Source organism: Metopolophium dirhodum, chromosome 8 (assembly GCF_019925205.1).
Source record: "Metopolophium dirhodum isolate CAU chromosome 8, ASM1992520v1, whole genome shotgun sequence".
Taxonomy (NCBI): Eukaryota; Metazoa; Arthropoda; class Insecta; order Hemiptera; family Aphididae; genus Metopolophium; species Metopolophium dirhodum.
The window spans coordinates 9,119,405-9,263,583 of record NC_083567.1 but is presented as its reverse complement, the minus strand read 5'-3'; the positions used below and the strand labels follow the sequence as shown (position 1 = coordinate 9,263,583).

The 144,179-nt window shown below is 29.6% G+C and overlaps 7 protein-coding genes across 24 annotated transcripts in view; 3 read left to right on the top strand and 4 right to left on the bottom strand.

The window, feature by feature from the left end:
- The window catches only part of LOC132950845 (tyrosine-protein kinase CSK-like), a 5,773-nt gene extending 3,451 nt beyond the window's left edge, over nt 1-2,322 (top strand). For all 3 annotated transcript variants that reach the window (XM_061022438.1, XM_061022437.1, XM_061022435.1), the window contains exons 8-11: nt 1-29; nt 113-199; nt 272-364; nt 423-2,322. The exon at nt 1-29 is cut by the window's left edge and continues 167 nt beyond it. In XM_061022438.1, coding sequence (XP_060878421.1) covers nt 1-29; nt 113-199; nt 272-364; nt 423-509 — 296 coding nt within the window. In that variant the 3' untranslated portion in view covers nt 510-2,322. The remainder of the gene's footprint in view (nt 30-112; nt 200-271; nt 365-422) is intronic.
- Nucleotides 2,323-4,092: 1,770 nt separating this feature from the next.
- Nucleotides 4,093-45,290, bottom strand: LOC132950556 (lipase member H-A-like). Of its 2 annotated transcripts, XM_061022069.1 has the most exons (9): nt 44,720-45,282; nt 44,280-44,469; nt 29,339-29,447; nt 25,032-25,177; nt 21,473-21,718; nt 12,076-12,273; nt 7,361-7,526; nt 5,467-5,541; nt 4,093-4,332 (listed from the first exon to the last, which is right to left on the bottom strand). In XM_061022069.1, exons 2-8 carry the CDS (start codon nt 44,341-44,343, stop codon nt 5,484-5,486), a joined length of 987 nt encoding a protein of 328 aa, XP_060878052.1. In that variant the 5' UTR covers nt 44,344-44,469; nt 44,720-45,282; the 3' UTR covers nt 4,093-4,332; nt 5,467-5,483. The 2 variants fall into 2 exon arrangements, with proteins under 2 accessions (XP_060878052.1, XP_060878053.1); XM_061022070.1 differs by lacking the exons at nt 4,093-4,332; nt 5,467-5,541; nt 7,361-7,526 and adding an exon at nt 7,540-9,877 and having other exon boundaries at nt 12,019-12,273; nt 44,720-45,290.
- Nucleotides 45,291-50,072: 4,782 nt separating this feature from the next.
- LOC132950468 (phospholipase A1 1-like) lies at nt 50,073-69,822 on the bottom strand. 5 transcript variants are annotated; one of them, XM_061021953.1, is made up of 11 exons: nt 69,574-69,821; nt 68,869-69,061; nt 68,626-68,793; nt 67,446-67,602; nt 65,920-66,092; nt 64,649-64,754; nt 64,355-64,500; nt 59,646-59,891; nt 57,387-57,584; nt 53,620-53,791; nt 50,073-50,531 (listed from the first exon to the last, which is right to left on the bottom strand). In XM_061021953.1, the coding sequence occupies exons 5-11, from the start codon at nt 65,993-65,995 to the stop codon at nt 50,468-50,470; spliced, it is 1,008 nt and encodes a 335-aa protein (XP_060877936.1). In that variant the 5' UTR covers nt 65,996-66,092; nt 67,446-67,602; nt 68,626-68,793; nt 68,869-69,061; nt 69,574-69,821; the 3' UTR covers nt 50,073-50,467. The 5 variants fall into 5 exon arrangements, with proteins under 5 accessions (XP_060877936.1, XP_060877937.1, XP_060877938.1 ...); XM_061021954.1 differs by having other exon boundaries at nt 68,919-69,061; XM_061021955.1 differs by lacking the exon at nt 68,626-68,793 and having other exon boundaries at nt 68,919-69,061.
- A 3,540-nt stretch (nt 69,823-73,362) lies between these two features.
- Nucleotides 73,363-76,628, bottom strand: LOC132950010 (uncharacterized). The gene is made up of 2 exons (XM_061021184.1): nt 76,269-76,628; nt 73,363-73,660 (listed from the first exon to the last, which is right to left on the bottom strand). Exons 1-2 carry the CDS (start codon nt 76,565-76,567, stop codon nt 73,438-73,440), a joined length of 522 nt encoding a protein of 173 aa, XP_060877167.1. The 5' UTR covers nt 76,568-76,628; the 3' UTR covers nt 73,363-73,437.
- Nucleotides 76,629-87,388: 10,760 nt separating this feature from the next.
- On the bottom strand, nt 87,389-93,302 carry LOC132951164 (retinoblastoma-binding protein 5 homolog). Of its 2 annotated transcripts, XM_061022909.1 has the most exons (11): nt 93,150-93,290; nt 92,964-93,087; nt 92,476-92,568; nt 92,366-92,391; nt 91,931-92,103; nt 91,598-91,826; nt 91,220-91,512; nt 90,917-91,070; nt 90,637-90,849; nt 90,289-90,496; nt 87,389-87,593 (listed from the first exon to the last, which is right to left on the bottom strand). In XM_061022909.1, exons 3-11 carry the CDS (start codon nt 92,492-92,494, stop codon nt 87,505-87,507), a joined length of 1,404 nt encoding a protein of 467 aa, XP_060878892.1. In that variant the 5' UTR covers nt 92,495-92,568; nt 92,964-93,087; nt 93,150-93,290; the 3' UTR covers nt 87,389-87,504. The 2 variants fall into 2 exon arrangements, with proteins under 2 accessions (XP_060878892.1, XP_060878893.1); XM_061022910.1 differs by having other exon boundaries at nt 93,070-93,302.
- Nucleotides 93,303-104,789: 11,487 nt separating this feature from the next.
- Nucleotides 104,790-111,406, top strand: LOC132950521 (OTU domain-containing protein 7B-like). The gene is given in 15 exon segments (XM_061022021.1): nt 104,790-104,827; nt 105,415-105,668; nt 105,820-105,981; nt 106,091-106,252; nt 106,748-106,976; nt 107,043-107,157; nt 107,245-107,296; nt 107,299-107,406; nt 107,480-107,643; nt 107,708-107,818; nt 107,820-107,948; nt 109,712-109,750; nt 109,752-109,829; nt 109,831-109,950; nt 109,952-111,406. Coding segments are annotated over 15 exon segments (1,800 nt in total). The 3' UTR covers nt 109,991-111,406.
- Nucleotides 111,407-115,069: 3,663 nt separating this feature from the next.
- LOC132950688 (esterase FE4-like) lies at nt 115,070-129,496 on the top strand. 10 transcript variants are annotated; one of them, XR_009665232.1, is made up of 12 exons: nt 116,338-116,378; nt 120,171-120,321; nt 123,385-123,534; nt 123,613-123,766; nt 125,263-125,448; nt 126,049-126,236; nt 126,838-127,000; nt 127,492-127,652; nt 127,832-128,000; nt 128,546-128,678; nt 128,799-129,027; nt 129,100-129,496. XR_009665232.1 is itself a non-coding variant. In XM_061022225.1 (11 exons), exons 2-11 carry the CDS (start codon nt 120,193-120,195, stop codon nt 128,956-128,958), a joined length of 1,593 nt encoding a protein of 530 aa, XP_060878208.1. In that variant the 5' UTR covers nt 115,070-115,241; nt 120,171-120,192; the 3' UTR covers nt 128,959-129,496. The 10 variants fall into 10 exon arrangements, 9 of the variants coding, with proteins under 9 accessions (XP_060878208.1, XP_060878204.1, XP_060878203.1 ...); XM_061022225.1 differs by lacking the exon at nt 116,338-116,378 and adding an exon at nt 115,070-115,241 and having other exon boundaries at nt 128,799-129,496; XM_061022221.1 differs by having other exon boundaries at nt 123,385-123,522; nt 123,616-123,766; nt 128,799-129,496.
- The last annotated feature ends 14,683 nt before the right edge of the window (nt 129,497-144,179 follow it).

Genomic DNA, 144,179 nt, shown 5'->3' with positions numbered 1-144,179 from the left:
GGACTGCCCCTGAAGCACTTAGACAAGGAGTAATTTGAAATAGCAAATATTTACAATGATTAAAATTTAAATTAATTTAAAACATTGGATGCATTTTTAAAAATTGCTTCAGGTGTTTTCAAATAAATCAGATATGTGGAGTTTTGGAGTTCTATTATGGGAAATTTATTCTTTTGGTCGAGTTCCTTACTCTAGAATAGTAAGTGTTGCATTATTTTAACTTGTTCAATTGTCGATCAATATTAATAATTAAAATGTTTATGTTTACTAGCCATTAATTGACGTAGTAAAGCATGTAGAGAAAGGTTATCGTATGGAAGCTCCTGAGTGTTGTCCTCCAGAAATATATGAAATCATGAGACAAGTAAACATAGTTTTGTGATATTAAAATTTAATATTAACTATTGTTTATACTTTTATAGGCATGGGACTTATTTCCTGAACGAAGACCTACGTTTAAGGATGTTAAGACCAAACTAGCACAATTAAAAGTTGTAACTATTAACTAAAAGTTGCATTGACTAATGACTAATGTATTATAATATATCTGTGCACTAACTTTGTTAATATCTGTATAGTATCAAATTTAATTAATATTTATGAGCTAGTCTTTATTTTATCAACCTTCAGTATTTTTTATTCTTTAGTGTTTTTTTAAATTATTATTATTACTATTATTATTGTATACTATTTAATATTTATACAAAGTAAATGCATTTAGTATTGGCTGAGGTAGATTTTCAAACTTTTAACCGAGTTACACAACTTATTCAATTATGATGTTGAATAATGTTTGATATTACATATTAAATATAAATGTTTTTTAACATGATCACATTATTTATATCTATTATATATTTAATCAAAAGCATTTAATTTATATAAAATGGGATCTTACTATTAAATAATATATAAACTGAATTAATATACTTATAATAAATTAATTTGATATCATATTAATAATCTTTGTGGGTATTAACATTTTGAAATTAATTTACATATTATATTGATATTCTGTCAAATGCTTTAATTATTAAAGACAGTGTTATGTATGGTATATACGTGTGATATTTAGTTATATCAGGAATTAATACTGAATGTATATACCATTTTTAATAATTTTGTTCATCAAGTTAGTTTATTTATTGCATTTCGATTATCATTAAGTATGTTAAAAAATTAATCAATACTTCACCAATGCTAAGCATTTTAATATTAAATTTATTTTGATTGTATTTTGGGCTTGATTGTGTTTTTCGGTTTGTTTTTTTCAATTTTATTTCGTTATTCAATTGATAGGTACAATATTTTAAAATACTATTTCGCAAAAAATCAACATCAAACTCATCTCATTGCAATAAATTGATTTACTTTAATACTCCAGAGAAAAACGTAACTTAATATGTTAATTTTTTTTATATGATGTAAAAGTTATTTTTTCTATAGTAGACAATTTATTATTAAATTATTATTTATATGTCATTGAATTTGACTGTTATAAAATGTATTTATAGCAATTGTAACTTATCTATTAGAAATTGGTTTCAATTTTATCAATTATTTATTAAATACTTTCTATAATATTTAATAGATAAATTTGCATAGATTTATTTTTTAGTTTGCTTTTTATTTTTGAATTTAACTGTAAGTATGATGTAATATATTATTGATATTCTTTTCAAAACACCAAACTTAGAAATAATCTTTCCAATTGCTTACTAATAAATAATAATACTGACTGATTAAAATAGAATGTTACTATAAAACACTAATATTGTTGGAAGCCCACGCCAAGTTTTTAAATTTACACTGATTACTGCTAAAAATATATTTCTAATAAATGTTAAAAGATTTTTTATTTTACAAGTCATTTGTAATATTAAATTACAAAACACGAAATTATAATGTCACTAATTAATTGTATTAGGATAAGAAATAATAATCAATTTTAATGTTTTTTTTAAAATTATTTATGTCAAATCTCTTAAATGAGATGTATCTAAGATAAATTGCCTTATTTGACATAACATATTTGGAGTTTGGACGTAAGAAAACTTTTAATGTTTGATTTGTTTTAGGTAAAGGTTTTATATTCAAAACTTTGTAAATATTACTGTATTTTACTGGTGTATTTGTTTGTTTGTTTGTTTTTTTTTTATTTACTTGGGTAGCTTTATTTCCAAAAACTTGGTTTTTGTACTCATATGTTTATTCATAAGTTTATTATGATAATTTTTATTTTAAGAAAATTTTTTTTTTCTACCCTATAATATATTTTTTTTAATCTAAAATAAATTGATATTCTCAATCAATAAGTGTTATCATTTTTAATTTTCAAAATGTGTTGTGTTGCTGTGTATCTACTTATTTTGTTGCTTGTACTATACTTACCTTACGAGTGGAAATACCAATTTAACTTTACTAACTATTTAATTGCGATAAGCATGTAATTATATTAACTGATTAATTACGGTCTTATTAAAACTTTTTTAAAATTACAATTGATTATAGTTTTCAGCAGGCTTTTAAATTTGAATATGTTTGTAATGATAAAACTTGGAACACCACTACCACAGAATATATGAAATTTATACTTCATATATTCTGTGCCACTACAGTCATTATTTGCATTTTTTGCAGCCCTTTATGTCACCTATGAAATCATTCTTATTCGACGATGAAGTCGACCTGTCCCTCAAATTGTATGAATTTATTAGTGTAGATAGCAGAGAAGGACATTTTTCGTGATAATTGAAATAACTGTTATTGTAATAATTGTTATTCGAATTATTTTCGTGTACTTATACCCAGTTTAAAAATGTTCTAACTATTCAAATAAAATATGATGCGAATATTTTTAAAATAAAATTATTCGAATAACTTGTCTAAAATTTATCAGAATAATTGTGTTTCAAAACTATTTGAATATAAATCATTTGAATAATAATATTTAGATAAACATTTTCTCAATTCTGATAGATATATAAGTACAAATGTACAATTCGCTATAAAAGTTAAAAAAAAATGTTTTACATTCGGCTTTAGATAAGGATATGCGCATGAGGTTACCTATATTAATATATATGACGATTAACGATGTTATCTCTAATTCCTGGCTTCTAGTGGCCAGTACACCAATTGCACGTCTTGTGAATTTGGATCGAATTTAAATTGGAGCTTATATGAGGAAAATATATAGGTAACCGCATTATTGATTTTGCAATAGACAGTGACCAAGCGTAAGAAAAAAGATCTATGTATCGTGTACAATTCAATATTGATGGTTAAAAAGCAAAAATTTGAATGTACGTGAATTATTTTGCAAACTGTAGGTCTAAATCTCCTAGTTGTGAGATTAGGTAAAACGGCTATAAATCCAGTAAAATTGACAGACGAAAATTGAGATGAGCGCATGTGGGCTGTCTCAGTCTTACCAGTGGTGGGGCTAGGGACCGCTTCCTCCCCCAAGTTGTATTTCTAAACAATTTTATATTGTAAAAAACAAAATTACAAAAAAAAATCATCGAAATTGCCAGAAAATTATGACTTCCTCCCCAACCATATCTCTGGAGCCGCTCCTAAGTCTTACTAGTCTATAAGTACAACAAAAAAACTTTGGGTTCAGATGTATCAATGTTGTGTATTTGCATTTAATATTGTTGTGAATTAGTAGACTGCAGGTATCTCAAATAAAAGAGAATTTGTTTGAGGATTTTGTTATTTATCTGTCTCCGTCTTACAAACGCTTGACATATTTTAGAGAAAAAAACGCTCGAACGTAGGTACAAATTGTACCTACGTTCTGAATAATCAATTTAACTCTATTATAATATGTTTGATTTTAGAGTGAATTGACCTATAGTTCCAAATTTAGAAACAGAAATATTATCTAGGCCAACGACATAGGTTTTTTTCCATATTTTAATGCGAGTTATATGATAGCATTTTAAAATAGTAAATTGTTTGTACAAAATTTAAAATAGTGTGCTCTGAACCATCGATATGATCGTAACACGATGTAGAGTAGATCTTCTCTACATCGTGGATCATAAAAATATGAAATGATGACGAGTGTATTTATTTCACACAGTATTTTGTTTATCGTATCATATATTATATTAATAATAATTACTACATAATATTATATATTGTACACGTTGTTATAATACATAATAGAAACGGTGCGTTATATTTAACTATACGGTAACCAGTCGCACAACAATCTTTGGTTTAGTCCGGATTTTCCGTTTCTCGTGACACGCATTATTCCTTTCGTGTTTTCGTTGTATAATATAATATGTCCTCATGTCGTTTTCTCCGGTTCTCCGTCTCCTGAAATCCAATAGACCAAACAGATGATGAGCACGAACATTTCCGAACAATAATAATATGGGCACAGGAAACGGCGATTATTTTATCGCAGAACAGGGGCGTAAATTCCTAATTACGCCACTGTCGCAGAACAATCGATATTCCTTATAAGTTATAACCTAGCCTGTATAGGCCTGAATCTAATTAAGTTTTAAATACGTAGAATTTTTTTTTTAATTTTACGTGTTTAGTTGATTTAGAAACAAAAACTATTAAAATGATGAGTAAAATTGGACCTGGTAAGTTTGTGATATATGCAGTAGTGAAGTTCTATAAATTACCGTTAGCAAAAACCTTAATTGGATCAAAAGTCTAAACAATAAATATCTCTATTGTCTTAATAATACATTTTTTTGAAAACTGGAGGTCAATGATACTATTTAATAGTATTTATAATCAATAGTAATATATATTATTATCTAGGTAAATCATCAAAAATATCAAAAATTCGACCAGTTTTGGCTTGGCCTACTTTTCTTAAACGTTCATAGTTTTTCTTTTAAATTGTATAGAAAAATCAGATTAAAATGATTAGATACTATTTCAAAAATACCAAATATTTTATTTCACAAAAACGTTTTTTAAATTTTTCCCATTAAATCATCAAAATTTTCTAATGAAAAAATGAAACTCAAAATTCAAATATGCGAGTATATTGATTCGCTTGTTTTTATTCATATCAAAACGCGTTTTAACTTTTAGGTACCCATTACTGTTGTTAATAATATTATGTAAGTAATAAACTAAACTAATAACATACATAAATTATATACGAGAGATGAAACGGCGATTGTATGAAACATAATTGATACCTACCTAGGTACCTAAATGTAGAAAGTTGGATAAACGCAAATTAAATTTTAATTATAATAATTATTAAATTGTTTGTAGACCACGTTACGTTTTTTTGTTTCACCTAACGCGAACTAAATTCATAAACCATGGTCATCGAAAATTAAATATTAAAACGATTGTCCTACGGTTTTATTGAAAACACGGATAAATACTATAATATTTTATTGTACCTATTATATGTGTCACAATATGTACCTAAATGAAACAAAATTTTTTTTAATATATTTTATTATATTTTACCTGTTGGAGGTTCTGGTCTAATCGAATGGACACGCTTTACTGTTACGCATTTGAATGCAGTACGTTCCTCGTGCGCTAAAACACAACGGAAAACAATATTTAAAATATACATTATGTGTTTATTGTTTATTGTGTTATTGACGATTATTGTTGTCAAAAATATTTGGTTTTTCAGACCAAAAAAAAAAAAATTTCTTTTAAAACGAAACTGTTTTTTTACACATTTCGATACGACAATACCTATTATAATCACCGTAATAACTATATCGAGTTTTTATTCACGTAGGTAGAATAATAAATAATAATAACGATTCTTTTACTGTTAACTTTCATTTTCTTGAAAAGCTAAGGCCTAACACATTTGCCATGGATACGTGCCTTATTGCTCCATTTCGCTCATCGAAACTATGAATATGTAGTATGTACCAATGTACCTATATACCTATATACTCACTGTAAATTATTATGAAAAAACCACTACTCGTATGAAATTTGGATTTTGTATATTTGAAATGATTAGGAAAAACAATATATTATTCTGCTTTGGAATACGAAGTTTAAAATGTATTCTGTACCTAATTCAAAAGAGTAAAAAACTTTAATAAGAATAACGTTAAAAATTTAATTTTATTTCATAAATGTTGTTTTATTATAATTTATAAAATTAGGTAAATTTTATTTTTCGAGAAAATATGTGTTTAACGCTTAAGGTATTTGGATTGTGATCCATATTGGTAGTCTTCCTAGGGTGGATGGGGTGGTATGTATTTATTTAGAGTTATCGCTAACTCGAAGGGGTCTCACCCCTCACACTCCAAATCGTCTTAAATTTGTGATTACTTCATAATCCGAATAGCCTAATCTACCCCACGAGGGATCGTTCGGCAAGTCAGACTATACATGAAGCTATTTATATCTCATAGGTAGGTAGTTCTCAAGTACGCCAACTACTAGATACCACATAGGTCGCAGTGGTCACGTGTATTTTCTGCATTATGAAATAACCTGCAGTATACCTACGTACAAAAATTAATTAATGTGAAAAATCAAAAAACCATTTTCGAAATAAAGAACAAGGGGATCCACAAACCCCCGCCCCCCTCACCGTGTATACCGTATACCCTAACAATCTCATCATTGGAAAATAAGCCACTGCAGTCTGCAGTGTGAATCAAAAACAGATACTCCTGAAGCTCTGCAGCAGTATAAGAGCTCTAAGAGCAGTCTAAGTATAGTTTATTTACTTATATATTATGCATTTGATATGATTACAGCATTGTCATAAGTAGAGTTCGGATTTTGTAGCTCTATGCAAGTATGCAACTATACCAAAAACTTAAAGTGAATAAAAAAAAAACTAATAATTTAAAAAAAAAAGCACCAAAAACCTAAAAAGCACTTAAACTATTTTTAATAAAAAGTTTTAATATTAGACGCATATTAATTTTGTTTTCATTATTATCGAATATAATAGTTGATATCTATACCTATAACCGGTTACAGTTAACTTAATATTCTAAATTGTAATTAAATACATTAAAATAAAATATATAAAAAATAAGTGTACAAAATATTTAAAAATTTTATGGTAGCCATTTAATTGTTTTAGCTTGTGAATCTTATGTTCATCTAGAAAATAATGTAAAATTTTAATTTAAATACTGCTTCCCATCCAACTCAAGTATTTTCACCTTCAATATCTGAGTTACATTGAACAAAAAAAATCAAAATAAAATTTCAAGCATTGTATTTTAAGTAGGTACATGGTATTTAAATCGAATTTATAGCTGACATAGCTTTGTGTTAAACCAATGGGAGAAAAAAAAGCCAATGCCTATACAAAATCCGAACTCTAGTCACAAGACACAAAATATTATAACTATATGGCACATACTTGTCCGGAGTGTGGAATCCCATGGATACTGGCACGTCTTTGGCGTACGACCTGGACAGTGGTTCGCAGGTGGAGGTGCAGGGCACGCCTTGGTGGCGCTTACCCCGTTCCGAGACTGAAGCCGCGAAGAAACAAGCGCTCAAGAAGTGACTGCACCGGGCCCGGCCTGCACAACACACGCGCACACGGACGACCGACTCTCATTAAAGACGCGGATCAGTATAACAAATATAATAATAATAATAATGTGACTCTACATAATATATTATGTATATATATTTATATAGTTATATCGTCGAACGTCATATAATAAATACATATTGTATAGTTATAGGTAAACTATAAAGTAAATTAATATATCGCTGCAGCACTACAGCTGTATTGTATATAATATAATATAATATATATAGGCCATAGGCGGGTATATACTATAATAGGTATTATTATATTGTATAAGCGCACGATACAACGATATATATATACGCGTCGTCTTAAGAGGACGCCATGGCCGCATATAATATTATAATATATGACGTGTAGTCTCCGTCTTACGAAATGTACCTATAGGTATAGTACGATGGAAAATTTGCGTTCAGCGCAGAGTACCGAAATGGTTAGCTATATGCTGTTAAGCTAACTACACAAAATTGGAGCTGCAGCCGAACATAAATTCACCTTGATATACGTTCGTATAAGACGGAGACAACACATAATATGTGGTTTTGGCGTCCGCTTATATTATACAGAGTATTCCTTTTATCGCTGTTCAGTCATTTTATCGGTAATTGATACATGTGATTGTTAGTAAAAATTATTTTCTTTCCATCAGATATAAAACAAAATAGAATTCTTATTAAAAAAATGTTTTGTTTTAATTATTTCAGAATATGTAGCTATACAAATAAATGATGACACCGAGGAAATTACTGTATGATTGTGGTAAAAGAATCACTCTGTATATACACCAAGCTCAACTAAAATACAGTAAAAGCCACCATTTAACCATTTATACTCATAATTGAATTTACATTTTACAAAATACTATACGATAAATAATACATCATAGAAATTGTATACAGCTGGACAGACTACATATATAATAATGGTATTTCATTATGTCATACCTGCTATCAAATATAAATATGGTATACTTACCCACCGCAAATCAGCCGTCGCAAAATTGTACAGACGATATAAAAATACGATTTATTTTGTTTTAGTATTCAAAATATTATTACCTATACGGCTATACATATCGAAAAATATTTATAAATAGTATATTAATTATAAAGTACACATGTTCGTGAGGAATTTCACGATTAGTTAATTTTTTTGTGTAATAAACTAATAAACTGGTTCGCCATTCCTACTGAGTCCCCCCCAATTTTTTTTCAAGTTGATGTACCTATACAAATTGAATTTCAAATGAGTTGTTTCTAAGTTATACTTTAAGTCCTATATAAGAATAATAGACCATGATAATGTAGGTTTGAAAGATGTGGGCCGTGGGGGCTATGTTGATTTGAAAATATAGTAATTAATTAATTAATTATTTGTCAAAGTATGGTAAATACTGGACTAAAAATATCATATATATTTAATATTTGATGCAAAACCATTAAGTGGTATTCTTATTAGTAAATACGTTTTAACAATTCGGAAACTATTGGTTTGAATTTCGATTTAGATTATGCCTATGCATCTAAGTTTTTAAAAAAATCATCTTAACTTAAAGTAAAGAAGGGTGGTTCTCTTTAGGAAAATAGATTTTTATACCGCCACTGGATACTCCTTAAATGGCGTGAAAAAAAAATCCAAGTACTTATATACCTATGTATATGAAAATACGGTCTTATTAAGTATAAAATAAACATGGGATATTGGCGATATTGCACTGTGAAACCAAATGGGTCTAGGATTCGTGTAAAATTTGTGTAATTGTAATGATTTTTTTCGTGGAAAACAAAGACAAGAAAAGACAAAAACTTAATTTACGAGAAACTTACCACATATAATATTATTATACTTTGTTTTCTAAAAAAATTGTTTAGGTTAAGACGATAGCGATTTGCAATCGACTGAAAATCATGTTGCGATCGACCTTTTGGCCACACCCGATGGCCGATATACAAAATAAGCGTGTATAATAATAATAATTACATTATAACACATAATAATATGTTATATTCGCGCGGTGCGTTCGTCCGAGCATAGAGCGTATAATATTTTCTTTATTTTAATGCTTGACGACCGTTTTTCTAATATTTCTAAATAATATGCAAATATTTCTAATATTACGCGACTTATATTGTATAGTAAAAATATAATGGAACGTTTCGCTACATACCTACTATTATAAAATGTACAATGCACGCGCCAACAACTACAAAAAGCGTTTTCGCGACCAAAATCTTTTAAGCAAAATTTCCCAAAAAAAAAAACCTTTCAAAAATATTTGCTTATACACACCGTCAGTCACTACTATACTTCGCCGTCCAACAGGTATCCGCAGTCTACCTACCACGAAAACATAAAATATTCATGAGCCACTAAGTCCACAGCTGCAATTATGTATAATTTAATATAGTTTAATCATCAGCCGTCTACGTTATTAATTTCCATAGACGCAAATAGCCCAAATTTGTTCTATAATATTTTTTTTAAGTCTCAGTACTAACTTTTGAATTGGAGGACTAAGTCTCCCTAAGCCCCCTCCATATTTGCGCTGATGTTAATTTCGTTAGTTATTATAGCTATTACCTATATAGCGTGGTAATGAGGTAGGTATGGTATGGGAATATTATAATATATAGCTACAGGACAATTACAATGCGACGTACGGAGCGATTAGTATTTTTTTTAACCTTTTTTTTCGTTTCAACATTAATCGTTATATTTTTGGTAGATATTTATCTACTAGGAGACGTAAGAAACATTTGTATTGTTGGCAACTTGATATTTTTTTGGACTTCAAATTTTACACCAAACATTGCGCAATATAATTATAGCACAATGTCATTGACACAAAAAAACCTCCTATGTGCTAAAATCCGATTTTCAGAATACGCAAAAAACGATATGAAAAAAATTTTTTAATAATCACCATGGTGATTTCTGCAGAAACAAATTTTCAAATTTATGCAATATCAAATCTGATTTTAAAAAAAATGGAGCCAACATTCAATAATATTTACTGTGGAAATGTATATAAATTTTCAATGTTTAGCCTCATTGAAGATTTTATTATATAGCTTACGTTTTTTACCGAGCTTACGTAGACAGTTTTTTGAGTGATAGTATAGTTGGTGTCATAATATTTAAAATTGTTCATCAAATTGAAGGTATTTCATAAACGATTTATAGTAGGATGTGTTACCGATTACCGTAACTACACATATTGGATATTTTATTTATTATTTGTCATTAATTCTACTATGGAGAAAGTCGATGTATAGCTAGATGATAAATGATAATATTATAAAATTATAGTTTATTGTTCCTGAATCTTGAAATACCAAAACTTTAAAATCGTAAATTTTGCACATAATGAGGTTTTTTTGTGTCAACGACTACAAATTATTATTATGTTTACTATAAGCCGATATTATTTAAAACTTTTTTTTTTTGATTTAGATAGTGAAGTGAACGATAGGAACTAATCGTAACAACGGAACCTGTTCTAATTTTTGGGTAGCAAAAAAATCTCTATAAAGACTAGTATTTTAAAACTTTACTATATTGTAGAATATTAAGACTTCGTACTCGTACTGCAGTTGCAACTTATTGACCAAAAAGCCGAAACAATATTATTCGCATGCTGTCGCACCGCATTTGTCCACGTCGTCAACTCTTTTGTGAATCGATATTTTGGGAATAATTACTATCACATCCACGTAAATGCTCATTATTGATTTCAAGTATATATGCATATATTTTGAATTAACTATGCAATATATTTTAAAAATAAAAATTGTTGTTTTCAGGGATTTTTTTAAAAAAAATCTGAGATATTATATGGATTTCCAACAAGTGTTTATAAATTAGTCGCTGTGTCAGGTGGGTAGGTGTGTGCAATGTTGAGGACAAATACAGCTAGATGCGCTGTATAGTGTATAGTGTATACAGTAAGGTAGGTACGTGTTAAACGTTATTTCAGCCCGAAAAATATTACGATTTATTAAAGTACAAAAATTCAGACAATTTCTAGTGGGTTACAAAAAAACCATTATCAAACCGCATTTCAAAGATGAAAAATTAATGTACAGAAAAAATAATTACGTTTCATAGATTAGTAAGATTTTGAATGGCAGGCCGAATTTGTTTTTCAAACAAAGAATACAAATTATCGAAATTTGAAAGTTTCTGCACGTGGCGTGAGAAATTTTCTGGCGAGGCGAGAATTTGTAATAAAATAACGCATCGGCTATTCAGCTCCCTAACACCATTTGCAGATCATCACTCTACACGCGTATATTACTATAATTATTAATGACTGATAATTAATCAATCGTATCCACGGCTGGTAAATGATAAAAATCTACTGTTTGTAGTATTATAGTCTTGGTAACATTATAGTCATCTGTATAGTCGTCTGTATGATATAGTCGTCGTATATTAGTTACGTATTTGTATATAGTATAGAAAAATGGTGACCCTACATCTTAGTTGTGCTAATGGATCGTTCCGCCAGACCGGCGACGAGCAATAATTATTACGGATATTCCTAGGCTCCTTGGCGCAGCTGGGCTGCAGGCGCCCGCCGTTCACGCAAAAGTCGACGTGTCCCACTTGTGGCGCCTCTCCGAGGAATCCAGCGTTCGTGTGAATCACCTGAACCGTGGTCGCGTCGTCCCTGGTCAACCGGAACTCGGCTGAACCGTACCTGTCCACCAGCGGCCTGGCTGGATCTAGACCTGCAACATGTGTAACAACTCAAAAATGAATTCGGGTGTAATATATATTACACGATGTACATAATATTATTATGTGTGAATGATGGATGCGAAGTGGAAGAGGAGTTGTCGATGCCGTAAATATTAAAAGGTGGATTTTATATAAAGTGGTTGTGAAGCCGCAATCATTTGGAGTTGTATGAATCGGAATGTTGCGGGCAGTGACCAATGGACAGTATAATTATAGAACATAACAGAGGGCAAATGTAGCAGAGATGAGAATGCTAAGGTGGTATTGTGTGGAGTGATTATATTGATATAGGATAGAGTAAGAAATTAGTTTATTTGGAGTTGGTACCGATTGTAGACAAAATGCTGAGGGAGAATAAGACATAAGTTGAGATGATTCGGTCAAGTTATAAGGAAAGGTGACTCTAATAATTATTAATTAATATAGAAGGAATGAGAGGGAGAGAAAGGCCGAAAAAGAGACGGACAGACAGAATTGATAATTGTACGAAAATAGCTGGTAAATAAGAGTAAATAAGAGGTGGGGAACAAGGGTGACCGTTCCCAAATAGTTGGAAGTGAAGGGCAAAGAAAAAGAAGAAGAAATAAAATTTTTTTTTTAATTTAGTATTTAAAAATATTTCGATAACTACCTATGCGTAACACCATAATATATTATATTTTTAAATAAACATAAAAAAAAAAAGATTGAAATTTAGTGTGGCCAGTTAAATGTGTATATTACTATTACTATTGTTAGTTGTAACTTATAATGTTTATTATTGTTTCCTACCTATATACAAGGCTATTCTTTTAAATACTTTATTTATTGGGTATCCACACTGGTGGGCCTCCCTCTTCACGCCATTTCATGTTTTGTACCTTAGCTATCAAATTATTGTTTTGTATATAAATATTACAGATTATAAATATCCTATTTTTATCTAAAAAAAAAAAAATACTTGATTTGAATTATTTTGGAAAAAATATTTTTGTAGACAATTTGAAATCACTAATACAACATTTAAAAAATACTATGCGTATTGTGTAATACATACATATTAAACGAATGGGTTTGATATATTTTATAATTTATATATAGGTAGTAGGTACTTATACCTAAGTATTTATTTTTAATATTATTTAAAGTTTATAGTGGGTACAAGTGTACAAGTGTACAACACAAACATCGGTCAAGAAAATAAAGTAGTGTAGCCGGTTATTAAATGTTTATTCACTTTGTATAATTAGGTTCATATATAATATACCTTTCGTTCAAATCATATCACTATATATTATACACTTGTACAATCTAAGAGTTCATATATTATATATTTATATCAAAATAGTCGGTACTGAAAGTATCAATATTGATGGACTGTAGGTAGTTGACTCAAGCATGAATCCAGATATATTATTATAATCTTAATTTAATAAATAAATTACTGATTGTTTATTAAATAGCAAAATCCAAATGGAATATCCGAATATAGTGATATATCAGCATCTAAAGAATTAAAAAAAAAAAATTGGAGAAATAATATGACCCCTCCTCCTGAATCCGTCCCTGAGTTGACTTTAGTTCGGTTGTTTTGTCATTTCAATATTTCCATATTATGATTTCGTAGATGTAAAAATTCCCCTTGTATATTTAAGGTGGATTGTGGATAGTGTATACATTACCGTGTTTATATATGGATAAGATTTACATTATGTACAATTCCCATTTTTTGACTTTACCCGTAACATAAATCATATTAATATATTTAAAAATAATTATTTGACGTACCGGAATATAGTATTTAATTTATCGTTAAAACGTTTTCGTAAATAATAAAATGATAAAATATTTAAATATCACAATATTTTTGTGGGCTGTAAAATATAACATGTAATAATAACCAACCATACTATAGTGTGAGGTGTGATGGAGAAAGGTATTAGGTCAGACGAACTATGAACTGTATACAAATTACAAATATTTATAATATTATATATCAATGTAAGAAAGCGACGAAAGTACGAAATGGAACGCAGCTGCCTTGTTTTATCGTAATTATTTTTAAAGTTATTAATAGCTGCTGTTATATGTAGGTAGGTACAACAGGTTTTCAATATTTAATTTGATTATTCAGAATCATAATATATATGACCAATCCTACAACTTTTGACTAGATCATTCTCAGGACGCAATTCGTTCAAAAAGATTCGTTTACCTGATTTGAATTTCTCGTCAAGTCTGGTTGAAATGGACTTTGTTACATTTTTGATTTTAACTTCTCAAAAACTGAAATATGACAATCATGTAATTACTCTTTTTTAATATAACGTTTTTAGAAATTCGGGGGATAATATCAAAAATGTGAGAAAGTCGATTTTAAGGAGACTTGACGAGAAATTAAAATCTGTTTTCAGAATTCGTATCGCTTCACTATAATATATCAATCGGTAAAAAAACTTATGTCGTCAGTTTGTTGGACATAGACAGATAATCACCGAGTGGAATCCCCTATATGATGCACGATTTGTTGGATGGACCTGTTTTCACCCAATTTGCTTACTTCTCAAATTGGTTACATTTTGTTAAATTTGTTTAAAGATCACTAACTACCATTACAATTTCATCCATATTAGGTTTACAAATCTTATACTTTGTCAATATTAAAATTATATACTGACATAGTAATACGTGACCATTTATTTTTTGAACTTCTTTTAATATTTATTGAGCTTTCTATTTTAGTATTTAAATTGCTCTAAATATTAAGAGGAAGCCACACCCGCATAATGTTGTCTCCGTTTTTCAAGTGCGTAACATGGCAAATTTACGCTCAGCAGATCACGTTTATAACTCCGTTAGCTTAAAAATTAGAGTAAATCGACACAATATAAAACTTGATGGTAAGAACATTATCTGTGTCCGTATGTTTCTGAGTGGAAGTTATGATAATCTAAAATAGTGTAAATTAAAAATGCTCATAACTCACTTAAAACTAAATAATCATAAAAACCAACATAAAAACACAGATAATGTTCTTACCATCTAGTTTCATAATAGATCGATTCACTTTAATTTTTAAACTAACGGACTACGGAGCTAAACCTTAAGGTGATCTTCTGAGCATAAATTTGCTATATTACGCACTAGTAAGATGGAGAATAAAAATAAAAATAATTTATTAGATAAAAAACATCTTTATTTTATATAAAACACAATAATAAATTAAATAGGTATTCCTATGTTAATACTTAATACAACATTTATTTGTATATTTTTGTTTTATATTCAGTAAGAAAATTAAAATATAAAAATAAAAAGTATACTTTTTTAAAATTATGAAAAAAAATAAAGCTAAAAAATAAAAAATATTTTATATATTCATGTTAAAAAAACTATCCAAAATACTTTTGATTAAGGATAATATGCTTGTATATACTTGATAAAAATATATTCAAAGAGTATATTAAGGATTATAATATCAGCGCCCGATTGGGAAAAACGGTTTTCCTGGTACTTGATTTAGGTTACGAATTCCAAATTTTCGGTTACGAATGGTTACTAGTCGGTTACTAAAACCTAGTTTGGTTTTGAACTTCCTAAGTAGAATATTTCAATGTGCGGGTGCTGGTGTAACGTTACACCAGCACCCGGTTGGGAAAAACGGTTTTCCTGGTAGGTACTTGGTTTAGGTTACGAATTATAAATTTTCGGTTACGAATGGTTACTAATCGGTTACTAAAGTATGGAACCAAATTCGAAGAAAATAGTTTAGGTTGTGGTGCTAGTGTAATGTACCTGAAATTATATTCGATCGTAAGCTATCGTATGTAGGTACCATGATAGTCGATATATATATTTATAGTTATAATTCTGAGTCGTTGTCGTCGCCGCCTGCACATGACTATATGATAATCAGGGAAAGTCGCGGGGCGTGTGTGCGAATGAGTATATAGGAAGAGAAAATACGTACGAAAGGAATCTGTAAATTATTATTGATACTTACATAAAACCAAACGTATTTCTAGTCCGTCTAGTCCAACGTATTTCTGTATAATATGTTTTCATACGTATTTAATACGGGTCATCGGCGTAGGTAGGACGGTGATGATCCGACGTATAATATATAATGATGATAATATACCTAAAGGTAAGGTACCGCCTATACATTAAAACAAAGTGTATTTTTATCGGTAAAAAGTCTGTACGATATTATAGTTATTACTTTGGATATAATATTACCGTATAATGTTTCCCCGGCACAATATATTATAATATATTGTTAATTATTATGGCACGAAAAGAATTATATTCGATAACGGTAAAGTTACAATAGATATTTATCAATTTAACCTAGGTACTAACATTTAAGCATAATAACAATATAGCGAAGAATACATTTGTAATAAATAAAAATGTATGTACACCGTACATTTATTTTGGCTGTTAAATGTATCGAGCCTTTTTCGGCGATTTACTAGACTACCGCCGAAGTTACGATCTTACGGATCTGTTAGTCTATTATATAGTTCCTGCAGTTTATAACAATGGTTCTGGCGAGTACATAATATAATATCTATGCATAGTACATTGTACATATTACGCGGTAAATCAGTGGAATAATTTGCGTCAAATGCAAAAATATTTGCCAATAGTCTACTATATGATCAGAACTGCTAAAATAGGTACCTATTCTAAGATTTAATATATTATACGTATATAATATTATTAAACATTATAATGTGTTAATAACCGAACGATATTTCTTTAATAAAATGAAAACTAGAAAATATAAAGTGCCTTAAAGAAAATTCAGAAGATAATGTCTAAGTACTTAAAATGTTTAAAACATGTATAGATGTATGTTTAATACATATATTATAGTTATGCAGAATCGAAAAAATATGAGGACTATTGTCATTTAAAATGCCTAAGACTATCAAAATGTCAGTATTCGTGTTAAAAAAGCATCTGTGAGATTCACAGTAGTTTTATGCAACCTACCGAAAATGACGCCACTGAGACAGAGTTATACACATTAATATATTATACTATTGTACTCTCTAAACTATAAATATACTTAGAATATAAATGCATAGTAACACGATGACCACACTTGACGGTTTCATTAATTATTGTAATAGATCATTACGTATAATATTATAACAAATTATAGTCCACCCCTAGCAAATTATTTAGCGATTTTCAAACATTGGATTTCACTTGCCTTCTCCAACCACGGCACCAGAAAAAAGTCGGTAACGGGTCAAAAATCGTACATATATCATAATTTAACATAATTTCTAACGTGCGATCTTCTTTCACATTATTCACCGCGGCAACGCTTGAGATGAAAACAATTATGATACATACGTGTAATTAAGGCGGAATAGTGTTTTTTAGCCGTGAGTTAAATCTTGTATTATATTATGTTCGTATAGGTACTCTGAAATCGTTTAGTTTTGTTTTCACACACCGCGTGGTATAATTTGGTGTCATTATTTATTAATCAACGTTTCGCCGAAATGTGCACAGCTATTACCTATATTATATCTACTGATTTATCAACTACATATACACCAAAATATTAAATCTCGACAAATATTGTTAGGTTTTTTTTAACGGCGTCCGTGAAAACATTATAGTGAGTCAGACAGTCAGTGAACATAATATACGTTCGTTCTTATCTTTTTAGTCGACTCGTATAATATGTATATTATTGTACCGGTAAGTTAAATGTGTATATTTTTTTTAAAGTTAGATATTCCAATAATAATAATTCAAATATTTATTATTGTTGTAAGTGTACAAGAGATATTATGTATCACATGGGAAAAAGTATTGAAAACAATAAAAACGCGAAAAAAAACCTAACCTAACCCAGCAAATTAAAAAAAAAAAATTCAAAACAAGATAATATTTTACAATTTGTATAGTAATGTGACAATAAAATGTAAAATTTTATAAATTAAGATAATATACGTAGGGCATAAATAACACGATACGTAAATCACCAATATTATTGGAAATAACACTAAAATTAAATTTAATAATTGATTATTTTATCAGAATATCAAGCTTTATTTATGACGCTTAATATCACACTATTCTCAATATCCAGTTATATTTATTGACTACATTACAGATATGAGACATTGGGTCCGATGAATAAAGTCCAATTGTAATTTCGTCCACTGCATATTAATTCTGTTTCTCACAAAATATGTCCATTACATGAACCATTTATAGGTAGGTACAGATATGATATGATATGGGAGAAGGACGGATAGCAAATAATTTTTTTGATTTTAATGAACTGTTTTTTTTTTGTTTAACGATTGGTGGAGTGGTTTTGTTTGCATACATTTATAAATCAGGGTTTTGCACCCGTAATAAATAATATTGTATTCATGAATTCGCATGCGTTAACCAGGTAATATCCAGAGATTATATATTGGTAGGGTTTAAAGATAAGAAAAAATCGTTTTATATTCAACGCGATTATAATATTCGTACTTTTTTCGAACAAGTTACATCCGGCAATCTGTAGGAATAAACTTCAGTCAGCGGCGTATACCGCATACACGCTACCAAAAATGCTATGATTATGAACGTCGTGGAGCGAGTATACGAATTAAAAAAATAGAAGATTAAATACTGACATTTCGTGCGATGTCTACCGTTCGGTGGCCTGCAAACGAAAATATTTTCTAACTATATTATGCATAATATTATATTATGCACAGTACGTGTATAATAACGAATATGGCCCAGAGGAAACTGGAAAGTTATGAAGAATGCCGCGCGCGATAGGTAGGTACCCACAAAAATCCCACTGCCAAATTCATGGTCACGGCCGGTCTATATTATATATGTAGCTGGTACACTGAATTACTATGGAAACGAAAATGATAAAAAATTCTTACGAATATTTTTCTGAATAATAATTATAGGTACCTATACGATAATTGGCGATATACATCTCGAGATATTATACATGCGTAATATCTTATATTAGATAGTAGGTCACGTCTTCTGCACACACGTGACCCATTTTTCCGGAAGAAAGGAAAACAGGTTTTACCAGAAATCTTCTTCGTCGGGACGTCATCTTCGAGTTTGGTATAGGTACGTACAATATACATATGAGTCGGCGACCGTCGTAATTTCATTTTTCTGGCATTGTACCGCAGGTTCGTACTTTATAACCTCGGATATAAATGTTGACGTATTTTTTCGTTGATTCGAGAACGCACGACGACACTCGAATGGTTGGAATAAAGTGGATTAGAAACAAATTAAAAAAGCAAACAACGTTCGACAGGTACTAGTATAAAAATATAATACACATACCTGCATACGCACGTCAATGTACAAATATATGTGGCGTTTTATCATTTTGAAACATTGACGTATTATGTTGTCTTACGGCATTTTGTTTTTTTTTATTTCTGTAATGACCCGAATAACGATAGCATTCTCAAACCAGAGAGGCAACTATCGTCGTGCTGAGTTTGCGTCGTGTCTTATTTGAAAATCGGCAAAATAATCGAATACTGCGATACTAAAACGTCTCGTTTGTGGATAATATATAAAATGTTATAAAAATAATAATAGGTACTGCAGCAGCCACGGCCTATAGCTGTCTATAGGCCATTATATATAATATTATACTTAATAACCGTCGTCCAATTTACATAACCTTGAAACGACTTAGTGTCGTTGCGGAATTTCAAAACGCGAAGCGATTTTCGGTGAAACTATTTTGATATATGATTATAACATTATGTTGACATACGGAAATCGTGTATTATTTTTTATTAAAAAGTCATAATTTTATTGAACGTGACGGAGTGTTTTAAAATAAAGAAAAAATCGGTGATCTATATTTTTACGATTACCACTTACCAGTATGATATAGGTACCGTAGTCGCGGACTATAAAAAATATAATCTAATACTGTACACGATATAATATCATTAATAATGTAACCGAGTTGTAGACTTGCAGCCACCCGCCGTGGCGTGACCGTCAGAAAACACGCGTATACCATAAATTTATGACACGAAATATGTTACAAGTTCAAGTGCATTTCCATCGCGGTCTCTTTCTAAAAAGGAGAACGCGTATAATATATAAACATATAAAATATATATAATATGCAATATGTATGTATGTATGTATGCAAGTATACGTAAGTACCAAGTGGTATAAGTGCATCGCAAAACACCCATGGCCGCAATCCCAGGAACGCGTAGGTACTATTAATTTATTATATTCATATAGGTATAGCTAGTATTTTTAGGAGCGCGATTTACTTACCGATTTTAGTCTTTAGACCATCTCGTAGAGACTTTAACGCTGACTATATAAATATATTATAATATTATAGTATTATACGCACTATATAGTTACTGCGGAATACCGAGAATATCCGGACACGCGGTATCGTGTGATAAACAAAAATACAAAATAGGTATACTTATCCTAACAATAGAGGAATATTTTAACAAGGTACCTATATATTCATTCAACCAGGTCTGCGGAGATTCACGAAATGCGTTCGTGAGAAAATCTCATGCCTATATTATGTATGTATAATATCGAGTATACCTACTACACCTATTACGTATTTATGTTATACCAATATTATTATTTCACGTGTGTTAGAACCTGGAAGACTCGCCGAGGCAACCGAAACCTATATAATATGCTATATTATTTGTATAAATTATACAAATGGTTTAATTAATTTGATTTATGATATTGTGTATTTTAGTACTTATTTGTATGTATATAGGTGTGTAAGCACTAAGCTGTGACGTAGCAGGGAGTCGGTGTGGGCCAATGGTGGGTCTTGATCCCCTTAGAAATGCATGTATAAATGTATATTTTTAAAACCACAAATTATTTTAATTAAATTTTAAATTAAACATTTTTTTTGTATAATATATTGCAATATTTTCGGAATACATATATAAATACATAGGTTTAAATATTATATTATTGTGTCCAAGACCTATGTCCAATCCTAAAACTTTCGTTCTTCTAAGATATTTTTTATTAAGAGGTCAATATTTCTTTTTCTACATTGTAATATTCTACAAGAATACGGCCAATGGTGGGGGGTGCCCCTTTGCACTCCCTCGCCCGGGAACACCACTGATAATGACATGAAATACGAAGATATGTTATAATATATATAATACGCACCTATGATCTTGTGCTGTCTGTGCGTCAAGTGGTTGCTTATCATGCCGCATATGTGGGCCCCGAGACTGTGGCCGACGCAGTGTATGTCGTACGCCGATGCCCCTGAATAGGTGAGGTGGGCGTAGAACTGGGCCGTACACTGGGCCACCAGCCTGGTGTTGCTCAGCGAGGACAGGTAACATGGGAAGAACGTCAGCGGCTCCCAGTCCACGGTGAACACGTTGAAGTCTTTTCGGTTCAGGTACGCTATGGCACACGAAAATGCAAATATTTATAATATTATCTTTACTTACACATTTATTTTGTGGTATGCATGGTAGGTACTTCTGAACCATGACATATACTATTATCGAGGCATGGTGGCGGAGGTTAATACAAAATAACAAATATATAAGAATCCAATTTATTATTAATTTATATAGGTACAAACAGATTATTATAAGTACCTATTTTTAAAACTTTGTTTTCAATTAGTTTCGACGTTTAAAATAATACTGTGTTTAAATTTACAAGATTAAAATACTAATTTGGAAAATATAAAATTGTATATACAAAACAAAAATTAAACGATCCAGCCTCAAGCCTATAAGGTTAAAGAATGGTAGTGTAGAGAATATAATAATTTTTTGTTGGACACGATAAAAACAAAATTGTTTTGACCTCAATCGCGAGCGATGGGTTGGATTTTATGTCTCCAAGAATGGGTCTTAAAAAATACATTTGTAGTTTATTCGGTTTATTGTACTTAATACATTTTATAATTGTAATTGTATTTTTTAATTTATAATTTAATAATTAATACAAAATTGTACGTGTATTCGAATTTTGGGATAGATCACCATCCCGTAGACGATTATCTGCTGTTAGGGTTTTAAAATTACTTTTTTAAAATATTTCATTTATATAAAAATTAAAAAAAAATTGTTTATTATATCTAAGAGTTTATAGTCATTAACTTACTGCAAGTGAACATTTTTAAAAGTTAGTTTACTGTATATAATACTAATAAATAATTAATAAATAATAGCCCAATAGGGCCCAATTGGTAAGTTTGACAAATTAACCGATAATATAATACCATATTACCATACCAGTTAAAATAGTAATTCGTGTAAAACCTTGGTTGATAAGTAATTTATTATGTGTGTAATCAATTGAATTTATAACCTAATACGTTTAAAATAAATAAAAAATATTTTTCATAATTTCCTTTAAATATTTCAGGAAGAGCGAAATATTTCAAATTTAGAATCCTACCTGCTATACACGAATTCCAACATGACACGATACAACCATTGTAAGTATAATATACTTATAATAATAATACGACCGTGAAAAGCAATACACTGCCGATCGCAGCATATATTATTATACCTACCTACCTATTATGATAGCTCCGAACAATAAACTACAAGAGACGTCGAGAAGTATAATATTATCGTATTTAATATTATTATTTATTATATTTCGACTACGAGTGAGCTGAGATTTTGTCACGTTAAACGTGGGGCCGAGTTTCTTGTGCATTAGATGCACTACGATCGGACGTAGTTGGTGATGTGGATAAAACCGTGTTATGTCAGTCACGACTATATTTATATCTAAATATATATTGTATACTGTACAGTCGTCAGTCATAGATAAGTATAAACGTATAATACACGCACACTGGCTGATCATAGAAATATTCGTGTTATAATAACAGTGGAGATTTCATAAAAATCTTATCCGCAGTGTCTTTTTTTAAAACTAGAAAACACAATGCATAAAATCTTAAGAGCAGGATGTCAGCGATCTGCTGTTTGTTTTCTCTCTTTGGAACACACGCGTAAAATGTAAGACAATACGTAAATTCACAATTTTTTTATTTTTTTGATGAATTATCTATAGAGTCAAATCACTTATTAGAAAAAATATAAATAATAATATTTTTGAGGTTGTGGCATATATTGATTTAAGTCGAATATAATAATAAAATATGAAACCGATATGTTAAACCCTCAAAAGTATTGTTCTCTAAAGTCTATATGATTTTTGTAATGATCAATTTTACTCTAAGATTACTCAAAATTCAAAAATCAAAAAACGATATTACAAGAACGCGTTTTATCCTTTTATAGTTTTATCTAAGTCGCTCGATTGAGGGTATCTGAGATATAAACAAACATTACGCAGAGTCGCTGACGTCCTCAAATACGATAAGCGCTATTGAAAGTGCATAATAAATATGAAAGTTGATTGCGGATCCTCTGCTCTTTTTCGTTGTCTGGCGATACGCATAATTATTTTAAGATGAATATTATATGTAATGTTATTTTTGCTTTTGGAAATAGACGCGCGAAAAATAAGTTTTCGAGATTTATCTCGGACACGACTGTAGTTTGTCGTTTGTGTATTGCTATATAGTTTTATTTTTAAGACATTTTGTTTTATTTTATAGTTTCTGAAAATATCAGAAGAATAACTGTTGGAATATATTTTAGAAACCACACACAATCTTATTAAAAAAAAAACTCACAAAGTCGTGACTACTTTTGCCTTTTGGGTCAACCACGAGATCTCCACGGTAGTTAGTTTATAGTTGAAACACACAACGGTTGAAGTCTTTTTTCGAATGCCTATGATAATAGTGCGTAAATAATATTACAATATTGTCACGATCGAATTTTGAACATTATATGTACTATTCCGCCGTAGAGTCTGCACCCGAAGACGAGTGACTGTATATCTAATAATGTTTAGGAATAGCATCGTCCACTTTTAATAAAAAAATACATTTACCAACTTATTATAAATACAACTGGACGCAGTGTCGGCCTGGTACTTTAAAGGCCCCGGATGAATTTATTCAGAAGGGCTCCAAAAAATGTTAATTCATAAAATGATAAAAAGTTCTTATAGGTGAGTAGTGCAAAATAATATTATATTTTTTTTAAAGTACCTTATTTAAAATTCATATTTAATTTAACTACATAGTTATATTTAGTAATTATTTATAAATCTAAAATATTATATAAATAATATGCCTTATAATATTATTCGACTTAGTATTTATTAATGCGATTTAATTTGTGTATTTGATTTTCTTTATATGAGTCATTTTGATAAAATGATAATAGTATTATAAATTATAATGGAATATATAATTATATTCAATATCCAATATGCTTTATGCATAGTACTATCGGGGCCCCTGAACACAAATACGGCGGGGGGAGGGTGCGTTCGCAGCTTAGCGGCTATTGTCAAACCGACATTGACTGGATGGTATAACTGTTTATTAAAATACTATGTGTATGTATAATAATATTATTATTATAATTTGTCGGTTTTAAAAACGATTTCGTTTACGATGTTTGCATTTTGCGGTGAAACGTTGAAATAATTATCTGTGTACGTAGGTACCCACTGGGTAAACATTATACATTTATATGTATACTAATACAATAGCTTCGTTATAATAATAATTAGTTATTATAATTTATAATAATCATAATCATTGATCACAATTAAAGCAATAAAATACAATATTTCATATTATTATTTAGTATTCACTAACCGTTTCTGATGATTGTCATCGGGGTCTTGCTTTCTGTTCCATTAAAACCATGAATAATGATGACGTTTTTTTTGCTAGGATCCCAACCGCTGTACCGGAGTGTGTTCTTGTTTCGAACATCGATCAATTTTTTTCGTTTAGCACCGCTGTAAAAAATGTCAATGTTTAAATTCCGGAATACATTATGAGTTATGATAGGTACATAATTATTAATACACGACAGTGTTGGATAAATTCTCATATAAGCATAAGCGCTACTAGGGGTGATGCTGAGGGACTTCATCCTCCCCAAACAACTTTTAATAGCTCCCCCCCCTAGTTGAAATGATTTATATAAATAAAGAATTTAATAAATAAATATAGAGTAAAATAAATATGTTTTTATTATTATTCTAATTAGTAATTTCTAATAATAATAATATATTCAGAATATAAATACAAAATAGGGGGACAGAGCGGCTGAGCGGACTAAGGTGTCGGTTGAAACGCATACAGTCGCCGGTTCGAACTCGGCCACAGGCGGCTTTTTTCTTCGGGCAGTCACGGTGTCCGGAGAGAGAAGCCGCCATCCCCACCCGGGTATGGCAGATACCTACAGGAGCCCACTTAAAAAATTCTGCCAAAAACAAACACACGCGTGTTCGAAACTTACTATAGAAATATAATTAAAAGGGGTAGGTACCTACACTTAAATATTTTCTAAAACGAAAAGGGACTCCAATTCCCCTGAGTGCTCCCTCAATAATTCAAGCACTGGATGTAACTTTTAAACTATTTGATATCAAGTATATACGTCTAAACGTCTTATTTAATATTATCTTATAATGACATCTAAACATCGTTAAACTGGATTTTTGTCAAATGCACTAAACAAATTATCTTTTTAACATAAACCTACATTTATGTTTTTGGGCTGGGGTTCTTCTCGCCGATTTTGCGTTAGTAGTACCTAGGTTGCCCCTATAGCGACCATTGCTTAATATAATTACCTATATTACGATATCAACCTTGTTGATAATTTTTTTTTTTATTATGTGATTAGTTTTTACTTATTTGAATTTTGTTTGTGGTATTATAGTACGCGTATAGTTACATTAAAACTTATCTGACAATTACCCGCAAAACAGATCCATGATCAATTATTTTTCGGTATAGTGGAGAAAATATCAAGTATTTGATCAAATACTAGTAGGTACCTATCTCAGACTTGTTTTAAATGTCTATTGGATCAGTGTCGGGTTGTTTTAGCGAATGTCCGTGCATTATTTGTTTTCTCTTTCTAGCCCGCCCACGCACGACATGTACAATTTGGATTCAATTAAACTACTTGTCAGCTTCATTATTAGAGTAAATCGACCTGTTAATCAAACATTATGTTAAGAAAATTACCTTTGTTTGTAGATAAGCATTTGTTTTTTTTACTAAAATACAATTTTTATTTTAGTTTTGCGTACCTACCGTGTACAATTTAAAAAACTCGTATTGTTGTAAAATTTAATTATCGTAAAAAAATAGTACAAACACAAAATAATATTCTTGAGATTAAGTTTGATTATCAGGTCAATACACTCTAATATTAAAGCTATCAAAATAATATGATTGATTCTGCTGCTGAACGTAAATTTTTCATGTGCATTGTAGAGAGAGAGAGAGGAGAGAGTCAGAGAGAAAACAAATAGTGAGCTAATATCATCCCCTTAAGGAATTTGTATTATTTATTTGTATATCTATAAATGTGTGACAGCGACTCCTAATTATTTCAAGCATCAATTTATTTCAATATAATTTCAATTATTTCAACGCAACGCAATCAGCCCCGAGGACTGCAGCAATTATACAGCAATAATGAATCACATTTACGTTTGAACAATTTTAATACGATTATTATCGTATACATGCTGCACCGGCGGTATACCTCTTGAAATTATTTAATAGTTAGAAGATTTTTGTATAATTTTCGTACGAAATGCTTCAACTGTGAAATCGCAATGCACGGCGTATATAATTATACACGAGAATGGAGTCTCTCGTCCGATAAAACAATGGCAATTTCTAGTTATAAACAATAAATAAATAACATCTAATTGGTATTAATAATAATTATAGACGATAAAAATGTACGTTTTTTTTGTTTTTTTCGATATGATACTTTCTAATAATAATATTGTTGTCCGTGGGTTTATATAATAACGCTTTCAAACTGCAGTACTTACCTATATCGATTTTAAATTATAGCATTAACTAATTTTTTAGAAATAATCGAAAGTTTTGTTTGACTTAACACTCAAATATAAACACTATAATATAATAAATAAAGTACTGGGGTAATTACAATAATAGGATTAAAGTTCAGCTTTAGCAGGTGCAAAAGCATATCTTTGCACTAGCTATATATAGGGCGTACCTACAAGCGCACCGTCATGCACCCCCGTAATTACGCCACTGGATTGAATAAAGTATTGAAATAATTCATAATGTGAACAATTAATAGGTAATCGAGTGTATAAAAATAAATATACATTTAGATACTATTAAAAGCACAGATTGATATAATATTCAAAAGTGACTTTATTTTTGTTTGTATAGGGTGATTTAAAAAAAGAGACGGCAATACGAAGGAGGCACCTATACTCAAAATCTATTTATTTTTTTGTTTTTTTCGTCACCTGCAGCGGAGTTCCTAGTAAGTATACTGAGAATCTGTACCGAATTGGAAACGGTTTGCTCTGCAGAAGTGTCCGTTATTTTCACGAAACTGTGTATTATGGTACGTGGAATTCTTACCGACGAAAGTATAATAAATAAGTAAACAATGTCACTCTCGTTTATATGGATCGCGAAGTGATTGATTTGTTACACTTCTTCGATCACACAATGCACTCCAATCGAGAGGTGTTTATTGATTGCACACGAATATAATATTATTTCAATAGCGAGAAATGACAGGATCGGATTTTCCGCAGTTGTCGTCGTCGGGTCGGCACAATATAATATAATATATCAAATATTATATATATATCGTGCATATGCGTAATCTAATTGACTGTGTCAATGTATACAATGTTATATTATATTACAAAGTCACGTAAAAAATATTTGTTTTTTAAAAAACGAGAGTGGACACGTATGTTGTATACATTATAACGTGAAGTTAACAAACACGTACCACCTATGTTTACACGGTGTAATCGTTTTTTATTATGTTTTTTTAACATTATACTCGTGGTATACCTACTAAAAAAAAATCTATAACGTAATGTTATAAACGCGCAAGATGGTAATACAGTAGGTACATACGCGTTTAGGTTTTCGAGCAAATTTCAGAGAACGTTGTAAGTACCTACCACCATGTGGTTGTCCTACAGGCTACAGCAAATATCTTGTTCTAGCAACACCTTGCAAAGGATGGAGTCCGCACTACGTATGATACATTTTAGTCCGCGATATTAGTTTCCAGACACTATAATATTGTTTATTACTAAGTAGGTACCTACGCTTTACTAAGCGCGTATAATAATATTATAGAAAAAAGTAATGAGCTATTGTTCTCTGTTGTACTGTCTACAAGACTATACAACACAAGTACACAACCATAAGGTAAGTTAGATAATGAAGTTAACTCTTTCTTTTTTATAACAAGCCAATCGTTGTTTTACCTAATGCAATATTATTTCACTAGGTATCAATAATCTAACTATTTATATTTTTTTATTATTTTATTACCAATATTATATTTATATAAAATATTTTATATTTTATACTACCTATTTCTTGATTTAGTTATTTCATTATATTTGTACATGTATTGCAGATTCAGGTTGATAAATATTTGTCAAAACCGTATTTAATTTAACTCAAATATTGTAGAAATTATTTTATTCCATTATAATTGGGATAAAACAAAAACGTTCGTATCACACTACTGTACACATTACACGTATTTATAAAGGTATTAGAGGATCAATTAAGTGTTAATTTTCTTGTATCTATACAAAATTACACAAATTATAATAATTGTGTTTTTTGACGTGTGTTAAAGTAGTTTAAAATAAAGCTCTTCACCTAGTTTGAAAGATTCGAAATTTTTAAAATCGAACATAATTACTATACGGCATACGCTGAATGGTAATATTATAATGATTTTTAACAACTACACTTATATATGTAGTATAATATATACGTATCAATGATTTTCTAAGGATTTAATTGGTTTGAATGTCCTTTGCCTTGGAAGTGCATACATGATATCTATTGGTAAAATTAAATAGTAATGTGGGATATTCATTATTATATTAAAATAATCTTACCTGGAATACAAAAATATTTTGATATCCATGTCTGGACATTGATCCGTTCTTTTCATTACACATTGCCAGTAATTCAGATTTAATACGTTCTGCATTAGGCACAATGACACTGAAAACAAAAAATAATAACAAACACATATTATAATTAATGATGTATTTAATACTGTCTATAATATGAATAGATCATTGAATATTTAATGACTTATAAATTTAAATATATCAAAACGTGGGAAAATAATGATTTAAAAAAATTTAACACTGTGTCCGTGCTAAATTTTCGGTTTTCAAACATACTTAAGAAAATAATATAAACTATTAATATCCATGAACAATAATTTAAAAAAAAATTGTTTGATTTTAAAGTGACGTAAAAAATCTAAATGCCTAAATGTTAAATATCTAAATGTTTTTACAGTTGGCACGACATTTTTAAAATTATAGATATAAAAATATTTACATACCTACCTACTTATATTTCGGTATTTACTATTTTATAATAATAGCTAATATGAAATATTTATAATAAATTAAATTATAATACAAAAAACTTATTATAGTTATGTTGATTTAATCTGTTTCATATTCATTTAAATTTTCGCCATAATAGTTAAACATGTTTCCGTTTTTAGGTTAGCAGATTTAATAATATTATTATTATGTTTAGGTTATCTTTTTCACCATAATAACGAATGATGTTCTACGCATGATATAAAGCAACTGATACAAAAAATGTAACACAAAAAGGGTCTTTCGAATTGAAGAAAGACCCCAAGCCTGCAAAGGATGATTTTGCAGCAAAATATAAAGTCATTACTTTTTTCCCGATTGATTAAAAAATTCTGATAAAAAAACATTTACTATAGTATACCTAATTGTATAATATTATATAATATAATAATATTCACTTATAAATATTAAAATACGTGACACACCATTATAACATGTAATCATGAGAGTTGTGAATTGAATGAAATAAAAACTGTTGATTATGCACTAATGTACACAAAATTAAAATACACTAAAAATTGAGAAAAAAATGCAAACTACAATTTTAAAACAAGCAGTGAAATTAATTTTTTTTATAAGATAAAAAAATATAAACGAGTAGTTTGAAAAAAATGTTTAAAACTTAATAATAATAATAAAAAAACTTTAATAGGTAATCAAATTACATCATTTTTGTCAGTTTACTAGTCCCCAATATGCAAATCAAAATTAGTAAGTACGGAAATATGCACTGGCCTCTGACATTAAACATGCTGATTATTTTAAATGTTAACACTCATTTTCTTGAAAAGTAAAATGCACGTATACATGGAAATATTTTTTTGTTGTATTATTTAAAACTATCAAAAAACAGAATTTTTGAAAAAAAAAATGACATTTTACTATTTTAATCGTGATACATATAATTTTTTTTAAGTTTTTCAGTTTTTGAATCACATTACTTACCTTTATGTTTTTGATTTCGTATTTTAAAGCGGAATATTTTTGTGAGAACTTCAATGTTTAAACTTAAATTTCAAGCAAATAGTTATTGAAACCTAAAGTTTTAATGAGCAGAGTAGTGGTGAAACATTTTGCGGGATAGGTATCTAATATTATGTTGTGTTACTTCATTTCGCTCATCTAAACTATAAACACTTAATAACTAGGTACTAGGATGATATTCGATTTTTATATATTATATTATAGAACCTCGATAAGTTGAAAACTATAATAAACCGAAATAAATGCCGTTTCCTTGTCCCCTCTAACCTTAATAAAACGTAAACCTCAACAAGTCGAAAAAATTTAATTTCCCTTGAATTTTGACTTATTAAGGTTCCATTGTATACAAATCCTCAAAAAACATTCAATTTATAACGTATTCCGCCATTCAAAAAAGTAACATAATTACGTAATATAATATAACACAACCAAAAATATTAAAAAATTAAATAATTTTCATTTCAAAAATGAGGTTTTGTGTTTTATATTAAGTATTTTGTATCATGACTTAAATGTTATAATCTATGTAAAAAATTATAATACCAAAACTGTAGATAATTTTCTAGTAGATAAAATCCAAATCATTAAATTTAACTTATTTTTAATCAAATGTACCCCACCTCCTATGAGACACGTTCAAATCTGCCTCATTCAATCAACAATCAAATTAATTAGAATTTATAAAAGTTATTATTAATTTTATTTTTTGTTTTAACACATTTTGGTATTAGGAAGTATAAATATAGTCAAGCGACGAGCGAAGTTAGAAATAAGTTTTGAAACACATTTTTAGAAATATAATAATATTATGTTGTTTAACCGAAACATTATTTGTATAATATTATAGAAAAATATATTATAGCTCCTTCCCCCCCCCAAACAAATAAATTCATCACGCTTGTGGGCTCTGCAACCGCGATGGTAATTGTGTTGGTTTTCAAAAGTCGCGCTCTAGTTCGTCGTACGATTACAGTTCTCTTGGGTGTAATGAGTTCTGTCTCGAATCATAATATTATTATACCTATATACCTACTCTAATCGGTAACCACAGTACAAGTAGGTATAGAACTACAGGTGTATGTATACCATTAATATACAGAGGCGATTGTTATAACATTATAACGAGGCAAGCGGTTATTTTTTTTTAACTCATTATCTCACATACATTACGGCGCGCGTTTATCGTGAGCCATACAGAGTGATTCACAAAGAATGCTCAACCCTTTTTTCCACTAATAATTCAACATGGGAAATCTGGTTTTTGGAATTTTTAAATGCCTACATAATTTTGAGAATTTATTGTACTACATAATAATGAGGATCCCGCGGAGGTAAAATTATACATAGTATACATTATTTAGTCGATATATTTTTTTAAAACGTTGACGTAGGTATCGAAATTTAAATTTAAACAAGCAGTTTTTGAGTTATTTAACTTTGTGTACTTAAGTAAATATTGGTCCATGATAATGGGTTTGGGAGATATACGGATGCTATATGACGTGATTTGAAAATTTGAATAATTAATATTAATCTTTTAAAATTAATAATTTGCAAAAATTGTCCATGTATAATCAATATATACAACATCAAATATTAAATATTATACTTAATATTTTTATAAATCCATTTTTAATGACTATTGTCCTTAATATAAAATTATAAACATTTTGATAACTGAGAAAGTGAGTAACTACTTGTACACATTTTGAATTAGGTACCTACGCCAATATTTCCAAAAAAAAAAAAATCCATTATATAATTCACGCATCACTTTCGCTTATTAGTAAAATTCAACACTTATAAATTGTGAAATATATTTATGATAAAAAAAAATAATTTACTACAGAAAAATTGGGGTTGTAACTGTTTGAAAAAGAGAAGTTTTCATCGCCACAATACACTCCTTAAGTAGTACTAAAAATTCCAAGAATTTTTAAGTATGGTCTTTACTCTTTAAATATCTATAATTATTTAAAAATCAAAAAAACATTTGAATAAATTCATAATTAAAGAAAAATAATAGCTTGGTAAGTATGGAATATGGATGACGTTCGTGTGATAATAATATACTTAGTAGCTATAACTTATAGGTACATTATAGGTCGGTACTGACTGGAATAGCTTGTCGGTGTGGTGGTCGTATAATAATAATTAAGGTCCGGATGTTAATGCCCTAAAAAAACCTATAAAAATTACCTAACAAATAAAAAATGGCCTAAACAATGGTATATATTAATGACCTAAATATTAAAAAAACAAACATAAAATTATTTATTGATTTTAAAATTAAAAATTAAAATTTATAAACATAGGTATACATGATTTTGATTTAAATAACTTATTTTAATCTAGAAAACGTTGTTTTAAGTATTTTTCGTAAATTAAATGAAAGTAAGTTTAATGTTGTAGATATTTATACCTATACATTTTTAAAAATATATTTAAAATATATAAATATAATAGTAATTAATGGCAAATAATTAACTCATAATTTTTCACTCAATTGTTAAACAAAAAAGTAAAAAATGCCCTAAGACAAGATCAAAATTAAAATTACTTCAATAGATTCGATTGTTATTAAAACACATTTGAAGTTTGGAAAGCATCATCTATGATGTTCAAAAAAAAGAATCAAAGGTCCTCAACATCCGGACCCTAATAATAATATTATATTATATAACCCATACACAAAGATGCAGTTAAGATCTTGATGGGTGGTTCGACAAAAACGCACATTATTAGTTTATAAATATAAATTATAATATATTATGATTTATGGCATAGTGCGTGTACCGCTGTTCTATACGGATTTAAAATGTGTATTTATAGGTTTTTTTTTTGAAAATAATCGTACATCTACGTTACGTTATAATTTATTTTTTACCATCATAATATTATTTTTATTATGTGCATTCGCATTGTCCACTATATAATGTCTGCAGCAGTGTTATAATCGATTTCACGGTCTACACTATATTATATATTAATATTTTATTAGTAGGTACTCAAAACGTTTGCTTGGATTGTAATTTTTAGTATATAAACCGATATGTTTTTTACATATTTTTGTAATAGTTATTTGCATTTGCATGTTAAAAATATAAGTTTACACGTTTCCGCCCACCACTAAAACATTATATGCATGGAAATAACTTTTAGTCACTTATTATACAATTTTTATGATTTTTCACTAATTTAATGTTGTATTTAAGGGGCACGGGGCCCGGTGCCAGTTTTTCAAATTTATAAATTTTGATTTAGTTGCCACCTCAATTATAATACTTTTCCACTAATTTACTACCCGATACCTCTTTATTTAGGGTGTATTATATCGAAAAAAATTAATACCTACACGGGAATAACTCTCAGGCTTTGTAGAACTGCCGGATTTTGATGACTACTTTTTTATCTGAAAGAAGAAAACTTCCTACAGCCCACATCAATTTCTGATTCCCGTATAATGTATTTTTGAGGACAAAATGGCATCGGCACCGGGCGCCTTAATTTAAACTAAACGTTGAAAGTTCGATAAACGTTTGGATACACGGATACACCAAATGAAATACGACATTGCTTTTAAATAGAAAAATAAATATAAACAGACTATTTATTGTTTATTATAGTGCTCAGAACCTTATTATTATAACAACAACCATCGTCGTAGGGGATTGCGTTTTGGTTTCTAAACTTGACATTATATAGACACCTAATAATAAAATCTGTGTTGTGTGTCTCTCCGTTAGTCCATCCAATCCAAGCGTTTCTGTTATCAATATTTAAGGTTTATTTATCATTATTTATTACAATATTGATAATTTAAAACAAGTTAGAAAGATTATTAACTTAGGATTTTTTTGGAACTTTTTTCCTTATCTCATCGTCTATTATCGGTAGACGCGTAATATATTGAATAATATTCTTGGAACCAAAATCAGTGTCCGCTATTGGGAGGCTGCGGTCGTGTACCCGTTCGAGGGACGACACATATATAGTTTAGTAGGTATAATATAACTTGAATGATCAGCACGTTTTGTCAACGCAGTTATTGGCTATTGCAGACGACATGTAGCAATCTACTGTTATGGAATACGTCTAAACTCTAAACGTATACAATATAGTTGCGGGGGGGGAGGGAAGTTTTGTAAAGAACCTGAGTAAAAGTATTCGAATATTTTTAAGCTCTCAAATACGTATTTTAATTACTTTTGAAGAAAGTATTTCGACAAAGTATTTTAAATACTTTTAAAAAGTATCTGTAGGTACTCATATATTTTTTTTCTGAGCATTCAAATATGTATTTTAAATGATTTTCAAAACAAGTATTGTATCTGTACTTGAATACTTTTAAAAAGTATCTTTTACAAAACTGTCGGAGGGCCGAGGGGTCAGAGTGATCTTATTTACGTGTAGCTCGTATATTTTCTATCCATATAGACGGGGACGAGTAACATCGGCGACGGTTCATAAAAAAATAAGAAAATCACACCGTCAATCAGACTATAGTAATAGGTTAGGTAATAGGTTATTATGTTATAGCTGCAGTTCAACGTAGGATCTTCAGAACGTTTTTTTTTCGTATCTCATCGTTCATGATCGTGTGCAGACGTGTTAATGCGTAGTAATATGTATAATATATTGGATTTAGTATATCCATTATAATATAATATTATATACTATTTTCGGGACTAACAAAACCAGTGTCCGCTATTGGGACTAAGCTGCGGTAGCGCGCTCGACACTCGTTTAGGAGATGACGCACCTATATAAAATTCGGTATTATATAATATAACTGAACGATTGGCACGTTTTGTCAATTCAATTATTGTAGACGAGACAATTTTCTGCAAGTCCGGATCGAGATCGCAATTTGATGGACCGGTTACACCGCATGCACACGGCTGGCGGTTATATTTTAATGCACTGTTGTGGAATACGTCTAAACGTATAAAAAAATAGCTGCCGGCAGCGTTAGAGTGATTAGGTCGCACATAAACATCGACGACAAAGAGACGACGACGCACGTTTACGTGTAACTAGTATTTTTCACCCGTATGAACGGACGAGTATCATGTATCGACTATCGACGACGGTTAATAAAAAAACAAAAATCACACGGCCAATCAGACGATAATAATATAGGTTATGATTAGGGCCCGGATGTTGATGCTTTACAAAATTGCATTTATGACATTAAAAACGAAAAAATGCCTAAACATATTTATATGTTATTAACCTAAATACTAAAAAAACGATCATACAACACTGTTAAAATTACAATCATATTATTGTTATTTTAACTAAACGTATGTTTATAATATTATATTATATCAACACACGTGATTTTTACTGGTAGTACAGCGTGGTGGCACATAATACAATTTTATATTATAATTTGGAGAAAAGTACGCTCGTCGTCTCATGCGACAAAAAAAAATTCCACGTGAAAGGATACAACTGCGAGGTAAGTATTCGATACCTATATACGCACAGACAGGGCCGTCCTTAGGATTTGCGAGGCCCAGGGCAAAAATCAATTTTTAAACCAATTTTACCACTTTTTTTCAAACGCGAGGCTCCAAATGTAAGCAAAAATTGCGAGGCCCAGCTCACCCAGTTAGATTATGAAATGATTGAGTAAACCCGCAATAGATGTTAGTATAGATAACTAGGGGTAACTAGTATGGATAACTGCTCGTTATATGCTCACCACCACCTGTCGACCCCAACGGGGAATTGGCCCTGTCACTTGCATCTTTAAACTTAATATCTCTTTAATATATTTTGATATATACCTATATATCTCGCATACATCAGATTGGCAAATTATTGGACAAGTATAATATTATATTTATTTTGTAAGCGCGCGTTTCTTATTCGGATGACCCGGTTTCGTTCAGACGCTGCGGCTGACCATCCGCAAGCCAGGAGGAGGATAAGCGCGTCTGTAACATCCAAAATCGAAAGACTTCCCATATATTATTAGTTATTACTATTATTATCATACACACGAAAAGTGAACGTTTCCGGAATCCGTTGCCTATAATAATCGAATAGCATGTGCGGTGAAAACAACACTTGTGCCCTTTGGGGTTATCACAACACACACTCGCACGCGTGTGCGTAGGTTTATACGCGTATCATTATTATTATTATACTTTTCTTCTTTTGCACGGCTAGAGTGAAATCAAACCGGTCTTATAAAATGTATCCGTTTGACCGAGAACCAGTCGCTTCTAAATAATAATATGTATATTATACTGCGCGCATAAACGACGACAAAATACAGCTGCGACTATAATACCTTTAATATAATAGTAATAATACCTATCGGTAGTTTTTAAAAGTGCCCAACCTTAGCGTGTGATCGATGCTGGGTAGTGCGGGGGAAGGAATCGGATTTCGATACATATTTTACGCTTTAACCCATATCCCCGACCGTCCGCATTAATAATAAATTCTGAGTAAACCTGCTACAAATAATAAATTCCAAGTTACCTGCTACACCGGCGGTATAGGTCCTCTTCTGCACACAATACGTTTTATTGAAATAAGATATCCGGAACGTTATTTACAGGCTTTAATTATGCGTCGACAGTGCGTTTATTATTATAAGTATTATTATCATATTATTATATTATTATTATATTAATTCGGGATCGAGTGCGGCGTTTGTGTGTACATACCGCCGTCGTCAACACGGCGCCACAAACCCCAATAAATTCTATACAATAATAAAATCGTTAAAGATCGTGTTCCATACGCGACGGTTTTACACAGAAAGCCCGTGCATATTATAATAGGTATAATATAGTGTTGTTATTTCCGCCGAGTAGAAAACATTTCCGTTAGTATGGTTCGAGACGGATCTACTACAATCGTATGATTACAATAACTATACCGTGTCGAAGATCTTTTGATTTCACAACAATAAAACGATCCCTATCCCATACAGTTGTATACGCACCCCTTAAATCAACCCTCTTCAATAGGCGGCCAACACCTGAGACCTATCGAAATATTTCTTTTCGGCGAAGCAGATGAATATTATCGAATATCCCTAAAAATATATTATTATGTATAGCTGACTCGAGTTACAGTGCTCAAATTCGAAAACGAAAATCGTTATTGATGGCACGCGAAAACACACTTAAAAATCGGTGTTTATAACTCTTGCTGCAGACCTAAACCAATCCGAGAACTCACCTGCAGAATAGTTACATGTGGTTTAATGTGGCCGGCTTGTATAAATATTTAAGTGAATCGGTGTCATCACTATCGCTTTTAAAAATATACATTTATTCCGTGCGGCTGAGAATCCAAATTACATGCCACCAACTTCATAATATCATTGCTATATACTAATTATGTATGGGTACATTACGTTTTTACTTATAATAGTTAAGTATTTATAATTAAATCAAAAATCAAAAAATGTTAGTTGCCCTGTATTTTGTCAATGCGGTACTTAATAGAAATCGGAAATGTCGGTGTACGCATACCTTATTACACCTATATCTTATTATTTTATGTTATAAATTATTATAATATTCAAATACAACATGCACCTATTTGTGGTAATTAAATGATTTGAAAAATCAGCAAACTCACGACTTGATGAAAATTGTTAAAAATAATAATTTTGAAATCGGACCGATCTTTTTATAACGAACAATTCGGATGCAGCCCATAACGCGTCATACTTGGGTTATGTATAACACGTTTCAAATGTACGACTGTAAAAATTAATAATAAAAAAAAAAATAATGTGAAATCGTAACAGATAGGCACTACAGAGGTCTTACTTTCGTTGTATATACATATATTATGCATACTATATGGTTGAGTTCGCCTCTAAATTCGTCCATAACGCGTTACATTCGCGGTAATTGAAAATTGTTATTATAATTCGTCGAACACATATAATCTTAATTTTCACGCACAAATTATACTGTCGTATACGGTCGACCGATTGTGGCCCAATGCGCAACGCGCCAACTAATGTGTGTGTTCGCCTCAGTGTCACCATAGATATTATATATAAATATACGAATTGCATCTATACTATGTTCCGATATTTTTTTTTTTTATTTCGCCTTATACCACGTTAAATATGTCGAAACCACGACCGCTGTATAGCTAGGTCGCACGCGACCGGGTATTTACCGCGGATACCTTCTTGTAATGGTTGCTGCAGCCGCGGCCCACGGTATACTACAGTAAACTCATCATATTTAAATTTCGAACCACGCAATCAAACAGTGACAAAACGATCGGTTATGACTTCTTAGTATTTACCCGGACGATGAGCTATAGTTGAATAATAGGTGCTAATAGAAACCTTCTTATGCGGTCAACTTCAGTTTATAATTGTATAATGTATATACTATACCTGCGTCCGAAAATTGGAAACAGAACTGTATAATGTTATTGTACAATAGAATTATTATCTTATGGAAATACAAACATTTTAAAATTCATTCTTATATTATCCAAAATTCATCGAATTACTTGAATGGTAAGCATTCTATGATCGAAACCACGAGTGACAACCACGAGTATTACAAGATGGGAGACATTCAAAGGTATTCAGGGCTTAGTTACTAGGGACATTTAATTTGAGAACTATATATTATTATTTTTTTAAGGCCAACTCACACTATCAAATCTTCTTGTTGCAAGTGATTCAATGCCTACACACTCGCTCTCCCCTATAGTTGATCTGCAATTGACACACCAGAATTGTTCAAATGAAATGCTAGTACCCGCAAAAACCGGTGCGCTGAATAAGTTCGATTTTATTTATTTATCCAAGCTAATAAGTATTCCAAAATATATAACTGAGCCATACTCGAGAATAGAACGGACAAAGAAAATAATCCACTTGCAGGTACGTAGATATACTATGTTGACGTTACGCGCCACTCCGACGATGGCGCGTTTCCCTCGCCGGTATGGCGCGTATGAACTTAATCAATGTAATCAATGTAATCAATGTAATCAATATAAACTAAAAACGCGCGCGTATGGTACATCGCGTATGATACGCGTCCATGTGAAACGGGCCTTACGCACATTCGAGGAGTTACCATGACAGTAATAAATTTAATTCGGAAATCACTAAAAATTTATAACTATTATTGGAATCATATCGATATTATATTATTTTTGTATTGTATCGTGTGCACTGTGCGTTTACACGCAAGCGTGCTCTATTATTTAACGTTGTATTATTAATCATCGCCGGTGAAACGGAAAATAATAAAAACAATTAACGCGCCAACTATAGGATAGTTCTAGTTGTAGGTAATAGGTATTTACAATAGTACAATGTACCTGGTGTAGGTATTATTATGACGCGGGTGATAATACCTACAGTAATAATGAAACTTTGGCGACTGGGAACTAATTTTTTATTCAAACAATAGAAAATTGTCTACAGACCGTAAATACGAAATAACCATTATAAGGAATAATAATACAAATTGCTATAATCAAATAAAATCTCAGTGCGCATAATATATAATAATATAGGTACATTTAATATTGTTATTATAAGTAAACAGTTAGCCATAGTATCCTGCACTCGCGGTTGCATGCGCGTTTTGGGTCAAGGTCGGCCTTAAACACCGTAAATAATACAAACGTAATATGCATATTATACTATAGGTATTAGGTAAATTATATAGATATCTGTAACAGTTGTTTTTTATAGTAATAATAGAATAATCGATATCCATTTTGATCCGTATATTTTCATCAACTCAATTTACTCCTAAAATGCAGACGCAGAGTGGAAGAGGAATAATACTACACCCGATTCGAATACGACGGTCGGTATGTTTAGGCACATATTATATCGTATATCGTATATTTACTTAGGTTTTGCGTTGTGCTTTGTGCGTTTAAATTTAAATCTTGTTGCCGTCAATCGTATTATGTTGTATTTGTTTTCACAAAATATATCAAACAACTGAGCTGCAGAGTAAATATCATCATTACTTTTTTTTTCGTACGATTAAATTGATTCTCCGGTCAATTTTAATATTATCAATTTATTTATCATAAATTAATAGAACCATTGTCATCTTGTACTTGTGTGTCAGTTTTGTACTGATAATTAAGAACATTATAATTTATAAGAGAAGTGTCCTTTCGTAGTTCAATAGCCAACAGGTTGGTGATATGGACAATCACCTGCATGTACGCAAAAATGTTTTTAGGGGCGTGAAAAAAACACACACAATACTTACTGCAGTTTTCTCAATGGCAAAATATATTGTAAAGCTTAACACTCATCGCTTCGATTATAATATAAAATATTAAAACAAATTTTTAAAAATGTCCAAAAAAAAGTTCAGCGAAAATCGTGATATGACAACAAACAACGTATAGACTATAGACACGCAGTTAAATATTGTCAAATAATTTGTAATCCAAATTCATAGGCCCAAAGTTCTAATACGAATATCGGAAGAACTTTCCTGATATCCCGGTGGGCCAATCCGTCGCTGATTTAAACGATCGAGCAGAGTGTACTTAATTCACAGCACACGCTAATGAGCGTAATATTAACCCCTTAATATGACCAAAATGTTAGTTGTCGAATAAACGGATGATAATAATAATAATATTGCATTTATTGATGATAGTACGTACTTAGTAGGTACTAAATAGTATATCGCTAAGAGAGTTGTTTACAATTTACAATGTATTCCACGTAAAAATGCTAAAAAAATAATATTATTGAATAAAAAATATTTTCGGGAAGATATGACATTGTATAGAAGAGAATGGTCTCGCCAATTAATTAAAAATGTATAGTAGTTTGTGATTAACTGATTTATTTAACGCACCGCACCTGATCTCTCTGTATTAATTTTTTTTTATACCAAACTATTTTTAAGCACATAAATTCACGGGTTAAACACGCAATCTGTCATAAAATATTTTATTATAATTATTTAATAGTGTAAAATAAATAAATGAAAATTAATGAAAATGAACAATGTTTTTTGTAAATGTATGCATAAACGACCCGTATAAGAATAAACTATGCGGAAATTAGTTGAATAGCATAGGTAAATGTGTGCAAAGTGTGCGGTTGTAAGCCATCGAGGAGACGGGTTTATACGATTCTTGACTATGAAACATGGAAATAACCGCTTTATTATAAATTACGAATAATTTAATCTTTTATTCTGCTCATCACTTCTGCAAGAAATGTCGTCAATTTTCAACTAGCCTAATGTAGAATTGGTTTTTACGAATGAAACAAGCGAATTTCACATATTTCGTGATGATCACATTTTTATTGAATATTTTATATATTTTCGAGTGCGTTTTCATATTAATGATACATTAGTCAAACAATTTGTCATCATTCTACAAAAGCTATAAAAAAATACGTCATAAATTATAGATAATTGTTAAAATAATTTTACAACTTTACTTGTTTTTTAAATTTTAAATACCTAATTCAACAAATTGACTAATTTTTTTCATCATCAAAATCTAATATTACCATTTTAAACATTTATACAATTGTATATTATAATATAATGTAATGTACACCTGTCACCTAACTACCCATGGGTTAGAAGATAATAGTAACATTTAAAATATAAGACTTTGTAAATTTGTAATTTTATACCATATAGTATAATCGGGCGAGTCTCAATATTTCGACCAAATATTTTTTTTGCACTCTAAATTGAAAAATTACATCAACACGTGCACACCAAATACCGACGTGTTTTATTATTTTGTTTTCAATTCATGCGATTTCCCCGTGTATTTTATTCGTAATTTAAACCCGTCCTGAGTATAATAATATCAAACTGGCATACTGCACATTGCGCTGTTACCGATGATATTCCCACAAAAAAACTATAAACATTGACGTTATAGGTAGTAATCGTTTTTGTGCACTGTGCCACAGTCAATAAGCGCGGGAACTGGACGCCGTAATGTTCGTGCCGAACCGTAAAACATTTTTGTGCGTAAAAATCGAAATAATTTGTGCCATTCAAAATGTCATCATTCTTCCTTGTCGTGTCGCAACACATAAACGGTATAGGGATAGATTGATTTTTTTTTTACTGATTTTTAAGTGAACCAAGCTATATATTGGGTATTTCTAAAAGACGAGAAATAATCGTGACTTGTGATTTGTTTATTTATTGAAAACTGCTAAATTTCTGATGCAAATATCAAATGGGCTCTTAGGCACCTAGTACACTAGCTACATAGTATAAAGAGTGATTCACCAAGACGGTCGTCCTTATTTTATCCTTTAACGGTACATAATCTGAATTTTGGTATTTTCACTATTTTCACTATTTTTAGATAATTATGATTTTTTTATACAATTTTAGGAGTATTATGGGGTTTTTTATTTAACTACTTTTTTTTCGGAATTCCAGTCTTTTTTTGCTGTAAATTTTTGAACAGAATATTCTAGCTACTCACTAAATGTCTAAATCGAAATTAGAACGAGTAGTTTTTTACTTATTAAACTTTATGAACCAATGATAATTTAGGTATAGTTCCTGATTATGATTATGAATAAAATATAAAATAAATGTTATATTAGGAAATTTTTTATTAATAATGAAAAATAAATAACTCAATAATATTATTAAATTATTAAAATGTTCAAATCATTATAGACCATAAGCCTCTATATCTTCAAAATCTATTATCATTGACTATTTTCCTTATAGCGCAGGCTAGGCATTAATTGATAACTCAGAAACTATAATATTATATTCGTTCAAATTTCGAATTAGATGCATCAACATTTTCTAAAATCATTTCCTTAACAATAAAAAATGTAAGTACTGTCACTGTAGTATTCTTTCACCAAAGAACAATCCATTATAATTGCATAAAAAAAATCATTGTACCTTTATGAAAATATGGTCTGTAAGTATTATACTTAAAAATTCTAAAAATCTGAATAAACGCATTTTTAAGTATAAAAGTGGGTGAGAATTATTGGTGAATTTCTCTGTGTGTGTCACACATAATTGTTGTATATTTGAAATGGTAATCTAAGATATCCATTTACTATTATTCTCAAAGTAAGTATATTCTACTGAAAATTTCATCGAAGCACTAACGGGTTTTAATTATAAAAAAAGTAATAGCTTAAAAGCAATTTTAGATTAAAATAAATTAAACAAATATACTATCAAAATCAATTTTATAAAAATAAATGGATATTTATTGTAGCAATTTATTCAGAACTTCAAAAAATTTAAAAATATAAAAATATAGGTAAATCCAAATATTTATAATATATAAAAGAATTATTTTATGATCAGCGATAATTAAATTTAGCATTTGTCAAACCGACAGAATTGTTTTTTTAAACTAATTAATAAAATAATTATCTACTTAAAGTCTTAAATAAATAATTATTGTGTTTCATAAGAGCATAATTTACCTGGTATAAAAGAGAGGCATATGAAATACGTTAAAACGTTTATTCCTCGGCAATCGCATTTCATTTTCGGTATTGTTATGTTCTAATGGTATTATATGTGAAGCCATTTATCGAACGTCAGAAATGAAAAAAAACTTCGATAACTTTTGTTCTTCGGATGACATGTCCGCTGAACGTATTTATTGATCACCTTAAATCACAAATCGAATAAATCAACAAAAATTATATTACTATTGTAGGCATTAGCATTATTACATATTTATTATTATTATATTGTCTGACGGCCAAAAATTGAGAATGTCATAATTATATCGAGTTAGGCTAGACGTGAAGAGAAAAACAACACAACCATTTATTATTATATTATAATATAACATTAACATTAATTCGGAAATAAAAAAGTACGCGTATGTAGAAATCATTAATAAAATTACGTTTACCTGCCGATGAATTTTTCAATGTAAACTGCCACGGCCTACGGACCCTGTTCGTAACGGACCGAATAACAAATAACACGAAACTAAGTAGTAGGTATTATAAAACAAAAATATTACTATATTTACTGCGGTATTAGTCGCGGCCAACTGGCACTTTATAAATAATATTACAACGATATTATTATTTAATATTTAATAATATGTATCGAACCGAACGCGGCCACTCGAGTTGGACCGACGTGTGACGCGGCGGCGGAATGAGACGTCGAAACGTTCCTGGCAACGATACAGCGCGGGTGAAAATCCGTGAACGAAATGTTCGGAAAAAAATTCGGTACCTAAGACGCGGTACCTGCGCGGTATTAATGGTATCAACAACAATTATATATTATACGTGTTTTATACGTTTTATATCCGTTCTCGTCTGAGCGCGCGCTCGTGCAGGTCCGCCGCGGCTGAATGTCAAACCGTTTGTAAGAGCGAAAAAAATATTCTACACCATCGCGATGTTGTATCGCGTGACCGGCACATGGACGCGTGGACGCTATTCGCTGAGTGGGTTTCTGGTCGTACGCGCGCTGCGGCGTGCTCAACAGGTCTCGGTCAAAGAGTTCCGTGCACTTGAACGCTATAATATTATACGCGCGTAGGTTAGGTAGGTACAGGGTGATTCACAGAGCGTGCTCGCCCAGTCACCCCGTCGTTTCTTTTCCCCGTCATTAATGAGTGTATCCAAATTTTGATTTTTGAAATTTTTAAAGCTGGTTTTTTTCTTCTTTACATACCTACTTCAAATTATCTATAAAATGCTTGACATTTTTAGTACCAACTACTTAAAAGGAGTGTCCTGTACAACAGGTCTCGGTAAAAGAGTTTTGTGCACTTGAACACTATACGCGCATAGGTTAGGTACAGGATGATTCACAGAGCGTTCAGTAGATCATTTTTTTTTTTTTAAATACTTTTGATGTACAAATTTAAAATTCGAAAGAGTAGTTTCTCAGTTATTAGAATATTTAAACTAATAGAATATAATAGTCCTTAAAAAATATGTAATTATATTGAATATTATATATAATACTCGGGCCATTTTTACATATTATAATTGTTGATAGCTATCTAGATTAATTACTACCACTTTTTTACCACCATACATTATCATGGACCTATTGGCTATTATCCTTAGGTTGGGTCAGCCTACACGAAGTTAAATAACTCAAAATCTACTCGTTCAAATTTTGATTTTGATACTACAAAATTTACAGAAAAATAATTTGCTAAATAATGTATTGTAAGAAAGGAAACATAGATAGTTTTCTCATTTGAAAAAAGGAGTTTGTATCTCCACAGGTTAGGTAGTAGTACAAAAAAACTTCAGGAATTCGAAAGTATAGTCTTAAAATATATTTGAAACATCTAAAAATTAGATTTGTTATAACTGCAAAATTGAAGAAAAAGGGCGCTAGTATGTTTGGTGAATCACCATATATAATATTATTATATATAACCATATAGGGTAATTCGCCGAGCATCCACTTTTTGTCCTGTGATAATAATGCACTGTTTATTCGAATTCTTATTTTTAAAATTTTGAGTACACATTTGTCACCATCATATATGATATATCTATATATTAAATATATAGTATTAATTATTATATATAGGTAAATTAAAATATAGTAATAACTAATAGCTAAGGTTTTTAAAAAAAGATCTTATAAAAGCTATCGGCCAATCAAGGTATTAAATATTAAAATACTATAATACTATAGGTATACATTATTTACTATATAGGTATACAATATATTATATATTTAAATATTTTATTATGAAATACTGAAATAGGTAATTTAGTAATTAATAACCATAACGAAAATTATAGTTGTCGCTTGGAAATTAATATGTGATGCACTAACAAAACTAGCCATGATAAAATTAAATTTTTTTGTATAATAAAACACTAAACAGTAGTTATAATAATATGTATTTAATATAAAAGATCTCTTATAGGTAGCCCTGGTGGAAGAGATGACATTAATGAATACCTAATTATATTAATATTTTAGATTCTGAGCGGAGCGATGAATGTATTGATTTTACAATGATGTGTGTTTTTTTTTTATTTTATTTTTTTATTTTTGTGTCTGAGGAAACCTTTTAGAGCAGTAAAAATGCTTTGATTTTCTTCAACAGTACTTTTTCTGATAGGAAAGTGAATCTAGTTGGTACTTTGGGGGGTCAAAAGTAAAAATTTCCCAATAGTTTTCACAAGCGACAGGATAAACAAAAGAAAAATTAAGGAAAAACGGGAATTTTTACACAAAATTGATTTTTCACAAAATTGAATTTGGTTTTTGGTGTAACTTTAAAACAAATGACCGTAGATACTTGAAATTTTCACTGGTTGTTTATATTTGCATTTTCTATAGACTATAACATTTTCAAAATATTTTGATTTATTTTGAACTGTTTAGGGACATTTTCATTTTCCATTTTTTTTTAGTTTTTTTTCTAAAGATATCAATAAAATTTTATTTGTTGGCTAAAAAAGCTTGAAAATTTAATAAAAGGCTCCTAGTACATTGTTTCAAAGGCAGATGAAAAATACTAAAAATCCTTAGTCACAGTTTTTTTTTCTAAGCATTCAAAGTTCATAAATTGACAAAATATGGAAAAATCATGAAAATTAGCAAATTATTTTGAGTTAAAAATTCGTAAAAATTTTTCTTTTTAAATCTAAGGTTTTAAAATGTAATACAAGATTCCTCATAAGTTTGTCTAACTTAATCAAAAAAAAAAAAATGTCTATAAGAAAGTCAAATTAAATTTTTTATGAGCGTTTGAAATTCAAATTTTTACAACATTGGATATTCACTCGATTTCTCATGTAGCAATTTCCTTATTTTGTCGTGATTCAAAAACGAACGAATTTAGATACTTGAAAATTTCACTGGATGTTTATATTAGCATTTTCTATACACCATACAATTTTGAAAATATTTTGAATCTTTTTGAGCTGTTTACGGACATTTTCAGTTTTAAATTTTTTTAGTTTTTTTTTTCAATAAATATCAATTAAGTTTTATCTGTTGGGCCAAAAAGTGTAAAAATTTAATACAAGGCTCCTGATATATTAATACAATATAAGTTGAAAAATATTAAAAATACATAGGCACAATTTTTTTTTTATAAGCATTTAAAGATCGAATTTTGACAACATTTATTAAATTTATAATTTAATAATTATTTTGTAGTTAAAAATTTATAAAATGTTCGGCTTTTATAGCTTGTAAATTGAACACAAGGCTCTTAGGCTCCACGTAAATAGGTTATATATATATTACTTTATTCACAATAATATCATCAAATATACTTGGCAATATCATAGGCTGGTTTTCGCTCAGAATCGTTTTTCTCATACAATGATATTATATCATTGAATTCAAATTTAACACCATCCATTACAGTGATCCACTTGTAACCTACTGTACAGCAGAGTGACATCCACTTACCTACATTTTTATACTTGATTACAAAATAATTTATAAATATAACGTGCTAAAGACTTGTATACTGCACTACGGTACTGAAAAACCATAGGTATTGTTGATTTTAGACACTAGGATTTTAATAAAATTTTAAAAGTATTCATCTACGATTCATCATTCTCGTATATGGTGACAAAAAACTTCTCTCTTTTTTTTCGTTCAAACGAAGATCACTTATTTTACCTTAAATTTTCAAGCAGATGATTTTTTTTTTAACGACGATAAGTCTAAATTAAAATTTAAAGATTGAATTTTGAGTTATTAGTTTTTTAAATACGTGTATTGATAATATATGTCATTTTTAGTAAGACAATTGTTCTAAATTGTACTATGACACATGATGAAAACTACTTATTAAATGGCATAGACTATCTATATATAATATATATATATAATATATATAGGGTTAGCCTGATAATTCCTGATAACTCCTGATAATTCAAAATTGGAATTTTGAAATTAAATCATTTTGATGATTGCTATGGTTATGAAAATATATTGAAAACATTTGGGTAGAAAACTCATATTATTCCTTTCATATGTCTACAGTCGGGCACGGCTTTTGATTTAGGGGCAAAATGTAGGCAATTTCTAGTTATGTGAAGAGGCGGTCGTAAAATAGGCCATGCGGAAAAATAAAATCAAACCATTTCAGTGACCATAAACGAATTTGCAGGAATAACTATCTCACATCGTTGAATAGTCAGATTTTGATAATTTATTTTTTTTTTAAAAAGGGAAAATATTTATTCGGGTCGCATCGGACTCAAATTTTCGAATTTGACTTTAAATAATTAACGCCATAAAAATATATTTCAAAATACTTAGCAATTTGTGATGGATAGTCTACGTTTATTACAACTTTTGAAAATAGATTTTTTTAAATCTTACGATTAAAATATAAAAATATTGAAATCTTACTATTTTACGTGCAACATGAGAGTTCTTCCTGTAGGCTGTGAGTAAAGTTTTTGTACTATACAATAAAATCGCTTTGAAACCAATAAGTACATCATATTCCAATTATGAGCTTATAATGTGCGTGTTAACCAAAAAAAAATTTTAAAAATACACCCACATGGATGTTGGGCTTCCGCAGAGGGGGGCAGTTGAATCTAGAATACAAGACGTGGCTATTTTAGGGGCTCGTTAAAATGAATATGAATTTGTAATTTTTAAAATTTTATGATATAAAACAAATGTGGTTTATAGCAATATATCAATTAATTTTGTTACTTTAACCATTAATTACCTAGAAATCGTGTATGAGACACCCGTATCGATTATAATGAGTTGTATTTTATTTGAAGTTTTGTATAGGCCCGCAAACACATTGTACTGTATTAAAAGTATTTTTGTTTTGTCTCAATGGATTTGTGAATCATGAATTAAGACTATTTACAGAGTAACGTATTATAATATAGAGTGACCCATTAAGTATAAACTTATTAAAAAACGAATAAATCAGTAAAATGTCTAAAGAAAATGCATTTACTTCTATATATTTACATCCAGCAACATCTCCGATTTGACAATAAAAAACAATATTCAGCATAATATGACCCCTTTCAAAAACCAAAAATTTAAAAAATTTAACAAATTTAAAAAGTGCGTTCTTTGTGGTACACTCTGTATAAGTTATTAATAATCATATTATAATACACGTCATAATATGTATTTGTAAATATAATAAAATATACCTATTTATTGTTCAAAAAAATTATAAATTCGATCATATTTTTCTTAAAATGTATTATAGTATAATTCAAAATCAATACAATTTATATTTTAAACCCTATGTTATTTTATATGAGTATCTTGGACTTAACGTAGTATTATATTATTTATAATTTTAAGATAAACTTCAATATTGTGATGTAAATAAATTATAATAATATGTCACACAGTTTAGTTTACAACTTACAGCGCATCAGAAAATTAATATAATATTTTTGTGTATAAATATTAAATATATTATCGTAATAATACAATGACATCATGATTAATCAAAACATAATACATGCGACAAATAACAATAATTGTGGCATTCTAGTCAGTTTTTACAATATAATGAGGTAATTGAAAACTATACATAATATTAAAATTGATTTAATAGCAAATGATTAGGCAAAATTATCTATATTACATAATAAACATATTAATATAGTTGTACTTTTTGTTTACAATTAATATGTACGTTATACTATCCATCGAATCGGCAAAAGTTATCTGGATCTTCGTATGCAACGTAAAATGTCCCTCTAACCCTAAAACATACAATAATATACTACAATTTAATATTTAAAATTTACATATAGGTTATAATTTAATATTTATCGTTATTTGAGCTTCCCGACTGATTACAATATTGGGAATAAAAACAAAGCAGGGGCAACTGGCAGCTCGAAAGAGGTATATCATCATGTGGGTTGGAAAAGGTAGTTTGAAAAATTTTCAAAGATTATTTAACCATTAACAACTCATAAATTATTATTTGGAGAGCAGTTAATAAATGTTTAGGGTGGGCAAACATATATGAGTGAGTAAAATATGAGAAAAAAAAGTTCAAGCCACCACTGAAAATAAGTATCTAAACACATTTTCTAAATTAATAATGACCTTAATATAGTTCATGTTTTTGCTGCTGTATGACGTAGGTAGGCAATTTAATGTTTAACTATCACTTTTGTGGTATCTATATTATACTATATTTAATTCAAAGTCATAAACAACTATTTAAGCGTCTGGAAAAAAAAATAGAAAAAAAATACATAATAATTAATAATAACAATTGTTCGATTACATTCATGCACGAAATACCAAAAAACAAAATACGAAAATGTCAGTTGTGAAAAAGAAAACCCATATTAATTGTACTAACATAATATGGTAAATTATTGTCTCCGTGATTATTCCAACTACAATAATAATAAATATGGAAATAATGATATACATCCGTAATTTCGAATTTACTACGTACACGCATTATAAGTTATAATAATACATCGCTTGGCAACTATAATATATATGTAAATAAGTACAGTTATTCAGTGTATCCCAAGAATGGTCAATCCCAATTTCCTTTAATAATGCATTAATTAAAAGAAATATAGATTTCTTGTGCTATTTAACGGAATGTACTACGTCGAAACAAACTTATTTTTTTGCATGCGAGATAAAAGAACTGCGCATTTTTACTGTAAATTGTTAGACATCAAGAAAATAATAGAAAATGTCAATGTGTATAAATTGAAATTCAAACCAGTAGTTTTTTAGTTATAACTTGATGTAGTTATTAATGATAATAGCCCATGGTAACAGGTTTAGAAGATATTATGATAATTTGACTGCTATTTCGGTATAGTAATATTAATATTTACTAATTAATATAAATTAATTTACTTTGTCCAAGTATGATAATTTATTTTTAATATAATATAATACCATTAACTATTCGTTTGAATTTTGATTTAGATCGATCAACATTTTTATTTTTTTTAACTCGGTGTAAGAATAATGAGGCTCATTAGAAAAAAATAAGTTCATAATGCCCAAACATACTTCTTCAATTAAATAAGAAATACAAGTATTTGAAAATATAATAAATGCATTAGTCTAGGATAAAAAATGGGCAAGTATTGTTGGTGAATCACTCTGTATAATAGTACTCTAAAAAATGTTTCAATACGTCTGAAAACCACTATTTGTTCGTTTTCTTTTTCAGAACTCAAAAGTGTAATTTTGATCTATTTTATATAACTTGTTAATACTTTAATAATTTAATTAAAGCGTTAAGAATGATGTATTTTTTGGTTCCAAATATTTATATAGGTACTTAGTTATTAACCGTCATAATTATAGGTTTGACATAATTATAGGTTGACGAACAGTTTAATCGGGTTAATTAATTTGAAAAAAATTATACAGTGGCCAGTAGGTATACCAGATACCTACTCTGATTTCAAAATAATAAAGTAGGTACGTAATGAAAACGGAATACGACACTAATGGTAATTGGAAATTAAAGATGAAAATAAAGACGTCATTAAGCCCATAATGTAGAGCATGTGAGATGTATTTTCAAACATTTCATTCTGTACGAGTATAAAATTATACTACAACTCTAACGATTCAATATTTTTCATTAGAAGGAGAAAAAAATATCAGCATCGAATACGGAGTAACTACCGTATACGATAAGCAGACCCGAACCAAATAAGTTCATTACACAAATGTACAAAACATTTGAACACTATCTAGGTAGTAGGTACTTACATGAAAATAAACATTAAACACGCACGTCAAAAAGCCTATTTTTTAATCCCACGGATCGTATGCTCATCTACACGCTCTGATTGTCTATATCGGCAATTCTAATGGTTCGTTGTTACTTGTGTATATGTATTTAAAACAATTGCTCTTGAGTTTCACATCGACGTAATATTTTAGTATATTATATTATATTATAGGTAATGTCAGTTTTGATAAAACAAAAACAAATGCCTTTTCTCCTACAACTTTACTCTATATTTAACGCTACGATTAACCCACATACTCGTATTATAATATCATGATAACTGACGGATAAAATATTAATTACCTATAAAATATATTTCTAATATGGTCATGTAATTACATTATTGACCTATACTGCAGTACCTAGGTAATAGGTATATTGGAATTGGAAAATTCGATGACTATGTGTGTTTATTGAAATGTATGATTTTTTAATAATAATAAACATAAATATTTTATCCATATTGGCAATTAGCTTTACCGATAATCATAGAGTTCTTTTATACCCAATACTACAAGAAGCTTATTATACGTACAAGTTAAAAAAAATTGTATTATTTATTTATATATCTAAAAGTTAATAGTCATAAACTTACAGCAAGAGAAAATTGTTTAAAGTTGGTTATTGTATCGAATACTAATAAATAATTAACAAATAATAATAGTTGAATAATATTATATGGACCTAATTGATATAAGTGATAAATCAGCCGATAATATAATACCATTTATACATCTAATCTACAGCAAATAACATAGTAGTTCGTAAACCTTGGTCATTCATTATCGATATTTTTTGTGTGTAATCACTAATCAGCAATCATTTATAATCATCTATAACCAAATATTTACCCTAGTTTTAAAGGTAAAAAATATTTTTCAAAATTGTATAGAAATATTTCAAATTCAAAACCCTCCAAATAACTAGAATTAATGTAATATTTCGTTATTGTAAATAATATATATTATACGATTTTTCTTATATATAAAATGCAACTTTATCCACAATCAATTACAACTAGGTATATATAAATTTGATACACTCCTAATAATAATTACCATTCTGGCGTTTGTAGGCCCATGGGTATGACATCGATCCGATTCGAAAATGACGGAAGTATCACTGAGTCGCAAGTTTCCGTGCATTGTACGCCCAAAAACATGTTGTGCCTTCTCGAAAGTGACAATGCATAATAACAAACGCTCTTGAAATGACTGCACCGCGATTGTTCTGAACATACATTTATCGAAAAAAAGTGTCGTCATTGATGTACAGAGCATTTGGTCAAGCCATACCATTATCGTGATGCATTACGACATTTCGTACACAATATTATATTGTTATAATAAGTACCTATAGCTTCAAAGGTTAGATTTTTGGATTTATGTTAGGTGTTATTTTTAAACGTTTTTATTTGACGAAATTTTGTACAAGACCATATCGAATGGTAAAAAGCAAAAGGGACAACGCGACGTTTAGAGGCAATTTATGTTTCGGTACGCACAATAAGTGTTATAGGCAATAGCGTTCCTCTGGTAATTTAATAATGAGTTATTTAATTTTTATTTTTTGGGACAAGTTTATTAACAGAAATATACTAAAAAGTAGGCGCCGAGTGCCATTTTTTGTATTCACAAGTGACTCTCCTAAAAGTTGAGTGGACTAACCGATTAATATCAGCCCCTACTAATTACTATTACCTATATGTTACTTATCATTTAATCACATGTTTTAATTGACACGATAAAAAATTTTCTACCTATTCTTTTTTCCTTGGGTGGTTTTTTTTTGTTGACATTTTCTGAACGAGCAGACGCAATAATGTTTGGGAATTAATATTACTTATCAAATGCCGTTTTTTGAGTAAATACTAAATAGTTTTCAAGCGGCTGAGGTAGTATTATAATATGGAATATACAATGACCTTGGGGATTCCTAAAGCTTTCATAAAAACCTAAGCCCTAAAATATAGTGAAACTACCTACTGTTGCTTAGCTACTTTCGCCTTCTAACAGTCAATATCGTAGGCTCATATATTATACATAGGTAAACACATAGAAATATTAGATGGGTATCTTTGTCTGAAACAAAAATAAAAAATACTTCATGGTCCGCGGAAACACTCTACCACGTGCGTCTTAAGATTTACGCAAATGCAGTTTTTTACGGTGTTTTAAATATACGATTCCTAATCTCGCATAATTAGGTGTATTTGGACGATCTACATAATAATTATGTTGTGCTAAGGCTAACACGTTGGATTCTGATGTTGTTTCCCTCTTTTACACATATCATATTATACCGTGTCGAACATCGTCCGTATATGTATTTTAGCCCAACCGGAGCTGCCATTTAACACACATCACGTTTTTACAGAGAAAAAAAAATTGATAATCTCCGCGTTATGATCTCTCTGCGTTTACACTAATAATATTAATAATAGTAATAATGAGGTAGGTATGATGCGTAAAGTTAATGAAGTGTTTTTTTCTTTTTTTAATACATTTAATATAATAATTTGTTCATGCCACAAAAGTATCGCGTGCACACTGTGCATCTGTATAACGTTTCCGTTGTCCTTTCACGTCGTTAACCGAAACACTCTGAGTCTATAATGGGTAAACACTACATCTGCTATAAGAAGGTTGAGCAAATTAATGAAAAAAATTAAGTGTGACCGAGTTAGTTAAAATAATGTTAATCTAGGAGTTAATAATTAAAATATGTACTTAAAGTTATAAATAAAAGCTTAAAGTCAATACGGAGAAAAATTTTCACTCAACTCAGTTAAAAATAAGTTGAATGGTTTTGTTTTAATTACCACCTGAGCCACATAATATTATGTGTACCTATTATGTATATTACATTGGTCGTGCCACTTTCATTTTTTTTTTAAATAATAATCAAACATTTCGTTAAAGATGCATCCTATACTATCCTATACTTTTTATTGCTCATTATAGCTTTAGTGGTTTAGGCAATCACACGTTAGCGTCAACAAAATTATTGAACCAAGAAATAATTATTTATATTTAAAATCATTATAATATAGTAGACTCCGCTTCACGGAGATACCAGTTAATTAGGCCAACCGCTTAATCGGAACCATTCTTCAATTACAAAAATAAACTTATGACTGTAGTGTAAATGTTCATGTTTATCTGGGCCACGAAAACGAATAATTAGGACATTTTTGTCTATATCTATAGCCCTATTAGTGCTTTCGACTTTTGTTCAGACTACATTCGTCAACAATCATTGAAAAGTAATAAACAAAGTTCTATTTATCACTTTTTTGTTTCTAAAAATTAAATTAATATGTACTTTTTAGGTTTTTAAACATAAGCTTATAGTTAACGTAATATGTTATAAAAATATTCTTCTATGTATATGGTTTAATTAATCAGTACCTAACTATTACAAAAAACACATTGTTATGTTTATTTTTTGTATTTTGGATTTTTGGGACAAAATAATATGCAGCCAATGTTTCCTAATAAACCGCGGAGTCTATACTGTATATATTATATTAAAAAGTTTGATTGGACAAAAACGTAATTAATTAATTAGTTTTAACTATAATTGTAGCAGATAGTAGAAACATGATTTTTACTTAACGTATTATTCTTCAAATTAGGTAACTGAAAAAAAACGAAGTTGTTACACAATGGTTTCTTCAACTGGCTTGCACTGGCTTCCATAGACGCTAAGTTATTAAGTTAATTATAAATTTAGGTAACTATAACTAGTGAAGTTAAAAATTTAAAAATAAAATAATACCTATATTAACTAGTTAAAAGTCCTAAGCTAAGGCCACATTTGTGCTGTATAAAGTATCAAAACAACGATGTGCACATGGGCACAAAACAGACGCTATTCAACACGATGTAAAATATATATTGATATCTGATGAGCTTTCTATTAAAGTATTAGTGTTTAGACGTAAGGTTACATGTAAAGTTTATAAATTTTGTTTTTGGTAAAATGTATCTTTGAAATGAAATTTTGAAATAATATTCAAGAGACCTAACAAGCAGTGGTTTTGTCGTATTCTCGAGCACAGTACACGCATTACTACGTTCGTTATCCAGACATGTTTATTAATTTTTGAAAACGTTTGTTTTTCCCTACGATTTTTGCACTGGTTTTCCGAAAACATTACAGCAACGAAAATAAACCAGAATTTTCTCTGTAGCTTCTAAATTTGTGACGAACTCATGGAAGTTAATATTGTGAATGACCCTCGATATATTAGTCATGTGACAATGTATTTGATTATAAATTCGGATAACTCTAAACAAAAAAGTACAGATTTACAATTTTTTTCGAAATATCTACAAAATAAAAATGGCACAGAAAATATTATTGTTAGTTTGGATAATTAAATATTTAAATTATGATTTTGTTTTTCATTTTCATTTAAAATTTATAATGTAAACCAAAACTATATGCATGGCCATTATTTTGGTATTATTATTATATATTATTATTTATTATTAATACCCCGCGTAGGTAAAATTAAGTAAGCCCAATGCATATTCTCAGAACCGGTTGATGAATCTATGATTTAACTTTGACTATAATATTATATTAATTATATTATAATATATACCATACCAGATAATTCAAGAGAAATGAGATTTGCTCCCAATGACTCAATGACTGTTCCAAATTCCAATATCTCTGTTAATTTCACTTAGGTACTATTATAGTTTTTTTTTTTTAATTGTTTGTTTTTAATATTGCCTATGTGCATTTTATTCCATATATTATAAATAAGCGTAATATATATTGTTGTTAACCGTTATAAAAAAATATATATTACGTATTATATTTGCTTGGCTAGTGCAAATTGGTTGCATGCGACCACCGTTTACGCAAAAGTCGACATGTCCTATCTGAGGATACTCTCCGTAAACTCCAGAGTTTGTGTGTATGACCTCTACGAAATCAGCATCGTCCCTCGTCAATCGAAATTCGTCCATCGTAAACAAGTCTACCAGAGGTTTTGCCGGATCTAAACCTGTAACATAAGTGAAAGCATATAATAATTAAAAAAAAAAAAATGATAATAAATACGTTTTCCTTAAACATCTTACACTATAATACACGCAGCCGCGTAATATGTGTTGCGTTTTTTACACGCATTAATCAACTTTAATCAACTCGCTCATGTCTGAAAACAATGACATGCCAGAAAAGCTGATCATAAATCGGTGTTCAGATTACCGGTTAAGGACCTACCATATTAAAATGTGGTTCTTACATCTATACTTATACCAATCGACATGTTATTATATAAGAACAATCCATTTTAGATTCTGACCGACTCCGATTAATATTATATTCGTCGGAGTCGGTCAGAATATAATATTGGTTGAGTCATATATTATGTGTATGATATATTGATATATGACGTGATTTTTTTTTCGTATTTTTTTCACCTTTTTGGTAAAAAATTGGATCTAGTTGGTACTTTGAGGTAGAATATTTTCAATACTTTTAAAAAACTAATTTTTGAGAAAACCAGCAAAAATGAACGAAACTGTTGCAGGGATTGCATTTTTTACCAAATATTTATATAAGCATTTTCTAGGTAATTTTCAAAATATTTTTGCCCTTTTTGTAATTTTTTTATATACCTGGTCATTTAGAACTTTTTAATTTTATGATACAAATAATATAATTTAACGAATACGATTTGTTTTTAGAAAAGATTAATTCCACCTACCACATTGTATTATAGTGTATTTATCACTAATATAAAAATAAATTACTAGTAGTAATATAAATAAAATATTATTTTAATATTAAATATACTTTTAAAAAGGAAATTTAAATAGACCGCTCAGAATGGTTTTGTCTTATACAACGCTTTATCATTAGATTTAAATTTAATACATCCGTTACAGTGACCTATTCAACGACAAGGTACTCTCGACATCTACAACTATACAGCAAATCGATTTCCCCAGTTTTTTAACATCTCATTTCGATACGAATAAATTGTAACAAATTTTTGTTTCCTTAAAATGTGAACGAATATAAATGAGTCCTTTAGTGAAAATAAAAGTGGTGTAGATACTTAATTACCTACTCGCTTTTCAAAGCCAATTGCTCGTAAATCATAATAAACGATATATATATATATATTATATAATATGCATTGAGCGAGTAAATGGCAGGATGTCAATCAGAATGATTGTGCCTATCGCTTCAACTCGGTCGAAACTTGAAAATTGTAATATCTACTTCCGCCGGTCGTTATTTTCCAGTTAACGCGTATTGGGGTCAGTAGAAATGCATCTGTCATATAGTTTCCAACGACTAATATCATTTTAATTATTAGTGATCACTGATCACTGATCATTTTGTATATTAGTATAGCTCATACCTAGTTATTTACGTAGATATTATATTGAAATAATATTCAGACATCGCTATATGAACATTAAATAAGTAGGTAGTCAGGCTGAAGTGAAATTAATTTAATTGAGATTAACATAAGATTTTCGAGTTTGGTCCTCATCAAATTAATATAACAACATACACATTTTCTCAAGCGCAATAGCATTATGTATTATTTATTATACACCTACAACAAGCACTCGAATGCATAGTTTCCAAACGAAAGCACTCGGCACCCACAAGTGAATACCTAGTGACAATAGTAAATAGTTAGGTGGGTACTTGATTTTATGTATTTCATCATACGTACAATCTGCGCAAATTACTAGCCACAAATGTGTAGAGTACTAGAGTTCCAAACCACCCCAGAGTCATAGATGGTATAGGTAATTTTTTACTAATCAATATTATTTTTGTCTGTACATTGTTTTCGGTACCTACTTAAGCACCAAAGTTCTAGACGATTTGCGACTAGTGCTGAGTGTCCCAGATGATGTTTTTTTTTTTACCATCGACAGCCCTTTTGTGCCCAGTATTATGGTTTTAACATCCGCGTTTTGTTGAATATAATACGCACAATACACTTATAGGTATAAAGCAGGAGCTGTGTGTCTGTGTCAATCCAACCTAACTCAACATCGCCATCGTCGTATATAATATTTTTTTTTTTACTCACCGATGATCTTGTGCTGTCTCTCCGTCAAGTGATTGCTAATCATGCCGCATATGTGAGCCCCGAGACTGTGGCCGACGCAGTGTATTTGGTAAGCAGAAGCACCCGAATAAGTGAGATGGGCGTAAAGTTGAGCGGTGCACTGGCTCACTAATCGCGTGTTTCTCAGCGACGACAGGTAACAGGGGTACACGGTCAACGGACTCCAGTCCACCATGAACACGTTAAAGTCTCCACGCATCAAGTAGGCTGCGTGCGAAATAATACACCGCAATTATAACGATATAGATGAAATGCAAAATCGATTCAATCTTATACATTTATACGATTTACAATAATATAACATTAAGATTTGAAGTTGTTGCACACTGAGTCAGATTGCATCGGAAACGTCACGTCAAATTGGATCGGAAGCGAATCTATTATAGTTGGACGAAAATATTTAAGCGGATTCCGGGGTGTTCCGAACGCAAGCGCTTGCGCGTTCGCAGATAAAATACACTACACGTGCTGACATTCATAAACTTTTGATAATTTTGTACCCTATAGTCTAGATGTATATATTTTTATGTTTTCGATGTCCATACCTATTTCATTTAATTTAATTTCGTTGCTTGGTTTTTAAGGGGATTCGATATCGTGATTTTCTGTTTTTGTCTAACACACGGGCGACATAGTGTCTTAGACGTGTTTTTTGTCAAACATTCCAATTGATCTATTGAAGCGATAAGAATTCTGAAAACAGATTTAAATTTGTCGTCAAGTCTACTTGAAATCGACTTTCCCACATATTTGATATTATCCCTCAAATTCCTATTAAGTCATATTAAAAAACTATTTAAAAATGTTCGAATTTTAATTATTGGAGAAGTTAAAATCAAAAAATCAAAAATGTGGGAAAGTCGATTTCAAGTAGACCTGACGACAAATTTAAATCTGTTTTCAGAATTCTTATCGCTTCAATAGATCAATTGGAATGTTTGGCAAAAAACACGTCTAAAATCCTATGTCGCGTGTGCGTTAGACAAAAACAGAAAATCACGGTATCGAATCCCCTTAATAGATGTACATATTTTAATTAAAAATTAAAAATGTCTTTAGACGAAAAAATATAAAGTGTGAGGTTGTATTATATGATATCGTCCATTGGACGAAATTTGACTATACAACTATTTAATTGTAAAAATGTAAAATCAACATTCAACAGCCTCTAAAATAGTGGCTTATCTAGTTATCTGAGATTTCTTATCTCACACTCAGTTCGGTATCTATGCTTGTGCTACTCCTTTTATTTGTATGATCGTTTTATATGAAAAACAGGTATTTCATATTACATATTGTCATATTATATTTTAGCCGTTTAAACAGAAGTTTAGAACACCTCCATGGGCGCCCATTGGGGGGGGGGGGGGGCAAGACAGGGCACTTGCCCCCCCTGGAAAAAAATTTTATGAACTTGTAGCTCAATAAATATTACCACAATATTACCTTATTACCGAGGAAATTTGTTGAAATCACTTTTAAGATATGAAATAAGTATAAAAATATACTCATTGTTATCGTATATTAACATCATAGATAGCCAGATAGGTCGTAATCTGTAGTTCGTATACGTAGGTACCTATACGTAAAATTATTTATCGCAGATAATTTGTGGTAAATCCATAAAGATCACAATATAGGTACTACAAATATTTTATCCGACAACATTAACTGCATTTTAGTCGTCCACTTTCTGTGTGACATTATATTTAGTGCTGACTGCTGAGTGTCATTATTATTTTTTTAAATTTTCAATTTTTACTATGGATATTCTATCGTTTTTAAGTAAAAAAAAATCTGATGAAGATTGTAATGCATCTGCTGTGCTTGAGCCACACACATCGAAAAATACAAGTGTTTCTGCTCAAGTAAATTCAAACCCGGAATGTTCTACGTCAATAAATACGGTACCATTAACTATTAATTATACGCCAAATGATTGTGAGTCATATTCAGATTTAGGATTTTATATTAATAAATCAAATTTATCAGATAATTAGAACCAGTTACAAATAAATTGCAGGCAAAATCTATTGATTTATACTCGGTCAAAAATCATATTCAAGATTTATTAACTATATTTAATAATAATAGAGAACAATCAGATATCGTTTTTAATGATATTTTTAATAACTCCGTATTTATAGCAGAAAAAATTGGCGCAGATATTAAAATTCCACGTATTACATCCAAACAAAAAAATAGATCAAATTACGAAACCGATTCTGCTAAACACTATTACAGACTCTCTATTTTTATTCCGTACTTAGATTCACTAATATCATCTCTTTCACGACGATTTTCAAGTACAAATAAAATAGCATTCTCAATAAGTCTACTGCATCCTACATAATATATTAAAAAGTACACCATTAATGATTTCAAAGAAAAAATTAAGCTGATTAGTGATCATTATGAAATTGAAAATATGATAGAGGAATCTAATATTTGGTATCAGTATTGGATTGATAAAAATTTGACTGACTCCCAGTGTGATGAAATTTCGTTAGTTGATTTATTGGCTCATTGCGAATATTATCCTGCTATTTTTCAAATACTTAATATTTTTATATCACTGCCTCCGACAACGTGCACAATAGAAAGATCGTTCAGTACATTAAGACGAGTAAAAACGTGGCTTCGCTCGACTACAGGAGAAGATCGTTTAAATGGGCTGTGTATGATGAGCCTTCATCGTGAAAGAGTTAACGCAAACAAGGATAATTTCATTCAGGATGTCATTAATATGTTTGGAATAAAACGAAGAAATTTGCAGTTCTTATTTACTGATACCGAATAATATACTTAATTATATTATTTAATTTTATTTATATTTTTTATAATCTAATATAACATGCATGTATACATTTATATGTAAAAAATAACATTAAATCTTTATTATCTTACATTCGAAAATTTTTTTATTTTGACCCCCCCCCCCCCCCCCCCTAAAATGTTACCTATGGGCGCCCATGAACACCTCTTATACCTATCCCCATTATGTCCGTCTGCCCATCCATCGCAAACAATAATAGACAGTTATTTTATTTTATTATATAAATTGGTTAGGTTACCTACTGCTTTTTATATTTCGCATTATCCGAATTCGCACGGTACAAAAAAAAAAACGCTTGCTTATTAATAATATTTGGTAAGCCATACTATATATATTATTACGACTAAATAATGAAGGATAATACTTGGGAATAAATTACAGAGAACTTAAGAAAATCAGGGTTTTCTTATTTTTCTATCAAGATAGCTAGAGTTAAAATCACGGCGTCTTCATCACTAATTGACATTATTTTGTATAACTCATTATATTATATATTTAAAACTGATATAGGTAAACATCTTAATTACAAACATCATTCACGGGTATCGACAACAAAATTCGCCTATATAGTAGGTATACGGTTTGCGGAGTTTCGACTTGTTCCAACACGTCTTGTGTGCCGACAAAATTCGTTTCCGTTCCGATGTTAGAAATTCGATTCCAATCCAATCCGATCCAGTGTGCGCCAACCTTGCGTGTGTGTGTATTATAGATATTTATCATTAGCGTTATGAACAATATATACTACTATTACTTATAGCCGCAAATAGCGGTGGTGGATTGGGGGGCTAGCCTTCCCCCCCCCTAAAAAAACTAAAAGATTTTACGCATACATTGGAATATATAAAAATATTTTCATCTCTACGCAAAAATCTTTAGCTTTCCCCCCAAAATTCGAATCCCCAACACTATTTGCGCCTACGCTACTACAACAAATAATAATAATATACTAGACATGCGACTAGATAGTTATTGTTATATCGTTAAGTGTGCGATTGTGTCATATAGACAGTTCCACCTAAAGTGATCGTACTGCCTTATAAAACCAAATGTTTATTAGATTCAAAACTAAAAACCCAAATTAAATCTTGGTGTGATCATTGATTGTATAATGTATAATCAATGGTATGATTAATAGGCTGTTATCAAAAATGTACCTGAATATTGTAAACACTTATGGGAACATTTATGAAAACATGTTAGGGCGTAAGATAGCAAAAGACACGTTAATAGCACAAAACTCTACAAATTTAAAAGTGAACAGCATTGTAAGAATAACAATAAAAAATACCTACTGAAGGAAAATGTAAGTGTGCATCTACGTAAATTTTGGAAAAACAATAAAATAGGTAGTAAAAAAAATAAATACATTGAATTACTTATATAAAAAAAACAACATTTTGAGGCAGAAAAATAATAAATTAACATCATACAAATAAATAGAAAATATCACCTAATGTTATCTCAACTCATAAGTACAAACTACAAATAATAGTAGAACCTACATAATATACTAAAAGACAGTAAAAGTACAAACATATTTTTGGAATACTATTGAGCGAACCTCGTTAGTAATGCCAATAGGCTCAAAATGATATGCCCCAAACGTGCTTATGCACAGGGTCGTAATATTACGCCTTTAAGTGTTGTGTTTGGGGAAAATGTGGAAAACGATTAAACTATTTTAAACTGTCAAACAACGCGGTGGCGCCGCAGACACAGAACATATTATAATTATATACGTTTAATAATCGTGCAACGAATAGGTAATTAATATTTAATATATTATAATATAATATTGTTAACTTGCGTGAGATAAAAAAAAAATACTAACCGTTTCTCAGTATGACCATGATCGTATTATTTTCCGCTCCGTTAAACCCGTGTATGACGATCACGTTCTTTTTATTTGGGTTCCAACCACTGTTGTACAACGACCACTTGTCTCTCATATCGATTTTAATCATTTTCCTGAGATCACTATATGTACACACATAATAAGAATACATATTTTATAATTATTGTTTTACAAACCGTAAATGAAACGTTTGCAATCGGTCACACGATCGTTCGTAACCCGCGATAGTTTCGATCGTAAAGTAAAATAAAAATTTAAAATAAAAATCACCTCGTGTACAAGTAAAACGTCACGTCGGGATCCGGACATTGAAACGTTTGTTTGAATTTGCATCTCCAATAAGTCAAATCGCTAGAACCGAAAAATACACCTGAAACTGTTTTTACAAATAAATTATCGGTGTTGTTAAAATAGTGAGTACTGAATAAAAAAAAACCGCACAAAACATTAATTTAGCGTGAATGTCCATTAAATAATGGAGTGTGTTATTATTTATTTTTAAGGTTAAATATTTATTGTAATACCCACTCGTAACGAATTGAAGACGGCTTCGATTCGACTGGAATAAAATGCTTTGATTAATATAATATTTTTGGGCATGTAGCGTGTGCATAGATGGTGTGATATTAACTAATAGACACATGGACACATGCACATCCCAATAAGCACGTAATATATTGTTAAGAAAAAAAAAATCATCGATACAATTCCTCGAATGTTTAGCAATAGCATAATTATTCTTATTCGGGTTAATCTAATCAATTTGATTTGTTTAAACAGTAATACACCGCGAGCCATGGAACAATTGAATTTATATGTTTATCGTACATAACCTGGGTAAAAGCGATAAGTAATACCTAATAGCACGAAACGACGATGTAGGCACCACAGCGTTTCGTAAATTATGTATTTCAATGCAATTTTAATAATATAACTGCAAACGAAATTGTAGAGGAATATCAATGTATAATTAGTATTATATTATTATAGTTTATTGTAAATAAAAGAAGTATTGTTTAACAAAATAAACAATGGGGTTACCTACCAATCACCATTGGTTGACCCAAGTACCCAACACCCACTGGGTGAACGTTGTAGCTCAAGGAAAAATCGACTTCTGACGTGACATACAGTACAACCGGCTCCCGTCGAAAAAGGTTTCACGAATTTCAACGTAAATTTCAACGTAAATTCCCAAACGACTCCGGTATTCAACAATAGAATTATTTTGTAATTTATTTTACTTTGCACATCAAATTTTAAAAACACCAAACCTTTTTAAATTTGTGATTTATATTACCCTTATGATTGCTTATATTATAACGTCAATTATTACAAATTTACTTTACATATAAAATTTAAAAAACAACAATACATTTTGAACCACACCTCTTTTGCGACAGTCCTAAGTGAATATGAAGTGGTAAGGAATTAAGTAATATAGTTGCGAAAAGAAAATATCGCAATTATTAGGGTAGTTGTGCTAAGATTATTTTAATATATCAAATTAATGTATCAAAAGTGTAAATAAATCAAGTTACCGTCGTTAATGACTGAACATAACAATATCGAAACCACAGCTTCAATTACAACGGATTTCTTCTTCATCATTTTCATTCGGCCTCCTATTATTTTCGATTTATGTGGTTTTTTGGTAAACAGTATAAATAATAGGCTATGAAGATAACTGCATTACTTAAAATCATGGCAAGTTCTAGAAAATATACATACATTATTATAATATAAATATATAATAATTAATAACACATCGAATTGAATTACCTACTACAAAACTATTGATCCATTTACTACTGTATAAGCTATTACTAAAAATATAATTATATATTACTTATGATTCGTAAAAATATTAAAAATTTCTATTCGGATTAATATTTTTTTCAATCTTTATAAAAATATAATATGTCAAGTATCTAAAAAATCAATTTTTTTAAATAAAACCCACAATCCCGCTGTTGCATACAAATATAATATCATCAATAACTTTTAATTTTCTAATGGTAACCGAAATAATTTAGTTTGATAATCAACGATATTTTACTTTTATAAATAATAAATTTACAAAATAATTCCACCCTCATAAACTTGATTGATAAACAGTCGGACTTGGTTAACTAGAAATTGAAGTGATCGTCAAAAATGTTCGAGTTATCCAAGGATAATGGTCATAGAATATTCTAGGGACCGGGAAAAATTTCGATGTATCGATGATTCCGAGTTAAAAAGTTCGACTGTGTGATAATAATAAGAACAACAACATAATAATTAAAAAATATTTTTGTAAAAATAATAAAAATATATTAAGGTACGGAACTCATAGAAATAATAACAAAATAATTAATATCGTGTAGTTTTGTGGAAACAATAATAAGATGATTAAAATACACTTTGGTATCAATGAAATCACGATAGTCCAGCTCATAAAAAGTCAGGACAACACAAACAGCCTAACAGGTGATTCTTTGAACGTCTACCAAAAACCTTTCGTACGGTAAACCGACATCAGTACTCGAACAATACGAGTGTCGTGACCGTGGTTGTACGTGTTTAAATTGTTCGTTATTTTATTATTTCCTACCTCATACCAAATTATCAACAGTCAATATTTTAATTAAAATGTATTTCCTGAATGTTTTGTTATGTTGTACAGATATCTAACGATGAACAAACGGCTTGATATTATTATAAATAATTTAAGTTCGAGAAAAAAAAGAAAAATGGTGTCGATATTCTGAAGAAATATCAAACTAAGTTTGTTAATACATCTTCTCCTTATTAAAACAATGTATTTCAAAATATGAAATTGTTTTATCGTTATATTTATAATATGCATGAATTGTTTATATTAATATTAATTAATAAACTATTATTGTTACCATTTAAAAATTTAAAGTTCATGCAATTGTGGTGTATCCAATAGAGAGGGAAAATATGTTAGTTTTTTTTCTTATAGATAAGAATCTTGTTATAAATTTATTATTTTCAAAAATATTTTACGTTTACAATTTTAAACAAAATAATAGTAATTAATAGAAAGAATAAAACTTACGAAAGCGCAATTCCAACTCTTGTGATTTTTATCTTTTATTAGGAGTCATCTTTTCTTTTTTACTTTTTTATATAAATTTATAATATTTTTCATATTTGTGTTTTCATTCGATTATTTAACAGAATATAATGTTTTATTCGATGATTTTTTCTGAAATCTAATTTTAATAATAATAATATTAATTTTAATATTATAAATAAAATAATATTAAAAGTATGGATATTTTATTCGTCGTAAGTATTAATTTAAAAAAATAATTAATTTTTCTAGAGTTTCTTATGAATGTGCCAACATAGAACACTATATTAGAAGAAATAAAATTAATCAACCATTTAGTTGAAAAATAATTTTGGTTCCCATGTAATAATTAATTATTGTGTAATTTTTTACTATGCCTATTAAAATAGGTGCATAAATATATGCAAACCTTAACCAATATTCGTTTTTTTTTTTAGTTTAATTATTATTGTGAAGACCAGATATAATAACATTTTTTTCAATTTTCTGCAACTTTGCATTACCTACTCGGTACTCCATATTATTATAATCATTGCGATAACGTTGTACGTAAACATTAATAACTATAAATTATAGTTAGACGTAAACATTAATAACTATAAATTATATAAGTATAATACTATAATGTCAATAATTATACGAATATCGATTTTAGTGAGATAACGAGTGCAATGTCGATATAATATTCTAGTCCTAAATCCTGTAGGCTGTAACGTTTATCATCGGTAAATTGCAACTCACCGGCCTGTCAAACGGATTATTTAATATTATTATAATTTAAAGTATTTTTTTATTTAGTCTTCAAGAATGAAATGGGCTCCACTGAACATATTTGGGGGGGGGGGGGGAGGGGAAATTAAACTAACTGTAATTTGTATGTAATATTTATTAGGTACGATAAAATGAACAAAATACAAGCATTTATTATTAGATTACGATTATACAGACATAAAGTCGTCAACAAGCCATTGCATATTTTATGCTGTTCGTATAGATGTAATAGGTTTTACGGACAGGTAAATGATTAGTCAGATTCGAGTCTATAAATAGATATAGGTAGGTACCGAAATGCGTATATTATATCCACCGAGCATGGCCACCAAAATGTTTTTCCTTTAATAATGAATTTATTAAAGTTGTGATTTTTTAAATATATACCTACTTTAAGACCATATTTTCGAATTCTTGAGATTTGTTTGTACTATGCCTACTTAAGGAGCTTCCTGCGGTGACGTTTTTATAATGAGAACCCTCGCTATCGCGCCATGTATTAGACGCGTGTACGGCGTACCCATAATAATAGTCAACCACCGAATTTACTTGTTGTAAACTAAATATATTACAGCAAATGTATACTGATATTATAATAAAATAGAAAAAATAGAAAAAATGTATACCTACTCACCTCTATGGTCGCGATTTGAACTTTAATACATTTCTCGTTCGTGTACGTACCTATATTATTATATGGGTAGGTCGCATTTTGCCCGTAAAGCTGCGCTCAGATGTCGAAAGTTCGTCGCGGGCGTTTATTATACACCTCCGGGCTCAGTCGGTGCAATTCGGACCTAATATTATGGATCTCACAGCTATCGATCCTACGCGTGATACAGAACTGTTATAATAATTTACAGGATGTAAAGGAAATAATTGTCAGATAATAAATTAAAAATCAGTTCAAGTACATCATAAAAATTATATGGATTCAAAAATAATATTTTGAAAAAAGTTACTAAGATTTAAATCAATTTACTAAAAAAATATTGATATTTTAAAAATTTATAAATATATACTATACATACCTGACTGAAACAACCGCTTTTAACAAAGAGATTTTTTTAAAAATAAGATTTACAAATTGGCTATTTAAAAAAAATGTAATAACATGTATAATTTTTATTTTCAGTATTAAAAAATAAAAACAACATTTTATACCGACTTGTAGCGTGGGTGACAATAAAGTATGTAACATTTTTTTTTTTAAATATTGATCAGAAGAATAATTATTTAATTTATCAAGGCTTTCTGTTACACCTTGTATTATATTCGGATAAAATATGTGTGTTTATAAAATATGTCAGCGAATGACTCGTAAAAAATAAATACAAACCACAAAGTTTATTGTATCATAATATCACTGCACCCCTATAATATAATATGAATTGTCTGTTGACCGTTCGGTGACACATTTCCACAGACGTCATACTATTATAATAACAATAATAATTACACTATCACGCGCGCACACACATCCAAATACGGTTATTTACAATCAATTATTATAACAAGCGATTCGAAATAATATATTTTGTATTAAATTACTATTATTATTATTATTATTATTATTATTATTGCAACGTCCGCGGCGTACTCTATTGCCGATGGCGTGTACAGCTACTGTGCAATGTGAATTTTTTCGCCTTCGTCGCGCGTTTCCCTCGACCGCCTCCCACCCCGTTGATGGGTCTACAGATACCCCCCGAATCCAAACGATATGGAAATACTCGAATACGATTCGAAATTATACAGTCGTTTCCTGCTCCAAACGACGCATTTAAGCGTACGTTTTATTGTAGAACATATTATTATATAGTAAAAACGCGTTCGTTTTGATATTATATATATACAGGATGATTTACCAAGCACTCTAAAGGTCTATGAGCACCACGCTCTCTATTATTCTTGTAAGTGCGGTTAATAGGAATCCTGATTTTTAGCATTTTTTAGTTTACTCGAGGACTATATTTTCAAATACTTGGATTTCTTATAGGTAGCCGTACCATTCGTGTAATTTTTTTCAAAAGTGTAGGTACCTACCTCTTATTTTTACTGTCAGCCGTTCAAACACAGGGGTATATGTTTTTTTTGGAAAATTTAGATGCACCTAAATCAAAATTAAATAATGTTGTAGTTAAGCTTCATATACTAGGTACTGATATAATGATAATAATAATTAATATTATGGTTTCACATAAATTTAATTTATTAACATAAATTAATATTGTATAATAATTAGTCTAGAATAGTGTTATTACTTATTGTGCACAGATAATTTTTACGAATTATGCTTATATCATATTATTATTAATTATTATATTTTTAAAATAACCATTGCCTCGTAAAATTGTTTTTAATTATCTGATTAAAAATAATGTATTTTAAAAGAAGTTGGTTCCCGTTCGAAAAACAGAATTCTGTATCGCCACATGAAATTAAGAAATATCACTATATTATGTAAGTATTTTAAAATATAGGTATCATATAGTCTTTTAGAATTTTTAAAAATCTCGAAAATGAGAATATGAACATAATCGAAGTAAAAACGGGAGTGAGCATTTCTAATGACTACTGACCAGTGAATCACCCTGTATATTATGTACACTGTGCATTGTATAAATAATAATATTATATAGGACGAAGGACGCGCGTCTCATCCGGCGAAATAAACAACAGCGACAAAGAAATGTATTTATAATTGATCTGTACGCACTCGGTCGGTAAGTACCTATACACGAATGGGTAGGAATAGGAAAGATAATAAAATATCGACTCTACAGCATATTTTCAATACAATATATCGTTTATTAATTACTGCAATTACAAACATGTTAATTGTTATTATAAGCCGGCGAGTAATTGAGGAAGCCGAGATCTAGGTACTCTTAATCGAAATGTTATTGTTATGAAATTCTAATTGCCGTAAAAGAATACATATCGCATTAATAAGTAGGTATCTACCCACATAAAACACCTATATGAACGTCTTATTTGATGATATTATAATAGGTATAATGTTATAATTTTATTATGATAAATCAATAGTTTTACAGTTCCGTTGCGAACCAGTAAAGTTTTTTATTGTCGCATACAATATTTTCTAGTGGGCACCTACGTACGTTTTCGTACGGTACCTACTTATAGCGTAGACTTACATGCTGTTATACTCGTTAGGTACTCGTATAGTGGATATAGTATATATAGTTTATTCACACCCGATTATGCATAGGTTTACGTTATAACCGAATTCGGAACGTTGTGAGCTGGCAATATTAATTAACCAAATATACCGAACGACTATAGGTGTATTCGAGCTTATACTATATAGGTAGTCACGACTCATGAGCAGTATTTGTTTATACGTCCGTGATGGACCGCGACCAGAGCGTTTTGAATAGATCAACCGTCGTAGCCAATTCATCATACGCAACATACTTTTTCTTTTGTCTGTATTGTCCGTATAAAGCAATCGTGTACCTATACTTAAAACATAAGTACTGGCACGTGTATGTAACATACACATAATAAATAATAACATACGGGTTTATAATATATTGTGGCGTTTTTCCACCGATGTCGTATCGACAAAACACTTTAAAACTCACATGAAAATATCATACTCTCCAGAATAAGAGGAATCACTACAGTTATTTATGCCTTCGACTTTTTCTTCTCCACGCAATTTTAAAATAGTCTCAAAAATAAAATACTAATTTACAGACCTCTTATTGCTCCCATTTGGTCGGATGATGTCCAACTTTGTGGGCATCCCAACCCGTCCAACATTCGTCCACTGCAGGAATGTAGGAAGCAATAAATTCTGCTGTCGATTAATTTACGACTTGATGGCCCTCAGCATTTGGTATGTCTCTAACCAATATATTATATACACAATGATCTACGTACATTCGTACATGTGCATATACACTCAAAAACCTAGCCCAAGCCCATCACTATAATGTCTATATTACGATATAGATTTTACCACAACATCTCGAATCATAAAAAAGAAATCCTGTCTCACAATATGTACTCCCTAACTGTTCCAGGAGATCATTCCACTATATAAAGTGAAAAGATATTTTCCAATAAGAGACGCGTATTAGACGGATATCATAATAACAACTAAGTATACAAATGACATTTCACCAAAGCTGGGCAGTATCTAGTTAAAAAGTTAAAAGTTACTTTTTTTGATAACTTTTAACTTAACTAATTAAAAAAAAATAGAATGTAGAAAATAACTTAGTTAGTAACTAAGTTATTTCTTTTTATAAATAATTGTAACTTAACTTAGTACCGGATCACACTATGCGTTTTGTCGGTTGCCGATAATCGGCTGCCGATCGGTAAACGACCGCGACATCTATAATTAACATGTAAACCGCGTTATCGGGGCTAGACTGGACCGATTCTCCGAACCGTTCGAAATCGGTCTGAAATCAACCGCGCGCTGTTGCGGTTTGGTAGCGACGACGCGTATCCGTCGTGCACAACATTACATTAATTTATACGGGGCCGTCTACACTGAGCGTTTTTCGGTTGCTGTTATTTTTTGAATTGGCAGATTTGTATACATTTATTTTATGTATTATATTATATTATATTTAAAAAATATTTTCCATTAAACCACAAACATGTATTCAACTGAAAAATTAATCACTGAGGTCCAAAACTATCCGTGTATTTGGGATAGACCTCTAATGAGTATATGAATAAGGACCTAAAAATCTCAGCTTGGTTGAAAGTCGCCGAAGCAGTATATAATTTGGAATGGGAGAACCTAGGAGCTGCTGAAAAAGAAGAAAAAGGTAAGACAAATTAATCATTTATTATAATTATCTGTATGTTAAGTTAGGTATAGATATAAATAAATAAAATAGTACTATTGAATAAAACAGCAAAGGTAAGTATCCAAATAAATAATAATAGACCGTATACAATATACATAGATATCCGTATCTTTTTATACGACTATACTGATATAATAATATAATGTAATATAGGTAATAACAATTAATATAATAATAATAAAATATCATAATATTAAATATTATGACGTTTTATTACACAGAATAATTATTATCTGATGCATATAATGTGTACAATTAAAATAAAATATATAGTGATCTTATAAGTATAAAAAAATAATAAGTTGTAATATATTAAATTAAATATAATATATATGTGCGTTTTTCTAAAGCATTCTGTATTGGAAAGGTACCGCTCCATCAGCCATAAAATAATCAGCGAAATTGTCTCTTACGTCTATTCCACTTCTGTTAACATTTCTTCCATGTGTTGTCAAATTATCCAAATTATGCACATCAGGTTCTTCATCATAATTATATCCGTCTCTCTTCCGAACAAAATTATGGAGAACACAACATGCAGCAAAATGCGTCCCAGTTGATAAGTATCTGTTTAAATTTAACAAAAACAAATTATTTAGTAGGTAATAAAATGTTTTTTCAATTTATTAATTATTAATTAAACGATGTGCATCATTTAGTAATTATTGGAATATTCTATTAATATTTTAAGGTATTTTTGAAAAATATATTTATTTTGTTGAAGTACCTAAATTTAAATTCAATAATAAATCATTATTATGATAAAAAAAACGATTCTGAGTGAAGACGGTCTAACTTTTTGGTAACCAAACAGTTATTTATATATTTTGATAATGATATTAAAATTTTGTTAAGTATTCGTAATTTTTTTAGTTTTCCTGATTATTTTAAAAAGAACTGAGCATTTTTAATATACCTATAAAAGTATCAACAAAAAAGCGTCTTCAAACAAAATAAAAAAACACATCATCATAAAATCAATTCATCGCGCTATGCTCAGAATCTAAGAATTACATTATTATTTATAATAGTGTAAATACATAGTATCAAATATAAATTACAATAATTGTTAAACATTCAATTTAATATTTAGTATTACAATATTTAATTTAGTAAAAGAGTTAAAGAATAAAAAATGGAAACATGTTCGTGATGCATATTTAAAGTACGAAGAGAGAAATGTTAGAAGTGGATCGGAAGGTACACAAAAAAAACCATATGCATACGCACAAATTATGTCATTTTTAAATACGACTACCAAAAAAAGGAATTAAGTGAATAATTTATTAGTTTTAGTTATTTTTTACCTCCTTTTATTTACAATAATTAGAAATATTAAGTAGACAAGAAAATAATTGAAGGGAATATTATATACATAAATAAATATATTATGAAATATTTACACGTTAAAACCACTTGTTTTCATTGACTACAGCCCCTTGCAGCCTCCTTAAGATTTATTTTATGATACGGAATTTGAATATGTTTAAAAATATTAAAATAAACGAAATTTGTTTAGATTGAAGAAATCTATTCATTAGTTTTTACTTTTGACAAAAGCGACTGGAGCCTACTTATGAATTTTGTTGCAATTCAACAAATATTAACCACAGGGAAACTTTAAACATTCAACTGTTACTTAATTCATAATTTTAATACTCAATGATATTTTAAAAATATTTATAATTATTTTTTAGCAATAGCCTATTTATGCGTCAATCTTAATTATGAAAATCAAACAATTATTATTATTAATTTAATCAATCATTTTAAACATAAATTTATATTTAATTTTAATTTTTAGGACAACTGATAATTTTGAAAATGTTAAAGATGATACAGCACGTCACAGTTTAGATGATATGGACGATGATACCACTAAAACACCAGCTAACGTTTCATCTACTCTTATTAGTTCAAATCAAACAACAAAAAAATAAAAAAAAAATCCCATCACTCCATTTCAAAGTAATTTACTGGAACACTTAAAAAAAAAATGAAGAAATGACATCAAATCCAGACATGAGCATTGTAATGTCGTTTCTTCCCTACATGAAATTATTAAATGACGAGCAAAAATTAGAATTTCATCTTAACAGCCTTCAATATTTAAAGAGTATCATAAAAAATAAAAATCCACACATACAACAAAACGTACTCCGTGAACCTCAACCTCAGTATCCAATTCCAACTGCTCCTTTAAATTTTAATAATTATAAAACAAACCAACACTCATCTTCTAACTTACAATATGATTCCAGTTCGTATTTAAATGCTCAACCATACACATATTCATATCCAACTTATACACAACCTAATTATCCTCATAATTCATTATCTTCTTATTCAGACTACATCGTTCAAACCACACTCCCGCCTACGTCATCGTCACAGCCATCACCATCAAACCAGACACAATAGACTTTTTTTTTATTTCTTTTTATGATATATAATAATTTATTACTAGTTATAAAATACGACCAGGTAGGTTATTATAACTTATAATACACATAATATTATCATCTATGATTTTTAGTTTTCTTACTTTATTATTATTATTATAATTATTTGCATATTGAAATAAGTTATGAGGTAATGTTTTCTTTTAATATATTTTGTATCATATATTTTAATTATTTTATATAAATTTAAAGTTTATGTGTTTTGAACAAAAATAGGAGATGTTCCCAATTGTGTACATTTGTCCATTTGTACGCAATTTTAAATAATTATTTTTATTTCAAATAATTGTTTTGATATTTAAGTAGTAATAAGTATCACTGTTCATTATTATATTATGACATGGATTTGGGTGTACTTAGTCACCAAGCGAAGCAAATATGTAGTGGTTTTACAACTGTGTGTTTAACTGTTGTTTAAAAAAAAAATGGTTTCTGAATATACCTATTTTTTAAGTAGAAAAAATGCTACGAATTTACATTTTGAGGGAGGTTTTTGGTATCAATTAACAAATTGAATCTAGTTTGTATTTTGTGGTATAAAAAGTAGAAATTCCCTAGTTACTTATCACACCGCAGCTAATACTAAATAAATAATATTATGAAATATGTGATGTGTTTTAGTCATTACATATTGGCATATATACGTGTTATAGATATAGTGTATAGATTCCATAGATAAAAATATAAAAATAAAACTAAAATTAAAATGTTACCTCAAAGTTACCGTCAACCTTTCTTCCGGACTTATAGGATTTCGAAGGTGCGTAATTCCCTTTGTTAAATTTGGTCGGACTTTTTTGAGTAGTTCTTCAAACGAGAAAATTGACATCCGGTAATAGTCAAAAAACTTCTCAGGATATTTTTTTAAATTATCATAAAATACTTGGAATCGCATGTCGTGTTCTCTACTACTATGTATAGGATGGACCCAATATCTTCTGTGCTTATGTGCTGGTTCTACAAGTTCACCAGCAGCTTCAGCCATACAAATTATTTCCAAAAGAGAGCTCATTTCTATACCTATATTGCAATAAGTACAATTAAAATATATTGTATGGGTGGGTAATCATAAATTAAATCAATTATATTTTGAATTTATAAGCACTTACCTGATTCAAAATGTATTTCTTAAATAATGTAAATTATAAAAACACGATTTATTTAATTTTTAAATACAACTAGTACAGCATACAGTATAGTAGTATTAATAGTTACTATAATAATATGATTTTAAAATTTCAAGTGAACACGTTTGTTGCACCAAACAGACTGAATCGCCGAACAACATGTTGGCTAGTTTGATTTTCCTGATTATATAACTTATAGGTTATAATATTAGGTACATTTCGTTGAAATCAAAAACTAGTATACTAATTTATATTAAATTTCAAATTAACAACGATTCCCGCGCTTTTTAATCTGGTTTGTAGGTACTCGGCAGCCGATAAAACGCATCGTCTGAACGGTCGTGATCGTTTTTTCGGTCGCCGACAAAACGCTAGTCTGATCGAGCACGTTATTTTGTTAAAATTAAAGTTATTTGTAAAAAATTATTATGATTTATGAACTGTATATTATTATATTTATTACTATATACTATAATATAGACATATAGTTATTACTAATCATAGTGTTATAGTGAATAGTGATTATTATTATTTATTTATTACTTATTTGAAATATAACTAGGAAGTTTATATTTTCTATGAAATGACAACGGTTAAGATGTATTTTCATTGTTACTAATGTACTGTGTACATTGATAGGTAATAATACAATTTCCAGAACGGACCTAGTTAGTAATTTCTGATACGGTGATACTTATGCCGTGTTTTCTACATTCCTATATATTGGTGTATAAATAAAATAATATTTAAGAATTAATTGTTGTCAATTTAAGTCTCTATATTATATAATATCAGCTTATGTAGTAGTGTATCAACTGGTGTGGGTGTGTGACTATGAGGGTTCTAAGTTCCAACAGTGAATTTAGTTATTCGTCAATGTAATCATTTGAGCGTTTGTTTAACTTTATACCAAAACTAGTTAGTTTCCTACGATGAGATAAAAAAACTTTTATGAGTAAGTTAAAGGTATTTTTAAAAAAAAGTAACGTAACTTTTAACTTAACTTGGTTATTATTTTCATGAAAATTTTTAACCTAACTAACTTTTACTTAGCTTAGTTATTTTTTATTTTAGGATAACTTAACTTTAACTAGTTAAAAAAATTGGTTAACTTGCCCAGCTTTGCATTCAACGATAAACACACATAATATAGTAAGACGTATATTCAACCGCGGGCTTCTAAGCTACACCCCTGTGCGTATAATACTATAGATTCTATAGTAAATAATAAGGTAATATAATAGTAAGGTAGTAATATAATTGCATAACAAAAGTTAAAAGTTGACCAACACATTTGTTGGATGGGCTGGATTGATGTCTGCTGACTGCTAATGTTCCACTGCCAAATTCACAGGTGTTATGATGCAATAATACGGGATCTCCGTAATTTATGCTTGAGTAAATAAATAAAAAAATATAAATATCTGAGCACATTATATGTGTAGGAAAGTCCACAAATGTTGCTGCTTTTTCATACTTAAGATAGAGAATTTTTCTCACGACTAGTCTCCTGTATTCCAGTCGCGTGTGTCCTTCCTAGAAGACAAAAGGGTTGAAGATATTGTATGATTTCTTCAAATGCTATTTTAAGCTGACATTGACTCCTCTTAAACTGTATGTACCTTATCTTAAACTCGCTCTACTTTAAAATCCCATCCTACTACTCGTATGTTAACTCTCCTTATCCTATCCAAGTTTTTGCCACTATAATGTTGCGAGTTGTGGTGTATCGATACTCGTAATATGTAAATATTTAATACATATAATTATAGTTATTAATTATGTGTTCAAAAGTGTTTTCCAAGTACCTGCGGATAAATAAATATTTTTTAAAACATACATTTTGTTTTTATTTTTTCGTATTCCGGCAGTGCCAAACCTACCCTTCAAGAATATGTCCAGATAAATCCAAAGAAAAAGATATAGCTGATAAAACTGTATATAGGTATTAGGTATACTCCATAAAGTAGTTACACTCGAATACACTATACCATATAGTGACTATAGCTATAGCTATATTATGAATATTGTTATTATTTGTATTAACTGGTACCCATATTGTACCTATAACTACACATGACGTTGCGGTGTGCATGTACGCATAATAATATGTAAATATGTTATACATATAATTATGTGTTCAAAAGTGTTTTCCAAGTACCTGTACGATTTCAGCACTATCGATTTCGCATGCACCCAAAATCGAGTAGGTACCTATATCATTATAATATTATTGTAGTGGCATAAAACATTATTATTATATATTATGAAAATCGCCGTTTCGTCGTGGTTTTTTTGTTCCGCCGCCGTGTCGTCAACATTCAAACGAAATTTATATCGTGGATATATATACAGGATGAATCACTATAAGCATGCTCAACCCCTTATTTTTTTGTAAAATACACTTAAAGACCATGTTTTCAAATTCTTGAGATGTTCGTACAAATTGAGAGTAATGTGGATTTAAAAATGTTTTTAAACAAGAGCCCCATTTTTCTACTGTAAATTATTTATCGGATAATTTATCTAAAAACGTTGACATACATTAGAATCAAAATTCGAACGAGTATACTTCTAAGTTGTTTAACTTTGTGTACCTACTAAGGATAATGGTTCCATGATAATGAGTTTGGAAAATATGAGGGCAATGGTGGTTTTTAAAAATTGTAGTGATTAATAATAATCCATCATATATAACATTAATATTTTCTGAAAATGGCCTAGTATAATAAAAACTAGATCCTGCAATATTACATCTACTTTATATTTTTGTTAAACAATTTTTAAGGACTATTTAGTATTTACATCCCTTAGGATGAAAATTTTAAAAACGGCTGAAAAACTCCTCGATAAAATTTTGAATTAAGTACATCAACTTTTTCAGAAAAATTAACCACTAAATACATTAACAAGTGGGGAGTCTCATTTAAGAAACTTAAGTTGGTACAACAAAATTCAAGAATTTAAAAATAAGGTCTTTGGCTATATTTTAATATGTCAAAAATCAGAATTTGAATAATTTCAGGACAAAATGGGGATGAGTATGATTTATGAATCATCCTGTATATGCGCGGTGCAGCTCTCGCGGACGATGACTCGTGGCGGTAGTTCCGATATTAATTTTGTTTCGGTATTTTCGAGACGTTATGGTATTATTACTGATTATATATCACTCGACATACTCCGTTGCGATGTCTAGGCCACTGATTGCAGGTATGTTATATATTTATATTGTATTGGTGAATTATACAAATATAGATATCTGCGTGACGTATCAGCTTATTCCGTCGATTATCGGGTCCGTGGCCACGTGAATAGGGGGGGGGGGGGGGTGGAGTATAAGTGGTTAACATATCCTCGGCAATTTTGAGGATTGAAGCAAATCTATTCTGTCCTGCAAAACGTGAGAGAAAAAAAAAAGACACCGGTTCAAATTTAAAGTCGACCGTAGGTATTGTTTTTTCAATGATATTGTACAAAATATTTTTTTAGATTCTGAACGGAACGATGAATGTTTTACAATGATGTGTGGTTTTTATGTAAAAACACAATAAGTATACACAATGAGTAGTCAAAATAATGATTTGATTTTCAACAATGCAGAGGGTTTCTGAACCCTATTTGTATCAATTTGGTGTATTTGAAAGATAAAAATTAAGATTCCCAGTATTTTTCAAGTGTTGAGAAAAATAAAAAAAAAAAGAAAAACGGACATTTTTATACAAAATAGATTATTTTTTTTTTGTGTAACTCAAAAACAAATATATATATTTTCCAAATTACTCTTAACTTTGAAAGCTAATATTTTAATTTTCGATAGCAACAATTAAATTTAAATATACATAATAAATACATAACATATAAACCTATTGGCTAGGTATAATAGGTTAGGTTAGGTTTATATACAATTACCTATACGTTATTAAGTTATTCGCTATATTATTTGCATTGTTGTCGTCGAATAATGTCATCTATTAATATTCTATTAACCCCCATTATAAAAACGAAATATTATTAATGATTTAAATCATAATTTCTATTGTAATTATATGCTTACGAGCAAAACACAACCATAATTAATTGATCACGATAATGATGATTGTCGCAAGAGTAAATGAGGCCATGGCCTTCTCCCGATCCAGGCTCCTAATTTTATAGGTACAGTGTACATAATATATACAATAAGTAGGTATAATATAAACGTAAATATGTCATCCTGCAATATTGAAATAAGTAAATAAGTAAATGAATCGACTCTCCAAAATGTTAATTTCGTAACTGCAACAATATAATATATTTTATACGTTAAACATCATTTTTTTCTAATACAATTATTCTTCTCAACAATCAACTGATTCGTCCTGCAATGACTAACGGCATCCAAATTTGGATATATTATATAATATAACGCCTGAAATCTGTAGCCGTTTGTTCCGTTTCATTCCTTCCAATAAATTTATAATATACATGTATAAATGTATACTTTTATATTAATGTTATAGCAACCGCACTTTTCACGATGACATTAAATTCCTATTCTCTCTATGTACCCGCATACATTGATACTTGCATCAATTCACTAAAAAAATCTACCTAACCACTATGAATCACTCAAACCTCCAATAGCCAACGACATTGGTCACGTGACTAATTGATTACAATATATAACCGTGCGTCCGTGCGTGTCCACAAAAACTGAGTCCACTCCATAACTCCTCAGTTACCTACATGGCTACATTACTTAATACCCTATACCCATTCTGTCTGCTGGAGATTGATGATCCAATAGATATAGTCGACTAGTTTCATGCCCCACAAACAGAATTCAAAAATATGTATAGGGTACCGAGTAATATGGGTAATTTAATTATACATTGCACCCTGTCTTCGCGGACAAACGCTATTCACATAAATATAATCTTATTTATTTTAAATATGAAAATAACTACCACAGTATTGTTAATAATATACACCAAATACTATAATATTATATAGATCGAGTAAAAATGAATGAACCTAGGCAAATATACCTATACTAGGTAATTTATTTTCCCGCGACCATTTAACCCCTTAGCGCACGCTCCACCGGTGTATTTCTGGCGTTTCGGTTCAATTTTGTCAGCCCAATTTTTACCGTATTATGACGTTTTTTTTTCTATGTCAACCGTAAGTATACCTATTCCTAGGTACTTATTTATTATTAAGTGATCGTTTCCATACGAAAATAAGAAACAAAAATCATCGAAGCGTAGACGAATTCGTAGAAGTTGTTATATAAACAATAGATGATTCACCGACCATGAACTTAGTGAAATATTCTGGTTTTTGGAATTTTTAAATAAAAATATTTTCATATCTTTATATATACCTATATTTTTCTACCATTTAAGGAGTGACTTGTGGAACACAAATATGTTTTCTTCAATTGAGAACCATAATTCCTTTTTTATTGTAAATTGCTTGTGTAGAAAATTCTTTAAATGGCATATAAGAAATCTAAACGTTTGAAAATTACGCATCCTCAAAATTTTAAAAACGCAAATTTTTAATAAATTTATAAAAAAAGAAACTAATAGTTAGTTTGTTTGAGTGCATCGTTTGAAAACCAAGAAAGAAAAGGAGAAGAAGTTGATGTATAGAAAAAAGTATAATTAAACACAATAATATACAACATTTAAAAAACAAATACATAACAAACTGTTCAGTTTTTCACAAATTATTATATTTTAATTAGATAGAAATAGAGAAAGGGTGGTTTGAGTTAAAAATGGACATAGTAAGTACCTACCGTAAAATAGACATACGCAGGATATACAATAATATTATTGTTATACAACAGTGGTCTTTACGCGATGTTGCTAAAATAATTGCGGTCTGATGGATATGGTTTTTTCCGAATTAAATACCACAATAAATTGCTATGAAAACGGAAATCGTAATTATTATTATCGTGCTCGGACAAATTATTAGTTTTTTTGTAATTTGCGTATTATCCAAAAATGTTATATTATCGAAGCTATTTAAGTGAGATTTATACTGATTTGACACGTATTTTCCAAAATCTGCGTACACACTAGCTGTGGTTACGACTTTCTATTTTGTGCAGATTATAATAACTATTAAGTAACAACTAGGTATAGCTTATATGTATATACATAATATATATATATATATATTATACCAAAATTGAGATCATGATTCTTTTTCATCTCGTTCAACGCTTTCGAGTAGGTACCCAATCTTAGACATAGGCAAAATACTTTTAAAAAGTATTATGAAATTTAAATAAACAATCGAATTCTTATAAAAAGAAGTATTTTAAATAGTTTACTCTATTTAAATAGTTTTTTATAGTAATATTCGAAATATTTTCCTTGCATTTCGAATAGGTACTTTTAGAAATACTTCCAATATTTGTTTACCATTTTATATTCTTGTATTAATTAATGTTTAAATGTTATTATTTTATATTATAATTATTTTATCTATTAAAGGTATTAATTAATTAAAAACATTTACGCATTAATAAATGTGCACCAAAATACCATGGGCATAACTATATCTGAAAAATAAAAATATTCAGGGTTCAACTTTATTTGTTTACATAAAAATTTGTGGGTCTATAGTAAACACATGATGTGTATTATTATTTATTAAATCTTTAAAACCCTGCAGTCACCTCATTAAATAGTGAATAATAAAAAAAACACTGTAAGCACAAATATTAGCCTGCAATGTATCAAAGATTCTTGATTTGTTTTCAAGTTTAGTTATAATATAGGAAGCCTATAGGTTAAAATTATAATATTTTAGGATATTTCTACGTATAAGGGACCAAAGAAGAATACAATATATTCAACTAGAGCCAAACAAATTATAAAGTAATTAAAATTAGGAAAACATTGGGGTAAAAATATTATCGTACCATTTTTCCGTGAGTGTTGTACACACTTGTACTAGATTACTGCATTTATTATAAGTAGGATACCAAGGTTTTGAAATCCCCAAGCCGGGACATGATATTGAATGACCAATTTTGTTTTTTTATGATTTTGTTATATTTTTTTTATTTTTGGAAATACTTTAATCAAATAATTTACTCATAATCTATTGATTGTTATAATTTTGACTTGAATGAATTTTATTCAATAGAGCTGTATCATTCTTAATTTGTTCGTAATATTCGTTACAAGTTAAACCAAAATTTATTTTATAGACCATCAGGCTTCATAATGTATTTTCATTCCCCTTTTATTCGATCAAGCGTTATTCATAAGTGAAATAACTCGTTTTACTGTAGCAGAAGTTCCTAGCATACAAAAGATATACGGCAAAATTAACTGTAGATTTGGAACTGAGATATTCTTTTCTTCGAAATATTCATTCAGCCTCTCTTAAAACCGGGACAAACTGACTGGGACACCTGGACATGCCCTTAAAACCGGGACGAATGTTAAGCCTAATTATAACTTATAAGGTATTGGTATTAGGTAGTAATTATAGTTGTTACTTTTACATAAGCTGCTTGGCGCTTACTTTGATGTGTTTTCACAAAATGAGATGCCGATAAAATGAACTCATTACAGTAGTGTAGTGAAATAGCCTATCCAAGACGCCGTGCGATATAAATGTAAGGATTGCTAAATGTACGTGCGAGTTCAAATCAAAATATTTCCTTTTTTATAAAACTCTAAAATTGTTATTTTTAACAATGCTTTTTTTGTCATTACATGTGGTTTATTAATGTCCATATGATAAGTATTATAGTTCAACTTAGACAATTTAATTGTATTGAACATTTTTTTTGAAAGAGTTTAAATACAATGTGATTATTGTAATACTGAACACTAATATTCCAACAATTTTGCTTTATAATGACTTAAAATATATCAATAAAAGTCCACGAAGAAATATCAGAAAAATCTTCAAGGACGTTTACATTTCGATGACACAGTTACCAGAACGAAACTAGAACATGGTTAGTGATCGTTTTTAAGAAATATACTACAGTCGAAAGTATCACTCTCAGCGTCAAGGTATAACGAGGGAACATTTGAATATAATAATAATAGCTAAAATCCATGGTCGAACAGGTTCGAAAAATCATTATCCACGTCGTTGACACTCGAGACATTGGGAAAATATGGGAAGAATCCGATGTTGTCATGGCTGCATCATCGTTGGTCAAAAGCCCAAGAGCCAGGGGTTAAAGTTGGGGAGGGGGGTGTAGGAGGACTCAGTCACCCTACCTCTGATTGCACTTATAAAGCGTCCGCTTTAACTGATTTTTCAAACGGTAAGCTGGTACGCTGAGGCATTGAAGCTTAATCATAGTAACTTCTCCTCCATTAAAATTAATTAATTATGTAATGTATATATATTATGTATATGTACTCGTATACGTATATGTCTATTATATGCCTACGGTCTGAAATATCGACAACGTATACATATTACCTACAGAAAAATAGTGACTGAAAACGCCTATCGCCGAAACAATGACGATGGTGAGCGTCATCAACGTCGGTGGTTACCTCATATTATGATATGTATAACCTATACAGTAAACCTACATATAGAACATGGCTACATGAAAGACGTACGTAGCGGTTACAAACGGCGTTAGCGACCACTTTTAACTTTATCCATGACATAATATTTTATTTTATCATGAGTTTATCCATCACCAATTTTTTAATAATGGTGGTTAATTTCTACCTATTTGTAAGTATTGAAATATTATAGTAAGTATTACAATATTACCTATGTTGTATAGAAGTATGTGGTTTGTCAAATACTTAATAGTTTAATACATAATTTATTCTGTACTTATAGTGTTATAGGTTAAATATAATATATTGATCTCTTTTTTTTTTATTTAATAGAAAAATATACAATTTGTACAGAGAAAACTACTACCTACAATAAGCAAATTTATCTAAAAGAATAAAATTACACAAATAGTGTCGAGGAAGTAACCCTTCTTAAAAAAATAGATTTTTAAGTAAAAGTAAATTTGTTTTATCAAATTGGTCATTCATCTTTAATTTCTGTGTCAGCTAATCTGATATAAAGAATATTATTATACTTACATTTAGAGAATTGTTTGTTTTTAGTTTAGAAATGTATATAAATTATTAATTTATTTTATATTTGATTTTATTGCTAAATAAACTGGTTATTAAACAAATTGTCCAATTTGGTTGATGTTTTAACCTTTAAGTAGAGACGTAGAGTTCATAAATCATAATGTATTATTAATATTAATGTATAGAAGAAAATAGTTTTGAGAGGAATGTATTTATCAGTTATATAATATAAAGATGAAACTATAAGCAAAATAAATATTGATTTAGAAAAAAAAGATAGTAAGTGGTTTGGAATGAGAGATGGATCTGTGTATAGAAAGGACAAAATTGGTTTAATTGTTACCTATAAAATGAACAAGTATTACAAAAAACCTATTGTTAATGAATAAAGGTCAATAATAATACCTATACTCTGTTCCAAAAGAGAATATAAGAGGCAGCGTCGCAGCAACCATTTTGTTTATAGAATATATCATGAAGTCAAGAAAATTTAAATTGTTAGGTTAGACCTTGGTGCCTTACACCAAGGCATAAATGGCCCTATATAGTCAGGTTTTGAAGGGATCATATAAGAAAAATTGAAGAGGACAGCCAAGTACAAATTTCATATCACAAACTAACGAGGATCAAGGCCTAAGATATAATATTATTATCTATATCTAGACATTATGACGAAGATATAAAACAGAGTTCTAACTGAATGGAGAAAAGAAGTAGAAAGTTAAAACCGGTCTCAAGACTGATAAACATAATATAGATGAATAATAATATTTTATATTATATTTATACTCGCGAACAAAATTCATAAAGTTAATTCATTAGGGAACTTAATTAATGTAAAACGTATATAGCATAGGTAATTTACAATCTTTCAGTATAATTTTGATAACAGTTAAGCATATTATATACTCTGACTAGATTAACGGCAGACATCATTGCGTCAACCAATTTTAGTCCAGTTTGGTCTGACAATACCCCTCATTAAATTTGTTTTTGAATTTACTTTTATTCCCAACAATTGGCATTATCGTATGTATATTATGAGACTCTTATTTACACCGGTAGAATATGGAAAAATAACAATGGAGTATTGCATAATATAAGAAACGGCCGACCCATGAAGGGGTCGACAAACATTTAACGTGATACCAATCAGCGACGAGAGAGTATGATCAAAAGAGTTATATTATACGGGTACACCTCGGCCATACACGTCACTTCAATCCTGTTTTTCAAGCCAACAACAACACTACTACACTGAAGAAACTGAAACTCGAGGATCACACCTTATTACGCCAGATCCATTGTCAGACAGAAATCACCGGTCGTCTCCTTCGACAAAAGGAGCTTAGCACAAGGAGTAAAGGAGTCTCCCTTCCAGGAGATTTCTCTCATTGTGATAACGTGTGTGTAAGACGCCATCTGGTGAAGGTTATACATTGACATTATAGACTGGTATTATTCTAAGGGAATACATATAAATTTAATAATAACATTATGTGTAGTACTTAATTATTAAAAGAGTGTGTTTAATAAGATAATATTTTTGTTTTCCACGTGGTTATGTCATATTTTGAGGTCAGTGGGTCTGGACTCTGGATGATGCAATCAAAACAATCAGGAAATACTTGTTTTTATTTTGGTTGAAATAAAAAATTTATATTTTAAATTCTATACAGTAAAGTATGTACATACAATTTACAATATATTATCATATTATAATAACAATATAGTTATTGTTGTTTTGGTCCTCTTTTTGGACCTTTTTTACCTCCAGTGAGTTGTTTATCTTTGGTTTTATTACTTAACAATGGATGTACTTCTGAAATAAAAAAATTTTACACAATATAATATATTAGTATTGACAGCCTAGTTATAAGTTTTCAAAAATTTCAAATTACCTAGTAATAAAGAACATATTAACCACAATCTACAATTTAAATAAAAAAAGGTGAGCTAAGGTACAGTATGTAACAAGTGGTACACTGTAGTGCTGAGCATTATTTTGACCAATCCGGATTACGGATTACAATTATTTAATCCGAATTTCTGATCAATCCGTTTTATCCGGAATCACGGATCCAATCCGGGACAATCCGTTTTAACCGGATTCACGGATCCAATTCGGATCAATCTGTTTTGTCCGGATTCACGGATCCAATCTGGATCAATCCGTTTTATCCGGATTCACAGATCCAATCCGTTTTATCCGGATTTACGGATCCAATCCGTTTTATCCGGATTCACGGATCAATCCGTTTTATCTGGATTCACGGATCCAATACGTTTATACGGATTTCGGATCCAATCCGTTGATTCAGATTTCTGATTCAATCCCTTGGTTCGGATTTCGGATCCAATCTGGCTTCATTGTTTTTGAGATATTCAGCTATTTTTTCATTATTATCAACCTAATTAATTTGAATTACGATCTCAGATCTATGGAAAATGGACTCAATGTTATAAGACCCTTGATAGCAAATACACCCGGGGGGTTTTCAAGTTTTTCACAATTTATTATTACTACTACCTATGCAGTAGGAGCTAGGATTTAGAAAGTAGCAAGTTGGTATTTAGTATTTACTATTTTTATTAATAAAAAAGGAATTTTTATGTGCGTATATGTATGCGATTCATAGCCAAGTCTAACGCCATGTAGTTTTGAAATAAAAAGTTAAAGGTGTCTAAGTTTATTTTATTGATTTTTCTAATCAATTAATATTTTTATTCATTTATCAATAGTTATTTTTAACTAAAGTATATGTACGTCTCATCTTGTAATATAGATAATATGTAACATGGGTTTTTAATCAATATTATTAGGGGGTCCCAAACCCAACTTCCAAGTTGTATCCTACAACTTGTAACAAAATTTTTAAAAAAAATAGTAATGAAATAAAAAAAAAGCAAAAATAATATGTAGTATGTTGTATGTACACCAAGACTAAATTGTGATACCAAATTTAGGTTTAAAACTTATAAACTATAAACATCAAAAATTTATAAAAGTATGAAGTTGAAAACTTGTTTGATAGAAGGTTGTTTATTAAATCTTAGTATATTTAAAGAACTGAAGAAATTCAGGCTAATAAGCACGTAAGATTAAATACTTGCAATTTTCACCAAATGTTTATATTAGTGTTATTTATATTCAGTTAAATTTTAAATTTAATTTTTATATAATTTTTATATTTTTTGAAATTGCTATTAAAGTAACTTATTTTACTATAATCATTACGGAAGTTTGATTTAATTTTTGCCAAAAACATTGAATTTATTATTTTGTTTTATTATTGTTATAAATTTTTGAGTCAATACCAGCTTACCTTAGAATAGTGTGAATAGTATCGTAGTTCATAGTATAAAATAAATAGGTAATAACTTAAAATTAATCTAAATATATTGTAATATATAGTTCATTGTATAAGTATAGTAAAATTTATAATTTTATAAGTCACAATGAATAATGTTTTTGAATCACAACAAAATAACATCTTTATTCTGTCTTTAAATATCTATTGTCCAAATTTGAACTTAAATAACTATAAAAAAAAACTATGTTACTATTTTTTTCGAATTTTTTGATTACAATATTGAATACTTATGCAAAAACCTAGCTTTAAGTTTTCAATCCTCAGCTATAAAAATTTAACATTTTAACTTTAAATGCATTTAAAAAAAAAATATGTCTAATATGGGTATGATATGTAGCTTTAATATTTTTAAATTGCTATCTATAATAAATTATAACAACATATGAGGAACCTTGTATTACATTTTTAAGCTTTTTGGCTCGGCAAATTTTTTTATTGATATTATTGAGAAACCAAGTTAAAAATTAAAAATATCTATAAATTGCTCAAAATATTTTGAAACTTTCATGGTATGGTGATACAAAGCTATCATAAAAATTTAGTGAAATCATGCATCAACGGTATTTTTTTTTTAGTCCCACCAAAACAAAAAATTGATACTGCTGTAAAAACTGGTTTTACGTAAAAATTCCAGAAAATTTTTTTTATTTTCCTGACTTTTATAAACGTCCGAGAATTTTTAATTTTGACATCCTAAATGAACCAATTATATTCACTTTCCCACCAGAAATGATACTGAAGTTGAATATTGAAGTATTGAAGCATTTTTTCAACTACTTAACGTGTAGACATACACCACAGAAAAATTATAAAAAACACACAAATCATTGTAAAATCAATACATTCATTGCTTCGCTCAGTATCTAAAAATATTACTGATATTAGTTGTGCTTATACTAACTAGAAGTCATTGAGGTCCTTATATTTTATAAACCAATAAATTTTAAAAATAATTCTAAATGGAACATAACAATATAGGGCTTACACTTCCAAATTCATGATAACATATAATTGAACTTATTTACATTTCTGAAAACTAATGAGAAATGTCATAATAATACAAAAACTACCTCAGAAGTACAGTTATCAAGAATGTTTTAGAATGTTTAAAATATCTCCAAAAAAAAAAAAAAAAACACTTACCGTCAGTAGCATTATCTAAATGAATATCAATTGTACGACATTTGGATAAAGTAGATGTTGCAACTGGAGGTGGTGGCATATCTGGCTCAGGGTCTTCAATTTCTGGAGCAATCGGTAAAAACATAAGAGCTTCCTTGTGGTCTTCGATAGCTCCTTCTTCGTCTGAACTACAAAATGCTGCTACAGGTTCAGCACTTTCCACATCAACCTAAATATTATTTACAATATAATATTATGAGGTGAAATAGAAGGTTAGGTTGTTGTTTTATTGTAATTTTGAATTTAATTAAATCAAAAGTAATAAACGGTTTAATGTACAATGTATTTTATTCATTGAATGATACCTACCTCAAAATCTTCATCACATCTTTGTATATCTTTCGTAATTGATTTGTCTTCATCTTCCAAGTCAAACTCGGACTCTCTCTCATCATACTCAACATTTTCGTCAAGCTCTTTAAAGTCAGGTGCAAACGCTGACCAATTTTCTACTTGGTTTTGTGCCCACACAGATACTAAGCCACTGGATATACTGCTTATTATTGCACGAACTGGATGCCACTAAAATAAAACATTTTAGATTAAATTAAACTTTCATGATTTTCACTATAATAATTTTAGGCTTTACAACAACGTCCAAAAGAAGTTCTCCTTTGGTTCCATGTAATATTTTCACCAAGTTTCCAATACTTTTTTCCCAAATATACAATGCGTGTTGCCTAGCCGAACCTGCACAAACATATTCACCGTCACCAGAAAAACAACATTTCTTCCACATTGTTCTAGTAGAGTGAATAATTGTATTATTTTATTAGTTTTATGTACATAAGTTAATAAAAATCACAAAAACAAATTATTTCAATATTTTTAAATTTTTAAATTTTAAATAAAAATAAACATAAATGTATACCATTAATAATATTAAACATACTTGTTGACTAAATCTTGGAGTTTTTGAATGGGTTCTGGTTCTCCTTCTTTTCCTGTATCCAAAACATGTTTAGCGTCATATACTCTGATGACACGATCTGAACAATTGAGTAAAAAGCAATCTCCTCTTCGTGCAAATTCAATACTTTTTATACCAGTCATTCCGGTAGATACTTTAAACGAGACTTTAAGCTCAAGATCAGGACAAGTCAAAACCAATATTTTACCACGAGCATTTCCTGTATAAATATACTCTCCACGACGATCAAACGAAGCAACTATCATTAGATCAGACTGTAATTTAGTAAAATTAAATTTTTTTACAATTTAATGTATTATAAATTATGAATAATATGTTTAAATTGCAGCTTAAACTCACATCTTCGCCCATTGGAACTAATTTATGGTTGCCTTCAGTGTCTACGAGCACAGCTGCGTGTTTCATTGGACAAACAAGGAATAAATTTTTTTTTCTTGGGTGGTATTGGACTTTTAACACAGGCGACGGAAATTTATACATTTCTTCTCTTTCGCCACTCAATATGTTCCAAGTGCAAACATTATTATCGGTGGATGCACTTAGTAACTTATGTCCATTCCTTGACCAACTAAAGATTATAATTGTATACATAGGTTTATAAATTATTTTGGTTTAAAATAAAAATAATTTCACTTTAAACAGTTTAAAGTATTCAAGAAAATAAACAATTACCTTAAGGAACAGACAGGATGCATGTGAGCTGTGATAATTTTTGCAATTCCTCTAGTTAAGAAATCCCAAATTACTATACGGCCATCATTGCATCCAACTGCCAAGAGTGTGCCATATTTGTTAAACACACATGTCACAGCTAATGATATACTATCAAGGACTCCATCAAATTCCTTTGAAAATGAAAAGTAAACACAATAAGAAGGAATCTACATTAATAAAGATCATCAATCACTTTAAAAGTAATCTCAGATCACAAATTTAAAACTACTTAAATATCATACGATCATAATATATAGGTAATTATAATTCAATAAATTGGGCTTATAAAAACTAAAGTAAACAAGATATTTTTTGGATATAAAAATATTAAATAGGTTTAGATGTTGTTAATTGCCTAACATTATTTAAAATATGAAATTTAAATATAATTACCTCGGGATAATTTTGTCCAAAAGATTCTATAAAATAAAAAATTATTATTTATTATATTTTATGATAAAATTTATTTAATTCATAAATTATAGGTACCTGTTTTTACTTACCAAGCAATTCTAAATTCATATTTAAGGTTGATGGTGAATCTAATTCTAGATTTGATTAATTCGTTTTGAAACAGTAACTACTGTATTACCTACCTAAATAGGAAAATTAAATGTTATATGTTTAGTTACACATATTAATATAATAGAAAAATTAATCCCTACATTATCAACAGTAAAAATGTAAATGATTTGTACATTTATGATAAACCGAATAATTTATTATTGTATACTTAGGGTTTAATAATTAATCGTTTAGAATAAATAATAAAACTTCTTCTATGCGATCTAATCCTAAATAAACTTGAAACTATTTTGTATTTAATTTACTCGTAATCCACATTAAATTTGATATAAAACCATTTAAACCGTTTAAACCATTAATCTATTCTGTGGTAAATCAAAGCGCTTGGCTGACCTAGCCTTTCAAACTTTTCAGCTTACATGTAGCCATGTTATTCTAATCCGTGGTATAATATTATTAAACTTACTAATTGCTGACCACGACGGCGATTTAAAAAAGCGCCGATTGCTACAAAGATTCTAGTGAGAGCGGTGCCTTCAAATAAAAATTAAATAAGAAATACGACTGCTCACCCTGCTCTTGCCACAGTACTATACGACACAAAATAACTGTGAATTAATATGAAAAACTGAAGTTTATTCGTTATACCCACTATATTTTGAACGTTAGACATTCAAGACGGACGCTAAATTTTAAATTTAAATTCTAAATAACATTAATTCATAATATTCATAATGTTATGTTGATAAAACCAAAACAAAACGTTTGCAATCAGTGAATAGCGGCAAAATTATTGGTAACAACTACGGACTAAGATAAAGTTTATGGTAACAACCACGGGTACAACTCCGGGCAGCAGGCTGTCTACCGCCAGAGATTATATGAAATAAAAAACAAAAATGACAAATGATAAGGGAATTTTACTGCGCAATCATGTCCGTCCGTCAGCGTAGAATTCTTTATTATCTTTGTCCGAAAGATGGCGATGGCGTCGGTCCACTACGCCATAGAAGTACCTATAATAGAACATTCATAGAGAATCATAGTTCACGTCATTGATTAAGTAAACGTCGACGTTAAAGTATAATAGATATTATTAATTATTACGAATTATAGTCAATTATAGTTAACCTAAATACACATCGATCGTCCTATCGGAGACAATTTTATTCAGCTTTAATACAATATTCACGCTGTGGAAAATATGGGTAGTATTATTTATTTTAATTCTTCTTACCTAGACAGTAGCTACTAGCTGGTACCGTTAGTGAAATAGAACTTGTCAATCCAAATGTTTACCCAAAATTATAGCCTAAGCCTTTTGTAGGTTATTGCAGGCATAGCAAGATCAATAATTATAAATTATAATAATATTTATCTTTTAGGTACGACTAGCTACGGCTAACCTAATCTAACCTACGACTGTACGAGGGGATATAAAAAGCGTGAGTGCATGACTACATGAGTAACATGAGTAATATTACTTTTTTTTTAGTGAAGCCACAACAACAAAACTTATTGACCTTTTGAAATTTAAATAGCGGCTATTAATTAATTAATATCACACCATGTAGTGTTTGCCAAATTTGACCTACAGGAGCTCTTCCCTCTCCCACAATATCGTCGGTGTATGGACGTTGGAGAATGGAATTGTGCATATAGTTATGACATTTTGTATCGGTTTTCTGTGGTTTTAATATTGCAATCTGTTAATAATACGGTTGTGTGCTTATTTTTTCCGGGAGAATACGGTCTGGAAGTATATTTCACGAATTTCTACGGCCTGTGCATGGATAATAAACAAATGGATAGGACACGGACCGCGGCTACCATCCTGGAGGGGGTGAAAGGGGATGAAAACTGAGGTGAATATCATCTTCTTAAACTATCTTCCTAATTAGTAACTATATTCTTTATTATCTATGGGGACAATGGGATCCGTCGTATGTGACAAAATGGTCCGCAAATTTGAATTCCGGAATCCTACAGTTCATGACCCGTGAGAATAGGTACTTTCCGAGATTATACATGCGTTCACCTCAACATGAATATTAACTATTAACATATTAAGTAAAATGCTTTATTTTGTCAATTTGTGTCGATACTCATTACTCGATACAGCATGAAAAAACATAAGCGGCTTCAGACGACCCGGGCCCGCCCACTTAATTGCACCATCTAGGACGATTTCGTATAGTGTTTTCATATTGAAATAATTGTGCACCTAAACGCAGGTACTTTTATTAAACCTAAAAGTGGAATGCCATAAATGTTCTCAATGGTTGTGTTGAATTTCGACGAAAGAAATTTATATGTTATAATATTATAATAATATAATATGATAGCCGGAGGGCGACTTTACAACTACTGGGTATTGTTTCATTCTTATCACTTATTGTAAAAAATGTAATTTAAAAACAAATACATACGTACGTCGTTTATTAAAAAAATGTATAAAAAATATTAATGATAAACACAGAATATATGTTAGGTAACTTATAGGTCATAAAGGTTAGGACCTGAAGTACACACCACATAGTAGTATAGTACATATATTGTGTACAATGTACATATTATGTACATATTAGGTATAAATATATATATATATATATATTATTTGTATAGGTAGTTCAATAAAAGTGTCAAATACCGTTCAGAAATCAAAATCACTCAATTATTAATGTACAAAAATATTATAAATAAAATATAAATTATTTTACAACCATACATTTAGGCAATTAGGTGTAAAATAGCAAATAGGTATGCTCCATAAATAGAAAATTACTAAACAATGAAATTTCGATGTTCTTTTAGTGTACCTAAATGAACTGCAGTGCGCTTATGATTCTTTTCTAAATAATAAACTGTTTTTTATACATATTGTATAGACAATATTGTTTTGTGTCAATAATTCATAATCTTTCAACCAAATTTGGTGTGATGCGTGTCATCTCGTCGGAGGAAGGCGCTTGTATAGAATGTTGCAGATGAATTATAAATTACTGTTTGATAAATGGCTGTACAGTAACTACATTTTTTTTTATCATATTTTACACCTCTTAAGCACACATTATGTGACACGTAATATAATAATATAGACTCATCAGTTTTGGAACTTCGCCCCGCACATGTTATAATTTTCCAATTAGCACACATCTCACACTACGGTAGCACGATACCAAAACGGGCTATAAACGCTATTCGCTTATTCATCTTTACGACTTTACTCAAAGTCAGTTTAAATATTTTAAACATTTCATTGAGCATCTATAAAAAACTATAATTTAAGTAAAAAGCAGTGGAATCTTTCAAGTTTCTACGATCAATACTTTTTGAATTACAACAAAAAAAACTAAAATAGTTTGAAGTAAATCGTTATTTTACGCAGCGTGAATATCGAATTTCGTCAAAATTGAAACTTCAGGTGTTCATAGCCTCGTCATAATATAATATTATGAAATATTGCCCCTATAAATATATTATAATAATAATATGATAGCAATATAATCAAACACAAACCACGATTGATCTGCGAAAATTATAGAAGAATAGTGAATACGCTTTAGAAATATACAAAATAATAAATTATCAATTTATACCTAGGTATTCATTCTTTAAATATTATAGGTTCATAAAAGACTATAATATTACTATATTATTTCGAAATAAAAAAAAGAAATCGTTTATCATGATACACCTATGTCCTATACGAGTACATGTACCTGTAAAGCTGTTTGGATAGTGGCTATATTATACAATTAATGAATAATGATAAAAACAAAACATTTTATAAGTTAATCCGTGAATTGCGGTATCCTCTTCAAGATAATTTTAAATGATTCTTGAACATTTTGGACCAAGTGAACATTTATACACTGAACATTTTTTTCTACCTGATAAAAAGTCTCTGTTATGGTTACACCATCTTAGCTCTTAACACCCCATGACCCCATCACGCATTTCATTTCTATAAGTATAGTATAGTGCCAAAATGTGTACACTGGCACACACTGTTATTATATTTTATTCGACGCAATGTGTTATGTGTTGTTTTGTGATTTTTCGGTCTCTGGTCTCTCATACATATATAGAATAATTATCAACAAACGTTTTATCTTATGTCTACCTATTTAAGCAAATATTATTTAACAGTATCTAAGACCGGACGTGATACCATATTAGTTGTGTATACCATTAATATTTTTTACACGCTCCAGATAGGCATAACTATTTCGGGCAAACATTTTATTAATAAATATAATATAATAATTAATAACCTCGGCTTACATGAATTATTACCGTGCGTGAGCTGTTGTGTAACTATTGTAAACGCATTAGAGAACCCGGGTACTTAGTTTTCTTATCTTTTAAGTAAACAGAATTATAATAATACGTATGTTATAGATTTGTGCCAGAAGTACCAAAAGTGCCAAAAAATTCACGTTTTTGAGGATTAAATTAAAATAGTTTATTGATCGGATTAAAACCTGTTTTGGACGTAGGTAATTGCGTACAACGTTATCTACGTTAGAAGGTCATATTTTTATACGATTCTGGCTGTAATCACGATTAAAGATATCTAAAACCATGGCTGTAATATTCATAATATATTACAGTCCCGCTTTGGCCAAAAGACAAAAACAATGTGTACTTGTGTTTGTAGGTACACATTTAAAAAAAGCTGAGCTTTTATTATACAGTACAATGGCGTGTTTGGTGGGGAGGAATGGAGGATCGACGCACCCCCTCCTGATGTGGAGCCTGGTTTTTTCTTATGTATTTATAAATATTGTATCTATATAATAAATAATAATAGATACAATTGATAAATTAACATTAAATAACATACAAAATAAAAATTGATATTATTCATTCAAAAATACCTATAGTTGATTACCTACCTATAATGTTTTGTAAAACTTTAATCAACTTCTCCCTGCTTCATGCTTGGTTGAATTAACGATATAAGAAACTGATGCACTACCTATATACTTATTTAGTATTTACATATTGTATTTTCGTATATTATGCGTTATTTACTGTTATAAAGTGTAAACTGATACATAAAACACATTGCCATATTATGTAGTATGTATAACTACCTAATACCTATAGTACTAATTAGTAATTATATTGGTATTTGGTAGGTAGGTAGGTATCTTTAAATTAAAAGATAAGACACATATAATATATACCAGTTACCTAGATACCTACCTACAACTGCTACAAGTAATTCGAACTAACAGTAAAGTGTAATAGTAACATAATACCTAAAGTTGATTCGTAATTGGATATCTCGAAAATCATTAATTTTTATTTGCGTGTAGATCTACATTTTAAAAACGTAGTTTATTGGTCAACTTTAAGGTGTATTGTGTAAACATAATATTATACCTAGTCCCATTTCCGGGATTTCCGGGATTTCACGCATATCATATTATAGTCTTCAATATTCAGTCTTCAATATCTATATACTCCATAATACAGTCTATATCTAATAATATTATTAATGTGTCTGTACAGTTATTTATTCGTTCTTAAAGTTTGGTTTTTTTTTTGGTCTCATTTAATATTTATTAAAATTAAGGCAGTGTAATAAAATACAATTTGGATATTTTGACTGAGTTATTAGGACATTAGGTACTCTTGTTTATGCTTCCATGAGTCAGTGGCGTAGACATAATTTCTGAAAGGGGGGATCAAAAAAAAAAAACAACAAATCTAAATGAGAGGGAAAAATTGGAAAATCCCCTACCCTCTCAAAACTTTTTAGTATGGTAATAAAAAGCCAATGGTGGGGGGGGGGGTTCTGACCCCCTCGTCCCTCCCTTGTATACGCCCCTGATGAGAGTACTAAATATGTCTGTATAACGTATATTATACTATACCAAGTGATCCATTTTAGTGTATTGTGATTCCACTTAAATAGATAACCTAGCTGGTACATACAGGTATAGATTTTGGATAAAGAAAGGTTAAATATTATAAAGTTGAATTCACTTTTACATATTTTTATATTTAGAATTTAAAACAGTGATTGAATTGAAGAAAAAAAATTCAAAAAAAATGCACATATACCCAAGTATTTAAATTTCTCATTGATTAAGATAATATAATTAAAAAGGAATACGCAAACAAAAGAATGGGTCCCTTCACAGCCTCCCGTCAATTCATGCACTGATTTTTTTATTTTTTTTATTTTAGAACTTCTAGTAAAAACTATGATAATTTGACAATTACAGTATTAAAATTACATAATTAAAGTACCTATATGATAATATTTGACATACAATAACATAGGTAAGAATAATAATCGACATTTATATATAGTCATACCTAAAGAAGTCAATTAAGGCTAATCCCAAAAATGAATTGATATATTATTAGGTATGATAAGGTAAACAGAAATAATAATTAAGTAATTAGATAAACAGAAGTAGTTGGTTGAACTATGGAGTGAAACGTTTTTGCAGTACATCAGTGAGGAGAGATATTGTTGAGGAGTGGCCCAATTACAGAATTTAAGTTGGTGATAAATTGAGATAACATTGCTGTGACGATTTCTATTGTAAGATTATTATAAGCGGTCGCTTCTGCATATGATCTTGCTTGGGGCTTGGCTTGAGCGTCCGGGATCACGGTTGGAGGAGCCTTTGGGGAAGTTTATTTTTAAGTATCTTTTTGTAAGTTGGGCAACCTTTATAGTTTGCGGTGTGCTCACCTGAACATAAAGCACATCTGGCTGGAGAGTCCATTGATTTATTGCATGATTCCGAGAGAAGTTCTTCCCCACATTTAACACAACGTGGAAAGTAGTAGCAAAAACTCCGGGTATACCCATAATGCACTGATTTTAAATATGTGTAATGTGAAACATCAATAGGTGTAGGTACGCAGAATATAATTATATCGCAATTTGCAACACTGTGTTTTTGTTATTTGATGAACTAATAACAATTAGCTATTTAACAATTAACACCCAATTGAATGTAAATATTGCTATGTGTGTATACACGCATTTTGACTGTAAAATAAACAACTTGAAAGAAAATTATACACTATACAAGAGCCCATCATGTTGGCTATTACACTCGGCTGCTTTGCGAGTATAGTATTATAATTTATAGTTTTAGAGTAAACACTCTTCGTATATCCATAGAAGATAGAATACGATTAAGTACAAATTCTATTTTGATCTTATAATCGTAATGGTGATGAAGATGTGCAATAATCAGTGACTTGCGTCTTGCATTTAAACGTATTTACGTATAAACACTATAAAGGCATACAGCATCACATGCAACGATGCAACGCGTTCTCGAAGTAGTGGTGCTATTTTTTTTTTGTCATTTTTGTATTCCACAATATTGTTTGTATACCGTATACACGCGCGTTTATGTAAGTTATATATACTGTATATATAGACTAACGTGGGAGGAAGCTCTTTGTCCCTTTGTCCCCACATAACCCTTCTATAGCTACAACTGATTATTACTACTCAGACATTCAGTGTCCGCTCGTAAACTGTTATTTACTGTAACAAAATAGTATAATAATATGCTCCGATTCTTAATAGTGCAAACTGAAAGTAAAATCAAGTACAACTATAGAAATAATAATGTTCTAATGTATTATAGTTAGGCATAATATAAGGAATAAAATTATTAAAATAGGACACTTTTTGTATTATGGTATAGTTAGGTATACTATAGACGATAATAATGCTGTGAATTACAACAAAGACAATTAATCGTCGTAAATAAATTACCTAAGTATAATTTATTAGTTTATTACCTATACAATTGATGCATACTTTGTAAATTTGTATATTATAATATTATATATATATTCCAACATGACACACATGATGGCAGCGTGTGGCGTAAATATGTGGCTTAAGTACAAACTAAAAACAAGTAAGACGTGCGCCAACTGGATGTGTATACTTATATTGAAATTCACTCGCCGTTTCCAAACGAGTTGTAGATTTGTGGCCAAACATTTTGCGTGCTTCTGGCGGATGGTCTGAATTTTTGGCAGAGTGGCGGTATAGCTACTATCTATATAGGTACATTGATGAAGTTCAAGGCCAATCTATTGAATATAATAACGACGATAAAAAAAAAAATAGTTGAATTCTAATTTCGATTACCTAATTATATGCACATAATTTATTGTAATAAGTGAACGGCGTATCGTTTATCCAATGGGGGGGGGGGGGGGGGGGGGGTGATGGGAGATTGTTTTACGTATTTACATTTTACATAATTATTATTATATGTTTATTTTTACGAATCACCTCTATATAGTGTTTGAAAATTTCATAATAATAATAATAATATATAGTATTTTAATAATTTTTTTTTTATTTTTAAATAAGTTTTATATTTACGTATAATTGTCATAAATCACCTTCATAATTGTATGGCGCCTAAATGTATACCTAACCTTTGGTATTATACATTTAAAATGGTATTCAAAATTTTTAAATATTTTAATGTTTAAATGATACAAGTAGGTATACTATAGTATTATACATGTATATTGTATATCTACTGAATTCTTACATTAGAATTTAGAACACTGAAAATTGTGTTCAAAAAATAAATAAATTGTGTTTTTATTTGTGTTAAAAAAAATTTCAATGTTTCACGTTTTTGTGAAATATTTCACCATACTTCAAACAATACCTCTATACGACGTGATGTACAATAAAATATTGAAATAAAAAAAAACATCTTATCTAAATCGATATAATAATATATCGTTATTAATATTCTGTTATTAAAATTATTGAAATAATATTGTTTGAGTGTAAATATGTATAACTACGTACCTACATATTGAATTTGTTATATTGTCGATATTATTAATTATTAAAATTAAATCTGAACGTTTTTGTAGACAATCTTAGTTAAGAACACTTTTTTCGGTTTAGTAAAAAAATGTTATTTTATTTATTCGTAGTCAGAAGAAAAATGAATCGGTAAAAATTAATAAACTATAGGGGGCATCCGGCCCTATAGTGTTGTTATAGTAGGTATACCGAGACAATTACAAAGTTATTTTTTCAGTTTTACAAAGTTACAATGTATACCTATAATCTATAATATAATGTTTTCTGTTTATATTATAAATAAATTAGAATTTGATTTAATGGATCTTATTACTGTGACCTTATTAGTGTGTAGTAGGTAACTACTATTTATGATTATTTTAAAATATTATGTTTAGTAAATAACTTACTATAAATTAGTTATGTATTTAATTATTTAATTCACACTGTGTAGAGTGTAGACTAGGATACTTTACATTTCAAAATACGAACTGTTGTCTGTTCCACTAGCTTTATATAGGTTACGGAAACCATTTCTTATATTTATTTAAATCTTCAGTCTTTGAAACTAATTTCAAATTTTTTTATTATCATATTATTGTTATAAATCTGTAACCTTACTAATGACAATAAATCTAAATCTTAAAATCTATCATCTATATATCAACATAGTATTCAATTTGAGCTCAGTAGAACCAGTTTTGTGTTTTTGGCTTTAATACTTTCAAACTTAAAGATAAGAACAACATGTTTGTAAGACATTTATTTAATTTTTACGTGAGTTGTGAGCATTTTTAAATTGTAATATAGATACTACCTAATAAGTACTATTAACTATTATACATACTATCGCGTACAAGTATCATTTTGGCGCCCAATATAATAAACGGTTTTTTTCACAACATTCACAACCATCATCATGCATTGCTACATGGGCACATGGTACATGCAGCACTATATAAATTATGTTTCGGACAATAAATTACATAAACACTCAACAATATAAAGTATGATCATGAACATAATAATATATACTGTTATGTTTGCTATTTACTGAGTATGATACATGAATCCCTGGCATTTCCCCCTCAAAACACCCCCCCCCCCCCAGTTTTGTGAAAATATATTTAAAAATGTTAAAATAGGAACTTGAAGTTTATTTAAACAGTCTATATCAGGCACATACAAATTGGTTTCACTATAATGACGATTTTTTTTTTTTAGTACAATTGTATTAATTCGGTTGTAATGTTGTATACAATATTATGCCGACCATCTATTTATACAATATAATATTTTAATGTGTACCTATTTATATAAGTAAATAATACATCGAACTATCGAAGCGTGCACAAATCACGAGTTTTTTTAAATACATAAATCATTAGGTGTATTGAGTAATTCCGATTAATTATAATAATTATCAAGTTAGTATAACAGCCTGCTGCTGCTGTCGTATACCGCGCCCGTTAGGTACCTATGTATAATATTATTATATTATACGAAATAGCTTCCACAATAAATTAATATTCGTATTTCAATGCAGTTCCGTCGTTATAATGCCGACGCGTATTATAAAATTTAAAAGATATTGCACACATCAAATCCCCGACGAGGTCGGCGTATTTAGACGATTGATCCCGAGGAGGACGTGGATGAGTGTGCGGCGAGTGACGATTGCGGGCGAAGCGGACCGCGATCGTCGGCTCGCTGCTGCAGCAACCTAGGTTAACGCGGTACGCAGTGCGCGCGCGTTCGATCGGCGTGACCGAAAATAAAAAACCGCTCGTCGAATGCATTTATTGCATATTATTATATTGTACGTTTAATAATTTATTGTAGGACAAAAAACTCGATGTCATCGGCATTCCGGGTATAGTAAAACTGTACAACATCCGATATCGTCTGTACGTGACGCCGTGACGAGTCTTACGTCCGTAATAGTGACTTGTGATTATAATTATTAGAAATAATTATTTATGATTAGGTCGTATACGCGCCACGCTCTCCTAACGCTGCACATTTTTGTTTTACGCGGAAACAACAACAACAACAACAGTACGATAATATGTGTTCGTCGATCGGAAACTCGCGAATCCAATCCGCATTTTTGACGCGTGCTCGAATGGAAATTTGTATTGAACAATAATATTGCAAGGAGTAGCAGAAAGTATTTCATAATAATACATAATAATAATATATTATGAGTAATTATGATCCGTGATTGAAATGTAAAAATGTTGTATGTGATTTTTATATTATTATTTAATATTTATTAGTATTAATATTTAATATTATAATATTGTAGTCGCGCACGTAGTTCGGCAAAAGGCGAACCGTCCAAGGGGCGCGTGGGAGGTGGCGACGTCATCTTGGAGGAGACGGTTTTTGTGGTCTTGATTACTAGTAAATTCGTGGGCGGCTCGGGCGGGAAAGTGACGTTTTTATTTCCACGGCGAAATATTTTCGGTTTTGATAACGTCGCGACTGCGCGGGGCATACCCATAGAACTGACCGGTTATTCTTACCGTTTCGCACGCGCACAATCATGGGTTGCATAACTCGATAATAAAACGATATTATCAGCTGCTGCAGATCTCGACGATCGTGATCCGACCACAGATGGACCACGCAGTTAAAATAGGTACCACCTACCTCATAGATAATAAAGAATTCTTTATTATCTACGACCTATCTACCCAGTAAAAAAATTTAAATCGTTTGCCGTTTGCGATAACATTATTTCGTCGTTGTTGTCACAAAAACATATTTTTATTATTTCGTTCGTTATTTATATTGTGCGCGGTCTTCGTTACCTTGAAATAACGTACCTACGCGTCGGAAACCACCGCCGCCGCCGCCACACTCTCACTCCGTCCAGCCCGCGACGTCCCGTTTACCGTTTACGCGTTCGACGCAGGCACCAGGCGGCAGGCAGTGCGACGCGCGACAACTGCGACACAACACGCGTCGTCCGCTCGCCGTCGATTCCGCAGACACGATCTCGTACGCCCGATGCCAGACTCGTCGTAGATCCGGACGTGAGTAGAAAAGTGTTTTCGTCGACAACGGGTTTCCTCGTACTACTAGGCCATATTCGCTATGCTCCGCCTTAAACGCGACCGATATCGAGCGATTCGTGTACGATGAACGCAAACGCGACGATCGCTGTAGTAAATACTGACCACTGAACCGACCTACCTACCTAAGTATATGTATCTATCCCCGAGCTCTTCCTGGTCGCGTTAATTTTTTCCGTATCCGTCGATTAGTTTGTTTTGGTTTCGATCTCGATCACGAAATTCAACAGGTATCCATCCTACAAGATATATTTTAATATAACTACCTACTGGAGACGAGGTCTCACAGGACCGCTGACGAATAATGTTAACGATTATTATTCACCGCACGTTCCGCACCTAATATTATTAACGCTATGCCTATCGCTCGGTAAACATGTTCGCGTCTAAACAATCAACAGTAAAAAATTACACGTACGTTTTGTGGTAATGTATTAAAATCGTCGCGTCGAGTATTTTTATGCCACTGTAAACACTATTGTACGTTGATAATGACCATTGACACAAGTACCAAAGAAAAAAAAAAATTTCATATTATATGATCTGTTGATAAACGTTCTATAAAACATGTGGACTAATCTCACCTATTGACCTATCCACATCTATATAGGTACCTTGTATCATTTCGGTTGGTCAATTGTTTTCCCTCCTGCTTAATCAAAATGCTAATTGGCTTTTTTCACAATTTTCATTTGCCAATTAGCTAGTAGTGATATACAAATAAAATTATTTCGACACTCATAAATCATAATACATAAGTAGTTACCATACTATTATGTTTTTCTACATTTCTTGGTCATACGCTGAAATCTATAGATATGTTTCTATTTTAAACTGCTTAATAGATTTTACACCATAGGTACCCATAGTTTCAGGTTTTTTTCTTGAAGTAAATTTTAATTGTTATTTTGTGAATAAAAATGTTCAATGAGTAATGTTATTGTTTAGATTTGTTAATATCATAAACGATAATTCACTTCACATTTAATGTCTGTTTGTAGAATAGATACCAACGTGGAGGAAAGCAATGCACTATTGGTCAAGGTGGAGCGAAATAGCTCTAGCCATTACGACCAACCTGACTCTGGGTTATATGGCCACAACAGTAACAGTTTTGAGGATATTGAGAACGGTAACATTACAGCAGTCCCTTTCATGGATGAGACAACTTCATTATCCCAAAATTCTATACTAATACCATTAACTGGAACAACTCCCCCTCAACATCATGATGAACCATTCAGTACAAATTCCTGTAAGTACCTACATAATATTGTTATCTGTTAGGCATAGATATTATTTCACTATTTGTTTCATTTCATTCATTGTTTTTTTAACAAATTGTTTATCTACTTACTTCTTGGTGTAAAGCATTAGTATTAAAATTTATTGATTTTTGTTTTTAGATAAAACACTCAAAAGAGGCATTTCACATGCTACCGACAATGTGAACATTGTTTCCCAAGCAAGATCAGAATTGATATTTATCGATAACACTGAAGATGAACTACAGATAGTAGAAACTCCGGTTTATACTTTTATTCTACCCGATTTGTTACAACTTGAAGGTAAATTTTAACCACAGTTATTTAGTTGCTAATATGATACTGAACAATGTAACTTATTTAGCAACTGTTCTTTTTAAATAATATAATATGTTGCTCTATTATTGTTTAGACAAATTTCGGATGTTCATTGAAAAAGACTTGATAGCAGTAGCAATGCAAAGTTCTCTCGAACAGGCTTCAAGATTGAATTGGTGGACTGGATTTTGTCAAAGGCTTTGGCCACTTTCAACATCTGGCGATGGCAACTGTCTTTTGCACGCTGCTTCGTTGGGTGAGCTAAAATATCTAATACATGGATTTTTTTAGAGCATTTTGAACACTTATTGAGTTTAGAAAATATAATAAATAGTTAGATTAAAAACAAAAAAAATATCAGACAAATATATTTATTGTTAATTTATTGTAATAATACTTTTATGCTAGGTTGGCAGGTTGCATAAACAATTTATTAAATTCAATGGTTTGCTAAAAACTTAATGGATCAATCGTGGGGCCACTAAATCTAATTTAAGGGACCATTAGCTCACTACTGATTCATTAAATGTTTTGCGCAACCCGGTATTATTATATTTTTTCTGGAAGTGTATAAACTTAAGTAACTAAATAGATTATAAAAATTCTCTTCAAAACAATATATATTGTAACAATACATTTTAATTTGAGAAAATTTTTTTTTTTTACACATTTAACATATTTATAATTTATTTAAATTTATTTATACTTACACATTAAAATACTTATAATATATACCTTTTTATTTCTATAGGTATTTGGGGATTCCATGATCGGTTATTAAATTTGAGGCGTGCTTTGCACTCGTTCCTGAGCAATGGTCCAGCTCGACATTCACTCTGGCGGCGTTGGCAACGACAACAAACTATTATGAATTCATTATTTGGTCTCGTATATACAGAACAAGAATGGCGCCGGGAATGGAATGCAATTGTCAACATGGCTTCCACCGTTCCTCGTATGCGGAAACAGAGTGCATCAAGGTTTGTTTGTTTGTTTATTTGTTTATTTTTTTTACCATAGCTTGATATATATTTTTACCAAAACAGTGGAAATGCAGATACCGAAGGATACATTTATGAGAGCCTTGAAGAAATTCATGTTTATGCTTTGGCACATGTATTAAAAAGACCTATTATTGTCATAGCAGATACTATTCTCAAGGTGTTTATTTTTTTTTTTAGTTTTAATATGTTATTAGGGTGATTCAAACAATACGTTGAATTGGTTTTAAATCAATTTAATTTACAGGACATGAACGGTGAAGCCTTAGCTCCTATACAGTTTGGAGGTATTTACTTGCCCTGGAGTGTTACCCATGTGATTGTCATCGTTCTCCTTTGTTATTGGCATATGATGGAGGGCATTTTTCAGCTTTGGTTGCTATGGAAACACCAAATTCAACTCTTTCTTGTATGTATATATTTTACTATTATCAAACCCTAGGTATGTTATGGTTGATTATAGATTAAATCTTTGAATTCAGGTGCTATACCTTTGGTGGATTCAAATGGTGAACTCTTACCGATACAGTTTCCTGTTGATCCAGGTGAAAATGATCATTCTCCTGATAAAAATCAAGAACTGTCGTTTACAGATTCATTGTCATTACTGAACAGTTACTTGGACATTGTGAAACTCGACCCTCAAGTATTTATAATGATTGGCATCATTAATTGTACTTGAATAATGTTAAATGTATTGTTTGTTTTAGGGTAACAACGACACTACTGGGAAAAATGGTCTCTTTGGTAGTCTGGGACGTTCTGTAGGGAATAAATTGAAATCAAAACTATCTAGGACGAATTCAGTAAAGAATTTATCCAGCAATATCACCTCAAGCCAAGTATACGTATTGTGCCCTGATCAACTCAGACAAAAAACACGAATATCATGATGTGATGATTAAAAACTACTTAAGGACAGCAGCTGAACGTTTTCAGCATTCACCTTATGTGAGTTAGAATTATCTTATTAATAAATATACTTTGGGACACTATTCAGACTTCAGAGCTGCATCACATTTAACGGGGGGGAGGGGATTTCCCAAAAGTGACAATTTTCAATGTGATTTGAGGGTCTTTGTTTCAAATTTCATATTAAATTGTTAAAAACTTAAAAGAATACAATATTAATATCAATAATATAATCTAGTATCTACCAACACTTCAAGAATAACTAAATACACCATAGCTGTGTGCCTGTGTTGTTTGTAGCTTTTAGAAGTAGTGAATCCCCAAAGAAGTAGTGTGTGATCTAATAATAATAAAAATTATTAACAAATTTTGAATAGTTTATTTTTAAACTTTTAATATAAAAATAGTATAAAATTTGATTATATTTTACAATAGTCTATAGTCATTGTCAAGTCTTTAGATTTTATTCAAATTTATAAACCACAAACGTATAATATAAAATTATTTCTATCGCATTTTACAATACGCATTATTGTGTATAGATTTTATTTGATAATACATTGGTTATTATTTTACAATACCTACATAATAAATATTAATATTGTTATGAACATTTTTAACAACATTTCAACAGTGTTTTCTTTGTGTTGTATGTTTAAATAAAGCATTCATAGAAGAATTGGTACAATTTAAAAATATTTTCAATTTTTTTTTAAAAGATCATCTTTTACAAAACTTTTAAAATGTCTCACCAATTCTTCACTTTCAAATGTAGAAATAGTATTGCAAATATTTTGGTTGTATGGTTTTATAGAATGCTAATAATGAACAATCATTTTCTATATTGAAAATAATAAAAAATAATCTAAGGTGTCAATAAAAGATGTCATCACTATCCATATTAAATATAGAGGACAATCTTTTATAACAAATCGATTGGTCGCAGTGGCCAGAAGCCAGAAGTCTCCCAAGAGAGGTACCCACTAGATATAACACCAAAATCATAAATTTAAGTATATTATATTTAATATTTTAATTAAGTTAAAACAATTTAAGTATGTATATTAATTGATGTACAATTTAAGCATTGTCTATTATTTTGACCAGTCTTATAGTTGCATTCTCCTGGCAGAATTTGTTATAAATACTTGTATAATTTCTTCCTCAGTTAAATTTCCAGTTAAATATAGCCATCTAGCCTTTCTTGAAATACTGTTGAATGTTGATCTATGTAGGTTTTTATTCTTTTGAGAGTATAAAACCATGCGTATATTTATAATATTTATATTTTACATAATTCTTAATATTATTTTTTCTTTTCCATTATTTTCCTGTTTTCCTGGGTTAATAAAAACTTATTTATTTATTTTATATAATACCTTTTCGATTTCGTTGAAATCAAACTCTATGACTTCTGCTGTCTGTCACCTACGACGTTGTTAGTTTTTATTGTATTTTTTTTTTGTGTTGAGTTAAAAAAAATTAGTTATTTTCAATGTTCTTTTATTTTGTTGCATATTTTATAAATTCGGTTTTCAGCTTATACAAATATTTTATATACATGAGTCAATGATTTAGTTATAATTTGGCACTGACTGTATTACATTATAAGCAATTCATTTTATTACTTTAAAAGTTTAATGCCCGTATGCTAGTCAAGTATGTGTCACATAAGACATGTTAAACTATGCCTTATGTGACACATAAATTGACTATACACATGGATATTAAACTAAGATAATGAATAAATTTTACTTATCAAATACCGTGCCGTTGTTACAGAGTTGTTTTGAATGTTTTAGGCGGATACGACACCTCGTTATGGAGCTGGTAAATCTCTGTTTTTACACTGAAGCTGATTCTGAGTCTCATGTAAAAGTCGGCCTGATGACTCCTGTCAAGGCTGTCACAAATGAAGACCCCCACAATGTACCTGTCAAAATCCACATTCTATGACACTGGTTCGCAAGTGGATAAATGTCGTACAGAAGACTGTGAGTTCTTCGGGTCATCTGTGACTAAACATCTATGTTCAAAATGTTTACCAACTGTATCAGCAGCAAAAAAAGGAATCTGTTTAAAACAATAAAAAACATTAACAAAGATTTCATCTCAACGTAACATAGTTACACACACACCAACAACACATACACAATTAGTTTTTTTTATTAATTTTAAAAGTTTGTGACAAACGCGTACATATCTAAGTATGTACAACACACGTCCATAAGTCGCAACATCACTAAATAAATAAATAAAAACGTCATTTACCAATATTAATTATCACTCGTTCGTATTGCATATTTATACATTTTATTTAATGTTTTATATTTATATCTATTGTGTAATTCAATACATATGCTTGGGGCCTTTTTTTCAGTTGTTGAAAATTATAAATTTTTTTTTAAACTGTGATTAAGAATTTTTTCTTTTCTATCTTTAACTAGTCTTGAAAAATACAAAATTAATAATATTGATTAGAATGTAGGTATATACATATAATATAAGTTTAAAGCAAATTGAAATATTTTATCTAATCTGCTGAGTTATTAGTCACAGCTATTAGGTTGTTATAATTTTCATGCTTATTACGCTGTTAAGGCTCATTTTTTCCTAAACAATTTCTGTTTGATTTTTAATAATTATATTTTTGCATTATCATAATAATTATAATTTAGAAACATTATAAAAAAAAAACTAATAAGCACTAACGGTAAAATAAAAGCATGTTAATATATTGATTTTGTTAACAGACTACGCGTTAAATATTATGAGGTTTTAAATTGCTCGAAATGTTTTACGATCGAGTATCGTACTTGTTTTAAACAAAATGAATTTATTGTTCGTTTTTAATTTTTTTTTATCTGTCATATCATTGTGAAATTGTATATGTACATTTATTTATTTATTTATCTATTTATTTATGTTATTGATTTTTGTAGTTAATTTTTACATGTTAACAGAAGAATAACATCGTATGTACTGGTAAATTATTGTTTTTTTACACCTGTTAAAACTATGTTTGTACATGTTTTTATGTCTATGGTTATATTATGTCGTTGAGAAAACGTAAAATATATTAATTGTGATTGTTTTAGAATTACCTACCGCGCAGATCTTTTAAAATTATTGATTAAAATTTTTATGTTAACTGAGTTGTTAGTGTATATGATATCAATAATTGACTAATACATCTCATCACGTCATGTTTGTAAGACAGACAATTAATATAAATGCATAAGAAAAAAAATACACTTAATTTTATTCTAAAAAATTGTGTTTTTCATTGTTACCCAGTTACCGATCAGAGTTCTGCCTGCATAGAGACTGGCACTCTTTAATTCTAAAAAAAACAGTATAGAACCATTAAAATAATTAAATATACAATTATTGTTTTATATTAAATTTTATTTTCTAATGAATCATTGTTAAAAATGTATCATGTTATTTAGAACTCTAGTACCTACAAAATATCATATAAGTGCCTAATAATAAATTCTATTGAATTACAATTTTGACGTTATATACCTAACTAAAATGTAATATTAATTAACATGATAATTTTATGTCATGCCGCGGCTTCCTTATATTGGTGTGTATATATTTGATTTGGGATAAAATATACACGCTATAGCCATTGTATCGGTCAGTAGGTAAGTAGATATATATATTATAATAAATATAAACGTATAAATATTAATTATATAATAAAATGAGGATCTATTTGTTTATTAATATAATATATTATATAGTAACTGTAGCAGTATCTGTATGCTACATTAAATTATTAATTACCTAAATAAGAAAGTGGCTATTTGATTACCTCAACCAGTTAACTCACCTGACAACTGTAATATTATATTGATATGTGTGTATTTATTATTTATTAGTTCATAATATACGTTTTCTGCTCAACAATCTAAGGTCACTAGAAAAAGCCCTCAGTCAATATAACTCCGGCAACATTTTTAAATTTTTCTACCTATAGTAGATTATGTATAATTTTATATTGTAAAAACTCAAATTTTTTAATTTCAGGCTAATAATCTTTGTAATTGAAGCCTTTATGTTAATAAATAAAAAAAAAAATATATCAGGTAGGTATATACAATATGTTTTTTTTGGGTTGTGTAGTATATCGTTTGCGTTGTGTGTAGTTATATACTACGGCGAACGTCATTCGAGGTGACTGACCCGCTAGAAACCCAAAGCAATTCGTTGGCTATATTATGATTTGCATGGACGTCCGAAATTTTTAAAAAATTTTTGACGTAATTTATTACATATTTTTGCTTTTTTGGTGACAGTAAATGAACGTTGTCCGCGATCCGACGCAGCTTCCGACATCGGTTAAAACTCTTCACCAACTCGGGGGGTTTGGGGGGTCACCCCCAGCGACGCTCGGAGAGCTAGTATCATATAAAACAAAAATATTGATGTTATAAAATATATTTATATGTAAAGAGTCATCAATACTAAACATTATTACATATTTTGTCACTTTGTCATATCAGCATTAGGTAGAACAACTTATGAAGAATAGGTTTTTATAGAGTTTCTAGCTTCAAAATAATGTAGTCTTGTTATATATTATATTTTATAAAAAACTCATAGAATGACATTTAGATATTAAAATGTTTAAACTCATTCCCCAATGGTGACCCTATTTAACCAAAAGGTCAAGTTCATATTTTTGACTTTTTAGAACGATATAATCTTTGATGGATTATTGCCGGATAATATTAGTAAACACTAAACTGCTCTTATAGCTGAATTGAATTGAAAAGAAATCCTAACAATTCAATGCAAGGATTCTCATAAATTGATCATACAGCAGCTGCCTAAAAACACCAAAAATACATCTGTACAAACATTTATGCATTACACTTACCAAATTGAAATTTTGACAACAATTTAGTTCCATATTATGGTGTACCTAAGTACCCCGGACAACTAATACAAACAATACATTTTTATTCGAAAACACAATTTCGTATATTAATAATTATTATACACTAAATAGTAAATACCTACAATATGAAACTAAAAATAAACAAATTATTACATACTGAGTGTCTATTGTATTTAAATATGAAAATCGAATGTTTATTACGAATACTTATCTTTTACACAAACACAAAAAACATAGTTTAAAAAATTAAAAAACACACATTATTATTGTAAAATCAATACAGTCATCGATCCGCTCAGAATCTAAAATCTAAAAGATATCCGATATAATTAAACTTAACATATTAAATTATTATTATACATTTCGTACTCGGCAGAATTGGGAGAAAATGTTAGACTTGGAATTTCATAAATCTTGTCGGTACTGTAAATTTGATGTATTTACTGTAAGCTTTTATGTTAGTTCTAAAGACCTGAAATCACATTTTTATTTAATGATTCATAAAAAACAAATTTACAATATGCTTTTATAAAAATATGCTTGTGCTTCTTATATGTATTCACCACCTTAATCAATAATTAAATTAATATGTAAACGAAAATAATAATTTAAATAATAGCTACCTATATTTTATTATTATAATTCAAATTCAAAATTATGAACTATTTTGTTTATTGTCATATCAAACTTCAATGAACCAATTGTTCCTTAACACGGAACTCTTTGATTTAAAAAGTTGTATTTTATTATATCTGTGGATTCATCATATCGACGTGGTATAATATCCATCATTTATATTCTATGGCAATTCTCAACGCAGTAGGTGAGTTTCCCGGACCTACTTTATGTATTAGTAGTTGATTCCCGGGTCATTGTATGGTATGTCACGGTATACTGGTAATCTCATTACCAGATGCCAATTTTTAAAAACAATGTGTTATACATTTTTTACGAAATAACTAAATAAGGATTTTTTTACCTGAATACTTAATTTTTTAATAATATTTTTTAATTTTTTCTCTTGATTTTTTTTACTAATAATTAATTAACAATAATTGAATGGAAATAATTGAATGGTTTTCAAAATATGAAAAAAAACTAAAAGAACAACATTTTTGAGAAACTTGTCAGCCAACCTCCTCATGGTGTTTCTTGAATTAGGCTAGTAGGCTGAATATTTGACTAAATATTGAAAATAATGTATAATGACCAGGGAACTACTGCTATATAGGAATGCAACTATTAATTATAATTATTCTACGACCCCGACTGGAAAAAACGACGACGACGTTTGTAATTTGTATTATTCGATCTCGCGTATACGGGCATGTACCAGTTGCCCCCAAAAGTACCTTTTTTTATACCAATTCCACCCAAACTACCTAGAGAAAAATGTACCAGTTGCCCTCAACAAATGTACCAGTTGCCCTCATATGTTAATATATACACGATTACAAAAATAAGTCCTTAAATAAAGGAGGGTAAATATACAAATAATAAATATAATTATTTATAAAAATAAAGTAAAATAGTATAAAATGATAAAATCAAATTTTGATTTTTGTAATAAAATATAATAATATATTATACAAATAATATGGATAAAATGAAAATTGTAATAATAATAACAATAGCCTACTTGGTGCAAAGCGAGATGAGGTGCAGATTTCATCTAACTCAGTCATGGTGGAAGCGCATATAACAATTAGGATTAAAGCCGAATTATATGGATCCAAATTCAGAAATTGGAAAATGGCTTCACTTAATTTTCGGTCATTATAATTATATATATATATTATTTATCATGAATTTTTTTTCTATCATTTTACCTATACTATTTTTTAATTCTGAGGGAAGCGAAAGAATGTAAGTATTTATTTTTTGACAAATTATAACATTTAAATAATTATAATATTTATTATTTTATTGACTTTTTCATATTATTTTGTTAGTAATTATTATAATCATAATATGAATTTTTTTCTATCATTTTATACTTTTTCACTTTATTTTTTATAAATAATTTTATTTATTATTTGTATATTTACTTCCCCTATTTTACGGGCTATATATTGTAATCGTGTATATATATTAATATGGGGGGGGGGGGGGGCAACTGGTCAACACCCACTCGTACATACCTCTTAATGCCCGGGAATCAACTCACGGTATCAGTGCAGGTAAACAGGTACCCGGTAATCAACTCTTACGCAGCCATTCTCAAAGTCGTTGCAGAAGACAGTCGATTAAAAATTCTAAAATTCTAATAAGCAGACATTAAAATCAAACATACTGCGTTCCGTATGGTTTTATTTTACATAAATCACAATATTTTCAGTTCAGCTGTTTCTGGAACGTTTCCACATCAGCGTCGTAGTTCATACACGTCACGGATTCCGCCGAAAGAGTCGATAATTAAAGTAAGTTTGTTTTCATATTCTTTTGGGGCTTGAATTTTCTTTTAAGACTTAAAATATATACTTAATGTCATGAAAAATGTGCTATCCAAGTGTTGTAGACGCATATTTTAGTTCCGAACTAGAATTGTTTAAAATACGCGAGATCTAATAATACAAACGTCGTCGTCATTTTTCCAGTCCCCTCGGTCGTTGAATAATTATAACTAAGAGGTGCATTCCTGTATAGCAGTGGTTCCCGACCTTTTTGTCATTATGGACCACTTATAGAGAACTTTCGACGCGTCACGGACCACCTCAATTTTATTTTTAAATAAGAATCATTTTATTCCTTATAGCAGGCTTATAATAATGTTTATAATTGATCAATTTTAAGAAAAAGTTTAAAACTTTTAACAATTTAACACAAATGACTAATATAAAAAATATACATCATATTATTATATTTATTATAACGACTCCCGGACAACCATAAAATGTTTCGCGAACCACCAGTGGTCCGTGGAACTGTTTTACAAGGTAGTTGAAATAGACATATTATATGATTTGGTTTAATTTATAGAGATACATGTTATAACTGATAAGTCATAGATAATATACAATTTTGATTTATAACTGGTAATTTTTTTTCCAAATCCGACGTTATAAGTTATAGGTAACTATTAATTTAGTGTAACATACTTAACTTCTATTGTTCACCTAATATCTATATCATCTAAGGATTAGGGACCATGCACATCTAAAAAAATGTTCACGGAATGGTCAACTGCCTGTCCTGATGTGTGCACACTTATGAATAATATACCTACTTAGGTATATACTCGTATATTCGTATAGGTACATAATATAAAAATAGTGTAATACATACACGAAGCTAATTAAATAAATAAATAATTTATTTATTAAACTATCAATAGGTTCATTCGTGGAGTGGCAACACTTCAATTTTGTTATATAATGTTTTTGTTTTTATTCTGTTGTCGTTTCGCTCGTAAGTGTTGTTGAAATGAAAACGTAATAGAGTTTGGACCTATTGACCAGTACCTGGTATAATATACAGTTTTAAAATTAAAATATCGAAAAATCCATCGAAAGAACATTGCAGCATAATAGTATGTTTGTTATAACAAATACCTATAGGTAAGTACATCTATTGTAGGTATCATCCTATCGTTAATATTTAATAATCAGATATCAATTTAATCGAGCAATGAGCAGTCGTGTGCTTATCGATTATTTATGATTATCTATTACATCCGTGTTATGATATTTTATATTTATGTACGGCCTCGTGCAACACAACGTGATTCGACCATTTGATGTACCTAGAAATTCTGTACAAAGTGATTGTATTTAAACAAGACACTAACACATTTTTTGTCAATTTGTAAAATTAAAAAAAAAAGTAAAAAAAAATATATATCACAATTTTTTTTATTCTTTTTAGCTGTGATGTGTATTTTGGATATTTTATAATTTTATTTTATAAAGTACCTTTCGTTTCTTGTTGCAAGTGTAATGAAAATTGCCCAAAAGTTGGCTGGATATCTTCTGAAATGTGTACTCCACTCATCTAAAAATAGCTGCCTTCATAGGTACGTTTATTTGAATGAGGCTTGCATCATCATGGTGATATTTAAAAAAAGGATTTCATTGATATAGGTAGGCAATAGGTGCAAAAAGAGTTTGGGATTGGGGGGGGGGGGGCTAAAGCATTACTTTGATAATATTGAATAAGCTTAAAGCAAAATGTAAGAAATGTTTGGGTTACTCTTTATAAAACTCTTTATAATTACGAGTTGTCTTCGGCATATTTAATTTGAAACATTAAAAATCAATATAAGAAACTGTAGTAATAAATGAGATTCGTGGAGTCGACGATAGGTATCTATATAATTATATAATATGTAAAATAATGGCAAGTACACAAAAAAATAAAAAAAAATAGCTACATTGATAGTATAGGTATACATATATTTTAGTGTCCCGCGTTAAAAACAAATCATTCTGTATTGGAAGGTACTTACTCGATTATACACGCCCATAGCGATAACCGTTGTAACGTGCAGCGATCGATAACAATTAATATTAGTTGTTATCTCATACTACATCCCTGTATGATATAATAATTTATAATTTAATAGTAATATTACATCATCTATAATCTATGTATATAAAAAATAATATTTAATAACATAATATATATCACTGTACACTATGCCCGATGATTTTTATCAGAGAACTCCAATTATTTGAAAAAAATTATATTTTAAACTACTTTTTTTATGATTCTATTAAAAAATAATGTATTTTATAATCCATGTAGGAGAATATTATTATATTATTTCGATCATTTCGATGTAGGTAAAACAGTAAAAATTCGGACGAGTAGTTATAAATTAGTTTTTTTCTCTTTATTGAGATTTTAACTCATAACTTATAATTAGCATATTGAAAGCTTTGACGAGCGGCGGAGTTAGTGGGTTACCACTTTCAGGGTTCACTCCGATAATCTACACTTAAAATACATTACACAGTTGTGTAAAAAAAAAGATTTTCATAAAAGTTAATTTAGTTGTTGAAACACCATAATGATTTTTTTGATAAAAGAATCACCCGGTATAATGCTATACGGAAAGCACGCCGTATTAAGTGTGTGAAATAGTTATAATATTATAATATATGATAATATTATGTTAGACCTTATACAATCATATAATATGTGATGTGGCGTCAGAAGTGATGTGGTTGCCGAGTATAGTTGTGTTATTGTATAATGTATAATATTATATAGATGGTAAACTAACAAATAAAAAGTGTAATAGTTAACCCGGGCCGTCGACGTATATATACAACGGTTTTCCGCGCAATTGTTTTTTGGTCCGAATAAGTAGGTATTTTATAATATATCTTATAAAAGGACGATGCTATATTGAATTGCCGTCATATTAGTTATTACAAACATAGAAACTTTCGTATCAACGAAACCAATTATCTATATGTGATGGCGATCGTTATAGGGAGGGGATAAGCCATTGAATGGCTAACCTGAAAGTGGGGGGCTTTGCCCCCCCCACACCCCCCTTTAAGGTTTCCAAAATTTTCTTAGAAAATGCTGTACAGCTTACACTTTAAACACTATATATTTTACAATGAATACCAATTAGTAATTATTTTTAGTGAATAACAATAACACATCAATTATTATTAATTAGATCTAAAATAAATTTCAATTTTTTATTTACATTCAAAAAATATTCTTTGAGTTTAGACTCTAATAATTATCATCCTACTTTCACCACCAGTCACCAATGTCCACTAACACAATAATAAATTTAGTGCAAAAATAAATTATTGAAGTTTTTTTCCGCATTTCATAGACGTTTTCTTAACTAAACAACTATAAAGCCAAGCTAATAAAGCAATTAATATAGGTCTAATCAGTGGCGATCAAATAATTCTGCCAAGGAGAGGGGAGAGGATTTGGCTGTATTTTAAACATAATTATTAACATTTTTTGCACTATTTGATAATTAAAAATATAATTGATGGTTATCAGCAAATCAGCAAACATTGAAGGTCGTATATCCCCCACTCACCCGGGGACCTAGTTTGACTGTATAGGTAGAATTACGTCTTACTTGCATTTTTTACAGCGTTGACCACACTATAATATTAAAATATATGCTGTAGTGCTCAACGTATATGTAATAAATACGTCTCAGTCACACTACATAAGCGTATATAGTGTTTACATGTTTTAGTTTCTTCTACGTTTTGTGCGCAAAATTACAAGAATGAATTCGGATTTTGTTTTATAATTGTTATTATTATTATTTTATATTTTACAAATAACTACTAATCAATATTCATTGTTCAAAAATTATGTATAATGTGTAAATATGACATAGCCACACAGGTTGTAGCTAGGTTATATCGTGAGTCGAGCATTTAAGCACGTATACAGAAAACGATACTGCCGAACTTATATCTCTGAAACTATAGAGACTTGTGTATCATATTATGCGAACGTGATGTAAATGTGTCTGTGTAAGTAAACATAAAAATATTAAATGGATATGATTATTGGTTATAATATGAGCGTTTAGTTAAAAATTATTCCATATTGCTATAATAAATTATTATTGTATTTAATGAATTTAAATATTTAATTAATTATAATTGTTTACCATGTGTCTCTAATAATATGATTACTGTATATTGATTATGTTTGTATTGTTATACCTTATACATGATTTATACGATGTGATATAAAAAACAGAATTTATGGTAAGTGTAAAATTTTCTTTCATAAGAATCTTTTCCTGACAATTACGAACACGAAAAAAAATCAGCCAAAACGGTCAAGCCGTTTAAGAGCCAATCCATCACAAAAATTTCCATTTTTTCTTTTTTTTTTTTATTGATCATTGAGCCGGGCAACTATGGCCATTAGCTGTTTGTTTGTTTGTAGGGGAGGATACTGTTGGTTGGTAAACACGTGTGTGTAGTTTTGGCAGATTTTCAAGTTGGTACCCGTAGGTATCTGCCATGCCCGGATGGTGGCTGGCGGCACTTGTTCTCCGGACACCGTGACTTGCCCGAAGAAAAATGCCGCCCGTGAACCGAGGTTTAAACCAGCGCCGGTGTGGTCACAACCGACGCCTTAGCTCGCTCGGCCACTCCGTTCCCCCATTTCGCTTTTATATATAATATAACCTAGTCAGAATCGGAGAGCCACACGGGTCTCTGCTAAATGTAGGGAGATATATATTTATTTACATTGATATAAAATATATAGTAATAATAATAATAATAATATACACATAACCATTTTATCATTTAGATTTTAGAAAATGGGCGTAGGTACCTATATAGTATTAAAAGTTCATTAAACTTACAAAAAATATATAAAAATCATTTCTTTTTCAGATCACAACAAATTCATGTGACAATGGACGTTGTCCTTGAACAAGGTGCTCTACGAGGACTTCACAATAAAACACTTTTGTCGAACAAACCTTATGTCAGTTTTCTCGGCATTCCCTACGCTAAACCACCCATTAACGACTTAAGATTCAAGGTAAACAATTTTGAATATTATACATTTTTGAGTACAGTAACTATATTATTTGAATACAATGTGTATATCAGGCAGGCGCGGATCTAGAACATATTTACGGGGGAGGGGGGGGGCATCTTAAATAAAATTTCAGCCTAAGTCTGATAAAAAAATTGTACAAAGGTACTATGTAAATGTAAGCTAATAGACAAATATTATTATTTAAATCCCAGACGGTGACCGATAAAAACGCACACGGCCGAAACGCTATCGGCAAAACAATGCATTTTATCGTCTGCCGAAAATAGGTATAATAGAAAATTCACCAGTCTACGGGGGGGGGGGGGGGGGGACATGGCCCCTTGCCCCAGTTGCCCCCCCCCCCCCCCCCCTTGATATCAGGTTCGTTTATTGGATAAGCCGTAACGCTAGTTTAGGATGTACCGTATGTTAGCGTGATTTGTAAATATTCATTTTTTTATGCAATATAATATAATATTATAATATGATAAATAGCCTTCATCTTATTACGATATAAAATAATACTCGTATGTCATAAGTTATAAGTTATAACTAATAAGTAAATATACTAGTATATTATAACTATATGTCTATATAATACAATAAATTATCTATATACATGTGAAAGTCAGATCTTTGATGCTAATGATATCGGAACTCGGGAATCACTCATCATGCTGTTTTTTTAAATGATAAAGTAGGTATATCGTAGAGCAGGTTTTGAGCATAGATTTATGAACCTAACTCATGTCCACAAAATATTGAGAGATAAAATAGGAATAAATTGGTGGCGTCATTAGTCCAATACCTAACATAAAATTAGAAAAAATAGAAAATAATTTGTAAAATGTTTTCCCTGTAACACAGCTAGATATTTTATTGACTTAGGTAACTATAATAACATTTAAGCTTTAATATATTTTCAGTTAGTTTTAAAATATTGATTATGAAAATCTATAAAAAATATTACGATTTGAACGTGAACTGAGGTACATTAAAACCTAGATACACAGATATGTCAGATATATATTATTTATTTTTTATTCTTTTGACGAAAACGTGAATGTTGTAACGCTGTATTCTCGTATGAGCGTCCTAGGCGATTGTTCACGGATTAACAATTAATAAATACCTACAATTATTATTTGACATATATTTTTATATAACGTATACATGGGGGTTCTTTTAAGTTAAATAAATATGGCAAATACATTTTTAAATATATTAAAAATAGAACTCTTTAAACAAGGCAATGTATTCGGGCGCGGGATAGCTAGTTTATTTGAAAGAAAAAATGTGTATGCTATATATAGCAGCTAGTAATATAATATATAACCAATGGGCAATGGCAACCATTAAAATAAACAATTTGCATTTTATTTTATGTAACCAGCTGCAGTGGTAACCATTTATTTATAAAAAAAATACCATTTTCTACTAATGTTTACTATTAGGCACTATTATAATATGTAACCAATAGCAATTATTTATAAACAAAAAAAAAATTGTTGTTGTCCAACGTGAATTTGTGAATCATCAAAATGCTTGTGTGATCACCTCTTTAGAACACGAATTTTGGAAAATCCTTTCTTAGTGTACGGTGTACCACTATATTGTGGACTGTGGTACGAAGGTACTGTCAAAATGTCAAGTCCCTTTAGCTATATCATAGATTGGGCTCTACTCCCCTAAGTTGATTAGTCAGTCAGTCAGATCACGTTCGACTATATTTATATTATATATTATATAGAAGATATTTCTTAAATTGAATTGCTGCGATAAAAACTGATAATTAATGAATTTCTCTTAAATTATATACTATAAATACTTATAATTAACTTATAATAAAATATAGCTTATATAGGGTGTGGCAGTCAAATCCGTCGATTTGAAAAAAAAAATAAAAAAATAGAAAAACAATTTTTATTAATTTTTTGCCAAACAAATAAAAATTACACAAGTAGAAATTTTATGTCATACATTTAAAAACTATATTCTTTAAAGATTGTGTCAGGCAAATGCCTTCTTTGGTTAGTCACACACAAGGCCGGATTAAGAACCTATTGGGCCTCGGGGCTGAAATTTCATATGGGCCCTTTTGACAAAACATGCTTTACAAAGCCACTCACTACGCCCGCAGGAACGTACATTTTTCTAACTATTTCACAAATTGACAATTGCAATTTATAAAACTAATAGGTAAATCTAATTTATGTCTATAAAGCTATATTCATTTTATCGTAGTATAATAAAAGTTAATACTTCATATTTCATTAATTTTAAATTTATTAACAGTATACTTATTTACCACAAATAGCAAACAAAAGTTAATATATAAAACAAAAACCATTTTATCAAATTAATTAATTTTTCTTGCTTCACTTGAAGCCAACTCTCTTAGTACTTCATTTAAGTCTAAAGATTTTAACAAATCATTCTCAGAATATAAAATCATTTGTATGTCTAAGTTTTTTTCGGTTCGGCTGGTTATATACTTATTTTTTTACTCTAGTTAATTTAGAAAAAGCTCTTTCCTTACATAAATAACATTATTAGCTATTGATGATATCAATGAAAATATTGAATAATAGTAAAATGCGTCTTTTCCACCATAGTGCTTTTGTAGGTATTTACTATTTAGTTGTTTTTTTTCGATAAAAATAATGGTTTTTAAAATGTTGAAAAACTTTTCTTTAAAATCACTAAAAAAAATGGGTACTTATCAGCTTAAAATTGTTTGGACCCCTTTCATTTTGGTACTTGAGAGGGCCCCGGGGCTTCCGACCCGGCTAGACCTCCCCTTAATCCGGCCTTGGCCACACATTACTACTACATATATCATTACTTTTGTAATACGCTTTTATCACGAACACACGCTGTTCACTCGACCAATATGCTCCATGATAACCAAATTCCGGGTGTTTAAAAGCGATGTTCTTTGGTTCCCGAAATCTCTACCATTTTAGCCACGCCCACCTGTTCATTTTAAAATTGTCAGGTTTGACTGCATAGTATTGAATGCAGATAGTATTTAAAATCATACTATAGGATTTGGTTTTATAGGCTCCCGTTAAACACCCGGGATGGTCCGGCGTTTTAGAAGCTATTTCGGAAGGAGACAGATGCATGCAGTACGCTTTCATGACGGACCACATCATCGGAAGCGAAGATTGTCTGTACCTGAACGTATTGGTGCCACAGGTCGTAAAAACAGTTCGTACAGTATAATATTATAGTATTGTATAATTTGTTGAATGTGTATACAATATCGTCGTAACTCACTGTTAATAGCAGAACGAACTGAATGGAAAACTTGCTGTTATGATATTCATACACGGGGGCGCCTTCAATTATGGCTGTGGATCAGTAAATGAATACTCCCCCGATTATTTGCTCGACGAAAACGTGATTGTCGTTACACTGAATTATCGTCTGAACGCCCTAGGTTATTATTATTATTATTATTATTATTCACAGTTTTACAATTAATACCTATACTATTATTATTCAGCACATTTATATAAAACATATAAATGGGGTTTCTTTTAACCTAAAAATGAGTTCATCTCCTTAAAAAATCATACTTTTTAAAAATATAATAAACTGAAGTAATTTTTGAAAAAAAATTTTTTTTGAAAATTTATTACATACATTTTTAATTTTATACTCCGAGTCAGAATATATTTCATAGAATTTGTATATATATTAAGAATCGATTTTTGAACGCTTAGTTAGTTAGTTACGACTTATGAGTATTCGAACTTTTCGAAGTACCTATATCTCATATCTGTATAGCTATATATGAGTACATTGGGTCTCCAGCCCCCGCAATATTCAATATACAACTACTAGTAATTAAAATAGACTAGGTTCTCGTACAAAAACTTTTAATTTTTAAATAGGCACAGCAAAACTTTTCAGAAAATTATTTGGCTACGGAATTTTAGATGTAACATTTAATAAATCATGCAATACCATACAAATTATTTTAGTTTTATAATGATTTGATTATTATATAAATGTAAAATAAACAAAAAATACTTTGATATAGACATTTTAATAACATTTTAGATTCTGAGCGGGGTGAGGGATCTACTGGTTTTACAATGGTGTTTTTTTTTTTATTTTTATATGCCGTATACAAAATTTCTACCAGAAGGAGTGCTTTGATTTCAACATATAGTATCTTATATTTTAGCAATTTGAATCAAGATGGTACTTTAAAGAGGTAATTTTTTAATTTTCTCAATAGATATTTAATGTCACAGGAAGAACCACCGACAAATTACAAAAAACCGCTAAAAATGGGATTTTAATTACCATTTACCAACGCTTTGTTAAAAGCGAAATAAAAGAAACGAATTAAAATATTGATTTTAGTTATTTTGTTGTAATTTATAATATTAAATCAACATATAGGCTATACTAAAATATAATAACAATATAAAATATCCACACTAATGAACCGTCCCCGCTCAGAATCATTTCGTATACAATGATATAATATCATTGAATTCAAATTGAATACAATTCATTATACGGAGACCCACTTGTAATCTACTATACAGATCATCTGTAGAGAGACATCCACTTACCTGCTTTTTATTTATAAATGTATTATTTAATATATAATATCATTATATTTTAGAGTAAAATTATTATTATAGTACCTACTTTACATAGCCAAATAAATATGTTTTAATTACCTACAATATATAATTTCAAATAAAATGTACACATTAATTATTGTTCTAGCTTTTATGTGTGCGAAGTAGCCAATTATTTCTATTTAGTGGATTTTATGTAAATCTTAAGTTTATTATTATTGCGCACTTAGTTCTAAGTCTCTCGAGGCGTTGTCTCATCCAATACTCTATTGTTACGGCACTTCATTAATATAATAATATAATTAACGAAATTCATCATACATTTTGTATTCAGGATTTTTAAACTTGGATATTGACGAGTGTCCTGGTAACATGGGCTTAAAAGATCAACTATTTGCAATCAAATGGATAAAAGAAAATATAGCTGCGTTTGGGGGTGACGCTGACAATATCACTATCTTTGGTGAAAGCGCTGGGTCAGCATCTGTTCATTGTCACACGATGTCACCACAATCAACAGGTTAAATTTAAATATTTCAACATTGCAACTACTTACAAAATAATGCTTAATAATAATTGTCATAATTCATAATTTATAATATTACGCCCCTCGGCAATACGCGATAGTGTTTCGTGAGTATTATAATTGTACAAAAATAACTATCTACCTATGTGATTTGAAATAAGAGCGGGTAACGATAATATTATCACGTTTACAAAAATTATGATATTTTATCGAATATCAACTACTACAAAAAACTCGAACAAATTAATATTATATCCTCGATCCATAGACCATAGGCATATAATATAATAGACCAGGAATGATATACCTATATTTTACATGTAATACACTGAAGCCAACATATTGTGTGCGAAAGAGACAGACATTGAGGGCTATTATTAAATGCCAATGCTAAGTTATAATATATTTGGTACAACCTCAGAATTATCTTATAAATCCGCAGAGATTTATATGGTCATGTTAGCTTCACATATTTTGTATTATTTCTAATATATTCTATTGTATGTCTATATGATCAATATGAATATTGTAATCGACGTTAGATAACAAAACACGATGATAACCGTTAACATTTTTCATTTGTTTTTGTTTTAGGTTTATTTCAAAAAGCAATTATGCAAAGTGGATGTGCATTAAATCCATGGGCGTTAAATGAAAATCACAGAGTTGCGGCCTTTAAGTTGGCCTATAATTTAGGATGTTTAAGTAATGATCCCGAGGAAATAGTAAAATACTTAAAAAACGTACCTGCCGTTGATTTGGTGAAAGAAACTAAATTCAAGGTTTGTACATATTGCGTTTTAATGAGTTTCTTCACAGGTACCTAGGTGGCTAGGTATATGAACACGAAGGAAAATATTAAGTAGGTACTGTAATACTGTACTGTAACTGTACCTATACGTGTTTCGAGTGGAGAACATTAATATGTTTAGGACTTTAGGTTAATCAAACAATAAAAATGTAATTAATTAATGTGTATAATAATAATACACAAACACAATGAATTAATATGTATGCTTATAACTAGCATTTATTACCTAAATGCCACTATGCCAGTGGGCAGTGTTGTGTAAATTAGTCAAAATATGCACGTAGTACGATATAGTATGGACTCAACACAGTGGCTATGTTTACTTATTTTAACAAAATAAGTAATAACTAATTTTCAAACATTGACGAATGTTCTGCAGTTATTTATTCCGAGATGTTCGATCTTGTTTACAGTTAGAATAACTTCCGTCTTTGAGCTACGTGAAGATATTTTAATAATATATTAATATGTGCATGTGTGACGACTACCTCGGCTAATTATGTAAAATAATTAGGTATTACCGTATTTCGCTAGGTATAGATAATATTATTAATTATTATTTATTTTTAAAGGATGAAACAGATTTTCTGGATTACAAGTTCGTACCATCTATCGAAAGTGTCACGGTCAGTAATCCATTTTTACCGGCTCATCCTTTACAATTAGTTCACGATACATCTCCAGTACCCGTAATTATTGGACTTAACAATATGGAAGGAATGATAGCATTAATTGGTAAATATATTTTTAATTAAATTATATTAATAATAATAATATGAATACCTAATATTATTTAATTATATTTCATCTGAGAACATACTCAATATACATTTTTTAAATAACTAAAAATATTAGTTATGAGTTATACCTAACATAATTCTTGTATAATGCAATGCAACCAAATATAGGTACCTACAAAAATAAACAAAAATATTTCATACAATAATACTAATACAAAGATGAGCTGTAGTTCTTTAAGAGTAATAATAATTTAAAAAAAAAGTATTTAAAAATATATTTTTATAGATAACAGTAGGTACTATTATACACGTTAACATGTATTATATTGATTGAGAGTTAATAAAAAAAGTGACCGTTTTTACTTTTTACTTGTTTAATTAATATTCGTAGATCTAAGATGTCTTTAAATAAACCAGAAATTTAAAAAGACAAATGTTTAGTAATATTTGCAAAGTTTTATAATATTGTAATGTTTTCACATGTAGAGTACAGATTAAGTCAATTTTCTGATGATCGCATAACAGATGAAATATCAAAACTGTGTAAAAATCGGTACAGCACTGAAGTTATAACTAAAATAAAAGATTTTTATTTCAATAAATGTAATATTGAATCTGAAACAACAAAAATGGAACACATATGTCACGTAAGCACAATGTATTGGTAATAATTAATCGAAAATTATAAATATAAATAAATTACATAAATATTCATAAAATATGATAGATTATTAAAAAAATTACATTTAAATTAATCTTGTTATTTGTCGTAAAAAACTACGATTCTATAGACACGTAATAATTATATAGTTATATCTACACGCAGCTGCACAGTGACGTATTATTTGTCAAAGACTTCTATCGCGGCTTCGATCATTTCCTGAAACAAGACGTCGCAGCGGTTTACAAATACGAATTCAAATTCGACGGCGAACTTAACGCTGTCAAAAACATGGTTTTTGCTACGAGACCAGCTCTTCGGCACACCTTAAAAGGTTATTATAATAGTATTACCTTTGTCGAAAAGTCTATTCATCGTTATCCCAATCGATAAATCTATCTGTGTACACTTTTCTTTAAATTTAAATATTTTTAAACGTTTGTTTTTACCTAAATCAAAATGTTAGGTAAATGTATGTATTTATTCTGATTTGGAAAACTTAATCGTGATGAAAGAAACATTTGGGCTGTTATTAAAAAACTTACATTAACCCACAGGTAAATATTTTAATTCAAATTTCAAAATATAGTGTCTTAACTCTTAAGTAGGTACCACTTATATGTATAGGGTGTTACCACTGGGTACCTTACCTAATCTTATTATCATATCATTCTTACTCGTCACTCATCAAACCTGTTTATTATACTAAGAACATGTTTAGATTGTAGAATACTTCAATAAAAAAAAAATAAAAAGTAGGTACCACTTATATTTACATTAAATTACGTTAAAACTTGTTTCACTATATCTGATAGAGCCCAGCAAAAAACAATATATTGACTGAATAACGATTTAAAAAATTTTCTATTTCGCATGTAGGCGCATGCCATGCGGACGACATTAATTATTTGTTCCATGGTAAACTATCTGGGGTTGTTCCAAAACCCAACTCTCCGGAACTCGAAATGTGTAAGATTATGGGTAAGATGTGGTCCAATTTCGCGAAATCGGGGTATGTTGATGAACCTTTTGAATTCGTATAGTTTATTAACATTATGATTCTGTCACAATGTGACTGGATGTGTATAATTATGTAAAGCGAATTAACACGTTCGATTTGGTTTGATTTTAGTGATCCAAATTCATCGGATTTAAGTTTCAAATGGATTAACGCGAGCGCAAGTGACCCAAAATATCTATCAATAGATGGTGACAGGACACGGATGGCTGAAGGGATCATAAACAGCAACAGATTACGTCTTTGGCAAGAGATATCGGAATCCACTGTTTAGGCGATAACAAAAATAATTATTGTCTTCAATCGTACTTATTAATTATAATATATACCTACACATAGTTTTGTAAAGTATTCAAATACTTTTTTTATTCGAATACTATTTTAAATAATTTTTTATTTAATTGATATTAAACAGGTTTTTGTTAAATTCACGCTGAATTAGCCTTGGTTGGATCTTCTCTTAAGTTACTCAAGCCGTCATATAAGAATTAAAAAAAAACATCCACTACTATATTATACATTTGCTATGAATGTCAAAAAAAAAATGTTTACACAGTCAACAACATTATGATACAAGGTTTTTCATGAGTTGTTAATTAATTACCACTATTAAAAATATCAAAAACTAACTGTAAAAGTTAAAGTTTTGACAATATTTGTCAAAATCTCAAGTTTGTAAATTTTTTTGTAGTTAAATATTCATAACAATTGTAATATTTATACTTGAGATTTGATAACTAAATACAATGTTCCCTATAAGTTGTTATTGTTACAAGATTTTAATAAATAAAAAATTAAACGTAATTCTACAATTGTTTTTATGTGTGTTATATAACGATATTATCTGCGTTACGTTTTAATTTTGTCGGGGCCCAGGACTGCAGAGCTCCTAGCCCTCTATGTATTGCTCTATTCATATTTATGGGCAGGGTAAGTATACTAAATACATTCAAATTTTATAATTTAGACTTACTACTTATGATAATTATACAATGACATTTTGAAACAAAATTATCATCAAACAATCTTAACCCACATGCATCAAACGGGGGCATAAGAGTCTGTGATAATGAGACGGCCAACTGCCCAACTCGTTTGTATTTAGAATTTGCAAGTTAACCGAACGACTACTATGAGATTTGAGTTTTATAGTTAGCTCACCCAAGTTGTCATAAAACTTCCAAATATAGGTATCACTCGAAATCTAATGATTATGGCAAACATTTGCAAGTCACTATGGCGACTACCTTTAGCTTTCGAAGCTGGGAATTTGTTTCGATCAACTGATTTGCAACTGTTTCGATCAAGAATTTTATAATTGGTTATCAAACAAAAGCCAATGATTTTCATTATGCGCAAGCTCGGACGTTACCCTACGTCTCTACATATGACTTTCCAAGAATTTTTTTTTTGCCAATATTTAGTCCGTTATTAGTTTGTCTGCATGATATAAGTCCACCCTAATTATATAGTATCAACGGTGATTGGAGGTTTTACACGTCCATTAGTCTTGATACCGTCACCATACGTATAATATTTATATTATATATTTTGTCAGAACTGCACTTTAATTTTAATTGTTCGCACCACGAAAAGTGATGAAAACATTTTTTACGCCATGCAAACTAACCAAAAGTTGGCAAAAATGAAATCGCAAAACTGATTTCATCTGCATGTTCATAACGGTAATGACTGATAAAAAAAACCCAAGTTATATGAAAAATGGCCAAGTCAAAATATATAAATCTACATTTAATAAAAAAAAAAATGTAATTTAAATAATAGGTGCGCCAACTTCGCGAACGTGTTTACCTAGCTAACACATCATATAGGAAATAAAAAATATCAATTGTGCATACACAGACACACAATATGTTTACTTAGTCGTTAGTTGTTATACTTATAATAAACACCAATGTATTCTAATATTGTATCTATTCAGAATATAATAATATAATATTTTTTGCAAAGCAAAATCTATGCTCGTTCTTTGTAGTTGACCGAATAATAAATATGATTTCTTATACATTTATAATAACATTAACTGCGACATTTTTATTTTTTCGAACACAATGTTTCAAAAATTATTAATTAATATATAATTTATTGGTATAGTATTAAATCAATTAATGAAATGAAACAAACACACCTACTATAATTATTAGTAATAATAATATATCTATGTATAAATTATTAAAATACAAAACGAACAAACGAAAAACGATTCTGAGCAAAGACATCGTTAAATAATAAATAATATTGAGATTAAAGTAATTTATTTTACTATTAGACATTAGCACCTACAATTGTAGGTTAAAGTCATTTTTGCCCAAATAATAACATTTGAAAGTGTCATCGTGTCTATAAATTATAATAATATACTCTAAAAGTTTCATAAATCCGCGAATACTTACTATTTTTAAATTACAACAAAATAACTAAAATCGTTTTTTTTTAGTTTTAATATGTAATTTCGTCCAAATTTTAACTTATAATATCTGTAAAAAGTAACTGTGTTTATAATAGATTGTTTAGATTTTTCGGTTACAATATTAACCCGGGGCGGACTGGGTCGGCGGGATACTGGGAACTTTCCCGGTGGGCCGCTACTCAAAAATGATTTGTTATTGCTATATATTTATAATTATTATTAATATAGAAGATCTGTATAAATCGGTAGAAAATCGGTATAAATATGAATTATAAATATTTTTTATTTTCATACCTTGACGCTTCAGCTGATTGTGCACCTCCCTCAATCTTCAGCATCAATGCATCAGAAATTATTATTTATAATTAGGCCACGGATTTAAATATGAACTGCATTTTCTGAATTTTCTAAACATTGCTTTCCAAGCAAAGAATTCGTTTCATATATTATCAACGAATTGAAAAAATTTAATAAGAACATTTATATGGGTTGAAGTCAATATTATAAAAACTTATTAAAAAAAAATTAAATACAATTAAATAAAGGTAATTTTCTTAAATTATATTTCTATTTTTTTACGTACCCATTATGCTTGATACTATAACTTCGGTCTTCAGTTATAGAAAACAACACTTGCCAATATGGAATTACTGTCGAAGTTTTTTATTTTAAAATATTAAATAGCATCTGATTGACTGATGTGCTATGGTGAAACCCAAAATATAACGAATACACTACCTATATACACCTATCTAAATTCTATTTTATATTCGTTTAAATTGGACTTTTAATTTTTCCGGACATTTTATTAAGCTACGAATTAATTTATTTATTTTGTAATTTGTTAGGTAATACATATTAATTAATAGGTATTTCTTAAATTTTTTTTATTATTTTATTCGAAACATTATTTTTAAATATTGGGATCAATAAAACTATTTTTATTCAATTACTATTTTATATCAATTAGAATTTGTTAATAAACAAAGTAATAAATGAATGGTTACCAAGTAAAAAAAAATCGTTATTTATATCATAAATTTGAATTCAATTTACCACATTTGCGTCTAGTAGAAACAAATAAATGTTTTTTTGAAGATAATGTAAAAATATCCATCATCCATCGGTTAGGACCATATATATATTTTCTATGATTAGGACGGTGAGGTTATAATTATAAATAATCTATGGCAAATGACAATCGTCTGAGACGAACAGCGATTCCAATACGTACTCACATATTTCGTTCCATTCTGGTTATTAAACTAGGTGCCTATTTTTATAAATGTCATTAATCTCAATACTTCCAGACTGAACTTTTGGATCGGAGATATGAAGACGCGCGCTGCATTTTCCTTGGCGGAGATGCACAGCTCTGACACTAGACAATATTATACACTCGAAAGGAACGCGTTTCGCCGGAAGAATAAATAATTACGTAAGTCTTGTCCTTCTACTCTGTTGAAGCGGTAGACCTAATGTAAATATTTATTATTTAGAATAATTTTTAAAATTTGAAATCAATGATTAGGCAATTCTTTTATAAGTAGGGAGGTAGGTTTTTATACCTTTTTTTTAACATTGATCAGGGGATGTATTGCCCGAAACATTTCAATTATTTGTATTGTAATTATACTGGTATAACACTATTCCGGCTATCAATAAAGTCGTGTTCAAAATTAGAAAATTGGTCAGGTATGATATTTTATTAACTAATTCTTTCGAGTAGGGAATTAGCTCAATGATATTTAAATATTTTCACCGATAATCAAGTATGACGACTTGTAGGTAACTAGAGACTGAGTGAATATGAATTAGGAAGTGTGTGGAAGGTTGTTATGGAGGTGTGGAATGAAAGTGGCTGAACCTGTATATAGCTGTGATAGACGGGGGAAGAAAAAGTGTAAAGGTAGAATAGTTATGTTAACAATGCCGAATACGTAGGAAAGGATCTTGAATTGCAAAGGCCACTTGACTCTTTGGCTGAAACTACCGTTATCAGTTGATATAGGTTTACAACCTTGACTTATAGGATAGAATAAAAAGATCTGTTGCTGGTTGGGATGTCAGCGCACTATTTGTGTTCCATCTTTGACCCACGCGTAGCATACCAAATGTACGATTAAGAAAATACTAAAATGATTGTGCGTGGGTCAGAGGGAGAAATAAATGGTGCGCTAAAAATCTGACATCCTTTTAAGTGTTATCAAGTTGAAGAAGCAGTTGATTGTTGACGATTTGACATTTGACATCTAAAGGTAATATTATTATCTAGGCGACCTCATGGGCTTTTTATTATATTTTAATTTTAACGCGAGTTATGAGTATTTTAAAATTGTTAATTTTTTATACATTTTAAAATACTTATAACTCGCTTTAAAATTAAAATATACTAAAAAGCCCACGAGGTTGCCTAGATAATAATCTTACCTTTAGATTTTATAAGAGGTCAATTCACTCTAATTTTTAAATTAACGGAGCTACACGTGTTTGGCTGAGCATAAAATTTGCTATGTTACGCACTTGTAAGACGGAGACAACACATGCGGGTATAACGTCCTCTTAACTGTGGTAGGTATCATGATTGGAAGTAAAATTGATTAGCAGGGCTGTGAATTTAATGCAATGAAAAAGTGTTAAATATTTGTCTGCATGTATGTACTAAAAACAGGCAAAATATGCACTTCACATTCAAAAAAATACTGAATGAAAACGTATTTATTAAAAATTTTTTAAATTAATAAATAATAATTAAAATTGGTTTATAAAAAAAAATTCTTTATTTACACACTTGGTAGGTAGATACCTATTTATTTTTCTAAATGGATGAACCGAAGAAATCATGAAATCATGCAATTAATATGAACTAACCAAAAAAAATATTATGTAAAATAAGATTTTGGCCGAATCCGGTGTAGCAAAAAAGCATGTAAATGCATTTAATTCACAGCCCTGGTAATAAGTTATGATTTATCTGTAGTGGGAACTGGGGTACTGTGAGACGCATATTGGTAACGGTGTTGTAATAATAGGGATCTCCCAAAAAAAATACGTACTAATAGTTCAAACAAATCATAAAAGCCAACTGTAATAAATATTAATTTATGAAAAAGTATATTAAAAAGCATTATTATTATAAATGAAACAAAACTATGAACTATAGACCGTAACATAATATAGGTATTTCTATATTTTTAGCTCTATAATTTCTGTTAAAATATTAGGAAAATGTATTAAGTTTAATTTAATTACAACATTCTAGTAGAGTCTGAACAAATTTGGTTCCACGACTCTGATCATACAAACTTTAAATACTAAACTACAAGCCTGAAATTTAGTTTATACAGATCTAAATAATTCAAAACATATATTGCTTCAAAATATAAAAATAAAGTGTCTTGTATTCTAGTAAGTAGGTAACTATAAAATAAAAACTAAAAAAAATCATACTTGAAATCTATGTATAATATACGTATATTGTAATAAATGTTCAAATGTTTACTATAGTACATTATAAAAAATTAATTAAAGTTCAATAAAATACATTATAACAGGTGTTCAAATGTACATTTCCCACCACATATTTTGTTATTTCACACAGTCTCTCTTCAATTTCAAATTTTTCTTCAAATTATCTACGAAATATAAATGTTTAGTAAATTGGAAGACTTGATTAAGTATTTAATAATTTATCTAAAATGTGCCGGGTCGCCAAATTAGTATATCGAGGGGCCATGGTGCAAGTGTCGTCCATAAATATCATAACATAATATATTATATTAGAAATACAAACTTAATATTTCACTAACAGTAAATATTATAAAAAAATATTACAAGATGTACTATACTCATATTATATTATGATTGTATTAGTTACAAACTCTTGTATTAAGAGTTATGTTTGAGGATTTAATTAATTTCCTAAAAGGAAATTCCTCAAGGTTGCCTCAGTTGGTCGAGGGACCGTAGTTAAAGTGCCGTTTACCAATAAAGTACCGAAAAAAAAACGATTAATTCAAATATAGAAGGTACTTATATCATATACTTTTATCAAAGTATGATTGTGTTAGTCGCAGTCTTGTGTAAATGATATTGTCTTAAGTTCTCCCAATCTAATTATACAAAATACTGAAAACTAATGAAATCACAAATATTAATACAATAGAGAGACCGTGCATTGATTTACAAATTTGTCTTAAATTTACTTTTTGCATAGAGAATATGAAGGTGGGCTGGGCTTTTACTATCAGAGTATGGGGGACAGGGCTGGGATTTCATATAATTAATTAAAATATTTGTGGACACTGGACGACTAAAAGGGCCATCCTCCATAGCATGTTTCAATAAGTCCAAAATAAAATTAATTGAATAAGTTATAAAGTTGCTCTCCCATGCTCGACATTATCCTGGTATTTTTAAAAAAACATGAAGCTAAAAAAAATCATTAAAAATGTTGTTTTAAAAAAAACTTTTCATGTGCATGTGTTGTCTCCAAGTGTGTGTTGTGGGAGGATAGATGCTGATAAATCATTAATAGAGACTCGTTGATCGCTTTTATGTGTTTCAAATTGTTTACACGAGTGAGCTGGATATGGCTCCACCATAGATAATAAAGATATGGATAGGACATAATGGTCTTATCAGCGGTCTTCGAGGGGAACAATTGAGGCCAAATAAAGTATACCTATATCGAGTATCGACTATCAATATAAAGGAGCCTCAATTGCCTTCCCCTCCGGGAACGCGGCCTCAAATGTATTGAACATAGGCGTGGCCTATCCATATCTTTATTATCTATGGGCTCCATCCATAGCATGGATTAAGGTGTCAACAATCAAAGGATCAACTTGATAATCAAACACTTAAGTTCAGCAACCTGCAACTCAGGATCTTTTTATTCAATGTTTCCTAATAAGTCATACGAAGGTTAGTTAGGTAAACCTATGGTTAGTTAAAGCTATGGTGATGATAGACGACTATCATCACTGGTCGTGAGCTTTGCGATGATCTTTTCCTACTAACTATCAAGGTATTCGATATTGTAAACATAACAACGAAAGAAAATATTTAAATATTATTAATTTGGTTAGGTGAGATAAGGCGAGGATAGGACAGGAAATTAGACGTTAACGTCGTTAACTAATTATCATAGTTTTTAACTCAGTCTTAAAGACTGTCAGCTAGAGTTGTACCAGTATAGTTATTAAAAACTTAAATACAGCCAATATTAATTAATGATTTTTTTACCACAACAAATTATAAAATGTAGATAGATATTTGACTATGTTTTTATTTGCATTTAGACTTTATAGTTCGTAATTTAATACTGACTGTGGACCCAGCCAAACACAATATTATTTTAAATTAAACATTATTTTATGTCCTTCATAAATAACAATCACATAGTAGAGTCCGTACAGGACCTTTTTCTTATTTAATTTCTTTGCATCCTTTATAAATTATATTCATTTTTATACATTTTCTTATACATATATTACGGTGATACACTTCTGATCATAATAATTGTTCGTATTATTATAATGTAAACAATACCTAGTTTTTGGATTGTAGTTAACATGTATTGCAGTATTTAGCTTCCATCGTATTCTTTTGGTTAGTGTTATTTCACCCAGGTTTCTCAAACAATTTTCTTTTTCGATTCATTGAACTCTAGTAGATTTTTTTGTATAAATATTTTTCGACAATAACCGGCTATACCTGGGAGTAGCTGTGTACATACTATATAATTTGAAAAGAGGCTGGCTAGGTTCTCTCACGCTCCCCATTCAATTTAATTTTTTATATATTTAACTTTTTTTGATTTTTTTATATATTTCTTTTTTTAAAACATTTACAACCTGGTGCCATATTATTTATTTAAATTTTTTTATTTGCCTCTTAAAATGCGTTTGCCTGCGGGTGCCCACGTTCCCCTATCAATTTTTTTTCATAAATTTAATTCAATTGATTTTTAATATGAATATTTTCAAATATGTGAGTCTTCAGAGAATACTAAATGTTTAATTTTATCTCATTTGTGTATGCTTTATGATGTTAATTTTCCTACAGGCTTCCGTGCTCAACTCTTTTTTGAAACTCTCAACATTTTTTTTATGTTATTTAATCCTATTGATCTTTTTGTAAGATTTTTTAAACACTGACAAGCCAGTGCCATCTAAAATTTTTTTTGTCTTCTAAAACGCATTTGCCTGCTGGCGCCCACATCTTCTTTTCAATTTTTTTTTATGAATTTATCTTTAGGTAATGAAATTGTATACATTTTTTAAACATTGGCAACCTGGTGCTCTATGAAAAATCCTTCTTTAATGAACTAAATATTTTGAATAGTTTTTTCTGTTTAAGACTCTGGGTATTTTAGTTTGTACTTTGTAATGTGTGTTCCTACGATTTAATTTCTTCTGCTATTTTTTTTTTTGGTTTTCTAAAATGCATTTGCCTGCGGGCGCCAACACCTCCCTTCAATTTTTTTTTATGATTTTAACATTGGCTGATTTTTTTAAATATTGATAATCTGGTGCCATACGAATAATCCATCTCTAATGAACTAATTTTTTTTTCTTTTTATGAGTCTGGGCATTTAAGTTTGTACTTTGTAATGTGTGTTCCTACTATTTAATTTCTTCTACATTTTTTTTTTGGTTCCTGAAATTGCAATTGCATGAGGGCGCCAACACCCTCTTTCAATTTTTTTTTTGTAATGTAACGCTAGTTGAATTTTTCGTATATACTTTTTAAACATTGATAACTCGGTGCCCTATGAAAAATCCTTCTTTAATGAACTAAATATTTTGAATAGTTTTTTCTGTTTAAGATTCTAGACGTTTTAGGTTGGACTTTGTAATGTGTTTTCCTACAGTATAATTTTTTTTTTTGTTTTCTAACATGCTTTTGCCTGCGGGCGCCAACACCCTCCTTCAATTTTTTTTTATGATTTTAACATTAGCCAAATTTTTAAATATTGATAACCTGGTGCATTCATACAGTAACATTTTTCCACATTTTTTTTTGGTTTTCTAAAATGCATTTGCCTGCGGGCGCCAACACCTCCCTTCAAATTTTTTTTTATGATTTTAACATTAGCTGATGTACATAACTATTACATACCTTAAGATTCTGGGCATTTTAGTTTGTACTTTGTAATGTGTTTTCCTACAGTATACATTTTTTTTGTTTTCTAACATGCTTTTGCCTGTGGGCGCCAACACCCTCCTTCATTTTTTTTTTCAGTTATGTGACTAGTTGCATTTTTTGTATAGACTCGAACAATGATGACTTGGTGCCCCTTGAATAAACCTTCTTGAATAAACTATATATTTCTATTAGTTTTTTCTGTTTAAGACTCTGGGTATTTTAGTTTGCACTTTGTAATGTGTGTTCCTACGATTTAATTTCTTCTACTATTTTTTTTTTTTTTGGTTTTCTAAAATGCATTTGCCTGCGGACGCCAACACCTCCCTTCAATTTTTTTTTTATGATTTTAACATTAGCCGAATTTTTTAAATATTGATAACCTGGTGTATTCCTACAGTAACATTTTTTCCACATTTTTTTTTGGTTTTCTAGAATGCATTTGCCTGCGGGCGCCAACACCCTCTTTCAATTTTTTTTTTTTTGTTATGTAACTCTAGTTGAATTTTTCGTACATACTTTTTACATTGATAACTCGGTGCCCTATGAAAAATCCTTCTTTAATGAACTAAATATTTTGAATAGTTTTTTTCTGTTTAAGATTCTAGACGTTTTAGGTTGGATTTTGTAATGTGTATTCCTACAATAATATTGTTTTTAAAATTTTTTTTTGTTTTCTAAAATGCATTTGCCTGCGGGCGCCAACACCTCCCTTCAATTTTTTTTTATGATTTTAACATTAGCCGATTTTTTTAAATATTAATAACCTGGTGCCATACGAATAATCCATCTTAAATGAACTAATTTTTTTTTCTTTTTAAGATTCTGGGCATTTTAGTTTGTACTTTGTAATATGTATTCCTACAGTTACATTTTTTCCACATTTTTTTTTGGTTTTCTAAAATGCATTTGCCTGCGGACGCCAACACCTCCCTTCAATTTTAGATTCTGAGTGAAACGATGAATGTATTGATTTTACAATGATGTGTGTTTTTTTTTTTATTTTTTTTTTTTATTTTTTTTTTTATTTTTTTATTTTTGTGTCTGTGTACACGATAAGTAGTCGAAATAATGCTTCGATTTTCGACTTCAGTATCTTGTTCGATGGGAAAGTGAATATCGTTGGTGCATTGGGGAGGTCAAAATTTTAATTTCCCAGTAGTTTTCAAAAGCGATGTGAAAAACAAAAGAAAAATTAAGGAAAAACGGGAATTTTTACGCAAAATCGATTTTTAACAAAATCGATTTTGGTTATTGGTGTAACTCTAAAACAAATGACCGTAGATGCATGAAATTTTCACTGGTTGTTTATATTTGCATTTTCTATACACCATAAAATTTACAAAATATTTTGACTCTTTTTGAGCTGTTTACGGCCATTGTCAGTTTTCAATTTTCTTAGTTTTTTTTTCTATAAATATCAATAAAATTTTATCTGTTGAGTAAAAAAGCTTGAAAATTTAATAGAAGGCTCCTAGGTTATTGTTTCAAAGGCAGATGAAAAAAATTAAAAATCCTTAGTCACAGTTTTTAATTATAAGCATTTAAAGTTCAAATTTTGACAAAATACGGAAAAATCACGAAAAATAGCAAATTATTTTGATGAGAATTCATAAAAATTTTTCTTTTCAAATCTAAGATTTGAAAATGTAATATAAGATTACTCATAAGTTTGTCTACCTTTATCAAAAAAAAAATGTCTAGAAGAAACTTAAATTAAATTTTTATGAGCGTCTGAAATTTATATTTATACAACATTTGATATTTACTCGATTTCTCATGTAACAATTTTCTTATTTTATTGTAATTAAAAAACGAATGACTGTAGATATTTGAAAATTTCACTGAATGTTTATATTAGCATTTTCTATACACCAATGTTGAAAATATATTGACTCTTTTTGAGCTGTTTACGGACATTGTCAGTTTTCAATTTTTTTAGTTTTTTTTTCTATAAATATCAATAAATTTTTATTTGTTGGGTAAAAAAGCGTGAAAATTTGATATAAGGCTCCTGATATATCGTTCTAATAGCAGTTGAAAAATATTAAAAATACATAGGCACAATTTTTTTTTATAAGCATTTAAAGTTCAAATTTTGACAACATTTATCAAATTTATAATTTATTAATTATTTTGTGGTTAAAAATGTATAAAATGTTTAACTTTTATGGCTAAAGATTGAAAATTTAAAACAAGGCTCCGAGTAAATAGGTTATATATAAATTACTTTATTCACAATAATATCATCAAATATACTTGGTAAAATCATAGGCTGACTGACCGTTTTCGCTCAGAATCGTTTTTCTTATACAATGATATTATATCATTGAATTCAAATTTAACACCATCCATTACAGTGACCCACTTGTAACCTACTGTACAGCAGAGCGACATCCACTTACCCACCTTTTTTTTTATGATTTTAACATTAGCCGAATTTTTTAAATATTGATAACCTGGTGTATTCCTACAGTAACATTTTTTCCACATTTTTTTTTGGTTTTCTAGAATGCATTTGCCTGCGGGTGCCAACACCCTCTTTCAATTTTTTTTTTTTGTTATGTAACTCTAGTTGAATTTTTCGTACATACTTTTTAAACATTGATAACTTAGTGTCCTATGAATAATCCTTCTTTAACCAACTTAATATTTTGAATAGTTTTTCTGTTTGAGATTCTGGACATTTTAGTTTGAAGTTTGTAATGTGTATTCACACAATATAATTAATTTCAAATTTTTTTTGAATCATGTTTGCGAATAAAATTATTTGTTAAAGACTTATTTATAATTATAAGAATACTTTATTTTTAAATTTTAGAATTAAAGAGAAAAGTATTAAAAATCTTTTTTAATTATACTATCATAGTTTTCATATTTATCTTATTTATAGTTAGATCGTAATTTAAGATTTATAAATATATGACTAATTTGTTGTAATTTATTGTTATACCTACTATTGCAGCAGTTTTTTGTTGATGCGAAATAAGAAACTCTTATTAAGTGAGAAGAAATAAATTATAGTATAATATAAGATGTAACCGTAGGCATATAAAGCAATTAAAAAATGTTGTTTTTATGTCTATGAATTAACGAAATTAATAATAATATCATAAGTTACCAAAATAAATGTATTAAGAGACGCGTGATATTACAGTTCTTTCATCACTGTACACTAAAGTTCGACAGACGACGGTTTTCCGGGCGTGCCTGGGAAGTTATATTTCTTTGGTAATTAAATTAAAATATGAATTATAAGTTATATAGGTACCTATTATGTAGGTAGGTACTTAACCAAAACTTGTTTGTCAGAATTTAAATAAGAAGGGAGCTCAATTAAAAAAAAATAAAATTTGGAAGTGACTCTGCTGAACAGTAGGGTACAAGTGGGAGACTGTTATGGATAGTGTTACATTTGAATTCAATGATATAATATCATTGTATACGAAAAGCGATTCCAAGTGGAGACGATTTAACAGCCTAGGATATTGTATACTATACTTATATTGATATTATTAAATATTGTAATGTTCTCGACAGCTTGGTACCCACTATCGTAGTACTAATAGTAGATAAGTGGCTGCCGAGATATTATAGTTGCGGGTCGCAGACAATTTGTTTGATGTTGTAGTCGTGGTTGATAATAAATAAAAGACAGTTGTTGTTTTATTGTGAATTTTATTATATTGTTGATAATTTTTCTAAGTCCAAAATATGCTCGTACAGAGTGGCGTGAAGGTGCTTGCACTAATGGGTGGTAGTACACGTCTGAAAACAGGCCGATTCGGGCTCCCTTATATATGAAGTTCCCCGTACCCCCTGCCTATAGATACTGTATCTCGGCTCACGGATGTGATGTGTGTGACCAGAGTTCCGGCCCACGCATTTTATGACTTCCTTATATTTCTACGTATTGCTAAAAATGCTAATCTATGATTCAATTGAATAATCATTCTACTCTTTTATATTTATATATTGAACTTCGTCGCGTACCGCGTTGTAATTAAATTAACCATTATTTTATATTTTTATATTTGAATATTGTCGTACACAGGACTCCCCGAGTAATTATATTATTCAGTGAGCCTGTCTTCTCATACTAAACAGTAGGAAATCCTATTTCCGTTTCTAATATCCGATTTATGCCGAATTACAGTATAGCTAATCTATAGTATAGTATAATTACTATTATATTACAATGGTGTTGTTAAGTAGTAACTGGCTTACTACAATATTATTAATACCGTAGCCGGTTTAATTAATTTAATTAATTGCCGAAAATCATTAGTTTTTAACTGAAAACGACAGAGAAGTCTGAATTTGGCGGTCAGTGTTATTTTTAAGTTATATTATAGCTAATTGAACTTTTTGGTATTTTCATATAATATATTCGGTGTAGTCACTCGCACACTGCGCTTGCTCGAACAATTAAAATCAAAAACATCCCTCGACTTGTTATGTAAATCCACCATGGGTGGGTGTCAGAATTATTTTTGCATCATCAATTTTAAAACGTTGATTTACCTAGATTAAAAAAAAAAATTAATTTGTTATACTTAAGCTCGGTAAACTTTAAGCGTTGTACGGGTGCGTAAAACACCGAAAATCGTGAACTTCGTAAGGCTATACCATAAATACCAATGGTTTCCGGGTAGTAGAGTTTTGGAAAGTACCTACATAGGCAGGGGTGGATTGGCGAATTTTTTCGGCCCGGGAAATATGGAGCAAACCGGCCTGCACCGCAAATGTAGACTCCCCCCCCTAAAATGGTCATAATTTTACTCAAATTTCAAAATTTGTTTAGTTTCACACCTAAATTAGTAAAATATATAATAGGTAGTAGGTACCTATAATTAAAGCTATAACAGTTTTGGATTAGTCAGATAAGGTGGTTGTTCAGACTGTCCTAACTTAAACTTGAAGTTTAATCTTATTACATTTTATATTCTGAACGGAGCGATGAGTGTATTGATTTTACAATGATGTGTGTTTTTTTTATTAATTTTTAATTCTTTTTTTATTTAATTTTTTTTTTTTTTGTGTCTGTCATCACTTTTTTGGACAGTAAAAGTGCTTGGATTTTCTTCAACAGTAACTTTTCTGATAAAGTGAATCTAGTTGGTACTTTGGGGTCTTTGGGGTACTTTAAAGTCGTAAAAATTTCCCAGTAGTTTTCAAAAGCGACATGAAAAACAAAAGAAAAATTAGGGAAAAACGGGAATTTTTACGAAAAATCTGTTTTCGAGAAAATCGATTCTGGTTTTTGGTGCAACAAATGACCGTAAGTACATGCAATTTACGATAGACATTTTTGTTTGTATATGGTTGCTATTGATTAAGTAATAATAACTATTCGAAAACTATAATTTCGGTTTGCAGTATATATCGGCACCTAACATAATATTATACGAAATAAATAAATAATTTGCCGTTGTGCACATATTATACAGTAAGTATATCGTGTGTTCTACAATAATAACTGCTGAGAGCTACCTAGCAACAATTCAAAAACAAATTAAAAACCTCTCCATGCCAAATTATATTGCCAGAAAAATTCAAAAACAACTCCATAACCTAACGAATTCTGGATATTCTATTATCTTGATGTAGGTTCCAAATAACAATAACATCTTGGGAATCAAAAGAGCTAATTATATGACAGAAGCACGCTAAGCAGTCCAAGCAACTAGTTCCTCAGATGCTATTATACATATAATTATTACACCTTCGTCTTAAACTATAATTAAGACAATCTCGAATAACATTATGGCTACGGTCGCATGGATTCAAGAATTTGCTATACTACTATATTATACATTTGCTATAAATGTCAAAAAAAAAATTTTTACACAGTCAACAACATTGATACAAGGTTTTTCATGAGTTGTTAATTAATTACCGCTATTAAAAATATC

What these genes read in the sequence shown, in the direction of transcription:
- LOC132950556 (XM_061022069.1), bottom strand. Translation starts at nt 44,343, where the DNA reads ATGAAATGCGATTGCCGAGGAATAAACGTTTTAACGTATTTCATATGC. An exon ending in ATGCCTCTCTTTTATACCAG is followed by an intron (nt 29,448 to 44,279) that starts GTAAATTATGCT and finishes TTTTGTTTTCAG; the next exon opens with TGTCATTGTGCCTAATGCAG. An exon ending in GATGACAATCATCAGAAACG is followed by an intron (nt 21,719 to 25,031) that starts GTTAGTGAATAC and finishes CGTGTGCCATAG; the next exon opens with CGTACCTGAACCGAAAAGAC.
- LOC132950468 (XM_061021957.1), bottom strand. Translation starts at nt 65,995, where the DNA reads ATGAAAATGATGAAGAAGAAATCCGTTGTAATTGAAGCTGTGGTTTCG. An exon ending in GAGACAGCACAAGATCATCG is followed by an intron (nt 57,585 to 59,645) that starts GTGAGTAAAAAA and finishes CTTATGTTACAG; the next exon opens with GTTTAGATCCGGCAAAACCT. An exon ending in TAGCCAAGCAAATATAATAC is followed by an intron (nt 53,792 to 57,386) that starts GTAATATATATT and finishes ATGTATGTTCAG; the next exon opens with AACAATCGCGGTGCAGTCAT.
- LOC132950010 (XM_061021184.1), bottom strand. Translation starts at nt 76,567, where the DNA reads ATGAGCTCTCTTTTGGAAATAATTTGTATGGCTGAAGCTGCTGGTGAA. An exon ending in AGGTTGACGGTAACTTTGAG is followed by an intron (nt 73,661 to 76,268) that starts GTAACATTTTAA and finishes AAATTTAAACAG; the next exon opens with ATACTTATCAACTGGGACGC.
- LOC132951164 (XM_061022910.1), bottom strand. An exon ending in TAGTTCCAATGGGCGAAGAT is followed by an intron (nt 91,513 to 91,597) that starts GTGAGTTTAAGC and finishes ACTAAATTACAG; the next exon opens with TCTGATCTAATGATAGTTGC. An exon ending in GATGTGATGAAGATTTTGAG is followed by an intron (nt 90,497 to 90,636) that starts GTAGGTATCATT and finishes AATAATATTTAG; the next exon opens with GTTGATGTGGAAAGTGCTGA.
- LOC132950688 (XM_061022218.1), top strand. Translation starts at nt 116,353, where the DNA reads ATGTTTGTTATAACAAATACCTATAG. An exon ending in TGAAAGAAACTAAATTCAAG is followed by an intron (nt 126,237 to 126,837) that starts GTTTGTACATAT and finishes TTATTTTTAAAG; the next exon opens with GATGAAACAGATTTTCTGGA. An exon ending in TCTTCGGCACACCTTAAAAG is followed by an intron (nt 128,001 to 128,545) that starts GTTATTATAATA and finishes TTTCGCATGTAG; the next exon opens with GCGCATGCCATGCGGACGAC.